At 47.0% G+C, this 141,729-nt stretch overlaps 5 protein-coding genes and 1 pseudogene across 9 annotated transcripts; 5 read left to right on the top strand and 1 right to left on the bottom strand.

Moving 5' to 3' along the window:
• Window positions 1-6,254: 6,254 nt before the first annotated feature.
• ADRB3 (adrenoceptor beta 3) lies at window positions 6,255-7,469 on the top strand (the record flags this gene model as incomplete). The annotated part of the gene is made up of 1 exon (XM_081046154.1): window positions 6,255-7,469. The coding sequence occupies one exon, from the start codon at window positions 6,255-6,257 to the stop codon at window positions 7,467-7,469; it is 1,215 nt and encodes a 404-aa protein (XP_080902280.1).
• A 16,853-nt stretch (window positions 7,470-24,322) lies between these two features.
• Window positions 24,323-28,279, top strand: GOT1L1 (glutamic-oxaloacetic transaminase 1 like 1; the record flags this gene model as incomplete). Its single annotated transcript, XM_081046155.1, has 9 exons — window positions 24,323-24,437; window positions 25,103-25,284; window positions 25,578-25,689; window positions 25,941-26,050; window positions 26,268-26,360; window positions 26,455-26,605; window positions 27,077-27,242; window positions 27,729-27,871; window positions 28,128-28,279. 9 exons carry the CDS (start codon window positions 24,323-24,325, stop codon window positions 28,277-28,279), a joined length of 1,224 nt encoding a protein of 407 aa, XP_080902281.1.
• A 24,710-nt stretch (window positions 28,280-52,989) lies between these two features.
• On the top strand, window positions 52,990-82,637 carry RAB11FIP1 (RAB11 family interacting protein 1). Of its 3 annotated transcripts, none has more exons than XM_081047244.1 (6): window positions 53,049-53,470; window positions 67,860-68,299; window positions 69,140-69,926; window positions 70,687-72,561; window positions 73,278-73,386; window positions 79,386-82,637. In XM_081047244.1, the coding sequence occupies exons 1-6, from the start codon at window positions 53,094-53,096 to the stop codon at window positions 79,602-79,604; spliced, it is 3,807 nt and encodes a 1,268-aa protein (XP_080903370.1). In that variant the 5' UTR covers window positions 53,049-53,093; the 3' UTR covers window positions 79,605-82,637. The 3 variants fall into 3 exon arrangements, with proteins under 3 accessions (XP_080903372.1, XP_080903370.1, XP_080903371.1); XM_081047245.1 differs by having other exon boundaries at window positions 53,069-53,470; window positions 70,777-72,561; XM_081047246.1 differs by lacking the exon at window positions 70,687-72,561 and having other exon boundaries at window positions 52,990-53,470.
• Window positions 82,638-88,683: 6,046 nt separating this feature from the next.
• On the top strand, window positions 88,684-92,802 carry BRF2 (BRF2 general transcription factor IIIB subunit). The gene is made up of 4 exons (XM_081046808.1): window positions 88,684-88,933; window positions 89,644-89,703; window positions 90,142-90,463; window positions 91,270-92,802. Exons 1-4 carry the CDS (start codon window positions 88,780-88,782, stop codon window positions 91,991-91,993), a joined length of 1,260 nt encoding a protein of 419 aa, XP_080902934.1. The 5' UTR covers window positions 88,684-88,779; the 3' UTR covers window positions 91,994-92,802.
• Window positions 92,518-127,354, bottom strand: ADGRA2 (adhesion G protein-coupled receptor A2). Of its 2 annotated transcripts, XM_081046806.1 has the most exons (19): window positions 126,660-127,354; window positions 114,339-114,410; window positions 105,042-105,113; window positions 104,673-104,744; window positions 104,435-104,506; window positions 103,978-104,141; window positions 103,305-103,518; window positions 102,585-102,749; window positions 101,792-101,990; window positions 101,160-101,309; window positions 100,870-101,031; window positions 99,356-99,580; window positions 98,982-99,198; window positions 98,087-98,295; window positions 97,275-97,402; window positions 96,848-96,971; window positions 96,273-96,418; window positions 95,664-95,753; window positions 92,518-95,431 (listed from the first exon to the last, which is right to left on the bottom strand). In XM_081046806.1, the coding sequence occupies exons 1-19, from the start codon at window positions 126,920-126,922 to the stop codon at window positions 94,162-94,164; spliced, it is 4,014 nt and encodes a 1,337-aa protein (XP_080902932.1). In that variant the 5' UTR covers window positions 126,923-127,354; the 3' UTR covers window positions 92,518-94,161. The 2 variants fall into 2 exon arrangements, with proteins under 2 accessions (XP_080902932.1, XP_080902933.1); XM_081046807.1 differs by lacking the exon at window positions 114,339-114,410 and having other exon boundaries at window positions 126,660-127,060.
• LOC308496880 (grpE protein homolog 2, mitochondrial-like) lies at window positions 127,094-130,597 on the top strand (annotated as a pseudogene). Its single transcript has 4 exons — window positions 127,094-127,299; window positions 127,808-127,912; window positions 129,734-130,036; window positions 130,161-130,597. The product of its transcript is annotated as a grpE protein homolog 2, mitochondrial-like (transcript).
• The last annotated feature ends 11,132 nt before the right edge of the window (window positions 130,598-141,729 follow it).

Below are 141,729 nucleotides of genomic sequence, written 5' to 3'. Positions count from 1 at the left end.
TCGCTAAATCTTAATAGCATGATTAGTAGGAGACGGGATGATCCCAGCCTCCTCCTGTTGCCAATATGTTGCAGAGTATCTGTGAAGCAACATTTTCACAGGAGCCCAGGACTGCCGGGGACAAACTCAGGCATGTGAGAGGCAGGATGTGTGACCCCTTAGGGCCTAATCCTCATGAGCAGGATTAGGAAGACAGAGGGTTAGATGGTGGATATCTTACAAGTGTCAAAGGGCCTACCTGCTCATGGGAGCTGGGTTAAAGGTATAGCAGGCTCTTCTCAAAAATGTCACCTTGGTGTCCCCAAGAGATGCCCTTCCTTGCTTCCTTTCCCTCTCCATCATGGGATAAAGCTGCCCTACCCAGTGTCTATGTGCAAAACTGCCCTCCACATCACTGGCACGAGTGCTTTGGGGGAAACACAGTGAAACTTGCACCCCCTCTGTGAGGCTGGAGCCCCCTATCTGGGGGGCAGGGCCCGGGTTCTGGTCACCTCTCCATCAGCGTGCCAGATATGGGAGCTTGCACAGTAGTGACTGAGAGGCTGGGACTGCATCAGCAAGGTAATCCTCTGGCGACTCAGGCTGAAGGGCAGGCCTGAGGACGTCTCCTCCTCCTGTGTCTCATTTATCATGAAAGAGGAAGACAGTTCTCCCCTGACTAGAAGGAAATGCCTCATCCCCTCATGAGATAAAAAAGCAAGTGGCATTTTTCTTATCTATGACTTCTTCAAAAACAGGAAACTCTTCCCTCCCCCCCCCCCCCCCCCCCCCCGCCCCCACAACCTCTCCACTGGCATCTGGACTTTGACCACCCCCTTGTTTCCTGAGGGGCTTTTGACCTTCCAAAAGGGTTTCTAGGGCTCGATTCCTTCCTCTTTCCAGCCCTTGCTCCCATCTTAATTGGAGGTGTCTAATTACACGAGGCATTGGCTGTGCTGTTGGAGGAGAACGCGTCCTCATTGTTTTGTTCTCTTTCCTTCCAACTGCCAGCCACATTTTCCTCAGCACCTGCTTCCCAGGGGGAAATATGCGGGTTGATGTGAGAGAAGGGGTTGGAGCAAGTTCAGTGTAAATACCAGCCTCCTTCTGAGTCAGACGGGCTCCAGGTTTGCTTGAGCTATCCCTTCCAGGGAAGAGTGGGGAAGAGGTCACAGATCCAAGCAGCACAGTGGGTCTACCTTTTCCATGCTGTCTCCTTCTCCTGATCAAAGAAATCAGCCACAACTGCAGTCAGAGGTGACATGGAAGGTGATGAGAGAAGCTTCTCTGTAGATTGGTGGGCACCCTCTCCTGCTCTCTCCCACCTCCACTGCTGTGATCTCTCCCCTTCCTCCAAGGGAGAGGGTGTCTTCCTGAACTCCAAGGAAGTCTTGTCTAGGCTGCAGGGGGTGTGTGTGACTTTTCCAAGTCACTGGGAGCAGCTTCTCCAATAGTCAAGAATTTTAATGACTTTTCAAAGAGACTAGAACAAGGATTTCTCTTCCTATTTGAGGAGCAAAAGAAACATTTCCAGGTCCCTTCTTCCATTGTCATTGGGAACTAAGAGATAAAGCACTGCTAGAAAACCCTAAAGGGGGGATACCCCTTTCTCCACCCCTATAAGGCTCTTGTCCCAGGCTAGCCCAAAGGTACCAGAAGACCTTTTGTTTCCCAAGAATGGAGACCTCTCTGTTTCCCCTTCAAGCTCCTTTCCCTAGGAAACATCAGAGGTGTGGAGAGTTGGCCATACCACATTATAGAAGATGTCTTAGGTTGAGGGGTTTTCAGTTTTGGGGGCGAGGCAGTAGTCCGTTCTGGGGTCTTCTAGAAGACAGACAGGAAGGGGGCACAGGCCACTGCCTGTCTGGGAGTGAGGGGAGGTGCTCTGGAAAAAGAGCCAGCTCCTTAGATATCTGTGCACCTGCTAAGAATGAACTGCCTGTGTGAGAGCAGCCAAGCCGCAGTTTCATCTCTGGGACTCAGCTTTTTAATTCTGTAAAACGTTAGTGTTGGGTTCGATCTTTAAGACCCCTTTAGCTCTTATTCTATGCCACCACCATCCTATCACCCTGGGCTAATTGTGACAGAAGGAGAAACAGCAAACACCAAACCAGCTGTTCAGAGGCCACATACACAAACAGCACTTCAAAAACTGAATGGAGCGGCCGGCCCGGTGCCTCAGGCGGTTAGAGCTCCGTGCTCCTCACTCCGAAGGCGGCTGGTTGATTCCCACATGGGTCAGTGGGCTCTCAACCACAGGTTGTCAGTTCAATTCCTCAACTCCCACAAGGGATGGTGGGCTGTGCCCCCTGCAACTAGCAATGGCAACTGGACCTGGAGCTGAGCTGCGCCCTCCACAACTGAGATTGAAAGGACAACAACTTGACTTGGAAAAAAGGCCTGGAAGTACACACTGTTCCCCTTCCCCAATAAAATCTTTAAAAAAAAAAAAAACAAAAAAAAAAACTGGGGCCGGCCCGGTGGCTCAGGCGGTTAGAGCTCCATGCTCCTAACTCCGAAGACTGCCGGTTTGATTCCCACATGGGCCAGTGGGCTCTCAACCACAAGGTTGCCGGTACAATTCCTTGAGTCCCGCAATGGATGGTGGGCTCTGCCCCCTGCAACTAAGATTGAACCTGGCACCTTGAGCTGAGCTGCCTCACATATGGCTCAGTTGGTTGGAGCACGGCTCTCAACCACAATGTTGCCGGTTCAATTCCTCAAGTCCCGCAATGGGTGGTGGGCTCCACCCCCTGCAACTAAGATTGAATAAGGCACCTTGAGCTGAGCTGCCGTTGAACTCCCGGATGGCTCGGTTGGTTGGAGTGCGTCCCCTCAATCACAAGGTTGCCAGTTCAACTCCTTGAGTCCCGCAAGGGATGGTGGGCTGTGCCCCCTGCAACTAGAAATGGCAACTGGACATGGAGCTGAGCTGTGCCCTCCACAACTAAGACTGAAAGGACAACAACTTGAAGCTGAAAAAAAAAAGGCCTGGAAGTACACACTGTTCCCCCCCAAAAAAAATCCTGTTCCCCTTCCCCAATAAAATCTTTTAAAAAAAACAAAACTGAATGGAGGGTCATAGTACAGACTATGGAAAAGAGAGACAGGGTAAAGGGGGAAGGGAGGAAAACCCACCTAGTTTTTGCTCCCTTCCAAGAACTTTACAGACAGAGGGGAAGATTATGAATTGTAGAACATAATACCTTTAACATGCCATCTTGGACAAGGTACAACGCTGCAGTCACCTGAATTCCCCTGGGCTTCTTCCTACACTGTCACACAGGTGCACACACATAAATGCACTCAGTTGTGAGGTGCATAGAACCAGCCACAAGTTACAGCTCCCCCAGCTATTAGAACTTCTGCCCATCAGGAGGTTGCTCCCTCTTCTGGTTCTGCCAACCACCTATTCTAAATCACAGACCATCACACAACTGCCCCCAGATAACTTGCATCTTGGGAGCCCCCAACACATAAACAGTAGCCTGGGGCCTGAACTCAGTAGATTCCGAGGCCTGTACTCACTCTCTGCTTCCAAGGGCATAGAACAAAGGTCATCTGGGGGCCCAGGGCCAGGGTAAAGCTCTCTCTGGAAACATATGCTTCTATCCAGAGTTGGACGACCTCTATAGACCAGGCAGCACTATTCCTCTGGGGCCAGTCATTAGGACGACTTCCCAGCAGGTCACTTGCCTCCAACTCCCGCTGGCCATCAAAAATGATGGCAAGAATGTAAATGGGTAAATCGCCTGGGGAGGGTAATTTGACAATATCTTTTAAATTTGCGAAAGTATATACCTTATGATGTAGTGATTCTATTTGTAGGAATTTACTAATATACCACACATATGTGAAATGGCATGTGAACAAGTTATTCACTGTAACATCATCTATTAATAAAGATTGGGAGTAAATTACACGTCCATTAGTAGCCAATCGGTTTCATAGATTTTGGTATAGCCATACAATGGAATACTAAAAATGGGAAACTTTTAAATATTGGTATGAAAGGGTTACGGATATAGGTTATTGTGTTAAAATAAGCAAGGTGCACAAGAGTGGGTATATTTTACTACTATTTGTGTAGGAGGGATGCCCCTGCCCCCCACCTCCCAGCAGAGGGAGTGCATCAAGTGCTTCAGCATTGCTCTGCTGGCTCATAAAAGCCTCCAGTAACAGAGGCCTGGAATCCTACTCCTCATAGTCTCTTTTGGTTATCGCCCTAACCATTCCCCAAACTCAGGCACACTCATGTGGTTTGGGAAATCGTGTCTTTTTGAAGTGTATAAAAATGTAAACATTTTTATACACTTCCTCAGAATAACAAGGTCACCCCCTAAAGCAGTGACATCCTTTGAAGTCGCTTGACTTCCTGGTATCCCTTTCCCTTCCCCCACCAACTCTGAAGTCCTGGAAAAAAAAAATGCTGAATGGCATGTATTTGTTTTAGAGATTACTCTTTAAGAATCTTATGACACTCCTTGGAGATAACTGGTGACACTCTGGGGTGTTGCAAAACTGACTTAGGAGTGATGCCTTGATGATCAGCCAGAGGCTACTGGCAAGACTCAGGCCAAGTGAGGCCCGCACCACGAGGGCATGACCCCGGCAGGGGCTGGGGCTGGGTCTCTCCGCCTCCACCCGCTAGGCATTTCTGTGGATCCCGAGGCCCGCTTGGGGTACTGCATTGGCATGGAAGGTATTTGTTTGGGAGCCACTGACAAACCCTGCTCATGGGTGAGCTGCTGGGTTCCTGGGAGAAGAAACTGGTTCTTTTTCTTCAGGGATAATTTTAGGTCCTCACTTCCCCTCCAACCTTCCTAACTCCCAACCCCTGGCTCAGCCTCCCAGAGGGATTGCTTAGACCAGTAACTATACAGCGTTCTTTTAAAATATAGAGCTATTCAAAAGAGATGTGTTAGGGCATGGCCCTGGAGGCATTTTCCATGATAATTTTCCCCCTTTTCGTCTCACTGTTTCGGGGAGGAAGCAAGCAGCTCAAAGATCAGGTTCTGATAGGACTGAATAAAGGTATATCTTCCTGCCCCGAACTTGAACACAGGTGCTTATTTTCCAGCCTCCCCTCCCCACATCCAATTTGAGAGGAACCAATTCAGAGATTGGAAGAGCTTGGATGGCAGAACCAGCTGTAAGTTGGATAGAGGGAAGGGGTGGGAGGTTCTGGGCTTCTTCAAGTGAAGGGAACCTCTGATGGGACTGTATGAGAGCCTTCTAGAGGCATTAAAGTACCAGTCCTCTTGTTCTACACACTCAAAGAGGCAACATGTGAATTCCTCAGTTCGATGTCTTCTAATTTTTAAAGTTCATGAATGAAATCTTCTTGGAAGTAGAGTGAACACTTTCCCATTGGGAGGGTGGTAATAGAAGATTTGTAGATAGTTGGAGGTGATGGTGGACAAACCTCAACCTCAAATTCACTCATTCATTTTTAACATGTCTTTATAACAGAGGAATTTTAAGAGAAGGGGCCCATCTAGAAAATTTCATGGTGGAAAGGTGTGTGGAAGGGGCAATGTAGAATGGGGAAGATGGAGAAATTGAAACTCTCAGCATTCTAGGTTACAATAGGCCAAATTGAAATTCAAATGAGGTAGGCAATGATAAAGACTCCTGAAAATGGCAAATTTCCCCAGTAGCTGGGGTGGGGTGGGGGGGAGCCAGAACAGAAAGCTGGAGGGGCAGGGAGGGTAAGTAAAATAAAAGGGAAAGGGGACAAATCTCATTGAAGTGTGGTTTTTGGGAGAAGTGAGTATACTGGCTTCCCTCTATTACTTAAAATATCTTAGGGAAGGGCACCCAAGAAGCTGAGGGGCTACTGTGGATGGAAAGGGTTACCGTTTCCTCTGACACGGTAAGCAGGGAGACCAGGAAACTAGTGCCGACCAATGCTGTGCAAGTGTGTGGAGCTGGTGATGGCAGGAATGGGTACATCCGGGCAGAGAAGTCAGGGCCTCCTTACTCCAGATTTGGCTAAAGGAGAAGTTGGGCATCCATCTCGCTTTCCTTTCCACCTTTAATTCCCCTCTTCTCCCGGCGTGTGGAGACTATTGGCCGCTGCCTCTTTAAGGGCTGCCACTCCTCCCCCCACTCCCAAGCGGTGGCACCAAGGGGTGGTGGTGGCGGGGAGCCGAGCCTTCTCTCCGAGTCAACTAGGGAAGATGGCCCAGGTCAAGGGAATCGCTTCCACGCCCTGCTACCCCCTCCCCTGAGTCGGCTGAGCTGGGGGCCCCTTCCCTTTTTCCCTCCCGCCCATGCGCGACGTGGGAATGGCTCCGTGGCCTGACCGGAACAGCTCTCTGGCCTCGTGGCCAGATGCCCTCACCCTGGCGCCCAATACTGCCAACACGAGTGGGCTGCCAGGGGTGCCGTGGGCGGTGGCTTTGGCGGGGGCGCTGTTGGCGCTGGCGGTACTGGCCACCGTGGGAGGCAACCTGCTGGTAATCGTGGCCATCGCCCGGACCCCGAGACTCCAGACCATGACCAACGTGTTCGTGACTTCTCTGGCCGCAGCTGACCTGGTGGTAGGACTCCTGGTAGTGCCGCCGGGAGCCACCGTGGCGCTGACTGGTCACTGGCCCCTAGGTGCCACTGGTTGCGAGCTGTGGACCTCGGTGGACGTGCTGTGCGTGACCGCCAGCATCGAAACTCTATGCACCCTGGCTGTGGACCGCTACCTGGCGGTGACCAACCCGCTGCGCTACAGCGCGCTGGTCACCAAACGCCGCGCCCGGGCCGCCGTGGTCCTCGTGTGGGTCGTGTCCGCCGCGGTGTCGTTTGCGCCCATCATGAGCAAATGGTGGCGCGTGGGGGCCGATGCCGAGGCGCAGCGTTGCCATTCCAATCCGCGCTGCTGCGCCTTCGCCACCAACATGCCCTACGCGCTGCTCTCCTCCTCGGTCTCCTTCTACCTTCCGCTGCTTGTGATGCTCTTCGTCTACGCGCGAGTTTTCGTCGTGGCGACGCGCCAGCTGCGCTTGCTGCGCCGGGAGCTGGGCCGCTTCCCGCCAGAGGAGTCTCCGCCGGCTCTGTCCCGCTCTCTGTCCTCCTCTCCCGCGGGGCCGTGCGCTTCTCCCGCAGGGCTGCCCTCCTGCGGCCGGCAGCCCGCGCGCCTTCTGCCTCTCCGGGAGCACCGGGCCCTGCGCACTTTGGGTCTCATCATGGGTACCTTCACTCTTTGCTGGTTGCCCTTCTTTGTGGCCAACGTGATGCGTGCCCTCGGGGGTCCCTCTTTGGTTCCCAATCGGGCTTTCCTCGCCCTTAATTGGCTAGGCTATGCTAATTCTGCCTTCAACCCGCTCATCTACTGTCGCAGCCCTGAATTCCGCAGCGCCTTCCGCCGTCTGCTGTGCCGCTGCCGGCCGGAGGAGCACCTCGCCGCCGTCGCCGCGTCCCGCCGCCCTTCCGGCGCCCCTGCCGCCCTGGCCAGCCCCGCGGAGTCCGGGCAGTGCTCCCGGCTCGACCGGTAGGTAACCGAGGTGAAGGGGCTGGAAGCTCGGGATCAGGAAGCATTCGGTGTCTCCTCTGGTCAATTGTTTGAGTGTGGGATTCGGTAGGAGAAGGTGGGGTTAGGGAGGGACTTTTCATTGAGAGAAGGGGCGACCTGGAGTAGGGAACACACAGGGCCGTTTCTTTTCCTCGCACCCGACCCACCCTGCCCTAGGAGTGAAGTAAAGGAGGGAGGGCGCCCCGGAGGGTGCACCAGGAAAGTGCTGCTGTGCCCCCAGGCCTCTGGCGCGCCTGGTCAGCTCAAGGTTTGTTTTTCTAGCTTAGTTTTCTAGCTTAGGCTGCCCGGATTTCTTGGGCTGGCTTTGACTTGCGGAGAAGACGGGAGGCCCTCCCAAGCCCTTGGCCTCAGCTCTGGTTTCTTTGAGAGGTCCGACAGCTGTGAAGGTGAGAATCCACTTTGAGTATGCAGGATAGACAGGAGTGAAGAACCAGTGAGTGCGAATTCTTCCACCTGGTAGAAACAGGGCTTGGTTGGAGTTGGAGCCCTTTTGTGCAATTGCGTATGTTTTCCAGGGTCTCTGACCTACAGCCCTTCCCACTAGTGCGCCTATCTCCACCCTGCGCCCTCCCCCACCCCAAGATATGTTATCTCCATTTTTTTCCAGGGCTTCCTGGGGAATTTCTTAGGCCTTGAAGGACAAGAAACAACAGCTCCGTTGATCCAGAACCTTTGGAAAGCCCTGGCCTGTTTAGAATGAGTCCTGTGGAGTTTCCCAGCTGGAAAACTCTGCCCTCCAGAACCTGATGACTAGGCCACGGGATGGGGAGGTGGGGACTGACTGGGGAGGGAATCCTTACCAAGCGGGTTTTCACCATCCTCTCTCTTTTGGAGAGACGTTTTCTACACCCCACCCCTGACCTTCACCACTACCTCAGCAGCTGGAGAGTCTGCCGCTTGTGTACTGCGCTGCCCTAGGAACAGCTGGGCTAGCTTTGCTGGGCACCTATCACCTTGTTTGCATGTGCTTAGGGCAGAGAGAGCGAGCACCCCTCATTCTATTCCTTCTACTGCTCAGACCAGTGTTCTCTAGGCTTGGCTGCCCAGGCTGAGAGCAGGAAGCTTGGGAGTTTTCTCTCTAAGCTCTCTAAGCATCAGCCTCCCTCCCTTTGGACACAAAACAGCTCTGATCTACCTCACAGCAGTGTCAGAAGGACTTCTTCAGGGTTTGGGGAGCTCCAGGGTTCATAGGAAGGTGAGCCATTAGAATGGATCCCTTCTTTCCCTTTTAAAATCAGTTTAATAAATATTACTTAATGCAGTTCATCCATTGCCCTCTTTTCTCTCCATTTGTTTTCTTTTTCATGATCCACTTACTCCCTTCTTAGAGCTGGCTTTTGACAGAGGCAATGTATTAGAACTAATCCTTGTCCCTTTCTTCCTAATCCTTATGAAACAAAAATGAAACATCTGTTTGGGCAAAGGGGGGCAAGATGGAGCCTTTAACAGTCTTGCCTCCCCACCCTTTCCAAAACTCCTAGAATCCAGTTCAAGTGAGTAGCAAAGCCATTCTACCCCTGAGACTGGAGCAAAGTGCTCAAATGATCGGGTTTGCGGGGCTCAGGATCAGGGTACATGTTACATATGTCAGCCCCATGCTATTAGGTTGGTGCAAAAGTAATTGCAGCTTTTGCAATTATGTTTAACCTTTTAAACCGCAGTTACTTTTTTTTTAACCGCAGTTACTTTTGCACAAACCTAATATAAGCCAATAATGGCTTCATAAGATCCTGTTGTCAGCAGGAACCAGTTTTGTTCCATGCTGTACGTGTGTGTTTTAGAAAGCACAAAGTATTATTTATGTTGGGCAAGTGTCTCAGGTTATAAATATATTCTGACATTTCTCATTCTTTTCATAACCTCTGCCTTCCCAGTCCCTTTCCTGGGCTGCAGAAATCTATAGTATCCTCTGGAAGTAAAACTGGAGTTATAAGTTTGAGCCAGTTGATAATCTTTTTCTCTTATTCCAATTTTTATGAACCTTATCAGGCAGTTTTCTATGGAAAGAAAATTTCTTTGGAAATCAGTGGATCATTTTGTGAGTTCCTATTTAAACTTCATGAGTAGAGCCATTGTCTGGGCTGATTTACAGGAGAGCCTGTGAATCATTTAAAAATGTGCTGTGTTGTATGGCAACAGTATGCAATGCATTAGCTAGGTTCAGGGGCTTCAGAGTTATAAAACTTCAGTCTACCCTGAGGATAAGCTCAGTGGATTTCCACATATGGGTGTTCCCTGTAAATTGGACCTGGCCTAGGCTGCTTTCATCTCTCCAGGAGTCCAGGTTTTATTTCTTAGGATGTTTGCATACCAAAGATGACTTTCTCCTTTTCAACCCAGAGCAGTGTGAGATCTCTGCTGTCTGAGGTGTGGAAGGTTTCTTGGCAAGGACTCAACTTTTGAACCTTTAGTGGAGAAGGCAACCTGGCTTTAGCCTGGGGATAAGTAAGAGGGCCTCCTCTCCCCATCTCTGAATATTTTCCCAACATCACTGAGGAAAGTTGCCCAATCAGTCCTAGGCAGGGAAGAAGGATGATTTTGTGGAGGAGAGGGATTCTGGTTTGTAGAATTGTCCTTGAACACTATCCAGGAATTCATACTGCTTGACATGCCCCCATGTGCAGCTGTCAGACTCCTTTGGAGTGTTTAGACTTGTACTGGGGCTGTGGACTCCATCTGTGAATTGTCACCAGTATATCTGACAGATGGAGAGGCAGCCGCTCTGGTCATTTCTCCAGCAACTTGTGGCCAGGTGTCAGGCTGAAGGAGATTTACATCCTTGGATGGGGAACAGGCTGCTTTTGCTAGCACGAGGCCTGAGCACTTGAACTGTGGAAGACAAACAGTCATCCTCTGAACCTAGAAATGTGAATACTTACAGACCAATGAGAACGAAAAAGCCTGTGGAATCCCTGGCCTTGCCAGAGTCTGTTAGCAGGAGCTGGGCATGGGGCAGAAATGACGGGGAGAAGGGGACTGAGTTGGAGAAGAGGGAATGAGGAGTGACTGGGTTTTCCAGAGATAACCTACCTTCCGCATCAAGTGGAACTACTAAGGAGCAGGCAGAATTAGGGCAACGGGGAGGTTGATAACAGACTTTCTTCAGACTCTCCCAATGGGAGATTTTTCTGGGGAACAGTGGTAAGTGCAGGCTGTGGTCCTTATAAAGCAGTCACAGGGCTATAATTCCATACCAACTTCATTCCTCAACCCTGATAGAGCAGGAATAAGTTCCCCTCTTGTCCTGAGGGCACAGGTGAAGACCATAGAAATACAGGTAGCGCTCCTTTATCTTTCCATTCTAAAAGGCAAAGATTCAGGTTCCCTCTTAGGCCTCTTGGTGGAGTATTTCTGTATGTCTGTCCAAAGGAGAAGTGGGAGCCTGCAATGGGGAGTACTGCTAATGTTCTCTCCCAGGACAGAAAGCCCTGGGTATAGTCTGCCGTAGGCCAGTTAGTGAGCAGTTGAGGCGTAATGCAGAACTCAGTTTGATTGGCAGAAATTCTAGAAGGCCATCTAATCTTTCATAGCTCATTCTATTATGAGATTAAGGACAATCAGACTGCTTTCCTCATCTATACAATAAATGGAGAATAAACCTTTCTCTCCTTTCTTGCCTTTGGAAGGGGAATGAGGGTGACTGACTCCTGAAGTTCTGTGAAGTCCTAGGCGGAGCTTAGCACCTTCAGCGTCCACTCCACCCAGGGCATAAGCGGTGCTAGGCGCCCCCGATGGCCACGAGAGGTACAGCAACTGTGGACTTGGCAATGCTGGTCTGCAGACTACTCGGGCAGAGACGTGCAGTTTTCTTACCGCTATGGACCTTCAGAACTGGAAGAGACCAGAAAAACGATTTTGTCCAATCCTTTGATAAAATGGACGAAGAAACTAACTTCTAGAGAGGTGAATCGTGAGTAGCCAAGATTACTTTAGTAAGTGAAAGGCAACACTGTGGTTGGTAGTATGAAGAGCACAAAATTTGGAGCTGGGAAACAAGAAAGGGAGGAGGGGAATGATCATTTATTGAGCACCAATAAATATGACTTTAAGAAGTGCTCCACAAATGTTATGCTGTAGTGAGACCAAATAAAAAATAGAGCCTTATAGACATCAAATAACTTTCTTGGGTTGATTCCAATTCAGTCTACCAGGCACCAAAGTTCATTTTCTTTACTCACTGAGGAAAGTTGCCCAGTCAGTCCTAGGCAGAGAAAAAAGATGATTTTGTGGGGGAGGGAGATTCTGGTTTGTAGAATAATCTGCTAATAATCAGTTATGTGACACCGAGGAAGTTCCTTAGCTTCTCTGACATCTTGTTTACCTGCAAATCAAAATGGAGATTTTATTATTTTATTATTGTCCTACTCAGCTCACGCAGATTGCGTTGGAAGACCAAATGAGAGACTGTCTGTAACAAGGGTTTAGAAACTGAAAGGGCTCTGCCAGCACAAGTGATGTCATTAGAGTATGGAGCTTGGACTATTCCCAAGTTTCCTGGTTTTAATCCTTGTATGGTTCTGCCTCTATCGACAGCCTGGATCTTGGGCCCATTTGCCTTTGGTCACTGTGAGCATGACCTACCTGGTCTTTCTTCTGCAGGTTCCTCCCCACCTCAGACTGATTCTGCTGGTTCCACATGCATGTCCCCGTACATCTCCCCCTCTGGCTCTCTTTTCATGTCCTAAGGAGAGAGGACACTTCCAGATGTCAGTGCTTTATGGGACATTATAGTAGGGGTTTGTGAGAAGGGGGCCCTAAGGAACCAGAGAAAGGAGATGGTGTACTAGTTTACTAGGGCTGCCATAACAAATCACCACAAACAGAAATGTATTCTCTCCCAGTTCTAGAACTAGAAGTCCAAAGGCAAGGTGTTGGCAGGATCATGCGCTTTCTGAAGGCTCTAGGGGAAGAATCTCTCTTTGCCTCTTGTGGCTTCTGGTGTTTGTGATCACCCTTGGTTGCTTGGCTTGTAGCTGCATCACTCTAACTTCTGCCTCCATCTTCATATGGCCTTCTTCCCATGTGTGTCTGTGTCAAAATTTACCGCTTCTTCTAAGGACACCAGTCATTGGATCAGGGCTTAACTTAACTCAGTATGACTTCATTTTAACTTGATTACATCTACAAAGTCCCTATTTCCAAATGAGGTCACATTCACAAGTTCTGGGGTTAGGACTCCAACATATCTTTTGGGGGGGGGACACAATTCAACCCACACAGGGGGTGTGATGAGGAAGGATGAAAACTATTATGCCTAGCCTTTTCATGCTCATCATATTCCTGTTGTTTCCCACATTTCCAAGGCTCTGTTTCATCCTATAATCAGTCCGAAGGGTGGTAGGAGTGCTTCCATTCCTGGATTTCCATTTCTAGGCCTTTCCTCCCATCTCCTTGGACCCCAGATTGGAGAGGCCACTAATAAGTCAGACCTTCTTCCTTTAGTAATAGAACCCCTAAGTGTGAGCTGGACACATAGCCTCCCTAAAGACATATTGCAGGCTCACTTGGAGCTAGGAGTGACTATGTGACTAACTTCTAGCTAATTGCAATGTGCAGCTTCCAAGTCTGCCATTAAAGGGGAAGGGCAAATCCCTCACTTCCACTTCTCCTTCCCCCACTGGCTGGAATACTGGTGAGAAGCAGCCACCTTAGGTCGTAAGATGGCAACCACAAGTTGCAGGTGGCAGAAGAATCAGCCTGTGCGTCCAACAGGGCAGAGCCATCACCTTAGCCCTGCACTGAAATGAGAGAGAAGTACATATCTATCTTGTGTAAACCACAAAAAACAGCAGCTTTTTAAAAAAAACAGCAGCTATATTAAACAAATACATCAATGAGGGGATGATAAAAGAGGTTATAAATAAATGGGCATCTGCCGACATTCTGTAATGAATGTATCTTGGGTTACAAAGCTGCCTTGCTCTCGTACCTCTTAGGGTACTTCTGATCTTTGGGAATTGGCATCTCTGTAGATTCTGAGTTGGTGTTGCACCTGAGACCACCACGTCCATCTCTTTGACATCGATTCATATGGAGACAATGATCGGTGAATGTATTCGTTTCCCAGCACCCCTGCAAAAATTACCACAACCTTGGTGGCTTCAAACAACAGAAATTTATTCTCTCATAGTTCTGGAGGCCAGAAGTCTGAAATGAAGGTGTCAACAAGGCTGGTTCCTTCTGAAGGCTCTGAAGGAGAATCTGTGCCGTGTCTCTTTCATAACTTCTGGTGCTCTGCCAATTCTTGTCATTCCTTGACTTAATATCATATTGCTCCAATCTTTACCTCTATCTCCACTTTCCCCTGTGTTCCTCTGTACCTTCTCCTTTTCTGTCTCTTATAAAGACACATGTCATTGGATTTGGGGCCTATGGTAATCTAGGATGATCTCATCTCAAGATCCTTATCTTAATTATATCTGCAAAGATCCTTATTACAAATAAGGTCACATTCTGAGGGTACAGGTGGACATATCTTTTGGGGGGCACTATTCAACCCACTATAGTGAGAGATACTTGGAACTTTTAACTGAGATTTCTGGTCTCATAAGATTATCATCCACACCAGTCACCCTTCAGGGAAGGGCTGTTCTCTCCAGAAGCTCTTGGACTCTGTAGTAGGCAGAATTCTGAGATGACCCCAACAAACCATGTCCTCGTATAATCCCCTCCCCTTGAATGGGAGTAGAACCTATAATTTGATCCCAACATATAGGATGTGGCGAAGGTGATGGATATTACTTCTGTGATTATATTATGTTGTATAGCAAAGGTGAAGGGATTTCAAAGGTGTAATTAAGATTTCTAATCAGTTGACTTAAGTTAATAAAAAGGGAGATTGTCCTAAGTGGACCTGGCCTAATCAGGTGAGCCCTTTAAAGGAAGGTCAGAGGTCAGAGAGACACTCCTACTGGCCTTCAGGAAGCTAGCCACCATGAGTTCTACAACTGCAAGGAACGAATTCTGCCAACAACCATGTGAGTGAGAAGAAGACCCCAAACCTCAGACGGGACTGTGGCCCTGGCTGACATTTTCATTGCAGCCATGTGAGACTCTGAAAAGACCCAGCTGACTCATACCCAGACTCCTGACACCTGAAAACTGTGAGCTAATAAATGTGTGTTGTTCTAAGATGCTAGTTTGTGATAATTTGTTACACAACAGTAGAAAACAAATACAGACTGACTGCACAATTCTGCCTAAGGTTGTTTTTCCTAACGGTCCTACTCTGGTGTTTTTAAAGGTTTCCCATCAGAAACCAAAATGCAATGGGACCACGAGCTCAGGAAGATCCCACGATCTGACATGGTCTATTAGTTTCTCCAAAGGCCTGTTGGGGACTTTTGCTTGGGTGTTCCAGGAACAGGGTCTTTTAGTCTCTTTCATTCCCTTCACTTCTAAGGGAATGACCAGTCATCCTATGATATCTTGCCTACCCACAACTTTTAAGAAAATTAGGAGCAAAAGGTTCAGAATCCATTGACTGTAGTTTTCATTTCTGAGTTGCTAGTGAAACACCACACTTTATAACACAAAGGCATGGCAAACATAGTGCCCCCAATTTTTCAGCAAGAAGCAAGATGAAATATTATTGCTTCTGCTGTTGGTATTCCCAGAGGGAGAAGGGATGGATCACTTCTTCCCAGAGAAGAGAGAAGTGGGAATAGGAGAGCTTTGCATCAGCTCAGCACCACCCACAGTGTCTCTGGTTTCCCTTCCAGTCACTGGATCATGTGAGCCCTTCCTCTACGTCTCCCCTTGGGCCCAAGTCTGAATCTAATTAATGTTGGAACACTCCCCCAGAACATCAGGGAGAGGGGCTGGGATGAAGAGAGAAGCATAGGCAGCTGCTTTTCCAATGGAAGCATTTCTACCATTTCTGGCAAAGGAGAAACATATGGGGTGGATGGTGAACTTCTTTACTCCAGCAATCTCAAAACTCAGAGCTTAGCTGTGTGATGAATTCCCCTCGTTTCCTGAGGGAAGAACTAATCTTAAGAGCAAACCAGTTCTTACCCCTAACCCACTCTCATGCCTGTCCTCTTGGTAGGGTCACTGGCTCACTGGTATTGACCTGGGTGGTCTGGTATTGGAGCTTCTGACCTTGCTTTCTTGCAAGTTGTAGTGAAAAGTATGTTTCTTTAAAAAGCAAAATATCTGTTTCTTTTATACAAGTGGTACTAACATAAGAAGTGGAAATTATTATTGATACATAGGATATTGTTTAAATCAAACAGATATTTTTCAGAACCACCCCTGCTCGCCAACATCTCCCTCCAGGCCTAGTTTGGTGCCTGGCATTTTTATGGAGGACTTTGGGCAAGCCCACCCAATAGCTACTGACGAGCCCAGGTTTTCATCACTTCTTAACTGAATTAACTAAAATAGTCTCCACTTGGCCTTCCTGCCTAGTTCCTGCTTCCCTCTAATTCATCCTCTGCAAGGTCCTGGGAGGATTTTTCTAAAACATAAGACTGAAAATGTCATTCCCTTTTGTAAAACTTTCAATGGTTTCCTAAAGCATTTAGGGTAAGATTCAGACCTCTTACCATAAAGACCTGGCATTAAGTGGACAGTGCCTATCTTCCTAACCCAATTTCCCATCGTTTTCCTCCCCCATCCACGTTTATTTCAACCACTCGTAAATTCACTGAAGAGCTCTTTTGTTGTTGTTGTCTCTGTACCTTCACACGGACTGTGCCCTCTGTCATCTATCCAAACACGGATTGTACACTCTGTTCATCCACCCATCCATTCACCCCAGCAGTGAGTTTTTATCAAGAGAACAGACTCTAGATATGTTGCAAGGTAAAGCTGACAAAGTTTGTCAGTGTCTTGGAAGTAGAGAGAAGTCAGGGATAAGACCAAGATTTTTGGCCTGAGCACTTGCCACAATGGACTTGTCACTTACTCCGAAAAATAGGGGGAAAGGGAGAGGGGATATGAAACTCTGAGTTTGTTTTTGGACGTAGTTAATTTGAAAAGTCTATTAATTATTTCTTGGAATATCAAGTAGACATTTGGCTTTCCAAGTTTGTAGGTTGAAATGGATATATATATAAATTCAACAGATGAGTATTTAAGCTCATGGAAGTGGATGAGCTCACCTGCATGGCAACCATAGGTAGAGAATTCAAAGTGTGTCAAATCATCACTTTGTAGACCTTCAACTTACACAATGTCACATGTTATTTATATCTCAATAAAGCAGGAAAAAAACAACTCCAGGCATTAAAAAAAAGAAAAAGAATTCAGAGGACCAGAGCACTGGAATATTCTAATATTTAGAGGTCAGAAATAGAAGGAACCAGGAAAGCCCACTGAGGAGCAGCAGCAGTGAGGTGAAAGGAGAACAAAAGCAAGTAGCATCCTTGATGCCATGGGAAGAAAGTGTTTTAAGGAGGAAGTTGTCAGTTTTGTCACGTGCTGTTAAAATACCAAATAAGACGAGAACTGAGAACACACCACTGGATCTGACAGCACAAAGGTCTGTTATTCGATAAGAGCAGCTTTGATGGTGTGGAGGTGATGAAATGCTGATCAGAGTGAGTTCGACAGAACTTAGGAGGTGAAGAAGTAGAGAAAGAGAATATAAGTGTTCTTTGAATAAGTATTTCTCTGAAGAAGATCAGAGAAATGTGGTATGATTGATAATCTTGTTGTCATCTTGGTTAATCTGAGCACCCTGTTTTCCAGAATCCTTTTTAGAGTTTGTCAAAAGAGTTTGTGGTAGCTGAACAGAAGCCATATCTTCCCATAGACCTCTCCACCCATTCCCCCTTCTCAGTGCCATTTCTGTAGCTGGATGTGTCTGGCTTCTCAGATTTCTCAGCAAGCTCCAATTTATCCACCCATAGGTGCTTCAGGCAGCCTGATTAATGATTTTTCTCTGATTCTCCAGCTTCCTCCTCTGGACCTTCACTTCCCCAGGTCCTCCTCCAATAGTGTGAGGTCTGATTCCTGTAATACCCACATCACTCCCAGCAGTTATGTTTCCTTGGCTGAAGCCTGACTGACACATGGGGTAATAGCTGGACACGGGATGTGAGGTCAAGGCAGTGTGATTTGTTTTTGAGATGGGAGTTATGCCACCTGTTTTATGTTCAAAAGAATGTTCTAGAAGAGGAGGGAATTGATGATAGTGGAAAGAAAGAACAACTGCAGGAGTAATGAAGCTGGGATCCAGGGCACAAAGGTAAAGGTTGGATTGAGATAGGGGCATAGGAGAAGTGGGCTTAAGCATTGTATTAAAAGAAAAGATAGAGTAGATGGCAAGTAGGTAGGTAGTTATGATGGGAGCATGTGAAAATCTCTTCAGATTACTTATTGTCTCCATGAAATAAGAAGTACCGGCAGTCATTGAGACCACTGGGAGGAAAGAGGAGAGGTATGATATAATTATGAAATTTTTAACTGTTTTGGCTGCCTAGATTGTGGACATCTAGGAGTTTGGAGGATTCCCTATTTTCTGAGTCTTGGTAGGAGGCAGAGCCCATCTCTTAGAATTGAAGCTGAAATTGACTAGATCCTCACTCCCTCAAACCTTTAGAGCAGGAGGAGGGCCTAGCAGGTCACGTGAGTAGGTTCAGCCAATCAGACACAGACTTCCTGTCTATGTGGCCCGGTGGTGCAGGTGGGAAGGAAAGACACTGTGAAGCAGCATCTGTGGCAGCAAAGGCACATCTGTGGGAACTGCAGTGGCAGCGGAGCCATCAGAGGAACGTGAGGGTGGAGCCAGTCACAGCATTGTCTCTTTTTCAGCAGTGGGCTTCCTTCTGGGGTCTGATCATGAAACCAGAGGCCAAACCAGTCCAGGGGCTGGTGCTGCCTGCACCAGTTCAGCCAGTAGATCAACACAGGAGTTGGATATGATAAGCATTTAGTATCAGAGCACCGGTCTGAGAAGGCAGCAGGTTAACACCTCCCAAAACTGCCTTACCATTCTCAGTCTGGCTTGGGGTATTTAAAGGAAAATCTGGGCATTCCTCCAGAGGCTACTTGATGGTTCTGGGGGTCTGCATGAAGCTTTCCCTCTAACGATGTGGCTCCGCTCTGTGGTCATCAACCCAGGAGCAGTGATAGGAGTAACCTGGAAAGAATGCTAGACCATGAAGACTGTGATCAGTAGGCATGGGGTATTGTGATCAGGAAGCAAGCATGTGTTTCAGGGTAATTATCTAAAGCAGGAAACTGGGACAGAGGACATTCCAAGCTCAAATTACAGAGAGGGGGCTGATCAATTTTTAAGTTCTAGGACCAGGAGAGGCCAGGCCAGGGACATTGCAAGGTCTCTTGTGGGGGTCCTAACCCACCGTGTTTCCATCGTGGTTGAGCTTTTGCTCCAAAATCTGCAAACTCCTTATCAATTATATGAGCTACAGGATAGTCTTTTAATGAATCCCTCTTATGGTTAAATCAGCCAGTTATTTTCTGTTGCTTACAATCGAGACTCCAAACTGCTACTGACAGCAATTAGAGGCTTGAGTCAGCTAACTGTATTCTTTCCAACTATTCTCTTCATGCAGTTGGTGTCATTTTTCTCAGTTTCCTACATTTCAGGGGCCAGGATCGTTTCCTTATAACTCCACGACTAGAAAGTAATGAAAGGCTCTTTTCTGCCAACTCCAATAGGATTCCAGTAGGTCCTATTTGAATCAAGTGCCTCTTCTCAGAGCAAGCACTGTGACTCAGGATTCAGGAACCAAAGTTTCATTCCTAGCTGTGCAGTTTGGAAGGGATTGACACCACCCCCAGCTCTAGGGGTTGGATTAAACTCACTCTCTTCTCCCAGTGGCTTCAGCAAGTCACTGGCCCATACCTGACCTTATGGCTAAGGATGGGCCAGTGACTTACTGAAGCTAAAAGAAAGAAGAAAGGAGGCTGGGGGCTTCAGGGAAGCAAACTTGCTCATTCATCCATGGAACTAAGAGAAAAGATGCTCTATCTTCCTCTATATAGTAAGGATATAATGTCTGGAAAGGCTGCAGCTATTTTTAAAAAGCATAAACACTGTTTTTGAATGGGAGATCTATGCACATGGTTTAACATTTCCAAGGTACGAGGTCGTATACAGTGAAAAGCAAGTCAGCCTTCTTCCCTGTTTTTGTCCATCCACCACCCAATTTCACTCTCCAGAGACAATCACAGTTACCTTTCCTTCCAGAGATACTCTGTGCATGTACAAGTGCACACACGCAAATGTATGTTTTATCCCCGCCCCAGGTGTTCTCCCCTTTGCTCTCTATTCTGTTACCTGTCTTGTTTTTACTTAAAGATGTACCTTGGAGATTTTCCAGAGCTGTACATATAAGGCTGCCTTTAACAGTAGCACAGAATTCCATTACATGGATAGTCCATTATTAATTTAAATATTCCTTCAGTGTTTGATATTTAATTTTTTGCATACAAACTTTCATTATAAATTCCTCAAATGCTATCATTTTGCACATGTGCTACATTCCCTGTTGCTCCCATGCCTAGAGTCAGTCTGAGAGCAAAGCTAAATCTCTAGAAGGGCAGAGCCAAGGGAAGCCCAGAGAATGAAACTGGAACCACTATAACACTGTGACACTCTGGATTGAACTGTGACTGAAGTCAGATGTACCCGGGCCTGTTCAGTTACAGAGCCAATAAATTCTCGAACTCGCTCAAGCCAGTTTTCTTTTATTTCTTGTAGCATAAAAAGTTCTCATTTGCACACATGTTAAAATTCTCACAAGTGAAATGTGAAGTGAAAAAAAGTATAATGAATGAAAATTACATGTCAATTTGCTATAAATTATCTTAAAATATAAACATCATAAAAAAAAATTGGAAGGCGATACACCAAAATGCTAACTGGTTATGGGTTGATTGTAGGAAATCTATGTTTGTCTTTATAGTTTTTTGAAGTTTTAAAGTTTTCTACAATAACAGGGATTACTTTCATAATCATTTGTCTCAAGGCAGTTTCCCTGGAAGCACAGCCTGAGAAGGGGATTTGGGGCACATGATTTGCAAAGGAAGTACCCTGTAGGGGAGTAAGAGAAGCAGAACTGTGAAGGGAAAAGGCCCATGCCAGGATAGGGTCCGAGGTCAAGTCTAGCTTTGGCCTAATTTGGAAGTGGCCCTGGAGTACAAATTGAGCCACAGAGATACCCCAAGACAAGGGGCTGGCCTTTTGTATGCCTAGATCAGGCCGTCATTGGCTACCCCTCTTGGTGGGGGTGTAACATGCCAGGTGGTTTCAGGTGAAGAGACTCCTCTCGGACAAGGGCAATTTGCCAGAGAAGGTATATGGGGAAGATAAGCCTTACTATCAGCAGGGCTGCTAAACGGTATCTGGGAGAGACCCCAACGGTGTTACAACAATCATTTACGAAGTTATTTTTAAAAAATGAAAGAAAGAAAGCGAACTATTAGAAAGAGAAATTAAGAAAACAATCCATTTACAATTGCATTTAAAAAAACATACCTAGGAATAAATTTAACCAAAGAGGTAAAAGATCTGTACTCAGAAAACTATAAGACAGTGAAGAAAAAAACTGAAGAAGATACAAATAAATGGAAGCATATAATGTGTTCATGGATAGGAAGAACTAACATAATTAAAATGTCCATACTACCCAAAGCACTCTATAGATTTAATGCAAGCCCTATCAAAAAACCAAAGGCATTTTTTCCCCACAGAACTAGAACAAATAATCTTAAAATTTATGGAACCACAAAAGACCCCAAATAGCCACAGCAATCTTGAGAAAGAAGAACAAAATTGGAGGTATCACACTATGTGATACCAAATTATACTACAAGTCAATAGTAATCAAAATAGCATGGTACTAGCATAAAAACAGACACATAGATCAATGGAACAGAATAGAAATCCCAGAAATAAACCCACACCTATACGGTCAATTAATCTATGACAAAGGAAGCAAGGCTGTACAGTGGGGTAAAGACAGTTTATTCAATAAATGGACAGATACATGCAAAAAAAAAATGAAACTAGACCACCTTTTTATACCATATACAAAAATAAACTCAAAATGGATTAAAGACTTAAATGCAAGACCCGAAACCATAAAACTCCTAGATGATAACATAAGCAGTAAACTCTCTAACATTGCTCTTAGTAGTATTTTATTTGTGTGTAGTATATCTCCTCAGATAAGGGAAACAAAAGAAAAATAAACAAATGGGACTACAGCAACTAAAAAGTTTTTGTGCAGCAAAGGAAACCACCAACAAAACAAAAAGACAGTCTACTAAATGGGAGAAGATAGTCACCAATGATATAATGATGTATCTGATAAGGGGGTAATATCCAAAATTTATACAAAACTCATAAAACTCAACACACACAAAAAGTCCAGTTAAAAATGGGCATAGGACCTGAACAGACATTTTTCCAAAGAGGACATACAGATGGCCAATAGGCATATGAAAAGATGCTCAACATCAGTAATCATCAGAGAAATGCAAATTAAAACAACAATGAGATATCACCTCACACGTGTCGGAATGGCTGTCATCAATAAATCAATAAACAACTGTTGGCAAGGATGCGAAGAAAAAGGAACCCTTATGCACTGTTGGTGGGATTTTAAATTGGTGTAGCCACTATGGAAAACAGTATGGAGGTTTCTTTAGATATTAAAAATAGAACTACCTTATGACCCAGCAATTCCACTTCTGGGTATTTACCCAAAGAAATCCAAAACACTAATTCAGAAAGACATAGGGCCGGCCCGGTGCCTCAGGCAGTTAGAGCTCTGAAGGCTGCCGGTTCGATTCCCACATGGGCCAGTGGGCTCTTAACCACAAGGTTGCCGGTTCAACTCCTCGAGTCCCGCAAGGGATGGTGGGCTCGGCCCCCTGCAACTAAGATTGAACACGGCACCTTGAGCTGAGCTGCCTCCCGGATGGCTCAATTGGTTTGGTTGGAGCATGGGCCCTCAACCACAAGGTTGCAGGTTCGACTCCTGCAAGGGATGGTGGGCTGTGCCCCCCTGCAACTAGAAACGGCAACTGGACCTGCAGCTGAGCTGTGCCCTCCACAACTAAGACTGAAAAGACAACAACTTGTAGCTGAATGGCACCCTCCACAACCAAGATTGAAAGGACAACAACTTGACTTTGAAAAAATAAAAAAGGCCTGGAAGTACACACTGTTCCCCAATAAAGTCCTGTTCCCCTTCCCCAATAAAATCTTTTTAAAAAGATCTTTTGAAAAAAAGGATATATACACCCCTATGTTCACTGCAGCACTATTTGCAATAGCCAAGATATGGAAGCAACCTAAGTGGCCATCAATAGACTGTCAGATAAAGAAGATATGGTATATACAAAGGGTGCCAAAAATATGTATACACATTTTAAGAAAGGAAAACTACCTTAAATTTGTAGTACTCAGTATATACTGATACCAAAAGATGAATACAAGTCACGTTTGACTTCTGCAATTACAAGAGGTGCTCAAAGTGGTTACCATCTGTGTCCAGACATTTCTGATTACGGCAAACTACTGCTTGAGCAATATTGACCAAAGTATCTATTTGAGTATATTTTTTTGGCACCCCCAGCATATACAATGGAATATTCCTCAGTCATAAAAAAGAATGAAATCTTACCATTTTCAACAACATGGATGGACCTACCGGGTATTATGTATGCTAAGTAAGTCAGACTGAGAAAGACCAATACTTTATGATCTCACTTATATGTGGAATCTAAGAACAAAATAAATGAACAAACAAAACAGAAACAGACTCATAAATACAGAGAACAAACTGATGGTTGCCAGAGGAAAGAGGGTTGGAAGGCTAGGTGAAAAAGGTGAAAGGATTAAGAAATACAAATTGGTAGTTACAAAATAGTCATGGGAATCTAGTCAATAAAGCATAGGGAATATAGTCAATAATATTGCAATAACTATGTATAGTGCCAGGAGGGTACTAGACTAATCCGGGGAATCACTGCATAAATTACATAAATGTCTAACCACTATACTCTAACCCTGAAACTAATATAAAATATTGAATGTCAGCTGTAACTGCAAAAAAAAAAAAAATATATTTTTTTAAAAGAAATTGGAAAAAAAAAGAAAAAGAAAGCAAAATGCAAGACTGATCCTACAGAGGCCAACTTTTTCCACCCTTGACTCCTCTGCCTTCTAATCATGCTGCTTGGCCACCCCTGAAACAGTTAACAATGTATTAGTCTTGGCTCTAAATAACAGAGAAATGGGACTGGCTACCGAATTGCAAATCATGCTGTTTCTAAACCTCTTTATTAAAATAACTATGAAAGAAAACAGTGCTTTCTATTCCTTTTAAAATCTGGAGCTCTTAACAAAATGAAAATAGAAGCTTTTTAAACAAATCCCTTGACTTGTAGGTCCAGGTACTGCCGGGTCTGAGGTTTTCACTTCTGTAAAAGAAGCCCTCATCTAGCTCACTGGCTGTCTTACTCTGTCTTCTAAGGCGCTGACTTGTTATTTGGATTGGGTTACTTGGGTCCAGAAAAGAGAAGGCAATGAATTAGGAAGAAGTACCTGGAAATTCCAGGTCCTCTATTCTTTCCCCCAGCCCACTCTTCAGGGGATTCACCTCAGGTGTCATGGAATATTCCCCTAGCCCTTGAGGATGACCACCAAGGAGACTGGGAGTTGGGTTCTGTTGCTCTGGTGACCAGTTGTCCGGGGCCTCTGCGTTGGCGCTGCCAGGGTTCTGGGGAGAGGCAGGGCTGTGTGGCCCATGCTTGGAGGAAGGCTTCCGGCAGAAGCAGGTGGTAGCGCAGAAGTGGAGTCCTAGTCTTGGCTCGACTTTTGTCTCCGTGATGCCTACCCTTTCGGTGTTCAAGGATGTACCCCTAGCCCAGAAGCTAGAAGGCAGCTTGTTAAAGACCTACAAACAAGACAATTGCCCTCAGAAGATATTCCTGGCCTATAGAGGTAGATGCCTAGTAGTTTTAGAAAATAATACTTAGTATATCATAATTGCCTCTAGGAGGGCAGTATTCCCCCGTCACAGAGGAACTGGTAGATAGCTCAGCTTCCTCAAGTAAAGAGGTCTGCTCTTGTTGTTAACAGAATTTCCCAGTAGGTAAAAGAGCAGACAATGCCCCTGGTCATTCTTTGCCCTCTGTCCTTCTTTGGGGACTTCCAGAGATTTGGTATAAGCTATGTCCTATTCCCCAGATCTATGTACAGCCTGCGTGGGCACTGCACTTTCTTCTGTCTCTTTCTCTCCCTTTCTATTCCTGAACTAAGAATGGTTCCTCAAATTAACTCTTCTAATATGCAGCTCTCCCTTTCCACTGTGAAAATCAGTGTTACCTTTGTTTAGTCTCAGGTATCTATAATTCCCACATTGTATATCATTTTTGCTCATGAAAATGGCATAGGTTTCAGTTGTCTTCTTTAAAAAGACAAAAAATTATACACATTCACTAACAGTACATTGTTTTTATAAAGGGGAGAAAAAAAAGGAAAGTTGTCTTTTCCTAGGCAACGTTCCAAAACACCAAGAAAGCCAAGACTGTGGGCTGCCTGCAAAGCCCAGACTTGGAGGCCCCAAGGGCCTGCCTCCAGAGCTCCCTCTGTGGTTCCCCCCACAGCCTGCATGACCAATGAAGGCCAACCGTGGGTTTCTTCCGTGGTGCACAAGATCCGACTGCAGATCGTGCAGGATCCCTCCCTCAACCATGAGTACATGCCAGTGATGGGCATGAAATCATTCATTCAGGCCTCCTTGGAACTCCTCTTTGGAAAGCACAGCCGAGTCATTTCGGAGAACAGGGTGAGAAGAAGGGCCACCCAGACACAGGGACTAGAGATCTGGGATTGTACGATCTTAAACCAGACTGGTACTTTGGAGGGCTCCTTGGCATTGACACCTGAGGCTTGGAGAGTCCAAAGCTTTAGTCATCGAGGGGCAGAGCCAGCATCAGAACCCAAAGCCAGTGCCCGTTGCACCGGCCCATCGTGCTACTGTGCAAGCGCTTTCAAGAAAGGAATGATCTGAATCTGAGGTGCTACTTGTATCACCATGACTCTTTTAAAGTGCTGTTTCTGTTTATTTTTTGCTGGCAGGTAGGGGGTGTGCACACTGTTGGTGACAGTGGCGCCTTCCAACTTGGGGCCCAGTTCCTCAAAACTTGGCGTGGGGCTTCTCAAATAGTTTACATCATTTCTTCTCAACATGGTGAGTGTTATGCAAGGTGAGGGTGACGGAAGATCCCTGTCCTCTGTTTCTGATCTTCACCCCATTTACAATCTTCACTGTTGTCCTTCTCACTCTCTGTCATGAGAAAAATGGACAAGCCAAGGTATGTTTGTGCTTTTCCTGCTACTGTCCCACCTTTAGCCAGTGACCCTCAGGTCCATTCTCTGGTGTGTCTGCCTCCATCTCTCTATTTCCCATGTACCAGCTGGTGGAGATCTGTGTTCCCACAGAACTGCATGGACTCGTCTTCCAGGACATGGGCTTTACGGTTTGTGAACACTCCTTCTGGGACTCCAGACAGCTGTGCATGAGCCCCAACATGCTCCTCGATGTGGTGGAGGTAGAAGGGTCCTGCTCAGAAACTTCTCCCTAGACCTGATTTACACTTTTATTTTCCTTTCCTCCCCTCCTCCCCTGTAGTCATCTATGGCCTTTGCTAGGCTTGGATTTGCCTAGCCCTTTAGTGGGAACCCACATGGAGGCTCACTTCTCCCGATACCCTGATATTACTACCATTCAGTAGGGGAAGTATCTGATGAGACAGTCTCTACCTGCAGCAGGCCCCATATGGCTGTATCTTTGTGATTGGGAACATTGGCAACTGCAAGATGACAAAACACCAGTGGGTGAAGTTGATGGCTGCCATGAAGGTGAGCCCAATATCCTGCCTGACTTTCCTCCCTCTCACCACCTACCATCACCTCTGTCAGTCCATCCTTTTTTTCCTTCTCCTTTTTCCTACAGAGCAAGCAGATATTCCCATTTTTTGATATTCCTTATCAAGGTTTATCCACCGGTGACCTGGAAGAAGACACTAAATTTTTACAATACTTTGTATCTGGAGGCTTTGAGTTCTTCTGTAGCCAGTCTCTGTCCAAGAATTTTGGTATTTATGGTATGATATGGGCAGAAGAAGAAAGGAGGGGGTCTGGTGCTAAAGTGGTGCCAAACCCATGGTATAATTGATGTGTTTGACATCTCCTAAGATGTCCAGAGAGAGCAGCACAGAGGCACAGGGAGGAGATAGACCTCAGGTTCTGTGGTATTGTCTCAGCTCAGCTACTAAAACTGGCTCCAATTAAATGGTTTCATCCCTTTAGGTCTCTGTTTCCTCATCTATACGATAAGGAGGCAGGACTTAGTGAACTTTCAAGTCCCTTTCACCTTTAAGACTCTTACTTATGGCTACTTTTTCTGGAAGCAGAGCTTCTGGCAACTTCCTGGGATCTGAATACCTGCTTGGCTGGGTGGGATGAGGGCCCTGTAGGTCATCCCTGTCTTCTGCAAGGTTGAAGGCAGACTTAGGGGAAGGCCCTGGTAATGGCGGAGGGGACTGAGACTGAGGCTCTCTGTCTCAATGCTGCAGATGAAGGAGTGGGGATCCTAGTTGTGGTGGCATTCAACAACGAGCTCCTGCTGTGCGCCCTCTCCCAGCTGATGAACTTTGCCCTGGCCCTGTGGCTAAACCCTCCTACCACGGGTTCTCGCATTATCACCACCATCCTCTGTAACCCTGCTCTGCAGGAAGCATGGTAAGGGTGAAGGGTGGGGATAGGAAGGGATGGGCAGAGCCTCTGGATACATACAGACTTGCCAATTCACAGGATTCAGCTGAGTGCATCTTTTCCTGTCCATGTTGCCTCAATTCATTCATCAACATTTACTGAGGACCCACTGTGTTCCAATGGCAGTGGCTATACCAAGGGTTGCCCTGCCTTAGGGACAACAGGTTGATGACATTATTTGAACTAGTTCCAGATTGCAGGAGGAGATTAGGAAGCATCAAGGGCTTGCTACTCTGGCAAGGTCTGCCTAAGAGCCTGCTTGGCTTGCTTAAATTAATACAGGCTGAAGCCCCCCTCCCATTCATAACCATCCCAGATCCCTGGCTCCACTGGTGTGCCCTCAGGCACTCTGGTTAGGGACTTTGGAAGGGAAGACGAGTGGAATGGCAATGAGGAGGTTGGGAGCAGGGGGAGATCTCACACTCCAATTTCATGCTGTCCTTCCTTTGGCAGGAAGCAGAATCTGAAAGAGGTTGTAGAGAACATCATGCTGATCAAGGAAAAGGTTAAGGAGAAGCTCCGGCTCCTGGGAGCCCCCGGCTCCTGGAATCACATCACTGATCAGAATGGGACCCACGGCTATCTTGGACTAGACTGTAGGTGTCTAGGAGAGGGTAGCTTGCCCCTTTCTGACCTTGGCCTTATACTTGAGCATTAAACTCACTGACTAGGTCACCAATCCCTAGCTTCACACCAGATTTTGATTCTTTCCTGAGGAAAGTGCAGCTGCTTGAAAGACCCCTCTGGACCCCCAGAAACGCTGACATTCCCTATCTACGATAATCCACTGTGGGCCAGAGGGGACTTCGAGGTGGCCACCCCAAGGATCTGAGATCCTGTGATTATCACCAGCCCAACAGGTGGACTACTTGGTCCAGAAGAAGCACATCTACATCCCCAAGAATGGTCGGATTAACTTCACTTGTATCAATGCCTGCAACATAGATTACGTCGCTGAGAGCGTCAGTGAAGCTGTTCTCTTCACAAAGGACTCAGAGAAATAGCTTCAGACAGTAAATGACTCCCAGTTAGAATAAAAGCTTTAGTCTACAAACATCCTGTGCTGATTACTCGCTGCTACAATTCATTTCTCTGCAAATCTCTCTCTCTCTCTCTCTCTCTCTCTCTCTCTCTCTCTCTCTCTCTCTCTCTCTCTGCTTATAAAGCATTGATTGGGCCTCCAAAGAAGGGGAAAAAAGACTGAGAGAAAAAGGAAATGTGAGCTTTCATATACCATCTCATATTTACTGAACACCTACTATGTTAAGGCCCTCGTATGGTGTCTTAGATTGTTCAGGCTGCTGTAACAAAATACTATAGATTGAGTGGCTTATATACAACAGAAATTTATTTCTCATGTTTCTGAAGGCTGGAAAGTACAAGATCAAGGTGCCAACAGATTCAATGTCTGGTGAAGGCCCAGCACCTGGTTCATAAACAGCGTCTTCTAGCTGTAACCTCACATGGCAGAAGGGGTGAAGGAATCCCCCCTGGCGCTTCTTTAATAAGAGCTAATCACATTCATGAGGGCTCTGCTTCATGACCTAACCACATCCAAATATCATCACACTGGTGATTAGGTTTCAACATATATATTTAGGGGGAACAGAAACATTCAGACCATAGCACCTGGGCATCAAAGGGAATATAAAACAACAGGTACACTCCAGTCTTTTTTCTTCAGAAGCTAAGTTGGGAGACAACCTTAGTCACATGAGTGCACATAAGTAACACTTCGAGGCTAATGTAATAAAAAGTCACAACAGGTTATATAAATGTGATGATTCCAGTTCCCAACCTCCATTTCATTCCAGCTAACCTAGTGAAGCAAAGATGAATTGTCCTGTAGAGCCTTTCCCAGACTACAGATTCGTGAGCAAATTTAATAGTACTATTTCAAGAAATAAAATTTTGGTGTGATTTATTACACAAGTCTAGATACCTGGAACAATTATTTTGTCTGCTATGTCTCTTTTAATCTGTAGTTTCATCCATATGTTTTCTTGCAATTTAAAAAAAATTGAAGTACTAGGTCTTTTTGTCCTGTAAGGTTTCCCACAGACTGAATTTTGCTAATTTCATCCTCACGATATCATTTAATATGTTCCTCTGTATCCCTGTATATTTTGAAAGAAAGAATTTAGATTAGAGGCTTGATCAGATTCAGGTTCAATTTTTTTTTTTCCGTCTTGGTAGGCCACATCATAGATGGTGTTGTGTTTCCTCAGGAAGCACAGGATGCTAGTTTTTTATTACAGTGATGCTGGCAATCATTGATGATCATTGCCAAGTTCCATTAATTTATTACCTGGCAGACTGGTGATAGTCTAACATCATTTATTCACTAATTAGCTGCAATACTTTTATAAATAGAAATTTCCCCTCACTGATTTGCTTAACGTGAAGCACATTTTATATAGAAAAGGCAGAATTCAGTTTGATTTCTTTCCCTTAATTTACTAGTTTTTAAAAAATCTTTATGAATTCATGGATTTAAAACAATCTGATGTTTTATTTTCCTGCAAACATTATCCTTATTGATGTTTAAAATGTCCCATCTCTGACCTGTAGGAGCCAATAAAAACTAGTTTCTGAGCTCTTCTGGTACAACCCTAGTACTCTGATAGCTTCTTTACTTTCTGGCATGACAAAAAGTTCCAGGAAAATTTTGACCATTTTCTGTTCCATACCTGGAATCGGTCATTTCTCAAAGGAGCTCTAATCACTTCTAGCAGATAAACACCACATACACAGATATACACCACAATATAATAGCAGATATACACCACAATCTGGGCTCTTAAGGTGCCCATTGCTATTGGATTGGTCATTATCTCCAAGTCTTTTCAGTAAGATAAAATACACTGAGTTGAGTACCTGTCTTCCTTCACCACCCAGCCTAGCACACTGGAAACATGGGGCTTAGGCTGCGGAAATTGTCAGTAAATGCATCTGGCTCTTCTGGACTGTAGTAATGACCATTACTATGATAGCTAGTGGTTGTTGAGTGCTTATTCAGAATTGTACTGTTCTAAGTGCTTTACGTCCATCTCAGTTAGTTCATATAACAATTCAAAGTTAGGTTGTTGTTATTATTATTGTTGCTTTGTTATCCTCATTTTACAGTCTTGGCGAGCGTCAGTAACCTGCCCAACCAAGATTCACACGCAAGGTGGAAGGTGCGGGGGCCGCGTGCTTGGTGCCCCGACTCCTGCTACGGTGCAGCCTTCCTCCATCCAGGGTGCTCCCGTCACCCCTTCATTCTCGTCCTCCAAGGGCTCTTGAACTTGACGCTGAGGAGGTAATAAACACGCAGAGGAGGCCCCGAGCGAGGCTGCTTGGGCCCAGAGGAGCGTCCTGGATCCGTGCGCTCCGGGAGCTAACTGTGCCACCTGCGCCTTGCGGAGATGAAGAGCAGCAGGACTGTCCTCTCGGGGCAGATACTGTCCTATGCCGGGAGGACAATTTGCTCGCAGTGGGGCTGGTACGTACGAGGAGATGAAGGGACGGGTATGGGGAGGGACTGGTCGACAGCCTCTCTTGTGACCCGTAAAGTCCCGTGAAAGGACTTCCGGAGCCGCCAGCTGCTCAGGGGTGGTCGCGGGCAGTTTGGGTGCGCGCTCACTGAGCTTTGCCCGCGTTTCTTGGGCTGCCTTCTCCCATTTTCCATGGGCTGTGGGTCCCACAAGACCAGCTGTGAAAGAAAAGGGGAGGGCTGGCGGTCGGTCGGTCTGCCCCAGTCGGCCTACCTGGTCGTCAAGTGGTTGACGACGCATCGTCATCCCCAGCACCGGTTCGGACAGGACACCTGTCACCTGCTCTCCGCAGACAGAGTTGGCCCCAGGCTTCGCCCCAAGACCGGTGTTGTCAGGGGATCCAAGATGGGGCGACGCCCCAACTTCGACTGGGGAAAGTCTAGGGTGGCGTTCTGTGGCGGGCCAAGGGTGCGGCCTCCGGGACCGGGGGCATCTCGGAGACCCCCCGCCCCCCGCGGCCGCGCTTCCGACCACGAGTGCTGGGGTTGTGGGGCGGGCGACGCAGCCCGCCTCGGAGTGGGTGCCGCGGGATGGGAGACAGGCGTTGGGACAAGGACTGCAGGGAGCACCTCGGAGAAGCCCGCTCGCCGCTGACGCGCGGTGGGATGGGTAGGAATGCCCGTGGACGGTGGTCTTGGAACTGCTCGTGAGCGCCCCCAGCGGGCCTTCGCCTTTGCTCGCGGGTTTCCTCGCGGGTTTCCGCGCTGTCCTGGCTCTAGGGTCTTCCCGGGCAGCCGAACCTGGTGTGCCTGCCAGTCTTCTCCCATCGACATGCAGCAGGGACCCTCACACTACTTATTTTTCCCCCCGAGCTATAGCAGTGTATTTTACACATGTATAGCATACAAAATGGATGAAAAAAAGATACAGAATTGGAACCTCAGAAATACTTGTAAAATCAACTTTCTATAGGGGCCTTACGTGCACTGAGTTTATATCTGAAAAATTCAACATTTTCAAAAATAAAAAATTGAAATGTTTCTCAAGTCATTGTTGACCCCAAACTTAGCTTCATGTGCTCAATGACATTTCCTTCCAATTTCCCCCCTATGAAACATCTTCTCAAGCCTCCAAACATTGCATCAAAAATTTTTTTTATTAGTTTCAGGTGCACAAAACAAAGTAATACTTAGACGTTTATCATTTATATTCCTCACACTGTGTCAACCCCCCTCCCCCCATCCACTATTCCTTTGACATCGCACAGAGCCAATACATTTCCACTGTCTCTATTCCTAATGCTGTACTCGCTTCTTATAATGAGACAAGTGTCCATTAGATACACTTTCCCAAATTAACATCCCCCAAATTACATTCCCCAAATTAACTTTTGTAACCCCATGGCAATCTTGTGGTTACTGACTGTGCTTTCTAATCCCCTCACCTTCCCCTGTATCCCCACTCCCCCCCTATCTAGCAACCCTCAGTTTTTCCTCTATGTCTCTGAGACTGTTTCTGATTAGTTCATTCACTTATTCTCTTCTTTATATTCCGCATATAAGTGGGATCATATGGTACTTGTCTTTCTCTGTCTGACTTATTTTACTTAACATAATGTTCTCTAGGTCCATCCACGTTGTTGCAAATGGTAAGATTTCTTTCTTTATGGCTGCATAATACTCCATTGTATAAATGTACAGTTTCTTAATCCAGTCGTCTACCAATGGGCATTTCAGTTGTTTTCATGTCTTGGCTATTGTGTATAGTGCTGCAATAAACATAGGGGTGCATATTTTTTTTGAATTAGAGTTTTGGATTTCTCCAGATAGATACCTAGGAGTGGAATTGCTGGATCATAAGGTAGTTCCATTTTCAGATTTTTGAGATACCTCCATACTGTTTTTGATAGTGGCTGCACCAATCTGCAATCCCACCATCAGTTCACAAGCGTTCCCTTTTCTCCACATCCACGCCAGCACTTGTTGTCTGTTGATTTATTGATGATAGCCATTTTGACTGGGGTGAGGTGGTATTTCATTGGGGTTTTTATTTGCGTTTCTCTGATGGTTAGTGAGGTTGAGCATTTTTTTGTATGTCTGTTTGCCATCTGTATGTCCTTTTTAGAAAGATGTCTCTTCATGTCTTCTGTCCATTTTTAAATTGGGTTGTTTGTTTTTTTGGAGTTGAGTTGAGTGAGTTTTTTTATAAATTTGGGATATTAACCCCTTATTGGATATATCATTGGCAAATATCTTTTCCCATTCAGTAGGATCCCTTTTTGTTTTATTGATGGTTTTCTTTGCTGTGAAAAAACTTTTTAGTTTGATGTAATCCCACGTGTTTATTTTTTCTCTTACTTCCCTTGCGTGAGGGGATGTATCAGTAAAAATCTTACTCCGGGTAATGTCTGTAAAGTTTCTTCCTATATTTTCTTCTAGGAATTTTATGGTTTCAGATCTTACATTTAAATCTTTAAGCCATTTTGAATTTATTTTTGTATATGGTGTAAGGAGATGGTCCAGCGTCATTTTTTTGCGTGTGTCTGTCCAGGTTTCCCAGCACCATTTATTGAATAGACTGTCTTTACCCCACTGTAAATTCTTGCTTCCATTATTGTAGATTAAATGACCATATAGGCATGGATTTATTTCTGGGCTCTCTATTCTGTTCCATTGATCTATGTCTCACCCTACTTATGATTTAAGATTTAAGCACCATTCTTTCACTTGCTCACCACACTCCAGCCACACCGGTCTTCTTCCAGTTCTTCCAATATAAGCAGATCTTTCTGTCTCAGGGCCTTTGCACACTCTTTTGCCAGTAATACTTTCTCTGCTTTTTGCAGGGTCAGCTCTTTCTCATCATGTGAGTCTCAGCTCTCCTCTTAAATGGCTCTCCCTCAAAGTGGCTTTTATTTAACCCTCCTACAAAATAAGGTCTCTCCTTCCCCATAAACATATTTATTTCCTCTCTTTCTGGTTTCCTTTACATCTCTTGCCACACTTTGTATTTATTCTATTTTACTCTCTGACAATTTAAAGTAAAATAGGACAGGGGACATTTGCCATGTCAAGCCTATGATTGGCATGTAACAGGTAACAAATTTTTGTGATAGCACTTTTAGTAATTAATTGACTCCTTGCTGCATAGAACATTAGAGCCAGAAAATGCCTCTGAGGATAGGGTGTGGGGACAAAGCCCCAAAAAACAGTTTCCAGGCTCTCGGCCTCACAATAGAAAGGTGCTGGCTCGGGTAGTAAATGGCCATCAACTGTGATCAGATGGTCAGCAGCTGTGGCTAGTTGGCCGTCAGCTGTAACCTGTAAGCCATTGGCCACTAATATAACGGTTGTGGCTACGCTAGCAGAGAGAATGGGGGCTAGCAAGAAGATGGTGGCTGGTAAGCGCGGACTGCTGTTAGGCAGATTATGTAGATCCTGCTTCCTGTGTCTCCAGCCCAGCCGCCAGCGAGAATATATTGGTTTGACTCCCCTATCTATGGCTCCATGGGTGTTCCTTTTTGGCCTTACCGTGTCCTGCATTCTTGGGCGGGGAGTCGGAGCTGAGACCCCGCAGGCCGCCCCACCGGACACCCCGCACGACATAGGGCAACCTATGTAGCTGTGCAGAAATCTGTGCGGTTTGCAGCAGCTCCAGCTCAAGGCATAGGGTTGGTCTGAACCTGTAGTCTTCATTCACCAAATCCTCCCTTAGAGCCCTAAGTCAGCTACCTCTGTGGAGCAGTATTTGTGGGCCCTCACACAGAATCTGGCCCTCAAGAGCTCAGTAAAAGTGGGATACTGGGGGTGGGGGGGCTCCCCCATGCAGGCTCGGCTCTTGTCCTTTCTCTCTTTGAAGCAAGCTCAGCATATCACCACATTCGTTCAAAACTGATCTCACACCACAAAGGTGAAACTGTCATGGTGCTCTGGAGAAGTGCATTTACCCCATGTAGCTGATCTTCCTGTTCTTACCCCCAAATCCCTGGTGGCTACCACCGGCTGCCTTGTTGTCCTCCCCTTCTTCTCGCTGTTTACGACCTCTCAAATCTCTAGTCCTTGAGCAGTTCAGTTCAGACCCCAAGTTTATACCCTCCACTAAGCACAGTCCAGTCTTTAGAAAGCAGTTTAGAGAGCACTTCTTGTTACTGGAGCACACCCCCTGGAGGTGTCGCCTCCCCCTACACACACCTGAACAGCTTATTTAGCATTTCCCCAGTGAAAATGGATTTCCTTGGATGGGGTGGGAAGGAGGGAGGGTGTATTCTGTACTTACGAAAAATTAGCTTTTCTCCATTTTATTACAATTACAGAAATAAGGGTAACTTAGGAGGATGTGCTTTGGTGTGAGGCAGACCTGTGTTCAAATCTGTGCTCTGCATTTATCTGACTTTGGGAAAATTACCTATTTTCCCTAAGGCTCTGTTTTTTCCTCTGTAAAATTGGGTTTAAACTACCCACTTTTGTGGGTTGTGGTGAGGATGAATAAGACTATATCTGTAAAGAACATAAAAAGTGCTCAGTAAGAGTTATTAGTACAAGTCTCCTGGTAGGTTCTATGGTCACTGAAGTCCTCAGGAAAGAGCTCAAAGAGCCACCCACGGCCACGGCGGGTTACAAAAGGGCTCTGTGCAGCCTCCTCATGTCTCTGGCTTCCCAAGAGCATCTATCATCTGCAGATTTTAACCCTGCCTCATGATTCCACTTAAATCTTTCTTCCTAGCTCTTTGCTCCAATTCTCCTTCATAATGTCCTTGCCACTCTGTTGTCCTCACTTAGTCCACCACTGTGGTCACACACCAGGGAGGGATACTGTTGGACATCATGTGGTTCACAGCCCTTGATTGTTCAAGGAAGGTTCTGGATAGATGAAAGCCCCAGATGCTAATCTTCAAGGGTGACTGCTGGTACCTCTTAGCCTTTTCTGGATCAGGGACTCCTTTGACAATCTGAGGAAAGATAGAGAATATTTCCTTAGAAAAATACATATTCCCTCATGCCCATGAAATTTGCACACAATTACAGGGACTCAGTAAAGCCCATCCAGCATCCCCTAAGTGTCCTTGGGATCCAGGTAACCCAGATGACAGTTCCTCAATCCATTCATGGTCATTCTCTCACAGAACTGTAGCAGCAGAAAAACAAGCAAACCTCAACTCTTTTCTATGTTCCTGCCTTCCCTGTGTCAGGAGGGGTTAAAATCTGGAAATAATAACTACTTTAAGGAGTGGCGGGAGACAAAAACTAAACACACCAGTGGTTAAAGACAGCTTGTGGGAAATTGAGAAAGGGCTAAGCTAATGGGTTATATTTTGTGAGCTCCATGAGAATACATAGTGTCAATGAAAAATACGTATGGCACTAGAGAAGAACTTGTGAGGGTATGTGGGTAGAAATGGAGGGGAGAATGCTGTTGAAAATGTTACTGGGGTTCAGATGAAAAAAGTTCTAGAGATTGGTGGCACAAGAGTGTGAATTACTTAACACCACTGAACTGTACACTTAAAAATGTAAGTTCTACGCTATGTGTGTTTTACCGCAATTTTTTTGGAAAAAGTTACTGAGCAACATGTCTTCCATGAGAACTTTTAGGGGTTGACCCTACCAGACCCTGAGCAGATCAGACCCCTTCCTACCAAGTAGTGCAGAAGCTCCAGAATTTGGGTATAGGAACTGTTTAATCAATGGTAAGCCGGTGTTGGAGGGATCAATGATGTGGTGTGGGTGGAGTTAGCATAAAGCCGGGGGAAATTGATGGGTTTAATGGAGGAGAGGCTGGCATGGGGTAGGCAGGGACTGTGGAGTAGAGGGTATAAAGCCGGCCCGCAGGACATCCTGCCCTCCCTCTGACTTTTCTGAGTCTCAGTCATGGTGGGAGGGAAACTTGGTCCACACTGAATGTGAATCTGTAAGGCTGACCCTTACAAGGGCTTTCTCCTGTTTCCTGACTTTTGAGACAGCAGGTGGTGCTGTTTAGCAAACTTGGGAACCTAGAGGAAGAAACCTGCAGTTAAATTTGAGACGTCGGAGACGTGGGGGACACTTCTACCCTGGTAACTCCGCCCTTCCATTGGCCAGAGCAGAGTGAGAGATGGGAATCTTTTTCCTCTTCAGACTCTAAACAGCTCCTCAGCTGGTCCCAGGGAGGAGGGAGGGCTGGGATCTATTCTGTGTGTGTTTCCCACATGAGTTGGTATCCCAAGTGTCTTTGGAATGCAACTCAGGTGAAGTCCTGGGTGGTGGCCACTACAGCCTGCCTGGGAGGGGAGGCATTCTCACACACCCCAACATCAGCACAGCTGACTCACCCTTCACCCAGCTTTGGGGAGGTGGAGGTGGGAACTGCAATGGTTTTGCCTGCTCCTGCTGCTCCTGGGATCCCCTTTCCTTAGAAAGTTCAAACTGCTTTGAGGAGTGTGGGACTCCACAGTAAAATGACCAAACACTTGGAAAACATCTCCTTTAAATGTATTTCTAAATTGCAGGCTTTTATCTGGTGAGCTTCATGTCCCAAAAAGCATACATGGGGACCTGTTGGTGAGCTGTGGTGCTTTCCTCATAGGTTAGGGCATTGGATTAGGTAGGAGGTCTTCTAGTTTGTGAATCCGGATTTGATCATTTTACTGGGCTTTGTCCCCAACAATGATAGGATTCTGGGGAATGAAAACACAACACTGGTTTGACAGCTTCAGCAAGTTTTAAAAAGCCCAACATGCCAAAGCCCAATGTGCCTTTGGAACATTCGCAGCATGCCGGTCTCACCCTTAGCACACTTTCCGGGCCCTGCCCTTGTTTTTCCTCTGCCTCACCTTTCTTGTGGTGTTCTAATTTATGTAATTTAACTTCATGTATGTGGTTTTAAAAACAGCCTTAAATCATTTTTGAAACAGGGCAGGGTACAAATAAATAGAAAGAAAAACACGACTCTAAAAGGGTAGATATTTTGATACCGGTTGAACCTTGTGCTAATGTTAAGAAAATGACCACATCCTTTAATGACTGTCACAACCAGAATCTTCTAAAACTGACGATAGGGAGAGGGTGTCCTCGTGGAAAAAGGAGACAGAACCTCAGAGCCTTGACGTTTGACCCTAGCATTGCTGACGCCTCCCCTTGTCATCTTTCTAGGGCTACTGCTGTTACTACCAAGCTTTAGGATGGAGTGGGGGCTGGGGACACTGTGTCCCTTTAACCATTTTGCCGCTGTGGACTCATGATCTTTCCCTTAATAGTCCCTGCAGACATTCTAAAGCTCTAAACTCATGAGGCAGAAACATTTGAAATGACTTCTAAGAAGAGTGTGAGATAAGCAAAGTGGAAGCAGAAAATAACATGAAACTAGGTCATCTAAGTGATTGCTTGTGGTTTTTAATTTTATTTTCCATGAGAGGGGTCTCTCCTCTCTAGTCTCTAGCCTGCCTCAAGATAATGCTACCGTCTTAGGATACACCCATAAACCTCTTCCAAGTCTAGAGCTAAGAGAGCAAGGCCTGGACAGAAATAGGGAATGTTCTCGACTACCGACATTCCCAAGGCCCCTCTCCCAATTTGTTTTCTATCAGGATCTGCTTCCTATCCAGATGGTTGAAACCTGGAATGACTTTTCTTTCAGGGTTGTCCATATCAAAATTATACACCACATGGTGACCTCAACTTTCATACAAAAGCTGATGAGGGCAGTGGTCAGTTTCTTAGACTAGTTACAAACCTAAGCAATTCTCAGACTGTAGGACCGCACATACCCCTCCGTCAACAAGCTGGCCCTTGCAACATACCTTCCAAAAGCCACTTTCAAACCAGATAATGTTTCTTAACATCCAGCACCATCCTTGTGGTTTTCAGTTATAACTCACATATTCCCCCACAATCTTAAAAAATGAATATAGCCATACCAAATACTTAGTATTTCTCTGTCATCTCTGCAGTATTTCAACCAAAGGCCTGTGAGCAGAGGCATCGAAGTATTGAAAAGTCATTGTTACTATCAAATTGGATTTCAAAGGATTTTAGAGATGTAAGAGACCATAGATATCATTTAATACCATTTTTGCAGAGTACGGAGGCTGGAAGTGATTAAATGACTTGCTGAAGTTTCCAGAGCTAGAGTCTAAATTAACTAAGATTTATGTCTTGATTCCCAGACCACTCGTTTTTCTCTCTACACTTCCCATACTGACCTCTTTCACATCTAAACAGAAGTGTAATTGTGACTGGAACTTTTTTTACAGAAGTAGATTTTATATATATATATATATATATATATATATATATATATACACACATACATATATATATATACGTGAAGTCATCCTAGAAAAAGTGCTACACACCTCATTGCTGAATATCACTATGGTCACCTTCAAAGTACTCCCCTTGGGAAGCTATGCACCAATGCCAGCGCCTAGTCCACCCTTCAAAGCAATTTTGGAACTTTTTTTCTGGAATGGCCATCAGAGCCATCATCATATTACCCTTGATGTCCTGAATGCCATCAAAATGTCTTCCTTTCAATATTTTCTTTATCTTCTGGTAAAGAAAGAAGTTATTGGGGACCAGATCAGGTGAATAGGGAGGCTGTTCCAGTACAGTTACTTGTTTATTGGCTAAAAACTCCCTCACAGACTGTGCCGTGGGAGCTGGCACATTAATTGTTGGTGAAAAGTTCAGGTTGTCTAACTTTTTCACGCAACCTTTTCAGCACTTCCAAATAGTAAACTTGGTTACCTGTTTGTCCATTTGGTATAAATTCATAGTGAATAATCCCTCTGATATCAAAAAAGTCTAGCGACATCGTTGCAGCAAGTTTGAGAACTTAATTGTATGTGTGTGTGTGTATACATATATACACACATATATATATGTATATATATATATATATATATATATATATATATATATATATTCTTGAAAGGTACAGAAATGAGTAAGTTGACCAAATCTTACATAATATGGCTAAAATCAATCATCACTCAGGCAGACTAGATGTTTCAAACAGAAACATCTAGTATATATAAGAATTTATTATACGATAAAGAAGGATCATAAATCCAATAAGGGAAAGGTGAGGTTATTCAATAAATTATGTTTTAAAATTTATTAAGACTTCATGGAAAAAAAGTAAAATTTGCCATTACATCACATCATATACCAATATAAATTCCAGAGAGATTAATACATAAAATAGTAAGCGTTCAAGTGAAAAACAGGCTATGTGAAAACGTAAGTGAATGCTTATCTGATATCCAGAGGGAGGGAGACCTTCTGAGCTTAAGAGAGATGGAAAATGTTGCTCCCTCCCCACAAAAAGAACATTTCTGGCTATATAAATATGAAAAATTAATGATGAAATTAAAAGATAAATGACAAAATGGAGGAAGAAATAGATCACCAGAAACCATACAAAAGGTCAATACTTACATATGGGTATTTATAAATTAGTGAAAAAACACTAAGGCACTAATAGAGAAATTGGGCAAAAGATAATGCAAAAGGACAGTTCATATATAAGATAAAATAATTGACACACATGAAAAAATACTCAACCTTACTAGAAATCAAAGAAATGCAAATTACACTACTTTGCAGTTGCATAAAAGCAGAAATTATTATTTTAATCTATCAAATTAACAGACCTAAAGCTGTGTACAATACTCAGTATTGGTGAAAGTTGTGTGAAATTGCTTTTCCAATGCATTGCTGGGGGAGTAATATCTGTCATTATGTGTAATGAACATTAAGAATGTTCACCACCTTTGACCCATTTTCTAGAATATATCCATAGGAAATATGTTAAGGAAATAAATCTAAATACAAACAGTGTTTCATGCACAAAGATTTTCATGTGTTATATATAGTATTATGTTCAACAACAATTAACAAACTAGTTAACTCGTTAACAAACTAATGTACGTTCACATCATGAAATTAAGTAAGCATTGGAAATTTAGTATATGAAATTGTCTAATAAAATGAGAAAATGTGGGGTGGCCAGATGGCTCAGTTGGTTAGAGTGCAGGCTCTGAGCAGTGAGGTTGTGGGTTCGATTCCCACATGGGCCAGGGAGCTGGGTCCTCCACCACTAGATTAAAGGACAACTACTTGGAGCTGATGGGCCCTGGAGAAGCACACTGTTCCCCAACATTCCCCAATAAAAAAATAAAATAATAAAATAGAATGAGAAAATGTGGGGAAAATGGGATACAAAATTGTGTATGTTTTGTACACAGTATAATCTCAACTACATTTAAAGTGTACATAGAAAAAAATACTAGAAAATAATACACTTAAACAGTGTTTCTTATTGAAACAGTATGAGTTGTTATTTTTCCAAGGTGGAAAATAAGTGATTTTTAAAAATTTTTCTGCTTTTCTTATCTTCCAGATTTCCTATGAATCAATCCTCACTCCTAGATGAAAACTGAAGCAATTCTATAAAAACAAATGAACTACTGTTACATGCTACAATCTGGATGAACCTTGAAAACATTAGGTAAACATTAGTAAAAGAAGCCAGACACAAAAGGCCACATATAGCATAATTCCATTTACATGAAATGTCCAGAACAGGCAGATCAATAGAAACAGAAAGCAGATTAATTGTTGCCAAGCTATGGGGGAGGATGAATTGGGGCTGACTGCTAATAGGTTGGAAGTGATAGAAATGTTCTGGAATAAAATAGTGGTAGTTGCACAACAAAGTGAAGATACTAAAAACCACTGAATTGTACAGTTTAAAATGGTGAATTTTGTTATGTGCATTATATCTCAGTAAAATAAATAAAAAGAGGCTTGAGATTAAAAGAGAGAGAGAAACTGAGGTGAAAGAGAGCTATAGGTTAAGAATTTAATAGTCCATTTTCAAATGCTAATGTCTTTGTGTTCTCAAGGGAGCTCTCTTTTGTTTTTTATTTTATTTTATTTTTTAAAGTTTTTCCATTACAGTTGACATTCAATATTATATTAATTTCAGGTGTACAGGATAGCGGTTAGACATTTATATAACTTATGAAATGATCCCCCCCGATAAGTCTAATACCCACCTGGCACTATACATAGTTATTACAATATTATTGACTATATTCCCTATACTGTACTTTGCATCCCTGTGACTATTTTGTAACTGTCAATTTGTACTTCTTAATCTCTTCACCTTTTTCACCAGTCCCCCAAATACCTCCCATCTGGCAACCATCATTTTGTTCTCTGTATCTATGAGTTTGTTTCTGTTTTATTTGTTCCTCTTGTTTTTTAGATTCCACATATAAGTGAAATCATATGGTATTTGTCTTTCTCTGTCTGACTGATTTCACTTCGCACAATACCCTGTAGGTCCATCCATGTTGTCACAGATGTTAAGGTTTCATTCTTTTTTATGACCGAGTAATAGTCCATATCATATCTTCTTTATCTCATTACATATATATGTATATACATATATATAATATCTTCTTTATCTGACAGTCTATTGATGGGCACTTAGGTTGCTTCCATATCTTAGCTATTGCAAATAGTGCTGCAGTGAACATAGGGGTGCATATGAGTCGGACAATTCGGTTCATGAACTTTCCATCATGTGCTTACACCTTTTTGAATTGGTATTTTGGATTTTATATCTTTTTGAATTAGTGTTTTGGAATTCTTCAGGTAAATACCCAGAAGTGGAATTGCTGGGTCATAAGGTAGTTCTATTTTCAGTTTTTTAAGAAACCTCCATACTGTTTTCCATAGTGGCTGCACTAATTTACAACCCCACCAACAGTGCACAAGTGTTCTCTTTCTCCATATCCTCACCAACACTTGTTGATTTATTGATGGTGGCCATTCTGACAGGTGTGAGGTGACAGAGAACTCTTTCTTATTCCTGGCAGTCTTGAAGGACCTCACTGGGTGGTATGTATGTCAAAGAAGAGAAGAAGAGAAAGAATTAGGGAAAAGGACCAAACATTGCTCTGTGTTTTGTGACTGATTGGCTCCTCTTAAGAAGGATCAGAGATGTTTTACAAATTATGAATGGCTATTAAAAATGAAAATGTGAAATGATACTACTTTCAATGACATCAAATACCTAGAAAGAAATCTAACAAAAGACATACAAAACCTCTTCATAGAAAACTACATTGAGAGTAATTAAATTTAAAAAGGACATACCTGGGGGCGGCCGGTTGGCTCAGTTGGTTAGAGCACAGTGCTCATGACACCAAGGTCGCTGGTTTGATCCTCACGTGGGCCAGTGAGCTGTGCCCTCCACAACTAGAGTGAAAACAATGACTTGACTTGGAGCTGATGGGTCCTAGAAAAACACAGTTTCCCAATATTCCCTAATTTAAAAAATAAATAAATACATACCTTGTTCATTGTTTGGAAGATTCAATGTTGTAAAGATGTCAAATTTTCATAAATTGTCCTATAAATTCAATCCAATAGCAATCAAAATTTGAGCGGTATTTTTAAAAATTTTATTGGGGAATATTGGGGAACAGTATGTTTTTCCAGGACCCATCAGCTCCAAGTCATCGTCCTTCAATCTTAGTTGCAGGGGACGCAGCCCACCATCCAGGAATTAAACAAGCAATCTTGTTAAGAGGTCATGCTCTAACGAACTGAGCCATCCAGCCGCCCCAAGCAGGTGTTTTTTAGAAATTGATAAGTTGATTCCAAAATGTATACGAGTATGAAAATACAAAGGGCCAAGAATAGCCAGGAAATCTAGATGGAGAAAGGACAAAACTGAAGGTTTTACATTACTAGATATCAAGATATATTACAAAACTATGAATAAGACAGTGTGATGTTTGTTCCAGAATAGACTAATAGATTAATGGAACTGAATAATGTTCGTAAATGAACCCACACATAATGGTGACATTGAAAAACTGGTGGAGGAAAACTGAGTTTTTCAATAATTTGCACTGGATCTATGAGATATACTTATGAAAAGGAAAAAAAAAGAATCCTGATCCCTATCTGATACTATATGGTAGGAAAAATTTCGCGCTTCAGTGGAAAACTGCATTTTCTGTAGCACACCCCTGGGTTATCTGATTTTGATTTTATGGCATCTATTTTATAACTCTGTAAACTGTAGAGAACTGATAGCAACTGATAACTGAATGCAAAATTCATGAAAATAAATTCTGTTTGGTGGAGGGACACCATCCCCCCAATCATGGAAAAACCAGTTTTGCCCAATTTGCATATCATTTCAATACTCTTGATTTGTAAATGTGTCTGTTCTTTGGATTCACCTTTGAACAGCTTGAAACACCTTGCCAGTTTTACTTCTTAATAAGTTAAATAAAATTCCAACATGTTCGTTTTTATATCTGTATGAAAGGCATGATTTTATCTTTTCATTGGAAAATTATGTTTAGCACTGTACAAAATTAATTCCAGATGAATTGCTAATCTAAATGTGAAAGATAAAGCAAATAATGCTTCTAGAAGAGTATAAAAAAGAATATATTCATGACTTTGGAGCAGCAAAGATTTCTTAAAAATGACATGAGAGCACTAACCACAAAAGATTGGTAACTAAGATTGCATTAAAAGTAAGAAGTTCTTTTTACCCCAAAACACCACTAAGAAATGAAAAAGAAAGGCAAGCTATAGAGTGGGAGGAGATGTTTGCATTACATTTTTTGGACAAAGGTATCATATATTATATAAATATATATTACAATCAATAAGAAGACAGACAAAAGAAATGAATAAGCATATCACAAAAGACCACATTCAAATGGCCAATAAACAAGCACATACCCCATTAGTCATCAGGAAGATACAAATTAAAACCCCCACATATCCCCCCAAAAGCAAAAAAGAAATGATTGATAATTCCAAGGTTCACAAAGATGTATAGAAACTGGATCTGTCAAACATTGCTGGTGGGAGTATAAATTGGTGTAACTACTTTGGAAAATTGTTTGGCAATATATCTTAGTACTAACCATATATCCACCCTATAATCCAGCAATTCCATTCTTAGGTGTGTGTGTGTTTATGTATATGTACCAAAATATATACAAGAATGCATAGCAAATTTATTCCTAGTAGCCCTGTATTAGTTTAAGTTGGCTGTCATAACAAATTACCACAAACTTAGGTGCTTAAAACAACATCAATTTATTTTCTCACTATTAATTCTGGAGGCCAGAAGTCTGAAATCAAGTTGTCATCAGGGCTGCACTCCCTCCAGAGGCCCTGGGGCAGATTCTGTTCCTTGTCTCTTCCAGCTTCGAGTTACTGTCAGCATTCCTTGGCTTGTGGATGATACATCACTCCATCTCTGCCTCCTTCTTCTCATGGTCTTGTCCCTTTCTGTCTGTGGAACCTCCCTCTGCCTCCTTCTTTTAGGGACACTTGTCATTGGCTCAGAGCCCACTTGGATAATCTAGGATGATCTCAAGATCCTTAATTACATCTGCAAAAATTCATTTTTTCTTTTATTTTGGTTTATTTTTGTGTATCAGAAATGCATTTTTATTTTTATTTGAAAACAACTTAAATTTTTAGACAAATGATTTTAGTATATAAATTTGATTTTGGTTTTATACAGAATATAAAGATTTTCCTCAATAATCTCCCAGGTGAAGGGTTTTTCAAGGCTAAAGGGAGATATTTTCTGCACACAAGTGTGTATCTTCCACGTTGGGTGGTGGAAACCAATGGTGTAGTGCTCCTACACATAAATTAGGTCAAGACATCATATAGTAAAAAGGGGAGAAGAGAAATATTCTCGTTAATCAGATTCAGGAAGCAAACATGACACAAAAACTGTATAGATGAGACCAAGTCAGCAACTTTAGTTAGGACACTTATACCAGTAACAGGTTTGGGAGGCTGTAGTGTGTACCACATTAAAACAGCAAGGAAGACCTATTATACAGAAAGTCTAGAATAAGGAATTTTCACTAAAGCAAATTAACTTATTGTCAACTGCCAAAACAAAATAGAACATGAGTGTTAATATACCAAAGGGATATTATACCAGTTTCTGTGCAGCATGCTAAAAGTTAGAACATCTTCACTGGTACATATGAATCAATAATAGTCACGGAAAGTTTTTCTTTTACCCCTTTTCACCAAATTTCAGGCAGGTCTTATTTTAGATGGGGTATAGCTTTTATCTATTATTTTGTCCTGTAAAAACATGTGAAGACAACATTCATTCTGTGCCAGAGGCTGGCCAGCGACCTTGTTTATAAACTACTCCAGCCCTTGCTTCCTTTCTTCAATAAAATTGTCATCAAATATTCCATCATCTCCTCTAAAAGGAAGTTGACACAAAAATGCTTTGCCAGGGAGCAGGGGAACTACAGCCATGCTCTCTCTTTCTAATTTACTTTGTAGCCATTCAAAGTCCGTGTATTTTCTAAGAGCAGAATTCTTCAACTTGAAAACAGGCAGATTTGTGGTTTTGGAGGTCAGAAGTCAAAAATGGGTCTCCCTGGGCAAAATCAAGGTGTCATCGGGGTCTCATTCCTTCTGGAGTATCGAGGGGAGAATTTGTGTCCTAGTCTTTTCCAGCTTGTAGAGCTGGCTGCATTCTTTGGCTCATGGTCTTTCCCTCCATTTTCACAGTCAGCAATTGCATCACTCTGAACTCTGCTTCCATCGTCACATCTCCTTCTATCTCAGTTTTTTCTAACCAAAGTAACGTTCACAGGTTCCAGGGACTAGGATGTGCACATATCTTTTGGGGGACCATCATTTAGCCCACTACAAGTCCCAAACTAGAAACAACCTATCAACTGTAAAATGAAAGATAAATTGTAGTATACAAAGTCTGAAAATTAAGTTCGTAAACTTGTTGAAATGATGTTGCTAAACTTTTTTGATATCAGAGGGATTATTCATTATGAATTTGTATCAACCGGACAAGCAGGTAATCAAGTTTTCTATTTGGAAGTGCTGAAAAAGCTGGGTGAAAAAGTTAGACAGCCTGAACTTTTCACCAACAATTCATGGCCCTTGCATCACGACAACGCACCAGCTCACACGGCATTGTCTGTGAGGGAGTTTTTAGCCAGTAAACAAATAGCTGTATTGGAACTCCTTCTCTACTCATCTGATCTGGCCCCCAATGACTTCTCTCTTTACCCAAAGATAAAGGAAATATTGAAAGGAAGACATTTTGATGACATTCAGGACATCAAGAGTAATATGAAGACAGCTCTGATGGCCATTCCAGAAAAAGACTTCCAGAATTGCTTTGAAGGGTGGACTAGGCGCTGGCATCGGTGCATAGCTTCCCAAGGGGAGTACTTTGAAGGTGAGACCGTAGTGATATTCAGCAATGAGGTATGTAGCACTTTTTCTAGGATGAGTGCACAAATTTAATTGTCTGACCTCGTATTCATACCATGGAATACTATAAAACAATAAATAGGTACAAATTACTGCGACACGAACACCATTGGTGATGCTCATGAAGATAATACTGAGAGAAAGGAGCTAGACCCCAAATAAATATTTAATGTGCGATTCATGTATATAATGCTCAAAAACAGCAAGACCAATCTATGGGGATAGAAGTTGGGATAGCAGCAATCTTTGGAAAAGAGGGGGCCTGCTGACTGGGAGGGACTCAAGGCAGATTTTTGCAGGTGCTTATCCCGTTGTATTTCTCGATCTAGGTGGTGGAAATTCAAAAGCTGAACACTTTTGTACACTTTTCCCCATATAATGTTTACACTGCATTTTCATTTCATCGTCTTTCCTTTATTATAGCTCTACTACAATGCTCTAATACAGTTTGATTTTAAAAATTCGGTCCTATGTTGGACAAATATTTTTCTTCTATTTTTGAATATATTAGATTTCAATGCATATGTTCATTAAAAATTATGACAATTTTTCTTTTTTTATTATTGGTTTAGGTGGTTCCATCGCTCAGGAATGTTTGTTTTTGGGAAATGTGTATATATTTTCAGCTTAACAGGTTTTGAAGAAAACTTGAATTGGAGGGCCCAGTTGTGGCACAGAATAGGCTAATTTGTAATTTGTTCCCAAACTGTTCTGTAAGGATTTAGTGTCACTGATCTTCCTTGCTGAAACTTCCAGTGGGTGGTTGGGGTGGTGGTTGGGGAAATGTTACTCCAGGGTGAATGATTCAGACTTAGGAAAAGCGTTATGCATTGTAGAATGCATAGAAGGGATAGGATTTCCCAAAGATGGGCAGAGATTCCTAAGAGGGCTATAGGGACAGGTAAACCTGGCGTTGCCCCCTAGAATTAGAGTGTTATTCTGGTGCTCCCTTTTGGATTTTGTAAAATATGTTGGGCTCAGCTTTAAGTCTCCAGGCCTACATTATAATTCCTTAGGGTCAAAAGTCAACATACCAAACAAAACAGAAAGAGACTCACAAATACAGAGAACAAACTGATGGTTGCCAGAGAGGAGGGGAGTGGGGGTATGGATGAAAAGAGTGAAGGGGAATAGGAGGTATAAATGTCCAGTTAAAAAATAAATTAGTCACGAGGATATAATCTATAGCATAGGGAAAACAGTCAACAATATAGTAATAACTTTGTATGATGGTAGATGGTTACTGGACTTATTATGGTGATCACATCGTAAGGTATATAAATGATGAATCCCTATATAGTACACCGGAAGCTAATATAAGACAGTATGCCAAATATACTTTAAAAAAATCAACATACCCATTAGCCTGTGCCATGCACTGTGCCTTCAAAAGGGAAGAGAAATAAAGGAATGGTGGGTCTAGCCACACCCATCTCTTGGCCAGCTCTACTATGGTGGGGTCTGTGTCCAGAAGTCCCAGCCATTGAGAAAGTGGAGGCTCATGGCATGTATGAGAGAGGCCAGGAAGAGACTAAGACCCTGAGGGGGAGCGTCCAATGGGACAATTCATGGAGGACTAGACACAAAACTTCTGCTTTCCCCCTATATGCCATGAAACTGATTCTGGAAAAATGGAGTATGGCTTGCAATGGCTTTCTACTTAACTTGAACTACCTTCTATTTGCAGGGAATTGGGAGAACTAGAAATGGTGAGGACCACATTTCCTGCCTTTGAGATGTTTACAAGTGAATAAAACAATGGCTGAATCAGAGTGCAAGAAATAAGCTAGGAAACAAGAAACAATTCTGAAGGGAGAGTCAGAGGGAAGGCTTTGTGCAGAAAGTGGGAAGGTAAGGGGTACACACTCTCTATGAGGTACACAGTCTCTATAGCCTTTTAGTTGTGGGATTCATTGAGGGGCCTTCTTGAAGGGACTTGACACGATGGAAAGATAATACCTTTGTGTTACCTATGATGCAAGTTTTGTAAACAAAGCAATACTATCAACAGGATTGTAGGGTAAACCATTTGCCTGTTGAGACCATCGTCTGTCCATGAGGCAGGAAGCCTTTGCTCCTAGAGTCTATACCTGGAAGGTAGTCTCCTTGGTCAGTGGAGTGGGCCTGGAGAAGCCAAAACCCTGAAGAAGCCAAAAGGCTGTTTATCAAGCACCTCAGTGAATGAGTCATGTGTGTGGACTTTTGTCACCACACCTGAGAGTCCGAGGCAAAGGAGAAAGACAAGCTACCATTCCTCTCCCCTTTCTGCTCCTCCCTTGGGATAACTCATTAGCCCACCCAAAGTCCCCAGAGATGATTTTTGAGTTAGTGTTCCCACAGTTGGGAGATACTAAGGTGCTGTGGACAGGAGGGATTGGCTGTTAGCAGGGTAGTGAAAGTCCCTCCCTTGGCATGTCCTGCCTCCCTACTCCTAGCACTGGGCTCTAGCTCTGTGCAAAGGGGAATTCTTCCCAGATGCTGCTAAAAGACAATCTGCACTCAATCTAACTGCACAGGTGTGAGCTGCAGAGAGGCCCAAGGCCAGGCTGGTGACTGGGAGTCCGGCACTTTCTGCTCTGCTGCTTTGGGAGAGGACAGGTGGCTAACTTGTCCAGTCTAACCTGCCGGGCGCCTTGTCCACATGCTCAGGGCAGATTGAAACTCTTTTCCTCTTTCAGTCTGAGCTAGAGGCGGGGTGAGAGACAAGAGCAGTCATCTGGCCGCACCCTAGCTGTGGGAGGTTTCTACAAACACTCCTGGAATTCTGTGAACCTGTGGGGTCTGTCGCCACAGGACCGGGGACTGTGGGTCTGTAAAATGGGGAGAAGACAGACTCTTGATCCAGAGCAGTCAGTGAGAGAGTCTTGAGGGACAGACAATATGTTCTGGCCGGAGGAGGGGAGAAAAGCTCCACCCCAGCATGTAGGGAGCAGTAAGCCAGCTCTTAAACACGCCCCACGCCCATGCCTGGCGTCTCTCTTCTCTGACAAATGTCCAATTCCTGCCTCTAGTGAACCCCACTCCTCTGAGTTAACCCCTGCCTGTGTCCAGTGTCTAGAGAGAAGGACCTTGATCTCAATTTCTCTGGGGTGGCCAGGCAGTCTTGCCCTCCACCAACCTACCACCTCTGCTTTAACCATAGAGCCTATTTGTGTCTAACAGAAACCCAAACACATGAGGTCACAAGGTGCTCATAATTTTTCCTCCCACCAGCACTGTGAACTCTCCCCACACCAGCCTCTTGTCCTCCAATCTTGTGCAAGGAATGCTTCGTGTCATACTCGGTCTGCGAGGCTGTCCAGCTAGGTTTCATTCCTGGCTCTCTTTATTTTTGAGCGCTGCACTAACAGAGTGAATGTTGGGCAGGAGGGGAGGCCAAAGTTGAAAATCTTTACTCCCAGGGTCAGTTTTGACCCTAAATCCCTGACTTTGTCCAGCTGGAATGTAATGGAGCAGGACAGGTTAGACAACCAAGAGGGAAGTGTATGCCTTATTTAACACAGTGCCAACATAGAATAGACACCAAGGATGGGTAAGGGCTGGGACAGAATTGGGTTGCAGGCAGATGTCCTCTGGGGAAAATGAAGTAAGATATCTGGCTGTGACCTGCCATGCGATTGCCTGCTGGGCTACTTGTGCTGGTACCTGCCTTACAATCTGAAGCACAGCCTGATCAAGCCACTGCTCAGAATCCAATGAAGGCTGGCTCACCTGGTCTAACACTCTGGTATAAAGTCCTTAGCCTGGTGTTCATGATCTGCATGATCTGGGCCCACCTACCGTGGCAGTTTTATCTCCACCATCTGCCCGCCGGTGCCCTCCTAAAATATTCCACATTCCAGCCCCAATGGGGTATTCATAACCCCTAAACATGCCATGAATTCTCTGGACCCCACACCATTGCTTAGGCTGGTCTGTTCTCTCCTCTTGAAATGCTCTTCCACCATGTTCCCTTTTCTGTCCATTAAATCTAGTATATCCTTTAGGACCCAGGGCAATACTACTTCCTTCATAAAAATCCATCTACTTAGAGAAATCACTTTGTCCTCAAAACAACCAAAGCATTTGGTTAATACAGGACTTCCTGTATAGTATTTGTCATAGTGTGCCTTGGAACTGGATCTCATTCAAAGGTAGCACCTAGCACAAAGTAAGTTTTCAATAAATCTTTATAGTAATGAATGGAGCCATGAGGTTGAATGAGGTTAAAAGATCATCATGAAGGGAAAATATCACCAAAACAACAGAGTTCTGTCTGTTAGGCTTTCCTGCCATTTACATGTTTGGTGCCTTCTTTCCTTTCCCCTTCTGATCACCATTAAATATTTACAACATACTAAATAGGCTTTTCCCACACTGTAAGCTGCCCTCATTTGCAAATCTGAGGCATAAAGTCTGTGTTGTAACTTCCTACATGGTAAAAGAAAACACTATGTATTCATGGTTAGCTGGAATAATCTGCAAATTCTTCAGTTCCATAGCAGTTCCCAAGGACCTACTGTGTACCAAGGTTTCTGCTAGGGGTGTGGAAGAGACAAGTTAAATAAGTCATCACCTGGTCCCTGCCCTGAAAGGGGGCAATTGGAAGCCAAACCTTAGAGAAACCCGAGTGAAGCCTTGCAGTGGGAAGAACTTGGGTAGGCAGAGATGTTGGTAGGGCAGCCACAGGACAGCCAAGTGATAAAGGCCTGGAGGTGGTTACCTGGGCTACAGTTTGTTGAGGAGATAGGGGAGAATGAGTCAGGATGGGACCAAAATAGGAATGCCTTGAAATCTCAGTCTGAAGTTAATGCAGTTAATGTAGGTGAGGCAACACTGTAGGATTTCAAGCAGGTTAGTTAGCACAGCAATGTGCCGTGTGGACTGGAGGGAAGAGAGCCTAGAGATCAGGGGGAAACTAGTAGCAATCCAAGATTGGGGTTCTGAGGATCTGGAAGAAACAAGGGACGCAGCGTAAACACTGGATGGGAGTCAGGACACCTGGGTTCTAGTCCTGCCTCTGCTGTGGGGACTTGAATCAGTCACTTCTCTGCTCTGGGCCTTTTGTTAACAGTAAAACCTAAAAACCTTCAAAGTGACCTTTCCTTTGAAGTAGGGTATTGGAAATGAAGGGAATAAGCCAATCTAATGGACATTTGGAACAAAGAAGCAACTAACTGGAGCCCAGAGATAAAGAGCAGGGGGAATCCAAGAGGGTCCAGCCAAGAGAAATGGGGAACTGAGGTTGGGCGGAGCCTCTGCTCCTGACGTCTGGTTTGGCAATCGCGTTTTCAATTTTCTTTCTTCCTCTTCCCTAACTTAGCCTGTTAACTTCACCTTATTTGGTGAAAGCAGGGCAAAATAGGACACCTCCACGTCACCTCATGCCCTGCCCCCCACTTTACCTTCCTCTTTTCAGTCCCTCAAATGATCCTCTTCCTTTGCCACCCACCTGGCACCATCCCCAAACCCCCTTTCCTCCAGAGTAATTACCCCTGCGGCCCGAAGTAGAAAGAGCAGTGAATTTGGGGTCATGCTATTATCACCCTCATGGCAACAGTTTATTAAGAAATCATCACATGCCAGGCTATAGTATTTTTTTATAGCAATTCTAGGAGGTGATTGTTATCTCATTTCACAGATGAAGAAACTGAGACCATAAGATGTTAAGTAATCTGTGCAAAGTTACACACGTGCCAGTGGGCAATGCCAGACTGGAAATGAGGTCTGAGTCCCAAGTCAGTGCTTGGGACAGTTCCGATTAAATGGTTTGACCTGTGGCAGTTGGGGATCCCTCACCTACAACCTCTGAAACCAGAATTCTCTAAGCCCCGCCTCTGCACTGGCCGCGTCGGCCGAGGGCCCTGCAGGGCTTGCGCGGCCGAAGTCGGGCCCGCGCAGGTGGGGCTAGCGGCGGGGGGCGGGGCCATGCAGGGGGCGGGCCCTGGCGGGGGCGTGGCCGGAAACCTTAAAGTGGCCGGGGTGGCGGGGCGGGCCGTAAAGGCCGCGAGTCGCTGCGATCTTCTTTACTCTTCGGAGCAGATCACGGCGTGGTTACCATGTCCCTGGCGGCCTCGGGGGGCCGTGGCCCTGGGGCCGTGTGGTCCCCAACACACGTGCAGGTGACGGTGCTGCAGGCGCGAGGTCTGCGGGCCAAGGGCCCCGGGGGCACGAGCGATGCGTACGCCGTGATCCAGGTGGGCAAGGAGAAGTACGCCACCTCGGTGTCGGAGCGCAGCCTGGGTGCGCCGGTGTGGCGGGAGGAAGCCACCTTCGAGCTGCCTCCTCTGCTGTCCGCCGGGGCCGCGCCCGCCACCGCTGCCACCCTGCAGCTCACCGTGCTGCACCGCGCGCTGCTTGGCCTCGACAAGTTCCTGGGCCGCGCGGAGGTGGACCTGCGAGACCTGCACCGGGACCAGGGCCGCAGGAAGACCCAGTGAGTGCGGGACTGGGGAGAGGACCCGGAGCGGAGGCGCGGGCAGTGCGGGGTGGCCTGGGCGCTGAGACCCTTTTAGAGTGAGCGCTGTAGTCACGGCGCTGCTGTGACCCAAGGGGACGGGCGGAGAGAGGCTTTTAAAGAGGGGCCCCCTGGACCAGTAGTAGCATGCTCACCTAGCTCCAACTTCTCTTTCGGCTGTCCCACCCCAGTTCTCCCAGTATGTGGGCTCTGAAAGCAGTGGGGGTACCTGGGGAGTTTTTGATTCTTCAGGACGTCTCTCAGGCCTGGAACTTAGTAAGCACTTAAACGAATTTTTGGTGAATTGAAAATACATCTGGGCAGACGAATTCCTGTTATTATTAGTGTGGGTAGTATGTGGAAAGCCGCCTGGGTATTTCACCGAACTGGACACTAAGCTCAGACTGACTGGGCCAATGCTCAGTGAGGATTCAATGGTGGAGTGAAACCCTCTGACACTCCCTAGCCCTAGAGGCTCAGCCAGGGAAGCAGTAAGGACATTACAGTGTGGGGTTGGGTGGACATGGGGGCTGGGGATTGGGGAATGCAGATTGTCCTGCGATGGCCATCTCTCACCTCCACCTCACCACCACCTAAGGGGTTGGTGAAGAGAATTTGCTCCCCCTCCCCCATCTTCTACAATGCTGGAACAGCTTGGTCTTAACTTTCAGACTGAAAAATATTAACCCTGTTTGCCCTGGGCCGCAAATTAGTAAGGATTTCCCAGAGATGGCTGGAGCCAGGGTCTGCCCTTGGCCAAGTGGAACTGTGGAGTAGGCATTGTTTTTCTTTGGAGTTTGTCAAGTTCTCTCTGGTCCTACTACCTACAGATAGCTGCTCACCTGTAGCTCCCAGTCAAAAGTTCTGTGTTACCCTATCTGCAGGAAAGCTGGGCAAAACTCATTTAACTCCAGGGTGTTAGTGGTTCTCTTTCACAGGTGTTTGGAATGGAGCATTTGATTATGGAACATTTGATTATGCTCATCTAGAATACCAAAAGCTAGCCTCAGGTAGCTTAATTGGTTGCTTTGCTGGACCTTAAATATACAAGCCAATCATACTACCACCTACCCCTACAGTTTATAAAGCACACTGATTCACGTTGTGTGTTTTAGATATAAACAGTATTTTAACTTTCCCTTGTGAAGGAGACAGGAAAAACCAGAGGGTTTGAAGTTACCAGACTCCCTTTTCTGTAAGGTAGGTCCAGTTTCAGCATGCATGCTTGCGAATGTAATACCTGATTCGCTTATCTGGCCAAAGGTGAATGGGCATTTCTGAACTCAAATCAGATAAAAATAGAGAGCCTTGAGGTGAGGATTGATGGGGTATCTTCATGGCATCAACTTACAAACCATAAGGTGAGCAGTATCTTTGCTAAGGAGGGGCTGAAGCAATGCTAATTTTCCATTTGATTAAATGCTATTTGGGGCCTTGGGTTGGCTTCCTTTCCAGCTTTAATTGGGCACTGTTGGCAGTTCTTTGTCTGGTCCCAAACCAAGATGTGTGAATATTATCATCTGTCTCTGCCATCTGTTTCTTATAGGAACATTTTATTTTCTTGAAAGACCACATCTCCCTGCCAGAGATGGGGACTCTAGATTCCTGGGTCTGGTGCCCACTCTGGTCCTGACTCATTGTTGGGCTTCAAGCTGCTTGGTCTCTGAACACCCAAGTTTCCCTATTTATAAATGGAGCTTGTTGCCTGACTTAATTGATGTTTGTAAGCTGTTTCTGGGTTCCTGGATTAATGGAACCCGTGTATAGATTCAAAAGGTTTTGTTACTGCTTTGTGAGGAAAGAAACCCTCCCTATTTCAGGAAGGGTTTCGTCTTCATCTTCATTTTCTCATCCTCTCCAGTGTAATCCTAAACCTAGATGGTTACTCTTGTCTCTATTATATGAGCTGATTACCACTTAGTCACAGTATCAGCTTGTAGGAAAATGGTGCTTAGTTGACAGGTTTTTTTTTAAATAAACTGCAGTGGAAGGCTTCTTTGCTCCTCTAGCTGTAGGTGAAACTGCATGCTTTCCATCTATCACTTCTTGGGACTTTCCAAGGTGCTGGGGGGAACCCAGTTAAACTAAGCCTGTCTGATGCCTGGGTACATCACTTGGGTGCTCAAGACAGCTGAGATTTGGAGAATGCAATATATACTAAGAGACGGAACTTTAACAGAATGAAATTGGTTGAGCTAGGAAAGTTATTTGAACCAGTTACTAACGGTTTGACCACACTTTAGATATTAAAAACCAGAAACAAAACAAAAGCTCAAATCTTGGTCTTTAGGTTTGTGTGTATGTGAAAAGAAGATTGCTGCAATAGAGTATGACTTTTGTCATGGATCCAGAAGCTAAAACTCAAGGCATAAAGAGCTAACTATACTAATATTTGTATTTGTTTTCTTGATAAGCCCCCATCCACCATATATTTGGAGTCAAGAGAATAAGCTTTTTATAATGACTCAGATTTTGCAGACCTTAAATTTAGTGTGATGACACCCATCTTTGAAACATCAAACAGAGGCTGACATAGATAGCATACATTTAATAGGGAAGAGTGCATAGCCCCTTTAGTTAGGAAGAAATAGAAATGAATCGGTTTTACACTTATACTTATCTGTTAAAGACTTGGGGTCTCACTTGGGCCTTGGTTAAATGGAAATCAGTTAAGTCTCATGGTCATAAAACAGATATGAATCTGAGGGGTAGAATCAGGTGATTAATATGGATTCCCTGCTCAACTCTCTTATCTCATGTAGTTTGGGGTCCTACATTGACATAAAGAAAACCTTCTTAGGATACTAAAAGCAACATTTGGGGAGATTACCTGTTGAAGACAGGTTAAAGTAAATATTCATTCAGGCTGGTGATTGGAAGGCCATTGTGTAATTAAATATCATAAAACAACACTTTAATCGTCTTTCAGATACGAAGAGAGTGTGATAGTCACTTTCTTGTATCTCTAAGATTTAAGAGGGAATTTGGTTGTATATGAAAAAATCTTTGATATTAATAAAGGTTAGCTATTTTGAAGAACTGTAAGTGTAATAAGATGCTGTAATATGTTGACAAAGAAAATTTGGGTTATTAAAAAGAAATAAGTGTTAGAGAGTTGTTTTTCTGGGACAGTTGGATGCAGGGAAATGCCTTAGGTTGTGCTCATACCTTTAGGTTTCCTAAGCACACTTAGGTTTTTCGTAACAGACTGGAAAATTTGAGCGATGTTGTCACTGGCTAAGGTTTTCCTTTCGTGGGATTCCCCTTAAAGATAATATTGGGCTTTACTGGAAACCCTCCCGCCTCTCACCCTGCCACCGCCTCTCACCGTCCCCTCCCACTCCATTGTAGGAAACTGATAGCTCAATGCCTAAGACAATTCTCTGTCTGTTCTGGGATAAACCATAACCTGCTTATGGCAGTAGAATGAAATGACCAAGATGGGAGAAGTTAGTTACCTTAACTCATTGTTTTGGTACTGTGAAAGATATTCCTTCGTGTTTTTATTTATGCTATTATTTGATTATGATTTCATTTGTAAGACATTCAATTAGCATGGGGAAAGTTCTGGGTTTTTTTTTTTTTTCCCTTGTCTTTAAAGTTCATCCATAGTTTTCATAAATATTTTTTAATACCTACTGTGTGCCAGGTACTGGGTATATATTGTAAATATTGGTGACCAAAACAGACATGATCCCTGCTTTCAGAAAGCTCAGAGCCTTGTCAGGGAAGATACTAGACATTAAACAAAAGAACACATAAATAAATAATCACAGATGGTGATAAGTACTGTGGAGGAAGAGAACAGGGTATCATAAGAAAAAAGAGCAGAAAGCACATGTTTTAAAGAAGGAGACTGGGGCCGGCCCGGTGGCTCAGGTGGTTGGAGCTTCGTGCTCCTGACGCCTAAGGCTGCCGGTTCGATTCCCACCTGGGCTAGTGCCGGATGGCTCAGTTGGTTGGAGCATGGGCTCTCAGCCACAAGGCTGCCGGTTCGATTCCTCGACTCCCACAAGGGATGGTGGGCTGTGCCCCCTGAAACTAACAATGGCAATTGGACCTGGAGCTGAGCTGTGCCCTCCACAACTAAGATCTAAAGAACAACAACTTGACTTGAAAAAAGTCGCGGAAGTACACTCTGTTCCCCATAAAGTCCGGTTCCCCTTCCCCAGTGGAATCTTTAAAAAAAAAAAAAAGGGGGGAGATTGCAGATAGTGTCAGAGACCTGAAGAATAGAGAGGAATTTTTCTAGTGAAAAGTGAAGGAAGGGGCCTTCCTTGTAAGGGGGCAATCTGTACAAAGGCCTTGAGGCAGGAACCTAGAAGCTTGAGAGGCTGAAGAAGAAGGCAGGGCTTTATTTAAGAGCAATGGGAAGCCACTGAGTATTAATAGCAGGGGTGATGTGATCTACCTTGTTAAAAATCACTGTGGTTATTGGGCAGAGAATGAATCTGAAGCAGGCCTAGCCTGGAAACAGACAAAATGGGAGGTCATTGCAGTAATCCAGGTAGCCAGTAGTGGTGGCTTAGACTATTGTGGTGGCCGTGGAGATGGATAGAGGTGGGTGGATTTCAGACATATTTTGGAAGCTCAATTGCCTGATTTGTGATAGATTGAATGTGGGTGGGAGTGAATGAGAGGAAGTGATAAGAATGAACAAATAAAATAAGGAGAGCTTGCTGTTGAAAATGAACCAGGAAGTGGTGGCTGTTTTCTTTCCCCAACAGTCACTATGATACTAGAGTGAGGTCACCATTACAAAGACAATTTTGGGCAGTGACACCTTTGAGTTGAGTCTGCTGTTAGAGTGAATTAGTAGGAAACACCATTGAGACCAGGGTGTGTATGTGTGTCTTCAAGTATTTACAGTTTTAATCAGGCTGAGCCTTTGTTTTGTAAGAGCGTAGCTGACGTAGTCTCACTGGTGTGCTCCAACACAGCTGCTTCAAGGAATATAGGACTAAGAAAAGGAAAAATAGTACATAAAATCGGAAAAATAAACCCACGAATGAAAAATAAAATTCTGCAGGCCAGTGAGTCAACCATTTAAATGTTTTTCACATTAAGAAAGATAAGTGTACAAGAGTCCTGTGCCTTTTTCCTTTTGCTTAAACTTCCTTTTGGCTACAAAGACTTCAATTATATTATATTTCTATAACTACCATCAGTGGGAGGTTTTTATAAATGGTATCTGATATGTCATTTTAATTGTAGTTATTAACTAAAATATGTTATAATTACATTAAAAGCATTGCATATGCAGATTAAAATGCAGTCAGTTCCAACGTATATTTGCTGATATCACTCGTCCTCCCCTTTAACAAAAATCTTAGATATCCATTAAAACACTATAGGGGAGTATTTAATTGCTGTCCATCCTAGAAAACTGCATTTCTCACCCTATACTTTCTGGAGGGTGGCTGGTTTTGGCTTATCTCCAGAAGGATTAGGAAGCCCTAGCCCAAATGGAGAGAGTGATAGGAGGCCATTTTAGGCCTTATCTTCACCTGGGAACAATTCTGTGGGTGGCCTTTGGTCTGGTGTAGGTCTCTAAATCTCAGGCCTTTGAATTCCAAAATCAATAGCCAGACCCTTGTACTGGCCTCTGAAGAAAACCAGTCTGCTGCCAAGATCATTTGTCTTGGAAAAAGCTTGGCGAGTGGGTTCTACTCACCGTAAGGTGTCCTGGGTCAGATCTCATGGCCCAGCTGGCTCAGCAGGAGACCAAGACTGTCTTTTGCCTGCTTCTCCCCTGGCCAGGGACCACTTTGGTCTTGTCTTTGCTGTGTGACCCATCGCAGGCCTCATAAGCATCTCTGAGTTAGTGAGTGCTTGCAGTCCCTTAGGCACAGGGCAGGCCGTCGTTGTGGAAGCGGCGAACTGTTTAATCTTACGTTTAGCCCAGTGGATTAAAGACTAGGGGTGATCAAAGTCTGAGGTCAAAGCTCTGCTTTTTCGGTTTCCCAGTTTGGGGTAGGCTTGCTCTCCCGTGCCCTTTCTGTACACTGAAGAAGCAGGTTGCCTTCTGCAGCTTGGTAGCTAATGATGCCTTTGGCAAAGGAGCCACTTTTAGTCGCTAATGAGACAAGAAATTCCTTTCCTGCAGGGAGAAGTCTGTAGATAATCTGTTAGAGAAAAATCACCGACTTTAGTTTCCAGGGTGTCCCAGAGGGACACATTTAGGAATGTGCCTGTGGAGAGAAAAAAGGCAGTGGTAATTAAGTGTCTTTTCCTGAATGCTGGTCTCTGAATGGAGTAGAGGGAAGGCATTTATAAGAAATCCCAGAAAAACGTTTCTAGAGGTGTGGCTGCTGCACACTTCACTTTTTAAATAAGTACTCTTTTATTAAAAACGACATGGCTAACCTAGGTAGGACAATTAAGGCTTCCAGAAAGCCTGGTCTGAAAAGGCCTCTTGTGATCATGAAGAATGGGTGGCCTGTGTGCTGAGCACCAGCAGCAGGCTGGGTCTTGGGATATTTCTTCAAGGGTGTCGCCTCCTGCAGCACCAGTCCTGTGGGATTTTCCCTTTGTACCAATGGAACTTTTCAGTTGTACAATTCATTTGTTGTTAAAACAGGATTTTAAAATGTTTTTGGTGTGGGTTTTTTTTTTTCCTCCTCCTCCTCCTCTTCCTTCTTCTTCTTCTTCTTTTTGGGACTTAACTTGATTATAAGATAAATCATAGATACTTTGCTTTTCCTTGCCAGAAATTCTCATAGAGAAGAGTGAGTGAGTCTGTAGGGTGGAGAATGGGCTACATATTCTTTGATGTCTGTCATACTAAAGTTTGTTTTCTTTTGTCCTGGTCAAGAGATGGTGAACCAAATGGTGAGGGATTAAGAAGTACAAATTGGTAGTTACGAAATAGTCATGGGGATGTAAAATACAGCATAGGGAATATAGTCAATAATGTAATAACTGCCAGGTGGGTACTAGACTAATTGGGGGGATCACTTGGTAAGTTATATAAATATGTAACCACTGTTCATGTGCTGTTCACATGAAACTAATATAAAATAATATTGAATGTCAACTATAATTGGGGAAAAAAAGAGATGGTGAACCAAACCATAGCATTTTCTTTTTCCATCCTTATAGTCTTTGCATGAATGATAAAGGACCCCGAGGTTGCCATTAGACTATCCTTTGGCAGACCAAATAAAATAAATACAGCAGTAGCATTTACATGTGCGTAGGAGACAAGATACCTGATCTGATGGTAGAATATTAACATTTGTGGCTTTCTGAGATATGATCAAGTTAAAAAATTGGTCAGTAAATGATTACAGATGTGGACTAACATGGTTAATTTTTCTAATTCTTAGAGAATCTTGAAATACTGATGCTTGCTATTGTTATAGAACAGAAAGAGTTCATCCACTCGGTGCTAGCAGAGCCAAACACTAAACAACAAGAATTGCAGTTGAGAAATACTGGCTGTTTTATTGATGAATGGTGCCATCCAGGAGAACAGGAAGCTAATGCTCAAAAGCCCGAATTCCCCGATGGCATGCAGATTACAGATTATGTAGAGAGAAATCACAAAACACCTTGAGTTAGGGGTTCCGCGTTGTGTTGGGAGCTGATTGGTTGGAACTGAGGTAAGGGTAATGAATCATTTCTTCAGGTCTTGAGAACAGTTCAGAGATATTTTCCAGAGTCCCACTGTCCAGTCTCATAGGAAAGTAGTCAGGGGGTCGTTCCACCTTAGTTCTCAGGAGCTGAAACCTAACTTAGGTCAAGATATTATCTTTAGCCTGCGAGAGGTCCGGACCCTGTGACCATTAGTCACCTCCAGCTACTGTCCTCTGCTGCCTCGGGGGTTGCTGATTATCTGGATGAAAGGCTATGTTTCTGAGGTGTGTATGTGTGTGTGTGTGTGTGTGTGTGTGTGTATACACGTGTATATATATATATATATATACACATGTATTAATATGTATATAGACAGAGAGAGAAATATGATTTCTACAGCTAGAATTTAAAACTAAATTTAATCAAAGTCATAAAGACCCTTGGTTTCACTATTTCCTTTTTAGTCTTTACCTACAAGGAGTTTTAGTATTGCTTTCAACTTAGAAAACATGTCTTGATCCTTATACTTCAGTCAATTATGTAATCTTGGCATCTCTCTGAAATAGTTTGGAAGCCCTCTGTTTCTTGTCTCTCCTGCCTATGTAGAAACCCTGAAGAGTTCTATCTGAGGATCATTAAATCTCTCAATAAGTTACAGAAAATATACACCAATCGTGATATTTTAAAAATTCTTATGTACTTTTTAATTTTGGAAATTATGTATGTAATACAAACCAATTTTGTCATTGAGTCTTCCTACTCCCTTCTAACACAAATCATTGTTATTTGTATTTGATGGATACGTTTGGATACCTAAGAATACAATCAGTCAGAATGGTTGGTATCTTAGATTCCCTTTTGAGAATCATCTAAATGGGTAAGCTGGCACTTGACAGACTATCATACAGTCATTAGAATTGATGAGTATGGAGACTATAAGGCACTGATGTGTGATATGCTATGAATACGATTGCCTGTGTACTCTGGTTACAACTAAGTAATAATTATAGCTAATACTTATCGAATGCTTATTAACACCAGGCACTGTTCTAAGCACTTTATATATATTAAGCCATTTAATCTTCATAACATTCTTATGAAGTAGATGCTTTTAATCCTGTTTCAGAGCAGGAGACTGAGCCACAGAGAGGTTATGTAACTTGCCTAAAGTCTCTCAGCTAAGTGCTTATTAAAATGTACAGGAAAAAGACTTCAAGAAAATACATAGAAAAGTAATAGTCGGGGTGGCCGATAGCTCAGTTGGTTAGAGCACAAGCTCTCAACAACAAGGTTGCCGAGTTTAATTCCCGGATGGGATGGTGGGCTACGCCCCCTGCAACTGAGATTGAAAATGGCGACTGGACTTGGAGTTGAGCTGCGCCCTCCACAACTAGATTGAAGGACAACAACTTGACTTGGAGCTGATGGACCCTGGGAAAAACACATTGTTCCCCAATAAAGTCCTAAAAATACACACAGTACCCCTTCCCCAATAAAATCTTTTAAAAAAAGTAATAGATTAGCATGAGTGAGTCAATTTTAAAAATACACATTTAAAAAAATTTTCTGTAACCTGTATTGATTATTTCCTAAGAGAATTTCTGTACAGCAAATAATGTGGAAAGGAAAGAAAGCATTTTCAACCCATTTTTTTATGTTCTCCTTTACCATGTCATTTATAAGCTTTTAGGATTGAGTTTGGTGGCTACAGACAGCCTTTTGGTGCCACTAGAATGGCTGTTTTAGGGATTTGGGTCAAAAATGATCCATTTGCCACTCATGATTTACTACAAGTTCTTCCAAGTAGTTGACAGTGGGCAGCGGGGAAGGTCAACCTAGGAAGGTGAGGTTGGCTGATTGGGAATTCTGTATTCAGAGTTAGGTAATGATGACCAATCACTTTGGTCAACAACAAAACTGGTTAAACTACTTAGCTTCTGCAGGGTACACACCACAAATGTTTTATAGGTCATTAACATTTCTGTCCCTGTTTGCTGTGCATTGCTTCTAGGCTACTAAGAGAAGAGTCTGGACCTTTTTTACCCATAAGCAATCACTTCTTTTCAGAAACCTTTTAGGTGTTCTCAACTGCTAACTCTACAAGACTTTCAGCCTTATTTTTATTCCCTGGGGAAGACAATTAATGAACGAACTGCTTTAAAAAATTTCTTCACCTAAGATCAGTGCGTCCTCAGTCTCAAACACCAAATCAGGTGCTGTTCTACTCTTCCTGCTTCTTTCCTCACCTGGGGCCCTAATCCTCTGTGTCACGATGCTTGGTTTACGTGATGACTTAGGTGATGAGTCATGCTGTAAATCGTGGTTGAGATTTTGCAGGGAAAAGAAACAGGCAGCCCACTACTGACCCTCGTGTCCATAGACAAGGCTCCCTTGAAAATTAACACTAACACATTAAAATGTTGAAGTAACTGGTAGAGCTGTGGTCTTTCTGTGTCCAATACAAGGACACAGTGTTAATTCCTTTTGCTGGCTCCCTTAAGTAGGTGGTTCTCAGCTGGGATTTAAATTAGCTGAGAACCACATTTGTGCGTGAGAGTCCTCATTTGTGGTGACCCTAACTTGAGCAGGAGTTTCTTTTCATGCCTAATTATTTTCTCATGCTTCAAAGTTAGAAAGAAAAGGCAGCAGTTGTTCCAATGTCGCAAACACTTTGTGATGATGTTTGTAAGCCCCCTCTCTATCCCACTGGAAGGTAAGCTTTTTTAGGGCAAATCTGGCTTCCTTTTGTGTTTCCAGTGCCTGGCACGTAAAAGTGTTTGAACCAAATCCTTGAAGCCATCATTTCTCTGGACATGTCTGCCCTCAGGAATGTTTTAAAAGGAAAACATGTTTGCATCAGCTGCAGAAAGATTATTTTTGAGACATACCAGTCAGCCCTTTACAACTGTAATCCCAAATGTCTGCACTTCTCATTTCCTAAGAGCAGGAGCCACACTGCCCTCTCCCTGCCACATTCCAGTGGAAGGAACGCCCCCTGGGACCAGCTTTCCATGTGTTTGAGAAACTGTATGTTCTGAAGCAAATCAACCCTGAGAATTGGGCATGGTTGGATGGTTTTAGCTGTTCTCAAAATGACTGTTTCAAAGCCCAGGAGATTTTACAATGCAGACCCAGGCAGTAGCTCCCCAACCCGGCCACTGGGGCAGGGTGGGGTCAGATCCTGTGTCCTGCGTCCTGCGTCCTGCCTCTTTTCCTTCCTGCACAGAGTTCATTCTTTTTTACATTCCCTACTGGTGTTATAACACATCTTTTTGAAAGTGTAGACGACTTAAATGAATTTTTCTGTGTTTTCAGCTATTGTCTTCTGTTTAACCAAAAAATTCCAAACCCCAAATCCCCCCAAACTGGAGGGCAGCCTATTTGGGTACTACACATTTTTGCTTGTATATGCCCAAGACCATCACTTAACTGAGGAGCATGGAGCCATAAGAAGAATGAAGTTTTCATTCTGTTCCATTTTGTGTGATTTAAATTTTTACCCCATGCCTGTTGTTAACCTAAAAGTATATTTTATATAAGTTTCCTGTCACTTTTTATGTATTCAGAAATTCTTGTAATTTTTGAACTGAGTTTTAATTATAAGTAAAATAAGTTTTTGCTTATAGAAGGGATCATTTGATATATATATATACTTTTTTTTTTTGATAGGTTGCAGGGTTATTCCAGAAATGGGCTTAAAAATAAACTTACTACATTGGGATTATGGCTTTCTTTCTGTTCTCTGCCCTTTGGACTAGGAAAATGAACCCAGCCCTGATTTCTGAGATAATGCAAGCGTTCTGGGCCTACGTGAAAGGTAATGCTAGAACACACCCTACTGACATCACATGCTGTGTGGCCATGCTGGGGCTTTATTATTTATGAACTACTTCCGTGAGGCATTGGAATTAAGTGAACTAAAAGCACATGGACAGAAACACTGAAAAACTGAATTGATGCTTTAATGTTAAAACCCACAAACATGTTCTGGTTTGGGATTTATTAGGGTGAGACATTTATGGATTGTGGCTTTTACTCTTGTTATCATATTATGCTTGTGTCAAATATACCTTGCCTAAACTGTTTGAATTATTGATAAGGATAATATTGATAGTAGAAGAAACAGTTCCTGTCTTCCTTTCTAGTTTTAATACCCAGCACAGATTTTTAAAAATTCTGAACATTTGATCCATTTGAGCCTGTGATCCAGTCTGCCTTTCGTATCCTTAAGAAGAGGCTTGTGGCTCTTCCTGACCACCTGGTGTTTGGTTTTAGGTTTGCTTGAGAAAATAAGCCACAGGACTAGTTGGTGAAGTGTCTGTTCACACCTCCTAGTGGTGTTGGAAGTTTCCAGAACAAATCCCACTTTAGCACCTGGGGGTTGAACCTGTGAATCAGGTAATAGGCCCTCAGGGAGGATTCTAGAGTGGTTGTGGCTTTGCTCAAAATAAACAGACTTTGGCACTGATATTTTTGGAAAGGTGGGCCTGGTCCCAAGAACTGTCAAGAGGCATTCTTTGAAGGTGTGTACTGTCTTGGAATCCCCTGGGAGGGCTAACAGGAGAGGCTGTATGGAAGAACTGGGAAAAGGCCCTGACGGACTCTCCTCCCCTGGGTAGAGTGGTGAAGCAGGCGGCTGGGGTTGATATCTGAGCCTCCGCATTCAGCTTTCAGCAACTTCCCCTTTTCAGGTGCAAACAATGGATATTTACAAAAGCTAACCACTCTTTATCACCAAGGCTACCATTTAGCACGTGACTCTCAGAAGAGAAAAATACAAATAATCCTCTCAACCTTTAAGTGACAAATATGCAAAGTATTCCAGGCGAGGTCCTGGGAAAGACACTAGGCTGGCAGGGGCAGGGTTGTCTTTAAAGACCTTGCCATCTCCCTTCCTTCTCCTGCTGTGGATTGTGGTTAAAACCAAGAGAAAAAGATTTCTCTTCAAGGTCCAAAATCAGAGCTCACATATTTTCTCAGATCTTGGCTGTTTTTTGATAATGCAGTTTAAGTTATTCTTGATGACTTTGTACATTGGACTTTATGAAATCCTATGATTTATGACTGATGGCAAGCTATGGTAGGGTTTTCCCCTTTCTTTTATTAGGCTGTTTAAATTAGAAGCTTAACTTTCCCCCAAAAAAGAATTTAAATCTAAACCCTCCTCTCTGTGTGTTACAAAAGGTGGCCTATCAAAGATGAGTTAGGAGGGGGCCCAAAGCAAAAATCTTGGTGTAAGAGACACAGTCGGAGCTCTGGAGAAATGCAGAGCTGATTCAGAATCCAGCTATGCCCCTTAACAGTTGTAAGATTTCTGTACCAATTACCTCACTCGTGAGACTCAAGTTCTTTATCTGTAAAATGGGTATAACATCCCATTTTGAGATAAAGCAATGTCATTCTTGTGAGACTTAAATGACGATGTTTCTAAGTGTCTATAGTGCCAGTTATGCTGTAGGTGCTATTTAAGTGTTAGGTTTCTACTTCCCTCTGCTCCTTTCCTTTAAGTGTAGAATGAGCTGAAATAGTGGGGGCCAGTGGTCTGACCTATGAGCAAGGCAGGCTGAAAGTGAAAGAGGAAATTGTGTTTATGTGGGCAAAACCATCATTTCCTTTAAAGCCCATGGCCCTCAGCTCTTAAATAGGTCACTACAAAGAACATTAGAATGTGAGTTTGTCAGTTTTGTGGGGCTGCCTGTCAGATGACCATGTCTTTGGAGCTGTTTGTTTTGTAGTGGTTGGTCATGCTGTTAATCGGGCTCACATTCTTTCAGTTCACCAGCTAGGAAATTCCAAGGAGAGATTTCCTTTTTCTGAAGTTTGTCTTTCAATGGAGTTGGACTGCTATAATGTCACTTGCCGTATCTTGAAGTAATTTGCAAATGACCAAGTGAAATACTTTCAGTAGTGTTTGAAATATTCCTCTTTCTGATGATTAAGCTAGGGAAGAATGCCTGCTTTCAGTTTCTGTCTTTTTTTTTTTAATTGTGGTAAACAATTGTAATATATAACAAAATTTACTACCTTGACCATTTTTAAGTGTATAGTTCTGTGGCATTAAGTACATTTATATTGTTTTGCAACCATCACCACCATCCATTTCCAAAACTTTTTTATTTTCCCCAACTGAAACTCTGTACCCATTAAATACTAACGCCCCATTCATTGCTTCTTCCCCCAGCTCTTGGCAACCACCATTCTCCTTTCTGTCTCTATGAATTTGACTACTCTAGGACCTCATATAAGTGGAATCATACAATACCTGTCACTTTGTGACTGATTTATTGCACTCTTTAAAAAATATATATGTATGTTTTTACTCTGTTTTATATTTTTCCATTACTCCCTGGCAGATACTATTCTACAAATTCTTGCTTTCTCTGAGATTTTCTTGTAAATTTGCATTCTACCTTCTTAACTATTTGTGTATGATCTTTGCATTTTCACGCTATTGAAGGAAAATGCCAGTCATAGGAAATGATTTGATGGAATGTATACTTTATTTATTTTATTTTTAGAAATAGCTCTTCATTGAACCAAGATTTTAGGTGACGATACACTAAGCACAAAATCAGATCCTCTTTGCCTAGTGGGTGTCTTCTCAAAAACACAACTACAAGTTCTGCCCTTATCCCCCACATCACCCTCCACTCCCCAAAAAAGAGAACATAAGAATATGTTTGTCTAAGAAGTTGGTAATAGCAGAGAGGAGAGGCCAGTTAATGGGGGTTGTGAACATTGTTTTAGGCTCTTCAGTTCAAAGGTAACCACTCAGCCTTTCTCCTTGTAGGTGGTACACCTTGAAATCTAAACCAGGAAAGAAGGATAAAGAGCGAGGAGAAATTGAGGTTGACATTCAATTTATGAGAAACAACATGACTGCTAGCATGTTTGACCTTTCCATGAAAGACAAATCTAGGAATCCGTTTGGGAAGCTGAAGGACAAGATCAGGGGGAAGCATAAGGACAGTGCATCAGATACTGCTTCAGCCATTGTCCCCAGCATGACACCCTCAGCTGACAGTGATGATGAATCTTCTTCAAAAGACAAGAAAAAGAAGTCAAAGCTTAAGACCTTGTTTTCCAAGTCTAATTTGCAGAAAACACCACTTTCCCAATCCATGTCTGTCCTGCCGACTTCAAAGTCAGACAAAGTTCTGCTTCGTCCTGGAGACTTTCCGTCCCGGTGGGAGGATGATGACGAGGATGAATCCTCCTCTGCCTTCGACAGTGAGTTTCCTCCTCCTCTGTCTTACTTAGCCTTTCTCCCTCACCTTAAGTTACTTTGCTTTGAGAGAGAAAAAACAAAAACAAAAAACAAATCTTACGAGAAATACTTTAATTCAGCTTCTCAATTACTAAAATGATGACGGTGGTGGTGGTGGTGGTGGTGGTGGTGGCGGCAGTCGTGATGGTGGTGATGACGACGGATTATTTGCTTAGGAAGCTTTCTCTATTTCTATGCCCTCTGATTTCTAAGAATATGTAAATTCCTTTTCCAAAATGTCTGGCTTTCCAACTGATGTATGTTCGTACAAGCTTCTGGAACTAACAGAATGAGTACATCCAGGGGTTTTAAATTAAGGGTAAAACCATGAAACCTTGCTATAATTCTGATATTTTATTAATTCATCAGGTATTTATTGAACTCCTAATGATGGATGTAAACCGCATGCCTACCTCCCTAATGAAAGCTGGGGAATCCAGTCCCCTGAACTCTGAATTAGCAGTGTATTTTGAACTTCAATTTCAATGACCAAATCTCTATTGTTGGCCAGAGTCTGCTACTCTACCAAGAGTGCTGCCCTTTTCACTGGTTAAATGAAGGGTTTCTCAACCTTAGCTCTACTCCTAGTTAGGGCCAGATAACTTTTTGTTGTGAGGGGCTGTCCCATGCATTGTGTGACCTTTAGGAGCATGCCTGGTCTATGCCTGCTAGGTACCAGTAGCACACCCCCACCCAGATGTGACAATCAGAAATGTATTCAAACAGGAAAAATACCAACCCCCTCCAGTTGTGAACCACTCATTTAACTTCTTATTCCCATTTCTTTGTCTTTCTTCCCATAGTCATGTCTCACAAGAGAACAGTAAGTGCAGATCCTAAGCAGCAGAACCAGATCAACTTCAGCCTTCCCAAGAAGGAAGGTCTCTCGTTTCTTGGCGGCCTTCGGTCTAAGAATGACTCCCTTTCCCGCTCTAATGTCTGTATCAATGGGAACCATGTTTACATGGAGCAGCCAGAAGGCAAGGGTGAGACCAAGGACAGCACCCCTTCTTCTTCGCCGTCCCCCCAGGGCTTCAGGAAGAAGCATTTATTCTCATCTACAGAAAACCTGACTCCTCGGTCTTGGAAGGAGCCTGGGGAAGGAGGTGCAGTGTCTTCTGACAGGCAGCTCTCTGAGTCTTCCACCAAGAACTCTGCGAAATCCATGTCTCTGCCACCCTCCTGGCCACCAGTCAGTGGGGACATTAGGGAAAACACAGCTCCAGTGAAATTGGAGGCTGTGAAAGAAACCAAAGAGAGCAAGAAGCATGAAAACAAGAAGTCCTCTTTGCTTTCTCTGGTGACAGGAAAGAAGGATGCGGCGAAGGGCAGCGAAGGCGAAAGCTCTGCTGTCATCCCAGGGAAGGAGAAGGAAGGCATGCTTAGCGAGGATGGGCAGGGGTCTATGGAAGACCTTGTGAAAAGATCTGAGAAGGATACTACAGCCGTTGTCTCTGGACGAGGTAAATCCTCGATCCTCTTGGAAGAAGTGCAGATCACAGAACCAGAAGCTGACCCAAAGCCCAAGCCTGAAGCAACACCTCCTGTTCCCTCTGCAAGGGCTCCCCAGACCAAAGCCGTTAAACCTCGGTAAGTCTTAGCCTTTCTCATGCGATAATCAGACCCCAGGGGGATGCCATGCGTGGTATGTAGCAGACTGAGTGTTGCAAGTTAGGAATACAAGGTTTTGGGTGTGGTCTCTGCAGGAGCTGCATTTATTAAATTTTTCACACATTTCCCTTTGAGACTGATGTTATCTTTCCTCCTTGCTCTTTGGCATTGGTTTGCTGTCATAAGAGACCCTTGGTCCACTCTCGATCGCCTGTGACAGTTCTCTCTGTGTTTACTCTGCACTTTTGTTGCAAGAGGCTGAGTGAGTCCTGGGGGTTTCTGCTTTTCAGCATGATTCACATTCACTTACAGTATTTCTGTGGTCTGGGGTGGGAGAGACTTGTTTTTGAGATTCTGCTTACTTAGTTTCACACAGACATGCACAGACTCACACAGACTGTTCCTCTTCGCAATCTGTGTGTGTGTTTCCTTGTGGTGTATCTTTTACTGCTTTGAACTTTTTAAGATGCTTTTTGTGTATCACCGAAAGAAACTGTGGGCTGTTGCTTTACCTGGATCTTTCAGTTTCTGTTGCAAAGCCCTTTGTGTGGCAGATGTGCTTGGTGATAATAGTGTCCCTTTTGTATGTTAAATATTGGTGTTCCTCCTTTAACTTCTTAAGGTACTGCCTCGAATATAAAATAAGCACTCTCCTTTTGAACAGCTTTAGTTTTGCATGTTTGTTGCCTCATGCAGCATCTGCAACTGACCTGCAGATTTTATTTTGTCCTTTTTGCAGACTGGAAGTGTCTCCAGAGGTCCAACCCACAGCCAGGCTTCCTCCTCCTTCCCCTGACTCACCTGTCCTTTTTTCTGTTCTTCCCTCCAGTTCTGGTCAGACACCTGTCCCTTCTCAATTGGGGCATGAGTCAGAAACACAGTCCTCAGAATCTCCTTCTGTCTTCTCCTCTTTCTCATCTCCCATAGCAGCTCCCATTTCCACCTCCACTCCTGTTAAAAGCTGGCCTTCCATCGACCAGGACCAGGCTGGTTCTGAAGAACCATCTTTGCTCATTAAAGTAGAATTGCCAAAGGAGAGTTTAGCACAAGTTCCAAACGCTGTTTCTTGTGCCTTGGGATCACTTTCCAAACAGACCCCCATTCCAGTGTGTAAAGCGATAGAAGATTCTCCAGTGGGGACGACTAGTGAGATAGACACAGAGAAGAATACAAGTGGTGATAACTCAGAAACATCTCTCCTGAAGCAGCCTGATATGGGGCAACAAGAAGAGGAACTTCTGAAGTTTCCCACTAAAAAACAAGACTATGTCCCTTCACCCGAAGGGACCCAAGATGTAACATTTGCCCTTTCAGTGAGAAGGAGCAGGTTGGAAAACCCAGCAGGGAAGCCTCCAATAGGGGTAAACACAGACTTGGAGAGTCAGTCTGGGTCTTTTGAGGAGAGCAAAGTTAGGGTTGGCGGAATGACTTCTGCAGTTAAACAAGTGGTACCTCCTCTTCACATGGGAGAATCGGTCCCCCCACTTGACTCTGTGATGCGGAGACATGAAGAGATGGGTTTGAATGTCAGTGAGGGCAGAAAGAAAATCAAGAAGCATGTGTCATTTTCTGAGCAGCTCTTTGTGGAAGAGGAGGTGGAGAAGTCCACTGGACAGGTTGAAAAGGACAAAAGTAAGCCCCAGGAGCGGAGGCAGGAAGGGGCTGCCCCTGGCGGGGTGTGTGACAGAGAGTCTGCTGAGTCTTCCCACACAGAAGACTCTGAGAGGGAAGTTGTGACTGAACCCAGGCCGCTGAATTCTGGTTTACCAGCTGCCATGGTGGATCACCTTCCCCTCCCCTCTCATGAGGAGAGTGTCTCAGAAGGCCCAGCGAGTGAAGCAAGCTCAGGGAAAGGCATTCCACTCTTCAGGATTGAGGGAGACAATACACTTATGGCTCAAAATCAGAGCAAAGCCAGTGACCATGAAGGTCTATTGTCTGATCCTCTGAGTGACCTTCAGTCTGCCCCAGATGTTAAATCTCCAATCATGGCTGAGCTGACTCTTCCTTCCATTCCCGAAGTCACGTCAGATGATGAAAGAGTAGATGAGGTTGAAGATGACAGAGAGAGAGCAAAGGTGACAACTCTGGAAGTAGGAGCTTCTTCCTTGAGCACGTTACCTGCCTATCCTGAAAAGGAAAAGGTGCCGAGTGGCGAGACACATGGGTTGGCAGAGAGCCTGCATGACCTCAGGTCAGAAGCACCCGAAGGGTCTCTTAGGGCCTCTTCAGAGCAGACTACAGCTTTAGGAATTCACAAACCATATCTTGGCAAGAGCTCACACTTGGATAAACAGCTGCCAGGTCCTGGCGATGGTGAGGAGGAAAAACGGATGGGAGATGGGAGGCCACGTCGGCCTCCGGACGTGGCCCTGGATTCTCCTATCTCCAGCCCCTCCTTTTCTGAGACCTCTCCTGCCACACACTCTTTCCTCAGCTATCCACACTCTGACACTCACCACACCAGTACAGCAGAATCTCAAAAAAAAGCAACAGCAGAGGGCCTCCCTGGTAAAGTGGAAAATTCTGGCAAGAGGAAGCCGCTTCTTCAGGCCTGGGTCTCACCCTCGGAGACACATCCAGTCTCATCTGGAACTGGGTCAGCCAAGCACAGGTGAGAGTTGGGGAAGATTGTTTTCATAAATGTGAGCAATGTCCCCCTTTGCTTGTTGCCTGCAGAGGTTATGGCTTTCTAACGGCACAGATGTTCTGATGGTACAACCTGCCTGTTTTGCTGGTAGGGCCTAATGTAAAAGGGCTGTCTCCTGTGCTGGAAATACCTCAAGATGCTCCTGTGTTTACAGCAAGAATGTAGTAGTCTTCAAAATTAGTTTAGGAATTGTTCTGCACAGTGAGATTCGGAGCTCTCAGATTGCAGAGATGTACTGTGACCAGTATTTCAATGGTTTGAGAAACCAACTGAGATTGAGTGGTAGAACCTAGCAGTGTTTCCAGTTTCCTTTAAGCCCTGCCCAGTGTGAAGCTGGCATGCTTGTTCTGAACTCTTTCTTTACCGTTGAAGAACAGAAGGCTCTGCAGGGAGTCCCACAGTGGAGTCCTAGGCTGTAGTTGCCTCCAAAAGTAGGTTACTGTCTTTCATGTTTTCCTGACGTTGATCACGAGGACAGAACACTCGGCTCTAAGGGTGCGCTTTGTTGGCTTGCATATGGCTGCCAGTGCTGACTGCTTTTCCACAGGAATGTTGGCGTGTGTTAGAGCCTGTCACCGCTCTCCTGCTTGTCTCTCTAGCTGGCAGCAATCTTGGAGATGAGCAGTCTCTCAGTTTTACTGTTACAGAAAGATCTAAGGATCCTTTCCCCTTCTCTTTAGACTTCATCCTGTGAAGCCAATGAACACAACAGCTACCAAGGTTGCTAACTCCAGCTTGGGGGCTGCCACTATCATCAGTGAGAACTTGATCAATGAAGCCATGATGAAGGTATGTCTTCTCTAAGAAGTAGGCATGTTAGTTAGGGATCTACAAAATAACTCATTTCTAGAGTCATCATTGTATATATCTCCTTGGGCAGCGGGTAATAACCAGGAATAACTTAACCGTACGTCTCGTGTCTTTGAAAGCCCCTAAATTTTCCACTGAATAATTACTTTTCCTTTATAATAGTTATTTGGTTGTTGTTGCATTTTTTTGTGTCTCAAGTAACATGATTGACATCGGTACTTCTCTTTAATGAGAAGAAAATGTCACCCACCATCTGGCCCATTCAAATGAGATATTTTCATTTTCCCACATACCCTTTCTTATCTTTTGGCAAGAATGTAAAATTCTTGTAGTTGTAATCACTGCATAAATATACTTTTTTGTAACTTTATTCTGAAATAATTTCAAATTAAAAACAAAGTTGCAAGAATAGTACAAAGAACTCCTGTACTCCTTTCATCCCAATTTACCAATCGTTAACATTTTACCAGATTTACTTTTTTCATTCTCTTCCCTTCTCTCCCCCTCCCTCTTTGTTCTCTCTTTGTATGTTCACCTTTTTTTTTCTGAACCATTTGAGAGTAAGTTGTTTATACCATACTTTTCTTACCCCTAAATACTTAAGTGTGAAATTCCTAAGAATAAGGACATTTATCAAATCAAGAAATTTAACATTGATGTGGTACTCTTTTCTCATTTTCACCAACTGTCCCATTAATGTCCCTTTTAGGATTCCCCCTCCTTCCAGTGTAGGACCCGATCCAGGATCACTCATTATGTTTATTTGTCTTATCTCTCTAGTCTCCTTTATTCTGGAATAGTTCCTCAGCCTTTTTTGACTTTCAAGATATTTTTTAAGATTATAGACCAGTTGTTTGTAGAATTTTCCTCAGTTTGGATTTGTCTGATATTTCCTCCTGGTTTGGTTGAGGTTGTGCATTCTTGACAGGAATTAATTATACAAATAATGTGTCCTTCTCAGTGCTTCACATAAAGAGGCACATTGTATCAGTCAGTGCCGGCAGTGGAAGTGTTAACTCTCATGATTTAGTTTAGGTAGTGTCCACCCAGGTTCCTCAGGGTAAAGTTGCTGTTTTTCCCTTTACAATTAATAAGAAATTTCACACTATGAAAATATCCTGTCTTTATCAACCTTGGAGTCACAGGATTTACTATCCATTGATGAATATGGCAATTGCAAAATGATGATTTTCCACCTCAATCACTTGCATGGAAACACTCTTCAGTTCTTTTTCACTTTGTAGTATATCATAAGCATTTTTGCATGTTGCTACTTAATTATTCTTTGAAATGGTTATACCAGTATTCACTTAACCATTTCCCTATTATTGGATATTTAGGTTGTTTTCTGTTTTATTTTTTTAATTAAATTTTTTGAGATAATATTGGTTAATAACATTATATAAATTTCAGGTATACAACTTTGTTTTCTGTTTTTCAAGACGAATACCACTGTAGTCAACAATTTCTTGCATAGAACTTTCTCCTTTCCTTTAGATTATTTTCTTAAGCTAAATTTCCAGGAAGAATATTGCTGGATTAGAGGGTCTCTCCTCTTAAAAATAAACTTGGGCTAGCATTTAAAAAAAACACAAAACTCTCAACAAAAACAAAATCAGCCTCCCAGGTGATTTCTGCTTTTGAGTGTCTTCATCCTGCCCCTTTTGTTTCTAAAATCAGAAGGATTTCGAATACTTGTTGCAGATGTGTGGTCTTTGACTCATTATCAGAATGAATTACCAAGTGATGGGTGACCATTAGTGGGCAAGGATGTTTTGTGTTTCAAATATGTGGAGAGAAATTTCCTAAATGACTACTGGGGACCATAGTCAGTAGAAATAAACATTATTTCTGTTTTAGTTCAGGGCATCTGAAAGTTTCATTTACTCTTAGATTTTACCGTTTTATGGACTCCAGGACATCATGTAGTTTTTGTGTTTTTAAAATAAAACTTTTTGTTCACATATTCAGCACTCCTGCAAGCATTTTTTATATACTAGATGGTTGTTATTGCCTGGCCCCAGTGCACCTACACCACCAGGAACTGGGTTCAAATTTCACTGAAAGCTGGAGATCTGAGTTTCAGGTAAAGAGGCTGAGTAATAATAACGAATTGTTGCTGAAAACAAGTTAGATTTTCTAGCCATCTTGCCTTCTCTTCCCTTGTAGTACATGCTGACAGGATAATTCTCACAATTACCAGCTGTAGCCAGAACTGTGTATTTACTATGTTTTTAGCCCTAGTGTAAAAATGTACCATAACTTGACTAGCTCAGCTTGGGTGGCTTATGTGGTTGTGTAGAAGAGGCAGCACTTGTCTTCCTGGAGTTAACAATATTTACCAGGAAAATAGGCAAAAGAACAGCATAAAAGGGACAATAATGAAAACTAAAGTCATTTAGTTGACTCCCATCCCTTCTTCTTTTTACTGTGGAATGCAACTTGGCTCCAAAGAGAAACGAAGCCTAGCTTTCAGAAAGTGAGCAAGACCTTGGCTTCCATTTTATTTACTCTTCAAAGATTGTTTAATCAGGGGCTTATCTTCCGGGCCTTGCTGAGAGAATGTCTTACCTTAAAACAAAGGCAAGGGGGTGGCCTGATAGCTTAGTTGGTTAGAGCGTGAGCTCTGAACAACATGGTTGCTGGTTTGAATCCCACCTGGGCCAGTGAGCTGTGCCCTCCACAACTAGATTCAAAGGACCATGACTTGGAGCTGATGGGCCCTGGAGAAGCACACTGTACCCCAATTATTCCCCAATAAAATTAAAAGAAATAGATTTATATTTAATAAAAACAAAGGCAACTGCTGCTTATTTTGCTCATGATTTGTAAGCCCCACTGCCTGCCTGCAAACAAAGCTCTTGGACCATACTTAGTAAATAACTGAGTAAATATGGAAAGTTTCCTGGAGACTGCTGTTGGCTGGCCATATAATAGATGCTTTGTACTAAGCATAAACAATATTTATAAAAATAACTACTCTTTGGAATGTTGCAAAGTAAGAGAGAGGTTAAGAAATTGCAAGAGAGAAAGAAATTGCATAACTAAAGTAATGAAAAGCTAGCCGAATCATTACTATAATGGATTATTTGGGGTGGGTGGGTGGGACAGGGGGGGTTAGGACCTCCGTCCTTTATAGGTGATTTATAACGAGGAGTACATTATTTACTCAGGTGGCTTTACTACTTCCATTTTAAAATAATACAGCCAACTATATCCAAAAATCATCTGTTACATTATATGGAAAAAGTTGGACACAGTTTGAACATACATCATTCTCATTACAACTATGGAGAAAAAAATCCAATGTAAAAATCCTGAAAGGAGATATGTGACAATGGACACTATTGTTTCTTGGATTAATGAGTGTTTTCTTTACATTTCTTCCTCTCCATTTTCTGTAATGCTGAATTGTTTTATAACTTTTTAAATCATCACATATGTGGAATCTTGTAATGATTTCAAAGTCCTACATACTTTCCCCTTTGGATTATGGAATCTGAACTGAATAGTTGTTTGACAGTTTGTGTGAGATACCTTAAGTGTGCATGCCATTTTAATTCTATGCATTTATCTTAAGGAAATATTTAGAGAGATATGACCAAAGATTTGTGTTAATAAATTTTCACTAAAATGTTATTATATGACTGTGAAAGTGGAAAACAACCTTAATACCTAGCAAAAGAGAGATGGTTAAAATATAATGAAATTTTAAGCATCCATTTAAAAAGCAATTTTTGCCAAAATTTAATGATGGGAAAATGCTTACAAAATAATAGTTTAAAGAAGCTATAAAATTATATTCTGTATGATGTTAAAGTTGTAAAATGTACCATAAAGAAACCCAGGAAAATTAAGAAAGAGACCCAAATGTTACATGATGGAGTTATAGGTAATAATTTTTCCCCTCTTCTGTATTTGAGATTTTCCATGATGAGCAAATACTACTTTTGCAATTAAAAAGAAAATCTTTTTATTTTAGGGAGGGAATTAATTGTAATTCATCTCCAAGGTGTAGTTCAGATGTCACTCCATCTTTAAAGCTTGTCTCATCACCTGTGTCGCCCTGGTCTCTTGTTTGTCCAGCTCCTAGAGCAGGTTGTACCTCTTTTGAACTCCAACTTCCTGAAATTCAGATTACGATCATTGAACCCGCATGTGTGTCAGACACTGTGGGGATCTGGTTCCTACTCTCGAGGAGCACCTGCTGGTCCCCCCTCCAGGTGTCAGCTTTTTCATCTGTCTCCCCAACTCTTGCAGAGTATCTTATGTAGTCAATATTTTTGAATGAATAACATCCTTATATGACAGACATGTAATCTAAACATCCTTGAGGTCTATTCTTGCCTATTGTGTTTGCAAACTGCTTTTTGTAAACAGACACTCAACTTTTTAAAAAATAGCTTTAAAACTTAAAAAAGAACATAAAATGTATCATCTTAACCTGTTTTAAGTGTATTTCAGTAGTGTTAGGTACGTTCACATGTTGAACTACCAATCTTCAGACTTCTTTACCAGATATATAATGTTTTGGTTGAAGATTGTTTGGAAATCACCAATAGAATGATTGCGGTCCAGAGGAGGTACCCTGGGCATGTATGCCTTCAACAAGTTTAAAAAAAAGAATGAAAGGAGAAGCAGTTTTTCATAAGTAGTTCAACATCTCACCTGTTTCTGTGCAGCCTGTGTTAGATTAGAACCTGCTCTGTATGTGAAAATGTCAGTGTGTGCTTCTAAGCTAGTTTTGCAATCATTGTTCTTTCCTTCCAAGCCAGGACAAGAGGGATGGGATTTCTCTCAGAATTCTGGCTTGTGTAGGCCATTTGTGTCACTGGACTAAATAGGACCTTCCATCACGCCGTGTCAGAGTGTTGACGCTACTCTTGACCTAGCTTCTTACAGACAGTGGCCTCTTAGCCTTCCTAAGTGAAACTATTAGGCCCTCTGGACAGTGAAAATGTGATTGCCTTACAGGTCTGCAGGCAAAATTGTCTTGAGGTTGTCCCAGGACCTTGTTTCTTTAAACTTACAAATCTCCTGAGCCACAAATTTCAGGAAAAGTTAGTTTAGTTTTCCTCTTCCTGGAGATTTGGTACGACATGTTACTTGTTATATGGTCCTTATCTTGTGTTTCCTTGTGGTTCGGGCCTGGTCAGTTTGCAGGTGGACTCAGTCATCCCAGATTGTAAATACTGATGATGTAACTTCTCAGGGCTCCTGCCCTCATCAGGAGTGGGACTACTCAGCTCTGGCACAGGCTGCTGTGTTACCCAGAGTATGAATGACTTAAAATGGGGTCTCTGAGTGACCAGTGCATGACCCTCATCACCAAATCCTTCTGAGTGTAGCTGAGATAGTCACAGACAGTGAAGGATAAATGGCTACCAGTTCTATTGGGAGGAAAGCATCACCTCCTGCACCTTCTATCACTGGCGTTTCTTTATAAGCCACCTTAGCTTGGGGCTCAGCTCTCAACTGTGCGTTGATATTTGGTTGTGCTAGCTCCTAGTATTCACAGATTATTATGTTTCTAAAAACCCCAAACCCAGACTCTAGTCCAGAGGTCCACAGCCTGTGAACCAAGTATGGATTTTACATTTTTGAAAGGTCATAAAACAAAACAAACAAAACAACAAAGACAAGCATTCAACAAAGGCCACACGTGGCCTGCGAAGCCTAAAATGTTTTCTCTCTGGCCCTCTGCAGAAATCTTCATCGGTATTATCACTTCATCAGGGGTTATCTTTTTTTTTTTTACAGGGGTGTAAATGTCTAGTACATTGTTTTTCACACCTGAAACTAATTTTTAAAATATTGAAAAAGAAACTTCATCAGTCACCCACTTGTTTTCCACCTAAACTGAAAACAGGAGACTCAGCTCACTAGTAACATTTTCCTCTTTTGTTATTTCTTTTAGATATTTAGACTTTACTGACTTTATCCCTTTCTCCCGCCCCCCCTTCTTTACCTTTCCAAAGAAATACAACCCCTCGGACCCTGCGTTTGCTTATGCACAGCTAACCCACGATGAGCTGATCCAGTTGGTCCTCAAACAGAAGGAGACAATAAGCAAGAAGGAGTTCCAGGTTCGTGAGCTGGAAGACTACATAGACAATCTGCTCGTCAGGGTCATGGAAGAAACACCCAACATCCTCCGAGTTCCGGCTCAGGTCGGCAGAAAAGCAGGAAAGATGTGAATGGCCAGCTCACGACACTGAACTGTTTCTGTGAGTTTGTTTCCACCTCTTCCTGAGCTCAAGGACTTCGTACGCCTGAGAACCAGCGTACAGGCTCCAAGTCACATCGCCCTTGCATGTTAGCTGGCAGGAGTCAGTTCTACCAATTGAAGCCAGGTTAATTATTACAATGAATCTTTTACTGTACGTTCCCAGGGTTTTGTTTTTAAATGCCACTGTGCCTTTAACTATGTTGTAAATATTTTATGCCCGGACCAAAGACACGGTCATAGATCTAATCCTAGCCCAGGGATTCAGACGGCTCCAGGGTGTTAATGTAGTTTAACACTGGGGTTTTCTTTCTTTGATACGGAGATTCTAAAATACGCATCTCCCAGTCATTAATCTTGGGCCGAAATGAGAAGGACCGTGCAGTTGGTGCTGTGTTACACACACTTTTGGCTTTCGAATCACACAGGCATGGCTCTCTGGTTGTTAGATGCTAAATGTTGATACCACGTGAACGTGCTGAACTTAGACTTGGTCTTGTTGTTTTGACTGGAGCAGAGGAGTTTAAGGAAAGCCTCTGTGTGTGCCTTTTAAGTTTTGAACAAGCTGCCTTTCTAAACATCAGCTTCCACTACTCTCGAGCCTTAAAATGTGCTCTGTGTGGATGCACAGGGCTCCTGTCTGGAAATATGAGAAGTAGAATAGGGGAATGGGTTGGGGGGAGGTAGTCAAAGTCCATTCTCTCGTGAAAGCAGGGTTCCTGCTGGCGAGAATGGCCCAGTCAGTGCTTTAATGGTTCCACCAGGTGTGGAATGGTTTTGGTACGATTCTGGTGGCCTTTTCTCCCTGTTGTTATAAAATTATGAAGAGCAAGATGATCCTTATTTTTGGATTGCTGTATTTTTAAAACTAGATTAATACACATATTTTTTAAAACTAGGACACTTGCCCCCTTCTTAACTAATGGCACCAGTTCAGATTCTTCAGGTAATTTCATTGTTGGTGACCTAATACTGGAATTATTATTACTATTATTCTTTTAATTTTTTTTTTTACTTTTTAAGGAGGGCAGAGCTTACAGCGGCCCATGTGGGGATCGAACCAGCAATGCTGGTGCTATTAGCACCATGCTCTAACCAACTGAGCTCACCAGCCACCCTGAATACTGGAATTAAACTGTTTCCATGTTACTCATTTTTTCTTCCGGTTGTGACAGAATCTCATCAGATCTTGACGTTTTCCTGGGGGAGGAATATCACAGGCCAGTAGGCGGGGAAGGGATGGCAATCCTAGCAGTTATTAAATTGGGAATCTCTTTCTATGTATGTTCTTGTTATGTTGAGGTTAAGAAGGCAAGATTGTTGGTGGCAGAATTCCTTTTCAGGATCACGTTTGCTGCAACCTTAGTTGTATCGGAGCACTTTAATCTTAAGGATGATACTGTAACTTGATTTATCTAATTAGCCTTTAATTATCTAAGCTATTTTATTTAATACTCTCCCACAGTACTGGGGACCACTGTAAACTTCTCAGATGACTTGTGTTTTTGTAGTGCTATGAAATCTATTAACATACCTACAAAGAGAACTGCATAGTCACTTGAACTCTGAAAATGTATATATTTGTTCTGCAACATGTTTTTTACTTGATATAAATGTATTTTGACTGTGATAACCCAACTGCACTGGGGGCAGATGTGCTCTGAATGGTTTCTCCTTTGAAGAGCGGATGTGGAGACCTGCACTGTTCACGGGAAGTGGTTGGTTCGGAGATGTCTGTTGCTAGGACCTTGGGGATAGCTGTACCTTGGTCAGTGTTTGAGAGGGACACGTGGGTGGAGGAGTGAATTCCTGTGCTCTGAAATGCCACTTGGGAACTCTGGAGAATGAAGGACAATTTACTTCAAGGGTGTCTGGCTTCTACCACTGCTAGGAAAATAATTCAATTTATAGCATTCCTGTATTTCTCAAAGTAGATAACCTGAAGGTCATTAGTTAGCAACTGTCCTTGAGGACTCTACTTTGAGGGAGAATTTATCCAGGAAAAGCTTTAGCCTGCTCTGAGCCATTAGCAGGGGTTGGTGAGTTGGAGTGCTGGACTCCTATAACTGGTGTATGTGTGAGGGCATACACCCATCTACACAGGGGAACTGGGCCTTGTCTCTGGCTGCTGTGAATGCTCACCAAACTGATGGGCCCTGGGAGGAGGCTGAGCTCTGGAGAAGCAGGAGCAGCTCTCTTCTTGGCCTTGCTTGGCAGCCTCCAGAAAGAGCAGTCAGGACTTGAAGCATCAGATTAAATACCAGACACCTTGCCGTGAACTTCAATTGGTGGTCAGCACCCTGAAAAAACATCAATTATTTGCCCGGTTGTTTCATATCATCTCATTCCTTGGACTTTGACAGGTGTCCTGCCCTCTCCTTTTATTCCTGTTAATTTCATGAGGGTGGCAGAATGGAGGAGCAAGAAAGTCTGCCCTTCGCCATGCAGAACAGCTGATGACCCGAGTGGAGAGGTGTGTGCGTGCATGCATGAATGGGAGACGTGTGTGTGGTTCCAGCTTTGCTAACAGTGGGAGCTCAAAAGGGCAAAGCAGAAGGAAGGTCCATGTCACTCCGCCACATGCTGTATTGAAGGCCAGAGGCAATTTAATGTTAAATTATGCAGGATCTTCCCTCACTGGGTCCCTTCTCCCAATTGATGCTTTTTTCTTTTTTAGAACTACTAGTCACTTGTCCCTCAAGACTGAAAGATTAATCGCCTTAGGTGGAGAATTTATCCTCCTAGTATCCATACCAACCTCAACTCGAGTTTCTCAGTATCTAACATGTGAACTACTCACATTACCTCTTCCTCCGACTGAAGGAACGCTCAATGTTTTTGAATTATCGAATTATTTCCTGCTTTACTTTGGGAATTTTGAATTTCTCTTTGTTTTTAAGGAAGTAACCTAAAATTTCCTACAACACTAAATAAAATGGTACTACCTTTCAAATATTCGTGTCTGTATGATAGTATGGGTGCAATAAAATTTCTTCTGTCTTCTTAGACAACCTCTCTTGGGGGGTGACCAGTGTTTCCCATCCTCTGAGAGTCTCTCACCTGGATTTCTGCTGCTGCTGCCTTGCCTGTTGCCCAGGGATCCCAATGCCCTTTCTCCTCCAGAGGATGGGACATCTTTAATCCTTTCTCTGTGACACGCCTCATCTTGGCTTACAGGGACCATAGGTTCCCACAGAGTGGAGAGAAAGCTGCTTTTGTCCTTGCATATCAAGTGCTCACTTCAGGCTGAAACCTGACTGCAAAAAGAGGGCCCAGTGATTGAGTTCCCACTGTTTACTAAGCACACCCATTCCCCTATGCACTCACTGAGTCTAAATTTCTCTAAGTAATATCATCCATGTTTATTCGTAGTAAAACAAAACAGGGAGAGAAATCCTAAGTTCCTCACTACCAAGAGGTAACACCAGTATTATTTTGATTTATTGTTCCAGCATTTTTCCTTCATACAAATAGATACACTTTCAAATGAAGATGGGAACACACAGTATAGAGTGTTTTGAACATTTCTGCATGCCTTTAGATAGGCTTCTGCAACCAAGACTGATTCAGAGGGAGAACCTGCCCTAGCTAACCACCCCCCACCACAGAAGAGCTGTGGCGACTACAAAAATGATCTAGGTTACTTCTGGCTCAGGTTATCATCTCAGCCACCTCTGGACCAGAATCAGGACTTGCTGGGGAGCACCCTGTTGCCCAACCCCCTGGAAAAGAATCGCTTACAAGGTGTAGTTACCACTCTTTGACCTTGGCCGAAGCATCAGCAGCGCGGGCTCCCTCAGCCTTTGAACCCAGCCTCTAAGCAAATGGTCCCATGCCTGAGGCTTCTCATTAGCTGACCTCTTTGGGGCTCTGCAGTCTTTCCCTTCTGAGAAGGCAGGAGCTATCACTTCACATTCAAAACTAGCTTACTTCTGCTGGCAGCCGGGGAGAGCTACTGTGAGTCGACTGGCGACCAACTGCCTCAGTGGAAGGGGGGGGGGGGCACAAGGCTCATAATACCAGCAGGGCCAGGGAGCTGTGTCCTACACAACTAGACTGAGAAACAACGGCTTGAACTGGAGTGGGGGGTGGGAGGCAGAAGAAAGGAGAGGGAAAAAACAACTGGCTTGACTACTTGAGCTCTGTGGGACCAGAGTATCCCAAAGCCACAAAATCTTCTGAGGGAGAAGGTCCTCACTTAGCCTTTCACTGTTTGACTATTACACAGAAACCTGTATCCTGAGCCCTGGAAATAGCCACATTGGTGACATTGATAGGTTCTCACAGAGTAGAGAGAAAGCTGCTTCTGTCTTTGCATATCAGATGCTCGCTTCAGGCTGAACTTTGACTGCAAAAGGAAGGCCCATTTATTGAGTCTCCACGGTTCACTAAGCAGTGAACTGTACTACTTCTAATTCTCATCAGGTAGATAAGATTTCCATTATGCAGATGAGTCTCAGGCATCAGAACTTCAGTTTGCTTAGGGGCACAAAATGAGTAGTTAAGAAAGTATTAGAACTCCTTGCCTTTCTGAGCTGGAGGTCTTGAACAGGGCAGCAAACGTGGCCTGTCTCTAGTTTTTGTACGGCCATAAAGCCGAATGTAGGATAAATAAGTAGAGATGTAATGCACAAAATGCTGACCATAGTCAAGAACACAACATTGAGATTTTTGCGTTTTTTAACGATTAAAAAAAATCTAAATGACACATGAAATTCCAATTTCAGTGTCCACAAAGTTTTATTGCAATGCAATCATGCTCACTCATGTCATTGTCGATGGCTGTACCCATGTTACAACAACAGACTATAGTAGTTGCAACAGAGACCTTATCGTCCGCCAAGCCTAACTATTTGCTATCTGGCCCTTTACAGAAAAAAAATTGCCAACCTCTAGGCTAGGATCACTGGGGGCCAAAGGGACAGTGTTCTGATTCACTTGGAATCCCAGAGGGTTGGAGCAGACGGGGAAAATGGAGGTCAGGGAACTCAATCCGCCCTCAAGACAAGGCCAGATAAGCCACAGCCTCTCTGAGGACAGAGGTCCCAGGTAAAGTAACTTATGCATGCTCTCAGTCTATGCAGCAAATGAGGGTCTGTGACCACCTCCCTAGAATTATCAGATGCCTTTGTTCTTAGGAGTTCAAGAAATGAAACACAATAATCTTCAGTCCCAGGAAAGGGAAAGTGTGTTGGGGTCACAGAACAAACAAGTCAAAAGCGGAAAGTGAATGTGAGTGAGGGAAGTTACTTGGAGCCAGAATTTAGGAAATCCTGGCCGTGCCCTGGACTGTGGCTATCCCACCTGTGAGTGTTGGAGAAGAATGTCCACTGCAGAGCTGAGGTGGTGGGAGGAAATCCCGTCAGAAAGGCTCGAGAGCCAACTGCCAGGCTTATTGTGAAGAAGAGAGAGTGTCCTCAGGGTTCAGAGTGAAACTGGTTTAGAGTGACGTTTCAGTCAACTGACCTGGGAGGAGCGCAGGAGTGAGGCTGGCTTAAGGACCTGAGAGCAGCCCGACTCCTCTTAGTTACTTGCTCAAGATTAGAATGTTCCTGCCTCTGAGAAATTCAGTATATGTGTTTCTTCTGACAGGCCCACCTAGAACAGGTATTCACAGGAGTTGAACAGCTCTTTACTGAGTACCAGCCCTCAGTATAGGAGGTGCTCCCAGAACACAGGGATGAGAAAGCCAGATCATTTCCACAGAGACTTGCATCAAAAGGAAAGTCAGGCAAACAACTAGGACACACAGATCTAATGGAGGGAGGACTGGCAGAGAGATTCCTTCAGGTCCCATCCATCGGTGCCTTCCTCTTTGGTCTTCTCTAGAAAGAACTCTGGCCTTAAGGTCAGTATTTCCCATGTGGACCTTGGCTGGGGTCATCTTTCCAACAGCCTCCCCTCCCCAGGAGCTTTCTGGGCACGCAGCCCATTCTGGGTGCTCAGCATTCTAAAAGCTTGCATGCCAGGTACCATGTGAACACTGGTGATAAGGACACAAGAAACATGATTCCAGTTTCACAGAAGTGGGGTGGGTTGGTGGGGGGGAGGGGGCATTGAGGAGCATCTGGTAAACATGATCATTATCGCTGTATGATGGTAATTCTTAGAAGAGTTTGTAGCAGAGGGAAGGACATCGAGGATGATAGATCTGTCCTGATTTCTCAGAGGAAGGCAAATAAATTTCCTTAATAAATCAATTTCTTTTTGAGAAAGTGGAGAACCACCCCCCCACCCCCCCCACCCCCGCCAAATTCACATGTTTTAGTAAAGTGCGCCATCTTCTGGCCTACATCCTGCCCACTTCCCAGCTCGTTAGTGTCTGAGGGCAAGGCTCTTTTATTGTATTACACACTTGTGGCTGGAAAAGAGATTCACCTTGCCACCCCTTATAGTTGTTGGTTGGAAGGTCATAAAACCGCTCTTCAATTTTACTATGAGTCGTGTTGGGGAAAACAGAATCTTAAGGCTTCTGTCATGGGTAGATGCCTGTAATAAAATCTCACTTAAAAAAAATGCAGTTAGGATCAAGATCTTCACGATAGGGATGAGAGGAGTCTGACGCTGTTCTTGTATGATGGCATGAAGAACTATTCCCAGTGCCAATTATGTGGTTTTTCAGGGACATGTTTCCCTTCTCAGTAAGGATGTCGACTATACTGTTCTAAAACTAACTCAGAAATTCTGAGGTGTGTGTGTGCACATGAGCATGCAAGTGTACCTCAATATTTATCTTCTGGACAACCAGAAATAAATGCTCATCACATACCTCACACTATTGGGGAAATCTAGAAGAGAGGGGATTTGAAATGCCCAAGGCTGATGCTTGGGTTATAAACAAAATGCCAGATATTTCATTGTCGGAAATATCACGACTCATAGTAAAATATTCATATTTGTCGGATATGTCATTTGTTCTGCACTGTGGTCAAGGGAACTCAGTTTCACGAGGCATAGAGGGAGCCCTTTGTACCTAACCGCTGATTATAACTCTTTCAAAAGAACCTATCGCTCTGTCTGATCAGACCTCTTTCTTTTTGAGGCTCAAGTGCTCTGTTTGAGGACTCACAAGATACATGGTTATTGTGTAGCCTCAACTCCAGACTAATAAGTACCACTTTTCTTTTGAAAATTTTTCCAGCTCTAGGATGCATTATAATTTACTGATCTTTTAAAGAAGGCAGCTGTATCTTATTCCTTAAGGGAGTATCCCTAATTGTTAAGGGGCTGACAAGACACCCTTAACTTTCAATTCCTTCTCCATCTTAGCTGTCCCATCATTTTCTGTCCTCAGTGTGAAAGGTTGATCTCACTCTCCATCCCAACTCCCAATGCAAAGTTGAAATTGAGCCCACAATAGCTTCTAAAATCTGCTAATGCCAGAGGCCTGCCTGGAATCCTCTATTGTCAGCCTGAGAAACAGAAATTCTCCTCCACACACTTTCAGCACTTGCCATGATGACTCCCATCTACTTTCTTGGAGTCACTAAGGACAGACCTCTGGCTGTCCCTGTCATTTAACTCAATTGTCTTATTTTTCAGACACAATTGATTCTATGACTTTCCCACATTAAAATCTCTGTTCTTAGAGTGTAATTAGTTCTTATAAGAAAATACACTCTCCTTTTGGTGACTTTTAATTTATACTCAAACATGTCAAACATAATTTTTAATTTTGTCAATGTAAGAAATGTCCAAACCTGTAGAGAATTTTAATGACTTCATTCGAGCCAAACTGATGGCAATTGATGAGAAGCAAAATCTCAATGGATTGAGAAAATGCTCCAAAGAATAGCAGTTTTGTAGCTTATTTGACACATTAGAATCAAAGAGGTAGACGTAGAGAGGGTTACATGAAATTCATTGGTGGTAGATTAAGGGGGCGGGACAAAGCAACATGGGGAAATCTCTGGTGTTGGATAAAAAGTAAAATGGAGAGACACACACTTCTTTTACATTAGTGAATACAGGATAGTTAATACTTAACATTCATAGAACACAGAGATGGTATTCAGAGAGCAAGATAACAATGAGGGATTCTGTGGTTTCGTGTTCTGGTGCCTCAGTTGTACATTGAGCGGTCTATAAAAGAGCGATTACTCTCACTTCCCAAGGGTATGTTATCTTACATGCAAAAAAGACAATAGACAGGTTTACTTAAGGTAAAGGTTGACCTTTGTCAAGGAAGCTATAAGTCCAGGATGTGACTACCTGCCACGACTCACTTTTAGTTAGGAATTTTTATGTTCAGACCATCCTATTGGTTACTTTTGGTCTCTGAGTTTGTAAGGCCCACCATGCAGGCTTCCCCTGAGCTTGTCAGGTTTACTATGTGGCCCCTTTCGGTCCACTATTTGTAAGCTTGGTTTCAGTAATAGCATCAATTTTGCTCAAGATTCTTTCATCTCTACTAGACCAAGCTAGGAACTTTGGAGCCAGAATCTTGAAGCATCTTCAAGTTCAAGACTTTTAAGGACATCTGAATCTGCTTGAACCCTCTAATTTGCCAAAGGTCTCACCACTTCATGTTCTTTCACTCCCTTAGACATTTCTTGTCTAGCCTCCGAAAGCATTTGAGTTTGCCACTCTGGATTTTAATTATACTCCCTCATTCTACAGTTGAGAAAAATAGACTGCAAAGGGGGGAAACAAACTTGCTTGGGAAAGCTTCTCTGGAAAGTTGAACGCAATTTCCTGCGCTCTCATTACACTACTCTCCCTTTTAGGCACATACTTTGTTCTATGCCAAAATCAACATTAGTTACTAAAGATAAATGGAGAATCTGCGATCCCCCTAGCGCTTTAGAAAGGAGAGTTGTTTGGGAAAGGCAACAATTTCTGTCTGTTTAGGTAGAAAGTTCACCTAAATTCAACCCCTAGTCTGGCCCTCCTCAAATTAACTGCAGGTACCTGGAAACCCGAAGACGCCGTCCGGGCTAGGAACCTTCTCTCTTAGCTAACATTTCTACCGGAGTCCTCAGAGGAACGGACCGGAAGTTTCGTGCAGCCGCTGTGCGGCCGGACCTACCCGTACTGCTGTCGCGCTGGCCGGAAGAGAAAGGTGCAACCTTTAGAAGGCTCCCCTTTAGAAGACTCCGATAGTGGTGGGTATCGGAAAGCTTCCGCAGCAGCGGGAAGTTTGTGAGATGCCGAGCGGAGGCCGCTGCCCCGACTGCGGCTCCACTGAGCTCGTGGAAGATTCGCACTATTCGCAGAGCCAGCTGGTGTGCTCCGACTGCGGCTGCGTGGTCACCGAAGGCGTCCTTACTACCACCTTCAGCGACGAGGGCAACCTCCGAGGTACCTGTGCCGGTCTTTCCAGGGATGTGGGTACAGCCTGGGGCGATAGGAAGTATTGACATCAGATTCCTCTTATCTCCCGTCCAGTCGTCGTCACGTACACACTTAAATACAGGAGAAAACGACCTAAAAGAATGAGCTGCAGGAAGTCAGGGACTGCCTGCCATCCTCGTCTGTGTTCCTAGCATTTAGTAAAACTGGCACGTATAGTAGGCATAAGAGACGTTGAACAAAAGCAACAAAGTTCCGTCCAACTTAACCTAATTTGGTGGTAATGGTGGAAAGACTGTGGATCAATTCTTTGCAAATATGACCCATATTATTATCCCGAAGTAGTTTTCAGCACTAATTGTCAAACCACCTTTCTCTCTTTGCTTTCCAAGTCGCTGACCAGTGCAGTCCTCAGTATCGGCGGCCAGGACCACTGCCTGGATTGGCTGTACAAGAGGATACACCTTTGTACTAAAATTTCTGAAAATTTGGAACACTTAGAGCTGCTTTAGTGCCGTCCTACTGTTCCGCGGTCTCTGTGTATTTGATATTGCTTGTGGATGTAGAAAACCGGACGGACGTTTAATGTGCGTAGATGAGCACCTTCTGTGAGACAGGGAGCAGCTGCCGAATGATCTGCATTTCCCCAGCTTTGTGTGCTAGGAGGCCAGGGGTCTGGTGCTACAGGCTAAACAAACTTCTTGTCCATTTTCTTACAGAAGTAACGTATTCCCGAAGCACGGGGGAAAATGAACAAGTTAGTCGCAGTGAACAACGAGGTGAGAATCATCTTTTCATATCACAGTGGCTTTAAAGAAAATTCTTCTGATGGTCCAGTCTATCTGCTTGCTTTTCCTGATTTCAGCATTACCATGTTAGGTAGCGTCGAAGAGAGTGGTAATTAGAAATAAAGGATAGGGATGTTTTCCAGGAGAGGTATCGATTCAGTATAAGCTTTGGGTCTGTTGGGGGATATGCTTAAGATAGACTCGGGGAGTCCAGATCAAACTCTGGCTTGGCCCTGAATCAAACCAGCTGAAACGTGACTTCTTGCCACAAATTTCTTTGCGCCTTTAGAATGACTTCAAACGTCACTCCTGTCATTGTAGAAAGATTCTGTACATTATTTGTGTATCGGTGGCAAGTTTAGCAGAAATTTCTAGGAGCTTCACAGTAGCTCTTTTGACCCGTCTAACTCTTGCTGCGGATTTTCCCAGGGCTCCGCCGAGTGAGGGACCTCTGTCGAGTTTTGCAGTTGCCATCAACATTTGAGGACACAGCAGTTGCCTACTATCAACAGGCATACCGGCACTCTGGCATCCGTGCCGCCAGACTGCAAAAGAAGGAGGTGCTGGTTGGGTGCTGTGTCTTAATCACCTGCCGGCAGCATAACTGGCCTCTAACCATGGGAACCATCTGCACCCTGTTGTATGCAGATTTGGATGTGTTTTCTGGCACATACATGCAGATAGTGAAGCTCCTAGGGCTGGATGTGCCATCTCTGTGCTTGACAGACCTGGTGAAGACTTACTGTGGCAGGTAGGTCTAGTGGGAGACAGTGGCATGGGATGGGTCCTTACACCTGAATCCTTTTACCTTTGGCTGGCTGTTTTTGACCAAAGCCCATCTCAAAGGATGTGGAAGAAAAATCTAGTCTCCCTCTCGTGTTCCTAGTACTAATGAGGTTAATCCCATTTTCCCTTTCTAGAATGCTATAATTTTCAAACCCCCTTGCCTTCATAGCAACCTAATGATGTAGGAAAGTGGGTGTTAGCTTTGGCCCAGGGCTCTGAGTTATACCACTCAGGTTGTGTGTGGCCTGTGTTGCTGTATACAACAGCCTGCCTCAGTGGGATCATATGCGAATGGAGCTGAAAAAATATAGTAGGTGACAGAGCTGCAGTTAGAAGCTAATTCTTTTTTTTTTTTAAAGTAGCTGTGGATTTTGGGTTTTTTTCTGACAAATACTGTAGAAAACAAAGGCTATCAGTGTCAAATAGTCTTGGGTTTGAAACATGGTTACTTCATAGCTGGGTGACTGTGGGCGTTGTTCAACTATAAATACACACAATAGGGTGTAGAGTAGATTAAATGACATTTTAAAGCGCTCAGAATAATGGCTGTTAGGGGGTGCTCAACAATTGTTAGCTTCCTTCTGCGTTCACCTTACTAGCAGAAAACTCACCCTGTCTCCTCAGTACCTGTAAGAAACTTCCTGCCCAGCAAACTGGAGTGTTCCCAAGAGGCTAGAACAGCTTCCCCAGCTTGAGCAGACTGCTCTTCCTCACTTTGGAAGAGCTGCCCCCATAGGCATTGAGACCAGACCCTCATTTTGGTTATTTCAGCTTCAGACTGTTCCAAGCCTCCGCATCTGTGCCAGCCAAATACGTGGAAGACAAAGAGAAGATGGTGTCACGAACACTGCAGTTGGTGGAGCTGGCAGATGAGACATGGCTGGTGACTGGACGGCATCCCTTGCCTGTCATCACTGCTGCTACTTTCCTGGCTTGGCAGTCATTGAAGCCTTCAGATCGTCTGACATGTTCCCTGGCCCGATTTTGTAAATTAGCAAACGTGGACCTGCCCTGCCCTGCTTCTACCCGCTTACAGGAGTTGCTGGCTGTGCTACTGAGGATGGCTGAGCAGCTGGCCTGGTTGCAGGTTCTGAAACTTGACAAACGGTCTGTGGTGAAGCACATCGGAGATCTGCTCCAGCACCGCCACACACTGCTTCGCAAGGCCTTTCGAGAAGGAACAGCAGAGGTGGAGGCCCAGAAGGAGCTGCAGGAACAGGGACAGGGGCAAGGACAGGGAAAAGAAGGGGGGAGCAGTTCCTTAGATTTGCCTGAGGGGAAGCGACCAGCTAGTCCTGCCCTCCTCCTCCCACCCTGCATGTTGAAGCCCCCAAAGCGGATCTGTCCTACCCCCCCTGTCTCCACGGTCACTGGAGATGAGAACATTTCTGATAGTGAAATAGAGCAGTATTTGCGTACCCCTCAGGAAGTTAGGGACTTTCAGAGAGCCCAAGCTGCTAGACAGGCTGCCACCAGTGGTCCTAACCCATCCTGATGCCCATCGGGGGTGGCGGGCTCTCCACCTCATTTTTTTTTTTTCCCTCCACCTCATTTTGACAGCAGCTTGATAATAGGCCTGTCATAGCTAGAGAAATAAGTGTATACAAGTCTTTAGGTGTTGTCTTTCCTGTTTAAAGGAGCTAAGTTGGACTCTGCGGTTCATTGGAGCCCGAGTCCTGGAGCAGACATCAGGAGTGCAGGGGCGCCTGGGTTGGGCAGAGTCCCCCCCTCTTGGTGCCAAAGAGTAGGTTGCATATGTTCACATTCTGTGGGTGGCTTTCCCGGGAGAGGGTCGGGCTCTCTCCTGCTCCTGGTTTGAATTGGATTCAGTGCTGCTACTGCGCTGATGGGGCCTCCTTGCTGGTGTGGAGCAGTTGGCATTTCCAATGGTCTCAGCCCTCAGAGGACAGGAACTGTGCAACTCTGCTCTGTATCCTTTCACAGGCATTTGGGAGTTCATGTTGTGGTGTCATGAGATCCTCTACCTCATAACAAAAGGACTGTGGGTGGACTAAAGTTACAGCTCAAAGGGCTTTGCAAAATTTTAATATATTAAAACAAGAGGCATCTGCTAGAAAACATTCTATTGTATAAAACCCGAGCTTTTAAAAACATGTTTTCTTTGGCACTTTTCATCCCCTCCCTCCCCTTTCCCCAGCGTATTGCAAAAAGCTCTCCAGTGCTAAGGCATTGGCAGGGTATGTAAACAGCGGCCAGCATATGTGGAATAATACAAAGCTTTTTTTTTTTCCTGTCTAATATTGTCCGTGCAGCAAAGCATAAATAACAGGATCCATCCCAAGGCGTGTGGGTTTTCTTTCTTTCGTCTTCTTTCACCTTGGTGATGAGGCTGGGGTGACGTGGAGACTGGGAGGAGACCTGGACCCGGCTTTGTTTTCAGGATGCTGTTCTCAAGGCTCCAGGTTCCCTCCACTTTCACTGAGTCTTGTCTTAAAAGGCTGGTGGGTGCTTTTTAGGTTGGGGAAAAATATGAGTGCTGGTGTTTAAAAGTTGTGGAGGCGCAAGCCCCAGGGGAGCTGCAGGGACCCTGCCCACCTCCTTGGAGGACTTGGCTTGGGCTTCTGTGAGGCAGGAAGCTGGTTTGATGTTTTGGAGGTTTCTCCCTAATATGGAGCTAGAGATCAAGTGATAGGAACGGTACTTCCATGTGGCCTCATGGAGGCAGGGAAGTCCTCTTCCTCAGTTCCTTGTTGTTGGAAGGCTGAGATGGGGGACATGGGTGTTGTAACTGAACAGTAAGCACTTATCCAACACCACCTACATCCCTGTGGTGGAACCCCTCTTCGGAGCATTGTTTATAGGACTCAATTTAAGGCATGAGTAACTTCAGCCCCAAACCTAAGCACTACTCTCTGCTTTTCCCAGATTATCCCCAGGCTTCTGGCAGAGGCAGCTTCTTCAGTGTAGGACCTTGGCTTAGTCCTCAAGTGTGACTTCGGAGCCCTGCTGAAGGGTTTGTGTACCATTCTTGTGGGAATAGTGTCCCTTCCTAATTGTGCACCTTCCACAACACTAGTTGGTCCTCAAAGCTGCCTTCCACACTGCCCGCCTCCTCTTGCATAGTTAATCTGAAAAGCAGCACCCTGTCACCCCCTGCTGGTCCTGGTCACCTGGCTCATCTGCGAGGCTGGGTCCTAGTTCGCCACAAACTGAGTTGGGGAGAGGCCCCAGGATCTAGGCACAGATGGCTGACGTAAGAGGGTGGTGAGAGAGCATTGTGCTCAAGCTGCCATCTGTGTTTTCCTGATGAGGCTGATGACCACCAGTGAGGCAGTGGGGCAGGCTGCAGGGAGCACCTCAGGAGGACCCGGCCTGGGCTGTGCCCTAGGCATCACTCCACAGACTGACAGGGCCTTCCCCACTACCCTGGAGGGCAGATAACTAGCCTGGGCTGGGACGGCACTGCATCGTGCCTGTGGCCCTGCGATTGTCTGTCGCTACCCCGAGAGATGACTCGCTTAGTAGTGGCAGGCCGCTGCTTATCCTTTTCCCAGCCTCCAGAACTAAAGCTGGTGAGCCCAGGTGCAGCTCTCAGGTTCACCTCAAATCTGTTGACGTACTAGTGGACGTCTTTGAGGTCCCCCATCCCCAGAAGTCGGGGTAACAAGCCTGTGTGGCCAGCCTGTCCGCAAGTGTCGGCCGCTAGACCGTGGTCTCGCTCTTCCAGAGGCCTGTCTTCATGCAGCCACCCCCGGCTGCTTCGGCACCGGTTATGGCGATGTCGTCGTACTTGCCACCTTTGGGGGCGCCGTTCAGACTGGCTGTGTTGAGTGGGTACGAGCAGCGCTTGCTCTCCTCCAGCGCGCCACCCCCGCCACCCTTGAGGTTGTCGCGACTGGCGCTGCGGCGCTGGCCTGGCCGGCCCGCCTCGGGGAACGGCGCTGCGCTCGTGTCGCTGCCCTCGGATGGCGTGAGCGTGTGCTCGCCCTCCAGCTGGAGGCGGGCGCCCGGGCTGTTGCGGCTGCTGCTGGGGTAGCTGTCGGACGGGCTGTTGTGCAGGCTGCCGCTCTCGCTGGACAGCAGCTCCGCTGCCCCGGCCGCAGAGCCCCCGCGCAGCGCTTTGAGCCGGTTCTTGCCGCCCGCCTCCCCCGCACGATGCCCCTTGGCCCGACTCTTGTGCACTCGGCGCCCGTGGGGCAGGTTGTTGGGGTGGCGGGGGGCGAGGCTCCCCCGGGAGCCTGCAGGCTCTGGCTCCCCTTCCCCGCGGGTCGCCACCCCCGCCTCACACACCTGACTCTGGGCCAGCTGCAGGTTGGTGAGCTTGCAGGGGCCTGGGGGCGGCGCGTGGCCGCTGCTGCCGCTCGGGGAGGACTTGAGGGAGGGGGGCCCCTCTCCGAACACTGGGGAACCGTCCTCTGGGGCGGAGGGCACAGCCCGGGGTGAGGCGCGCGAGGCCGAGGCAGGGGGGCAGCAGGCGCTCCAGGAGGCCCTAACGTCCCTGCGCCTGGCACAGTGGTGGATGAAGACGAAAAGGCCCAGGGCGGAGGCCGCCACCCCATAGAGACAGCTGCACACCACCCTGGGCAGCCATCGCTGGGACACTGCCAGAGCCCCACAGGCCCACATGGCCAGGTACAGGAAATGTGTGGTCACCAGCGCCCCCAGCTGGACTCCCGGAGAATAGAGGCCATCACCATCCTCTGGGGGTCCGGGTGTTACCACCCCGGCGCTCCCAGTAGCCAGAAGGGAACCGGAGTCACTCAGAAGGGGGCCGCTGCTCCGGAGCCTAGTGGAACCCCTTAGTTCCTCCCCTGGGTCCAGGGAGACCCTACTGGTGCCCCCCTTTGAGCTCTGTGCCAGAGAGCCCCGCAAGCGCAGCCCTGCACACAGGAAATAGATCCAGGTGATCAGCAGAATCAAAGCCACCGGGATGTAGAAGGCTCCTAGGCTTGGACGCCACACCAGCCAGCAGCTGAGGGGAGACACAGGCAGTGGGTGAGGAAGGGGAGCAGGTCTGAGGCAGGGCTCATAGGCTGGGTGCTTGAGGACACAGAGGACACAGTGAGTTGACAGAGACTGGCCTAGTCAACATGCGTGGGCTTGGGTGGGGCCACTGGGTGGGCCAGGAGGTGCCCCTGCCAGTGGAGTAGAAGGCATCTAGTGCTGGGGTGGGTAGGTTTGGGGCAGGCAGGAATCGTGCTCACTAGGGGCTGCGGTCCCGGTAGTTGTGGATGTTGACAGCTGCTGTGATGCCACAGATAATGAGTGGGATCCCTCCGGCGATCAGATAGAACCTGGAGAGGAATGGGGTTTGGGGGTCAGAGAGATGGGGAACGAGGAGGAACCTGGTGCTCAGAACCCTTGACTCGGTCTCTGTCCCATCCTCTTCTTTCACTTCTGTCAGGACTTTTTGCCAGGGATGTAAGGCCCCATACAGCATAGGTTTGGTTGATCCCTAGGGGACTTGGCCAAGACTGTTCTAAGGGACAGAGGCCAGAAATGCTCTGTCACCCTAAGCAGTGCAGCAGTCGGGGTGCCACTCATGTTCCCAGGAGCCCTGCTCAGTGCCCTACGCTGGCATTGTTGGAGTCACTCCTTCCCTGGTCCTGTCATGCCTGAGGCCCTCGGGATGCACCCACCACGAGGCCCCAGGCAACCTGGCGCCATTTAGGGCCTTGCCCCTTCTGTCTTTGGAGAGTGTCTCCCAGGACCTTGGATCCACCCTGCATCCACCCTGGGAGAACAGATTTTGATGTCCTCGGCCGCCCTGTGCGCCCTTCCCCACTGCAAAGCTGATAGTTGGAAGCATGTACCGGAGCATGGGACGGGGAGCAGGTGGGGCAGAGTCCCCTTCCTGTGGAGGGGGCACCCTCCACGTGAGCTCCTTGTGGAGAACGCGGGCCTTCACACCCATCCAGAGCAGTGTGGACAGTGAAGAGTAGTGCAGAGTGATGCCCACCTACGAGATCAAGGCGCTGAGGCTGGGGGCGGCTGCCGCTGGGCCCCCCCGAGCCTCCGCCCTGCAGCGTGCTCCACTCCTACCACGGTCCCACCCCGACCCCACCAGGATTCTCCTGCACCTAGCCCTCCTTCTTTTCTCCCACTCCAGTCACTCCCCACGACCCTGTCATTGCCATCTGCTTCCTCCCTCACCTCCCTTCCATTGCAGGGCCCACTCTCCACTTTGAAGTCCCACCTCATAGTTTCTTTGCTTCTTACCCCTTCTACGCTCATGTACCCGTCCCCTCACAAGGAAGACACTACAGGGAGAACAATGGAGCTGGGGCCTATTAGTGTGCGCCCCCTTTTTCTTCTGTCCCTCCCTACATGCCTAGGCTGTCATCACTCCTCTTGGAGCCCCACCCCCACCCCAGCCCCTTCTGCTTACCGCCTGGCAGACCATCTGGTAGTTGGTGAGTGTGATGCCTCCTGCAAACACGGCGGAGGTCATGGCCATGTGGAAGCACAGGTTCAGCAGCATGTGCCAGCCCTTCCGGGACACATGGATGGAGCTGCCCCAGAAACAGTCTTTAATTAATGGGCCACCTAGCCCAAGGTCAGGCCCATAGGATCTCAAGGCCATTGGGAGAGCCAAAGAGAAGTTGGCAGGTATCTGTGGGCATGCATGTGTGTGAATGTGATAGCGGCCCCAGGGCAGGAAGGCCTTAACCCCCAAAATGTATTTTCTAACCCCAGAACTTTCAAATAAAATGCTAGGCAAGAGCCTGGGAAAATCACATGGACCCACCTGGGAAAGGAACACTTGTGAGACCCTGACCTCCCCACCACACATCCCCTCCTGCTGGAGCTCCCACCTGTGGTTGAGGATGTAGGTGATGATCGTGGAGAAGAGGCAGAGCAGCAGCAGGGCCGTGCAGGGGTACACGACCGGATGCAGCCCTGCTCCTGAGCCCCCCACCTCCCTGGGGAAGGCACTCAGCTCCTGGAAAGTGGGAAAGAGAAGGTGAGTACTAGGAAGCCAGGAGGAGAGGTCGCCCCATGGAGTCCTAGCCAGTCAGTCCCTCAGGCCAGATTTCCTCTTCCCAAGCTGGGTCAGCTTTGGTCTTCAGTTTAGTCCATCTGACAAAGATGTAAACACCATGACATCCACCCTAAGAAAGCTGGTCTAAGTAGTGTTAATAATCTACTGCTTGCCATTCTGGGGACTTTTCAGGTCCCCAGCCTGAAAATCGGAAATGAGGAAGGGAAGGGGTAGTTTCTGTCTATAATACAGCTGCATGTCTGCTCAGGACCTGAGAAAGTAGGGTGTAAAATGTGAGGGAGTGGGAACTGGACAGGGGTGAGTGAGAGGAGTGACCAGCAAAATATTCCCAGATTTTTTTGCACTTTAACAATATTGGTCTCAGAGAGGGCAGGACGTGAAGACCAGGTGGGGTAGTTCCAGGTCCCTCTCTTTCAATGTGAGAGTGGAGGCAGGATCTCCTTGTCTCCTCAAGATGAAAGGTGTGGCGGAGACCAGAGGGACATTTCTCTATGTGTCCTGACAGTTATGAGGCCTGATAAGGCTGCTGTCCTTTCTGCATTTCATGGCGGCCCAGGTGATCCGAGAACCCCGACCGACCGTACCTCGCACATATTCCTTGTTCCCTGGCCCCCCAACACATACCATGAGCACAGCCACATTGCCCAAGTACTGGCAATGCAGGGAGCTGACGTTGGGCTGGCTGGAGCGGAGCTGGCAGCCTTCGGAACTCCAGCCCCCAGCACCCCCTGGCCCCTCCTGGCTCCACCAAGCTGCCACAGGTTCAGCCCCCTCAGCCCAGTGCCGCAGTGAAACGGCCACTGGCTCCGTCAGGTTTCCCACGCCACAGCCACCTACAAGGGAAAGGGAAGTCCACATGGCACAACCAGGTCGTGGGAGCCTGGCCCAGTGGAGGGAAGCAGCGTCAGCTGAGCAGGCATGGAACATCCTGGGGAGGGGGGGGAGGCTGGGCTCCGTGGAGACAGTTAGATGCCAAATGCGGGCCTGCCTTCCAGGTCCTCAGTCTAATTGGGGAGACACCAGGATAAATCAAAATATAAAAGCACTGGAAGGTGGCCCACTCTACATACCAAAAGAGTGGTGGTGACGGGCCCTGAAAGAGAAGACTCTAGGCCTAGAGTCAGGGACAAGAAGGTAGAAGGTAATACTGAAGGAGCGAAAACCCAGGTGGAGAGAGAATTCAGTAGGGCACCCCCACGAGGGAGAGTTGGCCCCACGTTAGGAAGGTGGGATGGAGGGAGGCCCACATAGATCAAGGGTTTATGCTTACAGCCCTTTTGAAAGTGGACAAATCTGGGATATAAAACCTAGTGTCTTCCTGAGCCTTTTTTCTACCAATCCCTTTTTTACTGGCATCTCTGTCCCCCCAGCCTCCTTGGAAATGGTGAGGGGCCACCATCCTCTGCCACCTCCACCAAGGCGTTAGGGGGCGCTGTGGGCGAGGGAAGGGCAGAATAAAGAGGCATGGGGCAGATACGTGGGAAGGATCCCAGGCAGTATAGGGAATTGGTGCCCTTACTGGTTCCCGCAAAGATGACAGGGGTGGCCACGCCACGCCTCTTGCCAGGTCCTGAAGCTCCAGGGCGGGAGGTGTTCCCATGGCTGCGGAAGAGACGGCCATTTCGGAAGACGAGCAGTTGCAGGGTGCAGTCTGGGGGGACTGGAGAAGCCAGGGCAGCCGGAAGGGATGAGAACAGACTGGGCGGCAGCTGGATGGAGGCCAGGGCCACGCTGTTCTGGGGGGGACACAGAAGTTCCTCAGAAACACCAGGATTCACTACAACTCTAAGTCTTCCACCCTCTCCTCTGCCCTCCTCTCACACCATCCACCCCTCCCAGGTACCTACGTCTCAGCACCTCCCCTCTTAGCGTCCTCCCTGCCCCAGTGCCCACCTTGATGTGGAAAGACGACAGAGAAACGTTGGGCCTCCCGGTGGTACAGCGGAAGCGGAGCTGCTGATCAGCTAGGGGCTCCAGGTCAGGCGAGGAGTTCTGGCCAAGGCCCGCGGGCCTGGCACCCAGTGTGCCTGCCTCCCTCCTCTGGAAGGCGGTGCAGGTCAGGCCCACATAGCTGTGCGGCTTGATGAGGTAGGCCTCCAATGCCACGTTCCTCGAGTTCTAGGGACAGCGAACTTGTCACCCCAACCTTTGAGATATGTTGGCCCTGTCTTGGCCTTCTCCTGCCTGAGACTGCATGTCCTCTTTCTGCAGATCTGCTCAGGCCCTCTCCCCCTCACTCCTCACTCTTCTCGAGGCCTGGCCAGTCTTAGGTGTGCCATGGACTCTCCCCACCCCCTGGCGATATCACCTTCTCCCTCCTCCTAAGGCCCTTCTTCCCACTCATTCAAGCCCCACTTGTATCTTATTCCCTTCTTAACACACACTTTTGTTGTCCCAACTAAGCCACAGAGCACGGTCCGTGTCCAACCTCCTTTATCTCCCAAAGACACCAGCACAATATTTTGCATGTTGAAGGTGCTATGCCATGGTTTTTAATTGGTTCACGACCCACCTATGGAAGTATCCCCCTCTTCTCAGGGAACAAAAGTCTCCATTACCCACACTCCATCATGGTGCTGTCCCCACCATAACATTATATATACGAGGTCTGGTAATTAAGTTCGCGAACTTGTTGCAACGATGTTGCTAACCTTTTTTTAATATTAGAGGGATTATTCATTATGAATTTGTACCAACTGGACAAAAAGTCAACCAAGTTCACTATTTGGAAGTGCTGAAAAGGCTGCATGAAAAAGTTAGACGACCTGAACTTTTCACCAACAATTCGTGGCTCTTGCATCACGACAATGCACCAGCTCACACGACACTGTGAGGGAGTTTTTAGCCAGTAAACAAGTAACTGTACTGGAACACCCTCCCTACTCACCTGATCTGGCCCCCAATGACTTCTTTCTTTACCCGAACATAAAGGAAATATTGAACGGAAGACATTTTGATGACATTCAGGACATCAAGGGTAATATGACGACAGCTCTCGTGGGCATTCCAGAAAAAGAGTTCCAAAACTGCTTTGAAGGGCGGACTAGGTGCTGGCATCGGTGCATAGCTTCCCAAGGGCAGTACTTCGAAGGTGACCGTAGTGATAGTCAGCAATGAGGCCTGTAGCACTTTTTCTAGGATGAGTTTGCAAACTTAATTGTCTGACCTCGTAAGTTCTCCCGTGTCCCTGGCCTCCCTATCTTTGCACTGCCCCTGACAACTCAGGATTCGATTCCACACAACTGGGAACCTAGAGGAATTTGGTGTCCTTGCTAGCTGGGCCCATGGCGGGCGCACACCTGGAGGACTTGCTGCCTGAGAGAGAAGCACTTCCCTCCTGGATGACACTAAGGCCCCTCCCAGTGCCAGGTGCCCCGAGCAGCTGCCTCCCACCTGACCCACATTACCACAGAGATGTGCTGGGCATGGGGGCTCAAGGCAGCCCCCGCAATGCGCTCCAGGGCGCCCACGATGCCGCTGCAGGCCTTGTCCTCACGCTGGGCCAGCCATAGCAGGTGCTCGTCCACCAGCATCAGGTTGCTGGCCATGTCCACCATCACCTCCGCCAGCTGGGGGGCGGGGAGCAGTCACTGAGGTAGGAGTGGGGTTTGGGACCCAGGGGCTGGGCTGTGACAGGCTTGAGCAAACGGGGTGGAGTGGGGTGGCCAGGGGCCCCAGAAGCCCAGTTGAATCTCACCTCTTTGATCTGGTCAACATAACCCAGAAATTTCTGGATCATCTGAGCCACATAGACCACGTCCATCATGTCTGAGAAGCTGGCAGCTTCGGCCGTGTACACTCGCAGCTGGTGGGCGAGGGTCAATGCATTGGAGGCGTTGATGGGCATCTGGAGGTGTTGGGGGAGGAAAGGGGTCGTCCAGTCTTGCTCCTTCTCCCCCAGAACTGCCCCTAGGGGACCCCTCCTCTGTGCCGAGGTACCTGGGGAGAGGGGTCTAGCCCTCTGGCTGGGTCTAATCAAGACAGCAGGCACATGTAAGGAGTGGGCTCAGCACAACTCAAGGCCTCCTGGTGCCACTGGCTCAGGGGCAATGGGACAACCTCAAGCTGTCCTGTTCATCCTCACCCCCCACCCCACCCCTGGCATAAGACTGCCCTTGCTATGTTGGGGGATAAAGATGCTTGCCTAGGCTTCTTTAGTGGGGCTTTGGGGGCTGAATCCCCTGGCAGAAGAAAAGCTGGAGGAGAAGAACAAGAGCCCCTCACTGCACACACCCAGGAGTAGAGGGGCAGCCGTGAGGCTTCTCCCCTCCCCATCCCCCAAACCAGAGCTGATGGGGTGCCCCTGCCCATCTACTGTCCTGGCCTCACCAGCACGAAGGTGTAAAGCACCCTGGTGATGTCGTTGGTGTACAGACAGTGGGAGTAGTCCCCCGGCTCCCAGCGGCCAGCTCGGTCACACCTGCGGGAGGCCCGGGTGCCCGGGGCACCCCCGCTCAGGGGCACCGAGGTGAAAGGGTACTGCAGGCAGGACTGGTAGGCTGTGATGCCAGCCAGAGTTCGAGGCCACCTGGGGGCAGAGGCAGGAGTTGTGATGACGCAGGCTTCTCAGGGCAGGGCCCCTCCCCTGCCCCGAGGACTGATGCCAAACCCCTGGAGACCTGGCAAAAAGATCCAAACAAGAGGTTTGGGGCCCGCCTTCAAGGGGTTCCCAAGCTCCACCTTCCTTCTAACCGTGTTTGTTCTGGTAGTGCTAGCACGGTGCTATGGGGGCTGGACTCTGAGTCCTTATCCTTTCTGGGCCTCGGTATTCTCAGGTGTGTAATGGGGAGAATCATACCTGTCCTTCCTCACACAGAGAGCCATTGGGATATAAATGTGATATTCATGTAGAAGAGCTTTGTAAACTCCCAACATAAGGAAGCAAATAAAACCCTTTTTGTTCTGTGTAGCACATCTCAGACGGTGACTTTATACAAAAACATATGGTCTCTAAATACAAGAGTGGGACTTGGAGCTAAATGACAAAAGGAAGTGTTTTCTCCATCTCTGAGCGGATGGGGAGACCCAGGTCACCCGTGGTCTCAGAGGCAGGAGTTGGGGGCGCCTGGGAGGTGGCTCAGGGACGGGGGTTGGGTCTCTGGGGCAGCAGAGCACAGCGAACCTGAAGTCACCGCGGTTGTTGGCGACACGCTCGGCAGGGCAGTAGGAGGCAGAGGTCTCCAGAACCACAATCTCCACCTTCTTGCTGGCGTTGCCCTGGACCGTGGATACGGAGCACTCCCATTCGCCCGAGGCCCCCACACCGATGTGAGACAGGGTCAGCTCACTGCAGGTGGGCAAGCGGAGGGCTGGCTCATAGCGAGGCCTGCGGCCTGCGGGGCCATGCCACCCTCCCGAAGCGCCCCTGACCCAACCACCCACAGGCTCCCTGCCCCGCTCCACGGTGGGTAGGTCATGAGTTTCAGATTCCTTCTTTCACTGAGTGAGTGAGGCGAATATAGACCCCTTTAATTCTGACTGGCCTTATGATATTGTCTTTCTGAACTTCAATTTCCCCATCTTTATCATGGAGATAATAAGACCTCTCTTGCTAGTCTATTGGAGAGATTAAGTCTGATAATTTATATAGGTGAGAGTCACAATATATTGTAAAAGCTCTAAAGAAATGTCAGATATAATCATTTTTACCTATCAGGCAATTACTTTCTATCCCTATCTAGACCGTTTGTGACTCAGTCCTGGATTTCCGTGAACACACGTCCATGCACATGCTGTCCCAGGCACGGGTCTGGGTACAGCTCCTTCCTCTGGGTGGTGGACAATGGTGCTGTGCTTACCCCCAGCCCCTGCTCTGGCTGAGAAGGGACAGCAGGGCCTCTACCTGGTGATGAAGGTGCAGTCGTGGATGAGGCTTTCGGCCAGGAGGATGCCTGCCTGTTCGTCGCCCTCCACAGGGGCCCGGTTATGGTACCAGCGGATTTGGGTGTCATTGCCCAGGTAGCTGGCAGAGCACTGGAAGGGCAGCCGGTCACCCTGGAACACCACTTGGCGTAGGGATGGGATGAGGTGGTGCGTGTGCAGCTCCAGGGCCCCCTCTGTGGGAGGAGACACGCGCAGTGCGGCCTGAGTGCACAGCTTGTGTGCCTGCATGAGAGTGGGAGAGTCCGGGAGGGGCAGGGCCAGGCCCCTTCTGTCTGGAGCCTGGTGAAGGAAAAGGGGGCAGGAGAACATCTCGAGAGACAGGAGCACAGGAGAGGAGCAGGGGGGTTGTGGATAATCGAGTAAAAGTGCTCCTTTGCAGAGCACACTTGTCACCCTAAGAGGTGAGACCAGATGAAAGCATAAAGCAGCAGCCCCAAAGGAAGTTTAGAACAGCTGATGGAGGATGACCCCCAGTGGGACCGGAGGGACAGGATGCCCTGAGAACATGCCCACCACCCAGGAACACTTAAGGCAGAGGGAGCCTTGAGCCAGTGGGGCCCTTCAGGAGGGAGTCTGGGCTCAGAGGGGCAGGCAGGGTCCCTGGCAGTTGTGCAGGGTGAGGATTTGCTCACCGCAGCGCAGCTGGGTCTCCTGGAGGCTGCCCAGGGCCTGGGCATGTAGGGCACTGGGGTAGGCACAGAGTGTGCGCTCGGACAGCTGCACAGAGTGATTCCGGGCCCAGGACAGCAGCCAGCGTAGGCGGCAGTCACAAGTCAGGAACTCGGTGCCGAAGTCCCTGCAGAGTGGGTAGAGGGGCCACAGAGTAGAGCAGATGAATGTGGGCTCATGGAATGGGGATGGAGCCCCAGGAAGGGATTGAGGCTAAAGAGGGCAAACTTGGGTATGTGTGCACAAGCCTGGCAATCATGGGAAGGCAAATATGGTGGAGTTGCAGCCATTGTCTGTCCTGCCTACTCATAAGGCTGGCTGCTGTGGTCCTGATGCCTAATTCCTGGGCAGAGGAATGAAGAGGGGGGCGGGGGGGAGGAGAGGGGTGTCTGTGTCCAAAGGCTTGGGAAAGATACTCACACAAGCTGAAGGGCTGGCAGCTCATCAAAGACCCCAGGTTGCAAACTGGAGAAGATGTTTCCAGATATGTTTCTGCAGGGGACAGGGAACAGTCAGACAGGATCTTAGGGTCTTCAGCCTCGGCGGAGGGAGGGGTGAGTGAAGAGCATGCAGGGACCTATAAGGGTTTGGGGCTGCCTTCCTCCTTCAAACCCTCCTTCAGGGACGGGCCTTCCCTCTCCCCTCTCCCCTCACTCACAGTCGGAGAAGCCTGGGGAGGCCTTGGAAGGTCTCAGAGGTAAGGCAGCCAATCCGGTTGTTGGAGAGATCTCTAGAGAGACACACACAACTTCAGCAAGTTGGCCACATGGTAGCACATAGATCAGTTTGTGAGGGACACTCCAGTGTGGCTGGGGCTTGTGTGGGGAGTGGGGTGAAGAAGGAGATGGGGTTTGGGCTTGAAATATCTGCCCCCAATCAATATGCTGAGGGTGGGGTAGCTGCAGGTGGGTGAGAAGAAGGGGCAGTGGGGGTGAAGAGGAGGGATGGTTGCTTGTGGGATCCATGGGACCTTCTCCAGGGGTAAGGGGAGGGCTGGGAGGTTTGGGGGGCAGGACATGCCACTCACAAGCGCTTCAGCTCCCCCAGGCCCAGGAAGGCACCGGGCTGCACCGTGCTGATGACATTATTCCTCAGGTCCCTGTGGGAGGCAAGTGGGGAGGCCCTCACACCTCTCCCGCTCTGGGGGCCACACCACTCCCCTTGGGCTGGGTAGCCTCACTGCCAACACAAGAATTGGGACTTGATTTCCTCCTAAATCCCAGCTCTTCTCAGCACTGGCTGGGAAGTTGGATGAAGGACCCCCACCCCTCAGACAGTACTCTTCAGCCTCCCTGCCTGACATGTGGGGTACAAATCAGAAAGAAGTCAGGGAGGATGTAGGTGCCACGAGATGGGATGGAAGGGCCTCAGGGCCTCAGGGCCTGGTATGAGGAAGTGGAACACGGGAAAAGAGTGGAGTGAGCACTGGACTAGGAGTCAGGAGGCTTGGGTGCCCCATTGTCGCTCTACCTCTGTGCTGCCCTGAGTATCTCACAGGGCTGTTGTAAGAATCATTTCCAAATAGGTGTTTCAGTCTTCTGTAAATTGCTTTACAAAGGTGAAATATTGAGCCTGGCTCTGGGGAGGTATTTTGTAGCTATCCTGCAGATGGATCTCTCTATGTGACAAGTGAGGAAATCGGTCATGCAGCAGGTTGACAACCACACGGATGCTGACCTGGGTCTCACTTCAGGGCAGAGCTGTCAGTCACCCGGCCCTACCCCTCAGGGGGAAGGCTGGCTCACAGTCCTCTGCCCGCTTCCTCCCAGGGTTTCTCAGGACTCCACAATGCTGAGACAAGGTGGCAAGGGAAGTACCAACTCAGGGCTGAGCTCCAGGAGGTCACAGACAGGACAGGAGATGGTGGAGCCCCCGGCCACCCAACCCCACCCCACCCCCCGCCCAGACTGAGGCAGTAGGCTCTTGGCTCTGCCTGCCAAAGCCTCAGGAACATCTCTGGATTGTGGGCAGGAGGGGGTTAACTGAGCTGGCTCCCTGCTGTGGGGAGAGGAAATGGGTGTCCAGGATGGGGAGGTGCTGTCCCACCAGGGGGCCTGTTTTCGCTCTGACAGTCCCAGTTGGGGACATAAACAGAGGAGAGAGAGAGAGAGAGAGAGAGAGAGAGAGGAAGAGAGAGGAGAGAGAGGAGAGAGAGAGAGAGAGAGAGAGAGAGAGAGAGAGAGAGAGAGAGAGAGAGAGAACAGCAAGCGCAGGAGAGCTAGCACCATGAGACACCCTGCTCAGCCCAGCCCATGGCCAGGGGTCTTCATACCTCAGCTTCCTCTCATACCAAGGCTGGCTTCCATAACCCTGAGTCCCCTTGGGAAAGAAGGAAAGCCACCATAGGGGCCAGCTTCCTAGAAGAGGGAGGGTTCCGTACCCAGGCATGCTGGGAGTTGCTCCAGTGCTGGGCGCACACAGGGAACGTGCAAGTCCTCAGACCCTAGAACACTCCTGCAGACCGAGACTGGAGAGGACTAGAGAAGTGCCCCGCCTGCCTGCCTGCCCAGGGTTGCCCTTCCTGCCGTCACCCCCCCCCTTTGCTGCCCAGACTCCCGCCCTCACAGCCCCCACTCCGATGCTGTTCCAGCATATGCCCCCTGGCCTCTGTTGGGGTCTGGCCATTCTCAGGGCTCTGCGTCCCACCCCCATGCGGGGGTGGGCAGAGGGAAACACATTCCTCATTGTGTCACTTCCCTTCATGGGCTGCCAAGGGGTTGAGGCTGCAGCCCCCCGCCCCTTCCCTCTAGCTCACTTATGTTTATTCTCATTTCCTCCCCAGCCCCCCTTGAGAACCCCCACCCCTCCTGCCCCACTGATGCTCTGCAGATGGGAGCAAGGCAGCCCTCTTGGCCCCAGCCCCTTCCTTCCCTGGATTTCCTGTAGCCAGGCCATTGGGGCTGGGGTGGGGGAGCTTCTGAGAGAAGAGCTTCCAAGTATTCGCTTGCCTCACACCTGCCCAGTGGCTTCTGGGGTGACCAAGGTACCCCCTCAGTGCCTCTAGGAGTTGGCTTGCTGGCCCAGACCAGCCAGTCCTGTGTCCTCTCCTGAAGTGCACAGGCCAGGGGCTGCTTGCAGGGCTGAGCTCTACCAGCCTGATGGGGTTGGGCCCACACAGGCTGCAGCTGATGCCTCCTGATCCCTAAGGGAGGGAAAGCAGCTCTGGGGCTGTGCCCTCCCTCACAGCAGGAGGGACCTGTGAGGCTCCTGAAGGTCAGTGGTTCTGCACCTTTCTTGCTTAGCACATGATGATGGCTATAGACTTCCGCCCCAGAATAATGCACTACACCCGACATTGTGCGTATGATTTCAGGGGCCTGTGGAACTCCAGTTATGAACCCCTGCTGTGGATTGTCTGATTCCTTCATTTTTAGGTGAGGACATGAGGACACACAGATGTTTCTGTGACGTGGAATCTCCTGTGCCCTCCCTGCTTCCACAGAGCTATGGTTTTGGAATCTGGAAAAGATGTAGCATATGGATGGAGCCTCCCCTCCCTCCTATCCCTTGCCCAACCCAGACCAGGCCCTTGACTGGCACTGCTCTCTCTGTGTCTATGTCAATATGGAGGAGAAGGACCCCCCCTCCCATAGCAGAAGTCGGCGGGGGGGGGGGCGGGGGGAGATTTCTGGGAGTAAATCATGCCCTATACCTTTTATGGGAAAACAGAAGCTCGGGAAGCTGTGTGTAAGAGTGGGTGTGTGAACACAAGCAACAAAAGAGGAGATTGATAAGTTTGACTTAATAAAAATTTAAAACTTTTGCTCTTTTAAGAAAGTGAAAGGGGCCGGCCCGGTGGCTCAGGCGGTTGGAGCTCCATTCTCCTAATGCTGAAAGCTGCTGGTTCGATTCTCACATGGGCCAGTGGGCTCTCAACCACAAGTTTGCCAGTTTGATTTCTGGACTCCTGCAAGGGATGGTGGGCTGCACCCCCTGCAACTAGAAATGGCAACTGGACTTGGGTCTGAGCTGCGCCCTCCACAACTAAGATTGAAAGAACAACAACTTGACTTGGAAAAAGTCCTGGAAGTACACACTGTTCCCCAATAAAGTCCTGTTCCCCTTTCCCAATAAAATTTTTTTAAAAAAAAGTGAAAGACAACCCATTGAATGAGAGGAAATATTTACAAATCATATATCTGTTAAGGGACTTTCATCCAGCTTATGTAAAGAACTATTACAACTCAGTAATAAAAAGACAACCCAACTGAAAAAAATGGACGAAGGATTTGAATAGATATTTCTTCAAAGAGGATATACAAATGACCAATTAATACACGAAAAGATGCTCAACACCATTAGTCATTAGGGAAATGCAAATCAAAACCACAATGAGATACCAATTCATATCCACTAAGATTGCTATAATAATAAAGACGGACAATAGCAAGTGTTGATTAGGATGTGGAGAGAGTGGAACCCTTATATATATATTACTGGTGGGAGTATAAATGGTACAGCCTCTTTGGAAAAGAGTTTGGCAGTTGGAGTTACCACGTGAGCCAGCAATTCTACTCCTAGATACATATATCCAAGCAAAAACCGTACAAGAAATTTCCTAGTAGCATCATTCATAATACGCCAAAAGGTGGGAAAATCCCAAATGTCCATCAACTGATAAACGAATAAACAAAATATGTGTATTCATACAAGGAATATTATTAGGCTATAAAAAGGAATGAAGTGCTGATACATGTTATAATATGGATGAACCTTGAAAACATTATGCTAACTGAAAGAATCCAGCTACAAAAGACCACATAATCCCATTTATATGAAATGTCCAGAATAGGCAAATCTATAGAGACAGAAAGTAGATTGGTGGTTGCTTAGGGCTGGGAAATAGGGGGTGGAGGAATGGGGAGGGACTGCTAATGATTCAAGGCTTGAGGATGATGAAAATGTTCTAAAATTAGATTATGATTATGATTGCACAACTGTGTAAGTATACTAAAAACCATTGGCCTGTCCACTTTAAATGGGTGAACTTTATGGTATGTAAATTGCATCTCACTACAGCTGTTACAAGTGTGATTTTGTATAACAGAGTGCGTGTGTTTTACGTCTGTTTGTGTGTGTGTATACCACATTTGGACAGGGTGGGGCAGCACAAAGTTGGCGCCTTCTGACCCCAACAGACCTCCCTGCTTGTGGGTTTGAAAACCAAATTACAGGTTCGGAGGCCACAGAGTAGCTTTCCTTGGGCTCTTCAGGACTTCCAGGGTTCATTAGAAAGTGGGTGGTGGGGGTGGGAGGGGGACGCTCCGAAGGGGGACAGAACACCCCCTCAGGTATAGAGGTTGTCTGGGGGGAGGAGAGGGAGAGGTTCTGGTGGCAGGGATAAAAATCCAAGATGGTCCTAGCCTCCCTACCACCCCCAAGCCCTGGGCCTCGCTCATCTCTGATATCATCCAACAGGTATTTATTGAGCACATACCCTGTGCCAGGCATTGGGGCTACAAGAGCAAGCAAGACGGCTGTCCCTGAACCCATCAACCTCCCTTCCCAACCTTCAGCTGTGCCAGAGCCTAGAGCAGCCTCTCCGCTGCATTCCTCTCCAATGTCAGGGGGGATGGGAAGGGGAGGAGGGACACAGCCCCCTTGGCCCCTCCCACAGATTAATGGAAACCACCTGGCGGGTGAACGGCACTCCACCCCCAGGTCCCCACTTGCCACCATTCCCAAGAGCATCTGCTTCTAATGAGTGCCCCAACCCCCTGCATACCATCCCCCGGGCTCATTAATCTCATTAGGCAATGACAAATCATCCTGGGGCTGAGCACGCTCCCCGCCTCCCCCCCTTTCCTCCAGGCTCGCATAGCCTCTGGGGGCGGTGTCCACACACATCCACTCGCTCACTCGCTCGCACGCAGGCCTAGGCTGGCTCCCTCGGCCTCTTCCCGGGGCTGTCTGCCCTGTGACCAGCCTGTTCCCCGGTGAGAGCTTCTCACTATGACGGAGGAACCCACCGAGCCCCGGAAAGTCTTCTGTTGGCCTGCTCTCTGCTGAATGCGGGTGGTGGGGGATCTTGACAGAAATGTGAGGCACTAGAGAAATGAGCCAGCCTGGAGAACTTTCAGCACCTCCATTTCATCTACATGACTGCCTGCCCAAGGCTGAGGAACTCAGAACAAATCCTAGCGATGAGGGGTGTATAACATCTTGCAACTTGGAACTCTTCCGAGGAGAGGGGAACGGCCATTACTAAAAGCTCATGCTGTCCAGGGCTCTCTTCCTAGATGAACTCATTTATCTCCATGGCAAAATGCCAGGGAATCACACATTGCCCCATTTTTCAGGTGAGAAACCAAAGGCTTGGACAGTCACCCAGAAGGGAAAGGATAGAGGCAGGATTCAATCCCAGGCCTCTTATTACTCCAGAGTTGAGTTCTGTGCCTTTTTATTGCCTCCCTCCACCCACTGCAGAAGTCTTTCCTCTGGGCTATATAGGTTTGTCCGTGCTGAGGGGTGGTGGGATACAGAGAGGAGAGCTCAGAGACTGGGCTTCACACACATCTGCGCCCTTCTGGACACTCCTTGGGCTGGCCATGACCTGCCTCTGCAGGACCCTGTTTCAGGTTTTCTTGTCCATCCTGCCTGGCTGATAAAGGTATGGCCCCCTCTTCCTCACCCTCACCCCCAGACTCTAGAGCATGTGTCTTCCCCACAGGATCATCTCAGGCACATTCTCACTCCCCCCGCACTTTCTGTCCCCTCCCCAGCCTCAGGGCCCTGAATTGCAAAACAGGGACCATACAGACCTACTTCCCTCCCACCTATCCCCCCCCACACACATTTACACTGGATCCATTCTCAGAGGCCAGAGGGGCGCTCAGCAAAGGGAGGCAATGCCAGCATTTTCTAGAGCAGCCCAGAGCTACCACTTCAGTTATTAGACTCGGCTCCAACCCTCCCACGATACTTGCTGCTCTGGCCTGTGGGATGGTAAGTTGCCATGGGCTCAGCTGCCCAAGTCTGGATTTCTCGGCCTGACAGGACAGAGAGATCAGTGTTTCCTGGTACCAACTGTACGCAGGCTGCAGTGTCTCATTTGTGATGAATAGGCCCACAGTCTAGGGGTCATCTGGTCCACTGGTTCCCAACCCTGGATGAGAATGAGAATCGCCTGAATATCTTGTAAAAAAATTCCCAGGCCCCCTCCGACCTGATGAATTAGCATCCCCAGGAACAGGACCCAAGATCTCTCCCACCTCTGGATACTGGGATACTGGGATACTGGTTGTGAGGATTAGCTTCATGTGTTCACTAGGCCAGGCTATAGCATCCGGTAACTTAATCACATACGAAGCTAGGTATTGCTGTGTAGGTGGTTTGTAGATGTGCTTAACATCTACAATCAGCTGACTTTCAATAAAGGAGATTACCTTTGATAATATGGGTAGGCCTCATCCAATCAGTTGAAGGCCTTAAGAACACAAACTGAGGTTTCCTGAAGAAAAAATTCTCTCAAGACTATAGCATCAACTCCTGCCTGACTTTTCAGCCTGTGGGCCTGCCCTACAGATGTTGGATTTGCCAGTTCCCACATCATGTGAGCTAGTTCCATAAAATGAATTCCTTTATAAAGATATAAAATATGTCCTTTATATATCTCTATAAAGACACACACACACACACACACACACACACACACACACACACACACACACACATCTCCGATTGGTTCTATTTCCCTGGAGAACCTTGATTGATACAGTGGTGATCAGCCAGGCTGGAGACCCTGGGCTCCTTCAGCTTCTGCACTGCCTTTCCATTCCTGGGAAGTGTGGGCACCTGCTGAACATAGTGCCCCACTCTGCCCAGAGGCCTCCCCTCCTCTGGAATGCTCCGCCACCTCACTGGGCTCTTCTGATCTTTTCCTTCTTATGCAGCACTTGTGGGTATCTCTCTCTCTCTCTCTCTCTCTCTCTCTCTCACACACACACACACACACACACACACACACACACACACACATCCAAGGATCAAAGAATTTAAAATCCACAATGTACCTTACAAATCACCCTATCCCCACTTCCCCTTTTTACAGATGAGAAAACCGAGACCCCAAACCTGGCACCCTCCCCTCCATCACTCTGCCCTCGCCTCTAACTAGTTCCCAGTCACACTTCCCTTCTGTTCCTCAGACTCACCAGGCATACCCAAGGGCCTTGCCAACTGCTGCTCTCTCTACCCTCCAGATTCTTCCCAGGCTCAATCACCTTGTCAGGGAGGCCTTCTTTGATCTCACTACATAAAATAGCACTCCCCTCTTTGCTTTCTACGCCCCTTCCCCTGCTTTGTTTTCCTATGTAGAACTTGTATCCTAGTATATTATACATTTACTTGCTATTTTGTGGATCCCATCAGTAGAGGATACAGTCCATGAGGGCAGACACTTGGTCTGTTGTGTTTGCTTCCAAAGTTTAGAACAGAGCTTGGCACATAAATAAAGGGGATTTATAATTTACAAATGAATAATAAAATATAATAAATAAAGGGGGCTCGATAAGTTTCTCTAGTATAAATGACTAGACTGATTCCTAACAAAGCAGGGGCTCAAACTCAGGACATTGAATTCTCCCTCGATTGCTAGCTCTCATGTCCAGCCCCCCTTCTATCTCACATGACTCAGGCTTTAGTCACTGTTCTGTGACTACTCTCCCACTTTTCTCGGATTGCCTCCCATGCTTTGCATGCACCTGCTGCTTGGTACCAGAGTCACAGTGCTGGGGAGAGGAGTTCAATTCAGTATGTTGGCATGGGTGGGAAGGAAAGGGCCGTCTTTTCCTCTTCATCAGAAAATCTACCTTCTTGAGATTGAAGGACAAGAAGGGGACAGACCCAGTGGGTCTGTGACTGACAACATGAGAGGGTGAAGTTGGGAAGATGGCAGTGAGGCCACAAGAGGCTTAGAGCAGTGCTTGCTCATGCTAAGGAGAAGGGAGAACATCTCTGGGCGGTAACTGGCCCTGGTGGGACAAAGCAAAAGTGGAGAGGCAGCTGCAGTTTGTCTTCCTCCCAAAGATCTGGCTTCCTGCCACCAGCCCTCTAAGACCAAGCCTGGGCTGAACATAGGAATCGGAGCACTCGGATACTAGTTGCCCTGGGAGGATAAAACCTGCTCTATTTGTTGGTGCTCAAGGAGACATTTAAATAGCATTTTGGTGGTAGCTCTTTCTCCTTGCCCAGACCACCCCATGTGAGTGGCAGAGCAGACGGTGTCATGGAGCTGTGTGCATACACCAAGGTCAATATCCTAAGACCCCCTCCCATGCTCCCAGCCTTCAATGATCCCTCCCTTGGACTTTATGGAAACCCCAACCTACTTAATTCTAATATTTAGCAGTGTCTGTGGTCTCCACTAGATTATAATCTCTTAGGCTCTTTGAGAGCAAGCTTCCGCCTTATTTTTCTGTATCATCCATCTCACTGATCCAAGCCTTTTAAGCAAAATGGTACTAGAGAGGGGCAGGGCACTGTTGGAGGACTTGGGAATGCCCAGCAGGGTGGGGGCAGAAATAGGAGAGAGGAGGCTGGAGGAAATGGCAAGGAGCAGTCTCCAGGAGGGATGTCTTTTGTGCCCAGGTCTTTTGTGCAGGAGACAGGACCCAAAGTTGTGGATTCTGGAGCATGCCACCTCAACAGGGAATTGAGAGAGGGGTTGGTTCAATGCCCTCATTTGGCAGGTTAAGTGACTTGCCCGTGATGAAGAAAAGTCCCCCACTCTGGTGAGAAGGTTCTTTTGGGCTAGTAGGGCCCTCCTGAGTTCAAGGCCAGCCTGCCTGGGCCTTCAGGGCAGCCTGAAGGAAGTTGCTGCTGCTGCAGCTTTAAAACAGGGCAGAGGGTGGGGGACATTTTGGTTGTGATGACTTATCCCCCCACTGGCACCCCAGCCCAGGGCTCTGGCCCCTTGGGGCTTTGATTGTTGATTTGTTTTTAGGGAAGGAGGAATGGGGTTCACTCATGCTACATCCTCTCTCAGCCCTTTCTTTATACTGGGCCCCCCAGTTGGGGGCCTCCGGCCTCACAGCGAATTGTTATTAAAGAGCATGACCGAGCTTCCCTCAGCCCCATCCCTCCCTAGAGCAGCAATGTTTCCCTGCTTCTCTCTGCTGTCACTGGTGAGGGAGCTGGTCTCTGTCTCAGACCAGCCCCTCTCTGACCTCTATCTGGTGGCCAAGTCCCAGTAGGTCTGACTCTGGGACTCAGGAGCCTGCTCAGGAGCCACGTCCTGGGTTGTGGAGGCCCTTAGCAGCCAGTGTTCCTCAGCCCCCACCTCCATCCATCCCCCACCTGTACCCCACCTTGCCCCAGCACTTACAACTTCTCCAGCAGGGACAGTCCCAAGAAGGATCCATTCCGGAGCCCAGTGATCTTATTGTTGCTCAAGAGCCTGAAGGAACAGGGAGAACACAGACAGGAGAGCATGCTGTTAGGAGCTGCAAAGTGTGGATGGAGTGGGGATCCAGTTTCACCATCACAGCCATGTTGCATTCTGTATAAATGGTGCCCCCTGAAGTTGTGCAAGGTGGCAGTGTCGCCCTCTGCCCCAGATTATAGGGAGGAGCCAGCAAATGGTTCAGGCAGACTGGTCAGTCCACTGAGCCCCAAATCAGATATTTCACTTGCCCTTGGTCCCCCCAGGGCCTGGATCTGACTTAGGGCTCTGTACGCAGGTAAGCCGAGCAAATTGCAGTGAATTTGCAGTGCCACTTTACACCTTGGAACTACAGGGCCTGTGGGGACAGAGTCCCAAAGAGCAGTTTCCAGGCTCTTGGCCTCACGTGGAAAATTGCTGGCTCGGGTAGTAGATGGCCATCAGCTGTGACTAGTTGGCCATCAGCTGTTACCGGCTAGCCATTAGCCACTGATATAACTGCTGTGGCTAAATTGGTTGGTTGGTTGGCAGAGAAGCGGATGACAGATTGCGGATCGTGTGGCTCCTGCTTCCTGTGTCTCCAACCCAGCTGCCAGCGAGACTATAGTGGTATGATTCCCCCTATCTATGGCTCCGTAGGTGTTCCTTTTTGGCCTCACCGTATCCTGCGTTCTTGTTGGGGAGCGGGAGCTGAGGCCCTGCATGACAGGGTCCATCCCACAACGCCCCCTTCCTGCCCTCCACAGCTCTGTCTTGTTCAAGCCCTCACCCCAATATCCTGAGAATGGCCTGGATTGGGTCAGGGCTCCAGCAGGTGGAACCGAAAGCGCAGCAGGTTTGCAGGCAGAGGGGAGCCCTCCTTGAGGTCTCCAACACTTTCCTTGTGAGCTGAGGACCATCACCAGAAGGGGACACTCCCAGCCCTGACAGGCCCCCAACTCAGAGGACCTGAGTGCCTCCCCACGCCTGTCTGTAGCCTTAACAGAAAACTGCTAGAGCCCTGGGCCAGGGGGAAACCCTGGCCTCAGCCTTTGCGCCCACTAGGAGCTCTGTTTATTTATTTGTTTGTATTTAGGGAAGGAGGAAAGAGGCCCCAAGCCAACTGTTGAGCCTGCTTTGCCCAGCCACTCAGTCTTCCTCTGTTAGCCTCCCTATTGGGAGGAGGAAGTTTCAGACCCACTGAAGGGCTCATCCCTTGAGTTCATTACTTATTAAAAAGCTTTAATGAGACTCTCAGCCCAAACTTTTGCCTGCCCTGGGCTGAAGCAAAGAGTTTCTTTTCTTTGCTCCTACTGGTGGATGGGGAAAGGCCAGAGGGACAGGCCTCGGGCATTCTTGAGTGGGCAGCCTCTGGGCCGGACAGTAAGGGAGAGGGCAGGGACTGGGGACGAGGCATGAGAGAAGCTGTCTGAGTTCTGCCCCTAAGCTCACTGGAAGTGGGTGGTACTGAGAGGTACTGAGAGGACGCCAGCCATATGACGTTTCATCTACTCCCTGTTCAAGAGATACGTGGAGAAGAGACAATGGCCAGGATGGAGGCAGGAGTGGAAGGGGCTTTCTGGGTCAATGGGAAGGGGTAGAGACCTCATCTCCTTCCTCCCTTTTCCCCTCTCCAGATAGACCCTTCCTACCCTTCTGGTCTCCACCTAACTGTCCCCCAAAGTTGGCATTTCCCAGCAGGACCTGAAGGATGACTGGGTGGAGGGGTTCAGGGGGGAATTCTGGGTTTCCAAAGTGCTTTACATACACACCTAACATTATCTTCATATTTCAAAAAATACATCGCAGTAGTCATTGTGTGAGCAATTAGAACTTTCACGACTCCCTTTATTCTCATTTTATGGATTAGGATGGTTTTATTTCACATTACATATGGTGATAGTAAATCATAAGTAATATTGTCAGTTCTTAGTGCCTCTAATGTTCTCATTCAGGCCTTGGTGGGCCTGGGGTGGCCCCCTCTTTGGTGATAGGCTCTTGAGGACGTGTTTTTTAAATCAAAACCTGCCTCACCTCATCTCCAGTTCATTCCACTCATACAGCCCCAGTTTGAGGTTCATAGGTTGCAATTAATGTCAGAGAAGGCTACAGGACCCCTCTGTATCTTAGGAATGTTGGGGAGGGGTCCTGAAATGTCATGAAGAAGGGTGGGCAAAAGGCATCCATGTCAGCCTCCTCCCACCCCAAGGGTCTCCCCCAGGTTTGTGGGGAGGAAAGAGGATGGAGGTGCTGATGGGGTGGGGGGCTGTTTGTGAAGAGAGAGGAACAGGGCTGCCAGATTATCAGTCCCATCCAGGAAGGAGGAGGCCTGAGAACATTATTTCTCACACTTGGGTTGAGTATGGACCTGCTAAAGGGAGAGAAAAATGTATCTTTTTTCCCAGGAATATGTCTTGAGGGTTCCAGTTTAAGAAACATTGACTTTAGAAATGAAAGTCTCACACTATGAAAATGCCTTCTATGAAAAAATTGTCTGTAAAAGATTTTGTTTTAAAGATCATTGAATTGAAAACAAAATATTTTAAAATTCTCCAACTCCCAAAACCCTAAGATTAAAATCTGGGATCCTAATTTGAGAGCCCTGTCTAGACTGGTCTAGCGGTGGTGTTGGTCATTCTCCAGACTCTTCAGCCTTTAGCCCTGAATCCTTCACACACACACCCCAAATTCTTTCACCCAGAGCTGGCCAACAGAAGTACAATGCAAGCCACATACGTATGTTCACGTAGCCACATTGTAAAAAATTAAAATTAATTAATTTTAATAACATATTTTATTTAACTCAATGTACCCAAAATGTTATCATTTCAACATGTCATCAATATACCAAATTATTACTGAGATCTTTTCCTTTTCTATTTGTACTAAGTCTTCAGAATCTGGTGTGCATGCTACTCTTCAAGCACATCTCGATTCAGCTACATGACGTGTGCTCAGGAGCCACATAGGACTAGTGGCTTTAACCCTTATCTAGTCTCCTTGTCAGCAGCACTTCCCCAGGAGGAAGTCTGAGTTGCCTGAGTCTTCCAGGGTGGTGTGTGTGTGTGTGGCATGGGAGCACAGCAATGGACTGAGGACCAGCCCCTGAGGCAGGTGAAGACCCGCCTCTAGACCAGAACAGCTCATCTCTTTCATCCCACCCCTCTCCACCCTGAGCCCAGACCCCCGGTAGGCCAGGCCCCCCTCCCTCTGAGGCAGCCTCTGCTGTGCTGTGCTGGGGAGGAGAAGGCAGGATAAGGTGGGGTCAGCTGCAGCCTACACTTTCAGCTTGGCTAGTCCAGTGCAATGCCAGCACTGAAGTCTTAAAATGAGACTTTTTTTCCTTGTTGCAGAGAACATGTCACCAATGCCCACTCTCGAAGCCATTTACAAAAGCAGGGGCACCAGGCAAACAGCATTGCATCCTTCTCCAACGGACCCCCTTCTTGCCACATTTCCAGTTCTTGGACAGACAGGCAGATATGATTCAAGTCCCCAGATACCCAGAACTGGATCTTCTGGCTTTAATAACCTAGATAGGGCTGAGGAAATTTTACTTTAGACTCAGATTATCCAGAAAATGACCTCAATTGTCGGTACAGTTCTCTGGAGGTGCCCCTTGTGGGTCTGGTCAGGGAGGTGAGGGCAGTAATTTGGGTCTGGCGTGGTTATGGGCAGGTAGGAAGCTGGCAGTTACAGGGCTGCTAGTGGGGTAGATGAACACACACACACAAACACACACACACATACACACACACACCCCTTCCCCCAGTGGGAAGAAAGATATTCCCACCACACTAGGCTGTCTCATGGGAGGAAGAGGTAAGGAAGCCCCAACAATTGGGCAGGGGAAGAGTGAGCCTCGGCCCCGGCTCTTTCCAGTGTCATAGACACAGTGCCAGTCTTGGCCCCATCTTAATCCCCTCTCCCCCCATCAGACAGACAGCTCCTCAGCCTCCACCAGCCTCTAACCCTGCAACAGCATGAGGCGTCAGATGGATTTCCTTCCCAACCACGCTAGCTAGCCCCACCTCACAGACCTCTGGTCACCCAGCCCAGCACCTTCAGCTACTTTCAGATTTTCATAGGAAGGCAGCCAGTCCCCGGAGTCCCGTTCTCTGCCCCCGATTCTGAAATCTGGCCAAGGAGAGGGGGCACACAGAGTCCATTCCAGAACTCTCTCCCAACTATGGTCCTATTTTAGGGAACAGAAGCAAGCGGACTTACCACTAATGAGGCTGGAGGCCAAGGGAGCGAGTGGCTGGCGTCTACAGAGAGGTCTGTGGCCTCTGGGAAGCCACAGGAACTCACCAGATCCCAGCCCGACATCAAAGATGACCCTGCAGGGGTCATGCGGGCACTGCTCTGTGGGCCGTGGGGCCAGCACATGCCTGCACTAAATGGTTCTCCCGTGTGCAGCAAGAGTCACACATGTTAGTTCCCTACCCCACCTCAACACACAGATGCAAGGGCCACAGGTCTGGACGCTGGGGATCTGTGTTCTCCAGGGAGTCGGAGCCTAGAATGTAGGACACTGCCCAGGACCTCTGGGCTGGGAAGGCCTCTTCTCTAACACTGCTGCTGGCATCTTGGCAGTATCTTAGGGAGCCCATCAGTGAGGGGAGGAGGGTGGTCTGCTTGCTGATACCAAAAAGGCCTCAGGCCCATAATCCACTCTGAACCATCAAGTGACACAGGACTCCCAGTCCCTCCTATAGGTGCAGTGCCCCGGGTCTTCAAGCATTTCCAGGGCCCACAAAGACATCTGGTTCCTTAAAAATCATAATTGCCTCTGAAATATAAATGCTACAAAACTAAAATTAATAAATACTTAACTAAATAACTCCCAAATATCATCCTATGTCAGTTAGCAATAATTGTTATGTTTCTGAAGGATGGGGGTGCATTTTAGTATGGCTGATATGACAGTAGAACCTCTTAAAAGTGAGACTGCCTCTGGTCCACCCTCAGGCTAAAGGCTGCCCTCCTGTGGCTTCCTTTCCCTACCAGGCTGCCCTTCATGTCCGTTTGGTCTGATTGCACAGGATGTAAATGTTGGAGAGGACATGCGACACTCCTGTACTTCCCGGTGATTCTGTCCCTTGGCTGGAAGTCTGTCCAGTGAGTCCGGAACCCCTGCTGGTTAGCAGGAGACCCAGGTAGGGCTTTCCTTCCCCAGACTTAACAGGACCATGTCCTGAGACAGTCTGACCTCGGCCTTGAAGCTGGGCTGTCCAGGCAGGGCCTGAGGTCAAAGTCAAGAGAGAAAACAGTCTCACAATGACTTCTATGAATGGGGCCTTCTTGTATCCTTTTCTCTAACCTACCCTCTCTACAAGGGTATCCCATCTTGGTGGTGAGCAGGAAGAACCAAGAAATTGGGGGCTGGGATGCGGAGGACTAACCTTGAGGGAGTCTGTAGCCTGAGAAAAAGTGCTAAAGGTGTTTAATGGGGACTTGGGGGCCCCCAGCACCCTAGCTTGAGCACATGGAACCAAATCTGCTGTGATGGTTCACACCTAGGCATTTATTCCTGCATTCTTCAAACCTACACCAACACCTATCGTGTGCTCAGCCCCGTGCGATACACTAGGACTACAGACAGCAATGAGACATGGCGTCTATAATCTTCCATGCGTGGAAGGTAGAGGGAGATGTGTCAGACAGGATGGAATGTTAGTGAGTGTGTGTCCACCTGATTTGAGGAAGCTGGGAAGTTACTCCCAGTCCACCTTCAGTACTTCCTCCATCATAACCTAAAATCTTACCACTGGGGAGTCAAGCTTTTGGGTGAAGAAAGTGAGTTTCTCTTTAAATACAAGTAAACTTGAAAGGATCGATCTGTTATCAGTCTTATATACCTAAGTATAAGTTAGTCCTTTAATCTTTCTGTCTCAGAAATTTTCCTTGGGAGCCCTGAGGCCCAGATCCTGTCCTGCTTTGTGAGTGATCCTGTCCTGCTTTCTCATCCATCTCCATGATGAGACTCTAAGGTCCTGAGGCTGGCAGAGGCCAGGGCTCTCAGCTCCGGGCATGGGGCTGGACACATAGCAGGTTGAATGAATGGATGGGTGTCTGAAGGGAAGGAGCTCTAGGGAAGGTAGAAGTGGTGAGTGGACAGAGAGTTCATGCTGAGGCCTGGTTTTCCCAAGTCAGGGGCAGTTTCCTACCCCCGGCCTCCCAAAACACACACACACACACACACACACACACACACACACACACACACACACACACACAGAGTCTTGGCAGAGCTTCCTCCTTCGCAAACCTGGCTCCAACGACAGTCCCTCTGGGACACCTCTCCCACAGGGGTAGCATAGTCTGGAAGCTGAACAGGAGAGGGAGAGAAAACACTGGGAGGATTGCTTCAGAGACCAAGGTCCTACTTTTCCTGGGTGAGTCTGATTTCAAATACTCTGTCCAGTGCTTTTGTACAGTGGTCCCCTAAGTATACTTGTTAGACTATCAGTGGGGATGGGTGCCCCTTTTCCAGGCTCACAAATCCATGTGGAGGAAGTGGATTAGCATATCTCCCCTGCCCTGGCCCCCCATCTCTGGTCAGTGTGGGAAGAGGCTGACTGAGAGTAGGTTCTGGCTAGAGCTCCGTGACCTTGGGCACCTCAGCCCCCTCTTGGGGTTTTCTTCTCAGTAAAAGAAGGGTCTGGACTGAAGTCACACACTCCTCATACTTGATGGCTTTTCCCACCCTGGATATGGAGCCTCTTGGAGCCTGAAGTGTAGGGTTTCTGCCTCACTACACAGTTCCCAGCAGGCAAAGAGCCCTGGGAGTTGGGGGCGGGGGCTCTCCGGCCTTCCCTTTCCAGCTGGGAGATGTCTGGCCCCTCAAGTTCAGGCTGGATCTCCCTCCTCAGGCCTGCAGTTCTCTCCGCCCCATTCCCTGCTCCTCTGTGACAAATTGGTTCCCCTGCCCCTCACCTGGCCCCATCCATCTTGCACACCCTTTGCTCCCTCATCCTGCCTCTCCCCACTCCCAGGGACTGGAAAGCTTGGTCCTGGGAGGCTGCTCAAGTTAGCTACACTCCACAGTTTCTCTGCTCCCCCACCCCCATCACACAGTCCTAAAAACAAAGGAATGTTCTGGAGTTTGGGAAGGATGCCCCTCACCCCCAGGAGGGAGGAAGGGGAGGAGGCAGCCTTGTCCTGTCAGTGTCTGAGCTCTAAATAGAACAGAGGGGCTGGACTGGGGGAATGAAAATAAACAGCCCCTCTGAGCAGCCTCTTCCTAGCAGTTACCGGATTTTCCTTCTGGTTCCTCAGCCCAGGGCCATTTCCCTCCTTCCTCCTCCCCTGCTCTCTGTCTGGTCCTAGGGAGACAGAGGGCAGTCTCTCTCTCAGGGTGATGGGGGAGTGAGAGGTCCTGGTTCAGGCTGTGTGGCATTGGGGAACTTGCCTCCCCTCTCTGGACTTTGGTGAGGAGAGCCCACCGAATGTAAGGCCAGGGATCAACTCAGAGGTGGCTGGAACTTTTTCTCCCTCAGGAAAGGGTTCTTATCCCAATGACTCCCATGTGGCATAAACTTAGAAACACTCTCTCCCTTTAAAAACATGACCCCAAATTTAAGGGTCAATTTCTGGTTAGGTTCAAATTACACTGGTTTGCCTGTGCCTTTGGGGAAATTCTCGGACTCACCCCCAGGTCTCGGGATTGCCTGTACCTCCGAACCTCAACACAAAGGGATGATCCATGCTAGCCAGCAGGAAGAGACTTCTTTGGGGATCAGGAGTGGCTGGGTTCAAGAATAATTCAGGCCAAATAACCCATTCTGGGTCCTGGACCCACTGGGGTGCTGAATTATAGGTGTTGTCTTTGGAGCTCAGTGCTATGGCCTCTCCAGTATCTTTGGTGCAATGAGGACTCAACCAGTGAACCCCAGCGGCCTCTGTTCTCTTCTAGTACTCCCCCTGAGATGGGACCCTGGACCCTGACTTCTTGCACTAGATGAAGTGCAAGGGCAGGGCTTCCCAAGACCTCCAGGAAGTGGCCGGCAGCCTCCAGCCCCTGCAGCAGGTAGGTGGGAAGAGTCAGGGAGGGGCTTGGACTTCTTCTGGGCTCCTCACTTCAGTCAGGTGGAGTCAGGGACCCCACCTTGGGTGCTGCAGCTGAGACTTTGCACCATCAGAAGGTAAGGGAATGTGTTGGAGTCTGCTGCCTCCTCCCACCTCTGCTTCTTCCCTCTTTCCTTCTTTCTCTTCTCTCTCTCCCCCTCCCCCCTCCTCCCCTCACAAAAGCTCTCTGTACACAGCCACTTCCTTTGGCTGCTGTCTCTGAGCCCAGACCTTATGAGAACCATATGGGGGAAAGAGGCTGGAAGAGTAGGGGGTGGGGAAGCCAGCATCTTTCCACTCCCCTTAGGCTATGTGCATGGCAGTTGGCACACTTTGCCCCAAACTCCCCTAACTAACTGGATCCTGGTGACTGGAGTGAGGGGAGCTGAGGAGAGGGCCCAGTCCAGAGCTGGGGGTCCAGAGGGAGATCTGTGCTGAAGAACCACTTCCCTGACACTGGGCTGTGAAGGGCACTCCCCTCCCCTCATGGTATTTCTGAAGACTTCCAAATTCACAGCAAAAGGACCCAGCTACTGCTAGGCACATCTGCGTGGCAAATGCCCCTTCTCCCCTATGTGGGCAGCCTATCTGGTGTGCAACCCCTCATGAACAGGGAGGCTGACTGGATGAGGGTTTGTTGGCTCTGGGAGAATCCGGAATGACCTGTCCCATTTCTGTCCCCCTCCCCACCCAGCCTAGGAATGTTCCCAGGTCAAAAGGGCCTGGGTCCTACTGGGAAGGAACAGTTTTTTAAAGCAGCTTTTGTGTTCATTAGGTCCCAAGTCCAGCCACGTGAACAGTGAGTCCCTTCCTTGACAGGAAGACTAAGAGAACCTGACCAGGTAATCCTGAGGCTGGCATGGCTAGCTGGGTGACTATTAGCCAGACCTCAGACTTCTCCTTGCTCAGCTGTAAGATGTGGGTGCACGCACGGGCTGGACTTGCTGACCTCTCTGATCTCTAAGGCCCTTTTCAGTGCTCACCGTCTAGGAGTCTATGGCTCTGGCTGGTATCCTCTGAGGGGCTGCTCAGATGTCCTGGGAAGTCCTCCTAGGAGATTTCCTTCTGGAGTTATCTATCATAGTTCTTCCCTGGAATTTCTTATAATGCCCCCTCCCCCTCACTCTAACTGCCAGATCTGAGAACCAAAGGGCAGGCCAATCAGCTGCTGCCCAGGGGTGGGTGGGGGGCTCACTTTGGTCTTCATCTCCCTTCCACACCCAGGTTCTCCCTGTAATGAGCCACCCCCACGAAACCTTCCTCCCCAAAGGACAGGAGCATAAGTGCCCACAGCTGTCGTTCAGACTGGGCCATGAGACTGGGGGGTAGGGGGTGGGGTGGGACAGATGGATCAGGAAGGAAGCCAAGAGTACTGCTTTCCTGGAAAACTGCAGATGAAAATCCATTAGAGGGAGAAAAAAATAAAAGCAAAGGGTGTGTGTGGGGGGACACGCAGTCTACAAAAACAGAAGGCAGAAGTTGAGATAACACGGTGGAGGTGGAAGGGTTTTTGGTGAGATAAATAGGACTGCTCACGGAAATGCCTTTGAGCTGCTTGGAGGCCTTCTCTGAGCAGAGGCTCCTTGTAGACAGGCACTTATCTAACCTTTCTCTGCCTGAACAGTCCCGGCACTCAGTGCCTGCCGGGTTTCCCAAAGGGGAGTTCCAGGGGGGTTTGTGAAGGGGACTGGGATCTGGTGGTGGGCCACTCTGCAGAAAAGCAAGGCAGGAGGAGGGAGGATAAAGCCACAAACTGCTGGCTAAAGTCCTGTTGTGTATACCAGGTGACAGGCAAAAAGGTGAAAGGAGACATTTATGTGGAAAAAGAAAAAGAGTAAAGAGGAGGAGTTTGGGTGGGTGTGGAGGTCTTCAAGCTCTTAGTCTCTTGCACTGCTGCCAGGCTGAGGCAGCAGCCCTTCCAGGCCTCTCTTCCTTCTTCCCTCAAGATGCAAGCTGGGGTAGGACTGGGTGTGCTGGACGCACTGAGACCCAATTAGAGAATCCTTGTCGGGCTTCTGCTAAATAACTTGGGTTTTTTTTTTTCCTTTAGAAGCCAGTTTTTTTGGGCGGTATTGGGGACAGTAATCAGGATCAGGATTATGTGGAGTCTGGGGAGGTGGGGAGCCTAGGAAATATGTCTGCAACTGGGCTTCAGTCACATTCCAGGCTGATGGGCCAGTGGGCTCTCAGGGCTTCTCTGGCCTGTCCTGTCTGTTGCTCCTGTGGGGATGTCCAGCCAGGCTCAGGGGCTGTTCCCTTGGAAGGTGTCTTAAGCCAGCTAGGTCAGCAGCCTGGGACAAAAGGGGAGGCCCTTTCTCCAGGGATGGTTTGGGATGGGAAGGTGAGCTAGCAGTCATGTTTGCTGCCACCCTGTCATAACATATTCTTACCCAGAGTTGGCCCTGCTCTCTCCTTGGAGTGGCGTTGATGGGAATTAGGCATGGCTGGAAAGGATTAGTTGCCAAATCATTCTAAGATGTACTGCAAAAGCACCTTTTAATGTCTTACCTACTTCTTTCTGCCTTCAGTATGTTAGGATTCCCTAATCTCAGCAAATAGACATACAGACACAGCATCCCACTGGTGTGTGAGCAAAGTCGGAAGATCCAGAACACACACACAACCCTCTCAGAACTGAATTATCATGGCCCAGTGGGGAATCACACAGACACCGGCCTAGCTATTCCACACAGCAAGCATTTTTCTCCTCCAGAACTGAGTGGGCTAGGAATGCCAGGCCTGTCTGGACCTTTCGACACCAGTGAGCACTCAGAGGGACCTGGAATGAGCAGCCACATCTGCCTTCTCAGGCCATGACCATTGCCCCCAGCTGCTGAGAGGTTGGAGAGAGCAGACATACAGCCTTCACCCCACTAATGCACACGTGAGTACACACACACACACGCACACACACGCACACGCACACGCACACGCGCGCGCGCGCGCGCGCGCGCGCGCGGCTGGGGCAAATGCAGGCCAGGCGGCCAACGTCAGAGGCTGACCAGTCGTGTCCTGTCAGGAAGCGGGCAGCCTCTGAACTCACCCAACCAGAGGCGTTACTGTATTGTTCTGGACACAATCCTACAGACTGTGAGCCAGCCCCGACTCGGGCAAGGGGCGGTGGGGAAACGGCTGCCACTGGGGTCAGCAGGACAAGGAAGGGGAAGCGGCTTGCAGGCTGGATCCAGGACCGGAAAGGAAGGGGCCGCCGCGAGGGCCTGACCCTCCACTCCACAGCATGCGTGGAGCTCCGAGCACGTGGTCAGCGCAGGAAATCGCTACCGTGGGGAGGGGTCGCCAACTCTCCTACAGTGGCGGGGACTTCAGACCTCCATCGAGGAGGCTTGGGGTTGGGTTGCGGCGCAATGAGCTGCGCTCATAACCAGCAAAGTGAGAGCTTCGTAAGGCCCTAGCTGGGAGGCAGTCGCCTTCTCCTTAGTCAGGTTTCTTTCTTAGCAATCTTGGCGCAAAAAAAAGTCAATCGAGAAACAGCCAACGCTCGTGTCATTTCCAGGGGAGGGAAAGAAGAGGGAAGGATGCAGGACCCAGAGCAAAGCTCACTTCCCAGGTGCGCGCGACAGGAGAGGGGTCCAACAGGAATTGGGAGGCCGGGGTTTCATTCAGACCAGAAGCGCCTGCGCCCCAAGGACAGACTTTTCCCAACCTCCCCTTCCGCCGCCCCTAAGGAGACCGGCTGCAAACGCCCCTGCCAGGCTCAGGGAGCGAATGGGGCGCCCCCCACTGGAGGAGGGCCCGCCGGGCGAACCCCGGAGACTCCTCCAGTTCCGCCAGAGACGCGTCAGCGGTGCTGACAACGCGGGTATGTGCTGGGCCGCAGGCGTCGATCTTTCCGGAGCCTTCCCCCATCCCATCCACTACAGGTCCCCGAAGTCCTCACCACAAGCACAGTCTGGAAACTCAAGGGGAGTGGGCGTCCCGTCAGCGCTCATCCCCCTTCACCTGTGCAGGTGAGTGGGCGCCCGCGGTGCCTCTCTCTGGGGCGTACCCACTGCCTCCAAGCCCCTTCCTCCCTCCATATCCCTGGAGCCCTAATCTCTCCCTGAGTTCTCCAAGTCTCCCTTCTCGGCGCCTGGGCTCAGGCCTGTCCCAGAGTCTCTGAAGTGGTGGCGTCGTCCCAGTCCCCCTCTTCCCGCCCCTCCCATCTTGTCTCCATTCCTCCTGGCTCGGGTCGGGCCCTCGGAGTAGGGTACTCACAGGGTAACGGTGCCGTTAGGCAGGAGGCTAGGCTCGGGAAGCTCCGGGAGGTCCCCGCCGCCGCACACAACCCTCCTGCGCGCGGGGTTGGGGGCGCCGCCGCTCAGCCCCTTGGGCCGCTCCCCAGAGCACTTGCAGCTGCGGATAGGGACTGGGCAGCCCGGCGCACCCCAAGTCTCGGGCGCCAGGAGCAGTAGCCACGGCAGCAGCGATAGCAGCAGGCGAGCGGGCATCCCCCGCATCCTGCGTCCCCCGGCGCCCATCAGCCCATCGCCCCGCGGGGACCGACAGTGTCAGGGCCCGTCTGCTCGCGGGCCGGAGGGACCCAGGCGTGCGGGAGGCGTACTCAGCAGGAGCCCGGGGCGCCCGAGGGCGGGGCGGGGGGCCCTGGGCGGAGGCAAGCCCCGGGGTCCCCGCCGCCGCACCCTGGGGGCATGTCCGGGGAGCGCCCTGGCGGGGAAGACGCGGCGCGGCTGTCAGCGCAGCGCGGGCGGCCCTCCGCGGCGCGGCCCGAGTTTCTGAGCGGGACTCCGGGGCTGGTGGAAGCTGGGCTCCTCTGTGTCGCCTGCTCGCTCAGAGCTGGGCTGGGACCTAGCGGATCGCGCCGGGCTCCTGCTGCCGCCGCTGCTGCCGCCGCTCCGTGCCATGGATGGAGGCAACTAGGCACGGCGCCGCTCTCGCCGCCGCCGGTCTCCGCCCGCCCTCCCGAGGGGGCGCCCTCCCCTCGCCAGCTTGTCCGTCCGCGAGGCCCTAGCGCCTCCCGAAGCGCAGCCAGGCCTCTGCCTTCACTCTCACGAGAGCTGGCCAGCGGGCTCGAGGCCCCTCGAGTCCCCTGCACCCGCCCTGAACCGAGCCTCCTTCTTCCTCCCTCCCCTCTTACCCGAGCCAGGACTCTTCTTCTCCATAACCCATCTCAGACCGTCAAGCCCACAGCCATTACTTTCCACAAAACCTTCCCTCCCTCATGCTCATCCAGTCTGCACCCTGATGCTTCTGGGACTTCCATTGACCTGCAGGCTTGACCAGAGTTGTCTGGTGTTCCATGTTTTGGATTGAACTTTGTTTGCCGCTCTGGGTTTACTGAGACTCGGCTTCCCTTAACCCCTGACCCGATGGGCCAGTCTGGAAGCCTGCTCTCATTCTTACAGCACTGCCCTAAGCCCTGCAGTAGACGAGTCGGAGACTACGGAGGCCCAGACGCTCCTCTACTGCAGCGACCTTGCCCAGCGGGGGGTGCATGTCAATTGGCCAAGGTGGGGGCAAAGGCCAGGGCAGACAGGCTAGATCTGGCCTACTACATTTTCCAAATCCCAGTGTGTGTGGTGGGGGCGCGGGGGCAGTGGGAATGAGGGAACCCAAGAAGAGGAAAAGCAGAGATCTAGGGTGGGTGGTGGGTGGAAAGAGCACTGCACTGTGAATCAGAAGAGCCCCATTCTCGACTGCTCTGTGTGACTTTGGATACAGCCTCTAACCTTCTGAGGTATCTAACCTCTGGGGTCAGAATAGGGCCGTGCCTGCCCTAGTTTATGAGTGTAAGTTGTGGCATGAGAGTGAGTGAGAGAGGGGGCACTGGGTTTCCAGAGGCAGAGGACTGGTGGCTTTGGGCAGGGTCTGACCTTGACAATTGGGGCTGGAGCTGGAAATCACCTGTGGGTCTTTGATAGACTGTAATGCAAGCCGGGAATGGGCTGGAGACAAGGGAAAGAGAAGTATAGTCCAGCGGGTCTGCTTCCTCAATTTCCCCACAGAAGCTGACTTTTCTGCCACTTAATAGAGCCTTGCTGCTGAGGGATAGGCAGCCCAGGTTGGGAGATCCCTGGACAGGACTCCTGTTCCCCGTCCTTCACTGTGCCACCAAAGTGGTTGCTACAGTGACCACCAGCTTCTTTCTGTGTTCTTGGCTCTGCTGGTATGTGTGACACCTTTTCCAGGACAATGGTATTTCAGGCAGTCTCCCACCCCCCTTTACGGGGAAGCAGCTTCTCTCCCTTGCCCGTTGGCGGCAGACACGGGGGCCCAGACACTGGCTTCTTCACTTTCCCTCTCTGGCTCCACAAGTCTCTCCCAGTTGCAGGCTCTGGTTCCTTCAACTTCCAAAGATAAATAAATAGTGATTGCAAATGGAGGAAGAGAGAAGGGCAATGGACTTTCCCAGCAGGAGCCCTCCGCAGGCGGCAAGCAGGCTGAGGCTGCATTCCTCAGGAAGGGTGAGAATGGAGCCCAGTCACAGAACCTAGGCCCAGAGGCAGGGTCTGCCTTCCAACCCTCCTGTTCCCAGGAGAGGAAAACTTCTCAGAGAAGAGAAAGAGGAGACCTCTAGCCTGGGTGGCACAGCTTTTCTGTCATTTCTTTTAGTTAAATGAAGACATTCAAAGTCTGGAAAGGAATTCCCACTCTGTAACACCCACTCTCTGAGGCTGAATAGAGGCCAAATGACATTTAATGAGGTAATGATTTCCCACAGGTGGAAACGAGGTACTTGGTGAAGACATTTACAAAACCGCTTACCTATCCCATTGGTCATCACGTTTGGCTTCTATATCCACCCAAGGAGGTGAATGGGGCTGGGGTTACTTTCCCATTTTGCAAGCGTGGATGAGGAAACCGAATCACTGAGCAATAAAGAGCCAGGGATGTAAACTTACCCTCTGATTCTTTTTAATTAAGTGTTCTTTTCTCCGAGCCACTCAAAGCTTTTCCAATAGGAAGCTTCCTCAGAGGTGCAGGGTGGAGTAAATAATCCTCTGTCCTCAGAGGTGCAGGGTGAAGTAAATAAGTGGCCTACCTACATGAGAATCTTTTTCTTTTGAGGTTTGTTTGAGATAGAAGGATGAGTCAAACTTAGTTCCCAACCTCAGGAAATCTGGCTAGGGAGCTTGTCCAATTAAGTGTACCCTGATAATGTGTGATAGATAAGCTCTTGAATGGGGTAGGAATAAGGCACGTGATGATAGGGACAAGGCTGAATTAGTCCTAACTGAAGCAAGGGAGTGGGGCTTACCACAACTTTTTGTCCAATCTAGGGCTGAAGTGTAACCCATTTGACTCTTTTAGACCATAATTATTCCCTTAAGGGTCTGGGGGCTTACATCTGCTACGCCTCTTTCAAAAAAGTTTGCGTTGGAACATGGCCACGTGCTCCTTGTGGACAGTTGGGTGGCAGTGCAGCGCCTCTTGACCTCAAGTGCTAGGCTGGTGGCACAGGATGTCTGCATCCTTTCAAGCACCGCCACCCAGAGAACTGCCGGGGAGGACTGCTGTGCTGGGACCCTTCTTGTGAGCTTGGGCTGTCTCCTACAGAAAGAGCCTTAAAGCTAAAAGCTGTTAAACTAGAGAAGGAAGTAGAGCATTCAACAGTGAGACACCGGAGTGCTGCAGTTGGTGGTGAAAACCTAAGAAAGCGAACCTAGGCTGGGGAGGAGGGTTACCACTTTGTGAGGGGTGTAAAGGTCTAACTATCACATTGTTTTGTATACCTGAAACTAATAAAAAAAAAAAAAGGAAAAAAAGGAAAAGAAAAGAAAGCAAACCCAGAGATATGTAGAAGATGCCAAGATATTTGGAATTCAGAGTTTCTGTGAGGACGTGGTAGAGGCAGCAGACATTTTGGAGAAGACGACAGAGTACATTTCTGAAGAAAGGGGGGCTGGCGACCAGAAGCTCACTCTGGAGAATATCTTCTGAGGGTTGTCACTTTTAGAGAGCTGAAAAGTGTGTTTGCCAAGGCTGGCCTGGAGAAGATGGCACCCACTGGTGACAAATACAACCCTCGTGAGCATGAACTCATCTGTCATGTGCCACCTGGCGCTGGGGCGCAGCCTGGCACTGTGGCATTAATAAGGCAAGATGGCTACAGCTTCATGGCCACAGTTAGACTTGTCGGGGTGAAAGTGGCAGTGGAGTCTCAGAGAAGACTACAAAGGCCCATGAAGAGCTGAATGTTCTTCCAGAGTACAGTCACCTGTGTTTCCTTTATTTATTAAACTAGGTTTATATTGTACATGAGGTATTTCATGTGACCTGTCTTGGATTTAATCATATTTGGCTTTATTTCTAAGATACTCTCTTGATTTAATGTGACATGTTTGGTCTCATCAAGTCTTGCCATTGGGCATTCGAACAATATGACAAGGGTTCCTATGGTCTTTATCAATATATGTTTAAGAAAATTATTTTTAAGTTACTACTCTGACGATGCTGAATCCAAAAATCTTTTTGAAAGGTGAAAATGAGTATAGAGTGTATGTTTATGTATTTTCAACTACTTGTTTCTTTCTAATAGTCCCTATAACAGGAATTTATAGGATCTTGTATTTGGTGGGAAAAGGATTGGTTCAACATTTGGGTACTTAGATGATAAAGCTTTATAGTTGTATGAAAAAAAAGTTTGCCTTTGCCTGGTGCTAACTGCCAGTCATCGGCTCTCTTGCCCCCAGCTTCAATGCTGATCCATTCCCCCCATCAAGGAATGGCTGGGGCCTTCTACCCATGATAGACCAGGCCCCCCAGCAGCTAAGAATGGAAATAGGGTGATGGTTAGGGTGCTCTCCCCCTGAGGCCTGAGCAGACCAGAGATCCTGCAGGAGTACCTGCACAGAAGGAGGGTAACTAAAACCATGGAGTGCTGATCATGTGCCATGCCCTTGTTGACTGTGTGTTATAAGAATTAGCTCAGTTAGTTCTCACAACAGGGTGAGGATGATTGTTTTGACAGACAGGGAACTGGGTAGCAAAGAGGTACCTTAACAGTAACTTGGCCAAGGGCACACAGAGAGTAAGTAATAGAACCGAGATTTGAACCAGGCACTCTATTCCAGAGTCCAAATTTTTAATTGCTGTGCTTTATAATTTCTAGGGGAAAAGAAGGGCTCTCAACAACTCCCCCACAAGGTTTACTCCCCAGGAGGTTTCCTCATGTTGATTCCCTGGCCCCTCTCTGAGCTGAACCTTGAAAGATGTCTACTCCCAAACCTGAGCTGGCAGTAGAATCAGGACTCCCTCCTCTTATTTTTCTAATGGAGTCAAGGAAGACAGAAACTTTTCAAAGCAGCTTCACTACTAATCTAGAAGAAAGTGTGAGGTGGATATATGGAAGACTATAGACATATGGAGAATCTGAGCCGGCAGCCAACACTTCCCAGCTCCAGGCCTTGCTCTCCTCTCCCAGCTGTCCGAGGCCCCACCCTGGGTGATCACCTTTTGATTCTTAGATTTTCTACCCCCCTCTGTGCCTTGTTGCCTTTTCGATGCAGGATCTTAACACTGATCCAGGACAACAGTGGAAAAGACCATAGCCCATAATTGGATAGATAATGCAATTGTGACCTTTCTCCAGGGCTCCATTAGCTTACAAAGACAGTGGAGTCCCAAAACCTGTGACACCCCCACACACATCCCATTCTCCTGCTTCCCACCCCGATGGCTCTCCTGGGCAGTCCTCTGAGCTGTCTCCCTCTTCTCTGTCCTGTACCTCTCTGTGGGGACTGTGCTGAGCTGCCTGATCTGTTGGATCAATCATGTTAAGTATTCATAACAGAGACATGCTTGTGCCTTAACCAGAAGGAACGAATAAGAACCGTGGAAAGCTACCCAGATGAATATTTGGGGCTGCAAGGGCTTCCTTTTGGTGCTTAGTCCTACCACATATAAGGTACCTGTGTATAAGGTAGACACTCCCACAAGAAAGGGTTATAATCTCTATTAAATCTGACTCATCCTTTGAGTGAAATCTGCTCACATTCTCCCAGATGATGGAATAGCTCCTGAACTATGAGCACAGTGGCCAAGGACATGGACTCTGAAGATGGATTCAAATCCTGTCTCTCCATTTGACTGATCCTATGACTTTGAATAAGTCAGTTAATTTACCTAGGCCTCAGTTTTCTCATCTGTGAAATGGGGGATAAAAATAGTATTTACTTCAGAGGTTTGTTGTTAGGCATGGCCAGAGGAATGAGTCGCAGGAGACCAAAATTGGGTCGGTTAGAACTTATTTGGCATGTTTGAGCTGTGGGAAGTCAGGCTAGGAAAAACCATAACCTCTGAGCAAATAGGGGTATGGAGTTTTATGGGAGGAGGTAAACGAGGCTGTCCCCCCTTCAATGACAAAGGGTTTCAGGGCAGGACCAAGCCCTCCAGTTCCACACCCTGGCCCAGGTCGCCATCTGCACAGCCCAGGCCCGCCCAGGCCACCTGATCACAGGACCCTAGGAGATAAAACAAGACAGGATCAAGACAAGATGGCTTTTAAGATAAGGTTTCTGCTCCTGGACTACATATGGCTTAACAATTGTAATGATGATGTCAGTTATACGGAAATGATGTCTGTGTGGTGTGACACGGTGGATGAAAAAGGAGCCACAATCTAAATCTGACAAGCTCAGGGAGGCCAGCATGGCAGACCCTACAAACGCCACATAGGATGGTCGGAACATAAAAATTCCCAACTTTGGGGCAGCCAGATGCCTCAGTTGGTTAGAGTGCGAGCTCTCAATAAGGTTGCCGGTTCAATTCCCACATGGGATGGTGGGCTGCGCCCCCTGCAACTAAAGATTGAAAACAGTGACTGGACTTGGAGCTGAGCTGCGCCCTCCACAACTAGACTGAAGGACAACGACTTGGAGCTGATGGGCCCTGGAGAAACACCCTGTTCCGCAATATTCCCCAATAAAATTTATTAAAAAAATAAAAAACATTCCCAACTTAAACCTAGTCACCGCCTGTAGTCACTTCCTAGGCCTGTAGCTTCCTTGACAAAGGTCAGTCTTTACCTTAAGTGAGCCTGTCTATTGTCTTTTTGCTTCTAAGATAACATAAGTTTGAAATGTCAGAGTAATCTTCTTTTCCAGAACCCCCAGGGCACAACTGCTGCACCAGAGCAGAGACTACAGAACCCCTCATTTTTTATCTTATTCCTCGAATACCATGTCTATGTGCTGTAAAAGTCAAGTATCCTGTACCCACCAAAGTAAAAGAAGTATGTGTCTCTCCATTTCACTTTTTATCCAATCTCAGAGATTCCCCCACATTGCTCTCTCCCACACCCTTAATCTACCACCAATGATTTCATGTAACCCTATGTCTCCACTTTTGATTCTAATGTATAAAATAAACTGTGAAACTGCCATTCTCCACAGCATTTTTTCAATCCATTGAGATTGTGCTTTCCTACAATTGTCGTCAGTTTGGCTCAGATAAACTCAGAAAAATTCTTTATAGGTTTGGACATTTCTTATGTTGACATAATTTAAATGATGCCTGTGTGGTATGATACAAAAATATATTTGGTCTTTGTCCCTTGTTCTTGACGAAGAGCTCCTAAAAGCCTTGGAATTTCCTGAGTAATAGGAATATCTTTTGTTATCCCTAAGGAAACTCTTTGAGCATGCCTGAGTTTAGCTGCTGACGCGATTTAGGCGGTACTCTTAGATAACCTCAGGATGGGGCTGGTCACCAGAAAGATTAGAGGGTTGCCACTTTCAGCCCCACCTACCGACCTCCAGGAAAGGGGGGCAGGGTGCTGGAGGTTGCGCTTTATAAAACCTCTTGAACAATGAGATTCAGAGAGCTTCTGGGCTGAGGTCCACATCAAGGTGCTGGGAGGGTGGCACATCTGGAATGGGCAAGGAAGCTCCATGTCCCCTCTCCCCATACCTTGCCTATGCATTTCTTCCAGTTGGCTGTTACTGAGTGATATCCTTTATAATAAACAGCAAATGTAAGTTTTTTCCTGAGTTCTGTGAGCCATTGTAGGAAAAAAATGAAAGAAAAAAAATCAAAACTGAAGAGAGGGTTGTGGAAATCTCTGATTTGTAGCCAGTCAGAAATACTGGTAGCCTGTGACTTGCAACTGGCATCTGAAGTAGAGGCCGTCTTGTGGGATTAAGCCCTTCACCTGTGGAGTCTGCACTAACTCTGAGTTGTCAGTGTCAGAACTGAATTAAATTGTAGGACACCCAGTAGGTGGCAGAGAATTAGAGAATTGATTGGTGTCAGAGAACACCCCAGCCTGGCCCGTACAAGTTCTCAGTAAATGTTAACTAACCTGCTGCCCCCGGGGCTTGTTTCTATTTTTCTTATTGGTACCCACATAGTTTTGTCCTTGTATGTTATAGTTCACTCTTTACATATTTCACTCTTCCACTAGAATGTAACATCCCAGAAGAGGGACTCTTTTCTTTATTTCTATGATTCCCAGCTTATGTTAGTGCCCAACAAATAGAAGAGACATTTATTTAACTTGCTCAACAAAAGTTACTGAGGTCTTAGTCATTCATTTAAAGAACATTTATGAAGCATCTACTATGTATCAGATACTGTTTTGGGCACTGAAGATATAGCAATAAACCAAAAGGAAGTCTGTGGTTTCATGGAGCTAACATTATAACAGAGGGATCCAGATAATAGATAAATAAACAAATACATATAATCTAGTAGGTGGTATAAGATCAATGAAGCAAAATGAAGTAGGTTAAGGGAATGAAGAATGATGGGGGAGACCTCTGACAAGTTGATCTTTGAGCAGAATTCTGAAGGAATGAGAGATCAAGCCCCAAGTATTTTGGGGGAACAGAGCATTCCATGCAGAGGGAACAGCAAGTGGCAGCCAGATGGGAGAGCACTTGCTCTGTTCAGTCAAGGAAGAATTAGGGACTGGTGTGGTTGGAGTTCAGCATGCAAGAGGGAGAGACACCCTTCCCACTCCAACTTGTACTGAAGTGGGCGTGTGTGGGCAGGTGTGGCTCTCTGGTCTCCCTGACATAGGGCCCATGCTCATAAATCTGTTCCCATCACACCCCAAAGGAGGACTAAAGCAGCACCGAAGAGAACAGAAGAGGAGTAAAAGCCGTTTGGTGGAGAAAGTTGCAGGCATTATTCTGGGCTGGAGGATAGGTGGAGGATGAACCAGACAAGCCTGGAATATTTGGGATCATCTGGGCACTGAGCCCCGTGGGGGCTGGTGAGAATGAGGATCCGGCTCTCCTTTTGTAAGGCACGTGGCCAAGCCAAGGTTGAGGCAAACTTCAAACATTCCTCTACAGCAAAGCCTGCTTCTAGCCTCACCACTATTGACAAAAATTATTTTTATCTAAGCAATAAAGCATATGGTTAAAAAATGAAGTAGCATGGAAGAGCTTTGAATGAGAAGCAATGGTATCTCCCAATCCTGTGCCCCTGAAGCGGCTTTTCCCCTGTCCTGCTTTTAATTCTCTGTTCTTTGTCCAAGCAGCACTGATGAAGGCTTAGAACCTGGGAGAGCTTCTCTGTCTGGCAGTGGGTTTACACGTCCAGCCTTCAGGAGCTCCCCCTCCCAGCGGCTCTTTACAGATTTCCAATCCTGTTCTCTGGGTCATTGTCGCCTTCTCCAAACCGCTTGGCTCCTTCTCCACATCACTTGCCAGGCTTGGAGCATGTGGGAAGCCCCTTCAGTTATGGGAGCACCTCAGACTGATGCCCTAGTTAACACACACCCGAGGCTCATCAGCAGCCTGGCAGATTGGATTTCTGATGTGCTGGAAAAGTTTGTCTTTTTGTGGAACCCCAATTCTCTGCAGCAGCTGTCCTTTTAGTGCCTAGTGGGCCCATGGGTGGCTTCTGGGCCTGACCCTTTGGTGTGGTGTTTGTCTCTCTCTTTTCTCTGTGCTTCTTTTTCCTTTCCTCTCCTGCCCTGTTTGTGCGTCCTTCTCCCTCCTTCCCCTCCCACCCTCTCTCTGGAAGGTCAAGGTCAGACTTCTGTGCAGGAGGTCAGGCCCTATTACCTAAGACCTGCCAGGCTGCCTAGGGGCCCTGGAAGGCTGTGGTTGAGGAGGGGAGGCTGGGAGAAATGTAAGAGGAGCCCTCTCTCTGGGCTTCCCATCCTGGGGACATATTCAGGCAACTTGGCTGTATCACTGGAGTCTTGATGCCCAGGGTGTGTGAGCCAGAGTGTCCAGTTTTGGTTTCACTCTGGGCTGATTTTGCTGTTTTTATGTCCCAGTCCCTAGCTAGGTCTTTGTTTGAAAGCTATAGGGATAGGAAGGGAAGGCTTGGGTGACCATGCTGGGACTTTCCACCTCCCTATGTCAAGCCCATTATGTCAGCTGCATTCCGTGAGCGACCCACGAAGGAGCTTGTTGTGGGCACTCAGGGCTTTAGTTGCCTCTTGGAGGGACCCCTTCCTCCTCAGCCTGAGAGGATCATGTTTCATTTATGAAGGAAGGTGACATTTTCCTGACAGTCCTTATCTTCTCTGTCATCAGAGCTCTGCCCGGTTCTCCACTTAATTCAAACAAACTATAAAGCTCAACCTGATTGGGTCCAGTGCATGGTGTTAACTTGTACCGAGGTTTTGCTGTGTGCCAAGTACTGTATACAACACTTTACATGCTCTATCACATTTAAACTTCACAACAACACCAGGTGGCAATTGCTCTTAATATCATCCCTATTTACAGATGAAGAAACTGAGGCACCAAGGGGATTAAGTCTTTGGTCCAAGGCAGTTTGACTGGTAAGGAACAGATTTGGGATTCAAACACAAAGTCTTGGAGTAATCATTGTGACAGAGAGAGAGAGAGAGAGAGAGAGAGAGAGAGAGAGAGAGCGAGCACGCGCAAACGCATATGTACACTGCTCCCCACCCCCAGTGTGGGTATCCACTTTTATTTCCGCAGCTCCTCTGCCTGTGAGTACGTTTCCAAACTTACTGCATAAAGTCCTTTTGATGCCTGGGTTCCTTGAAGTGGACACAGTGAGAGGCCTGTTACCCCATTCCCCACCCCCTGCCCCAGGCTCTGGGCCCCAGTTCGGAGCTCCAAGTGGCACAGTGGCTGCCAAAGGGGGCCTGGGCCTCGAAGATGAGCAGAGCCATGCTAGGGACAGCCAACACCGTGGCCCATGAGCATACTTGGTCTGGGAGACTAGGCCTGTTACCAGTGACAAAGGCACACACAGAGATGTCTGTGAAGACCCAGGCACAGAGAGGGAGAAGGTGGCTTTCACATGAACGGGAAGACAGCCATACCCAGGTGGAAGCACCTTCGGGCCAGAGGGGCCGCCTTCCATAATCAGGGCAGACCCCCCATCCCAGCACCCTCAGCAGCAGGCGCCTGCCTGTTGATAGGAAAGTACTAAGCAAAGTATGGACACTTAGAGACCTCAGCTTCCACGGTCTTGCTGTTGCCAGTGGTTTGGGGTAGAAAGGTGATGAGGGGGATCTGAGGGAACGAGGATACAGAGAGGCAAAAGGGGAGAGAGGGAGATGGTGGTGCTCATCAGGGGACCCCAAATGGAGGGATGTCCTCCCTCTTACTCTAGTGTTGGAGACGCCACCCTTTAGAAGCCAGGAGGAGGCAGGAAGGCTACCCAGGATGAGGGTGAGATGAGGCTGGCTGGGACTCCAGACCCCAAACAGCGACTGTGTTAAAGTTGTCTGTGGGGAGCCCGGGGATCAGCAGCAGTTCCTTGAGCCTGCGGCCCAGCTGGTAATCCCCCTCCTCAGAGGCCAGCCGGGCCCCAGCTGAGGAGGGCTGTTGGCAGAGGCCGCCTCTGTAGATCTCTGGCTTTATCTTCCTCACACATTGAAACCATCAGGCCTGGCCTGACTGCAGCCTGCCCAGCTCTGTCAGCTAGAGACACTCTGCTTTCATCCAAACCAGACCTTCCCTCCTCCAGGTCCCACTGGGGGAAGGGGGGCAGCGAGCACAGCCTCACTCGCCAATTTCAGAACTTTTTAACTTTGTCCCCTATTTTGCTCTCCTCTGTGAAACGTTTGTGAGGCCACCTTCCACTCCGGGCCCCTTGCTCCACCCTCATCCTCCAAAGGGAATTTTAGGCAGTGCTGCAGAAACAGGCAGTTCAGGGGGCCCCCAAGTCTCTTGAGCTGCTCCATCAAAGCAGCAAGCACTCTTCAGTGCCTCATGTTCTGGGGAAGCCAAATCAAAGGCAAACCCTGAATTCCTCTTGCTCACGGCCAATAAAAACCTTGCTTCAGTGCCGGCTTCCTCTGCTGAAATCAGATATCCTAGTAATAAACAAGTCTGAAAGGCAGGGCAAAGCTCTTGCTTCTTTCTTCTGATTAGTTTTTCTCCCTTAAAAAAAAAAAAGTTCTCTCCTATAACAGGATGCCTGCCCCAGAAACTTGAGCACAGAACTGCGCCCTCTCCCGCCCTACATCCCCCACTCCAGAATCCTCACCTCCTGGGCTCCTGCAGGCGAGGGTGGGGCCTGGCTTCTCCAACACTAGATGGCTTAGCTCAAAGGCAGGTCAAAGGGCCTTGGGGAGAATGGGCCTTTGCTGCCTGGGGAGCTGGCTGCCAGCTGACAGGGATAGCTGGCTTCTATGGCTACTGGTGGCGGTCAGAAATGGGAAAGTAAAGTTTGGACAGATTGGGACCACTTTTTTCTAAAGCAATCCTTCTGGAGCCTCTCAATGCACCATAGGGTTTTCATGTGGAGTGCACGGTTGAGAAAGCCACACAGGGTAGGTCTTGAGGCATCAGAGGGTCTGGGAGGGCAGAGGACTGGGGGTTTTGCTTCCTGGGGCTGGCCTCGCCTTGCACACCAGCCCTCTCCGGGCTCCCCTTCCTGTTCTGTCCTTGTCCCTGCCCAGGGTAAGCGTGTCTCCACATGTGGCCTGCTGTGGAGGAGTGCCCTCCCCTATGTGCTGACAAGTCTCCTCCTCATCCCCCCCAAATAGGTTTTTAAGTGACTTTGCTGTCAGAGATGCTATTCTGTTTGTTTTTCCTTCTGACACTATCTCTCCAGAGAGTTTCTGGTCAAGAGAATTATGTTGAGGCTGCAGATTGCAAGAGAATTGTGCCTAATGGGGAACAGCCAGACAAGACACCTTTTATGTCCAGCCAAGTTTTCCCCCCTTTCTCTCTCTCTCTCCCAACATCTCATCTTCCCTTTTTGGCTTCAAAGTTGGCCCTAGTTTGTGCTCGTTTCTTCGGTACAGCTGGTGAATAAGGTCACACATTGATTTTATTTTGGAGATTGGCAGCTGGGTCAAGCTTAGCTCTCAAGCTGGAGAGCAGCACAGCTCCTTCCACTGAGGCATGGGTGGGGGAAGGTGCAGTCAGCCTAGGAAGGAACCATTTAGAAGGCACTTTGGCACTCAATGGGTGGCTTCTGCTCCTTTGTGATAGTGAAGCTCAGGAGCTTGAGCTTGTACAATTTATTTTCAATATAAGAAAGGTGCCCAAAGTTCCCTCTCGGTCCCCACCACAGGCCATATCAGTTCATTTGTGCTGGACTTTATAGGAAAAAAAAGGTTAGGTCTGAGGTCCCTTGGGACCTTGGAGAGGAACTTAAGTTTAAGGGCCTCTACAGTGTAAATAGCTTTTCAACCACATACAGCTGTAGAATATACCCATTGATGCAAAATGGTTGGGAAAGAAAGCTCTTTTCTTTACCATGTGCTTCCTGAGGGGAGAGGACAGGTTAGTAAAACATCTTCATGGACTGTTTGGATTCTTTTACCTTTAGTCATAAGGCTGATGTAATAGCATTCAATTGATTTCATGGTAAAGACAGTCAGAGTTCCCAGAGTAAATCATTTCCAATTGCATGATGACGACATCCACCCTTATCGAAGCCCTTCAGGAATTGGTGGGCGAGTCCCTCCTCCTTCCGAGCTTTGGTGGGAAGCACAGGGCCACTTCATTTGGAAGGACAAAGATGTCTTAGATTTTAAGAATGTCCTGTTTGACCTCATTCCTCCTCGCCCAGCCTTGGGGAACAGAATTCACTGCCAGCTTAGCTCGAGGGGCAGAAAGGCACAGTTCTGTGTACTTGGAGCCTTGCAGCCTGGAGGATGGTTTGAATCTGGGGGAGGCATGTGGGTATTAGGAAAGTAGGATGACAGGCTGGACTTAATTCTCTTCTTTCTTCTCATGCTCACTGCTTGTGGTTTCAGTTTGTTCTGCATTAAGATGTGTCCGTTTTCAACAATTACAATAGATTAAAAACATACATTTCTTTTTTGGTAATAAGGTTTTCTTAAATTAAGCCTATAAATCAAAGGATATGCCACTTCCCAATTATTAAAGCCTGAGATAACAGAAGGTGTCAGTGTAGTGTAGTGACCAAGCTCTGGACCAGGAATCGAGTCATGAGTTTATTTCTTGCCCTGGTACCAACCTGCTCTGACCTCAGACAAGAAGCACACTGAAACTTCTCTGGTGCTTCAGTGTCCTGTCCACAAAGGGACACAGCCAAACGGGCTAATTACCATACCAACTGTTGTGAGGGTAAAATGAGAGAATATAGGGGATGATGCTTCATGTGCCATAAATGTTTTAAACCGTGGGGAAGGGGAGAACAATGTGAGTATTAAGTGGTTGCTTTGTTCAGAGATGCAACAGTCAGAATCTCTGAGGAACTTCCCAAGAACAAAGCCTGAGGATTAGGAGCCTCTGCAATCTCCGAAGGCTGGCACCGGGCACACAAGGGCCCAGGCCACTGTCAGAGACTGCTGGGCTGCGTGGGTAGATCTGACCCAGGACAGCGTGCTGTTGTCACTCAAGAAACTTGCTGTGGATAGTGTCACCGCTTTGATGCAAATCTGGGAGTGTTCACACCTGCTGCCCGTCACAGGTAACAAATACAAAGTCACAACGTTGCTCAATTTTCTCTCTGCCCACAGTCCTGGCCTGCTGTTTGTACACTAGACTTACGTTAGTACTTTCCCTATCTGGGTTTGATTCAGCTTCTCATGGCTCGCCTCCTTTGTTGTTCTCCACCCGTAGGCACAAGCCAGAGCTCTTTATTGCTCAGACCATTTCCTCTTTCCCAAAGGGCTCCACAGTTACCATTGGACCCTCAGCTGAGTTAGCAAAGAAATGAGGTATTTGTAAGAACCTAGTGGCCCTGTAAGTCAGCCGTATCACCTGGGAAAATCGTGTCCTCTCTGGCCTCTGTTTCTCCCCATAAAGAAGGTACAAGACTAAGGGTGAGTCCCTCCCAAGGTAATCTGCTTACAGTGGAGCCCGCCCTTGCCTCTCCGGTTAGCCAATGTCGCCATCTAGAGGCAATATAAGGCTTTCTTGCAGCAAGAGCTAAACCTCTATTCGTGTAATTCCTGAAATGT

This window comes from Rhinolophus hipposideros (genome assembly GCF_964194185.1).
Source record: "Rhinolophus hipposideros genome assembly, chromosome: 4".
NCBI lineage: Eukaryota > Metazoa > Chordata > Mammalia > Chiroptera > Rhinolophidae > Rhinolophus > Rhinolophus hipposideros.
This window is presented reverse-complemented; position numbering and strand designations above follow the sequence as displayed.

Bases quoted from the DNA above. Each gene is read 5' to 3' on its own strand.
- RAB11FIP1 (XM_081047244.1), top strand. From the start codon at position 53,094: ATGTCCCTGGCGGCCTCGGGGGGCCGTGGCCCTGGGGCCGTGTGGTCC. The intron at 68,300-69,139 runs GTGAGTTTCCTC...TTCTTCCCATAG, and splicing joins ATCCTCCTCTGCCTTCGACA to TCATGTCTCACAAGAGAACA. The intron at 73,387-79,385 runs GTATGTCTTCTC...ACCTTTCCAAAG, and splicing joins TCAATGAAGCCATGATGAAG to AAATACAACCCCTCGGACCC.
- BRF2 (XM_081046808.1), top strand. From the start codon at position 88,780: ATGCCGAGCGGAGGCCGCTGCCCCGACTGCGGCTCCACTGAGCTCGTG. The intron at 89,704-90,141 runs GTGAGAATCATC...GGATTTTCCCAG, and splicing joins TAGTCGCAGTGAACAACGAG to GGCTCCGCCGAGTGAGGGAC. The intron at 90,464-91,269 runs GTAGGTCTAGTG...TGGTTATTTCAG, and splicing joins GTGAAGACTTACTGTGGCAG to CTTCAGACTGTTCCAAGCCT.
- ADGRA2 (XM_081046806.1), bottom strand. From the start codon at position 126,922: ATGGGCGCCGGGGGACGCAGGATGCGGGGGATGCCCGCTCGCCTGCTG. The intron at 103,519-103,977 runs GTGAGCAAATCC...CTCCTCCCACAG, and splicing joins GGAGACCCAGCTGCGCTGCG to AGGGGGCCCTGGAGCTGCAC. The intron at 99,581-100,869 runs GTAATGTGGGTC...CGCTGTCCCTAG, and splicing joins ATGCCCAGCACATCTCTGTG to AACTCGAGGAACGTGGCATT.